We start from the raw sequence: 144,179 nt of genomic DNA on the forward strand, positions 1-144,179 counted from the left end.
TAGAGTATAGCTTGGTTTAAGAGAATGATACTCCATGAAGCTTCTGAGAACGTGTATTTATAGTAAAAGGAGCATAAGATTACAAATAGACATTGGTAAAGTACGTGAAGAACACGTCGGCCACACTGTTAGCCCTCACAGTTCCTGGCCAATCAGAAGAGCAGGTCTGCTCAAACAGTGGTCATGTGACCCACGGGAGAGAGAATGGCATGGGGCACAAGGCTTCAGCTATGTCTACAGGGCTGCTGAGTCGGAGCTGGCCCTTTAAGGACTCTGAACTGGTCATCAGGAGTGCGACAAAGATGGGCAGGAAAGGCCTGCTGTGCCAGTCTCTTCCGTGTTTCTATAACAAAACACCAGCGGAGGCGGGGCAAGTCCTAGAACAAAGAGGTCAGCTTGGCTCCAAATTTCAGCTGCTGCAGGGTACAAATGTCATGGCACCTGCTCCCTGGCATGGGCTGTGGCAGCATGGAGGAGGATGAGAGAGGAGTGAGGCATGGCACAGCCCTCCCTACTGTAAACTCTCCACTCTCTGCAGAGCCCACTCGGCAAGCCCAGGATTAGGGCCAAGGGCAATGACCCCATGGCCTAGGCAACTCTACCATGCCCCACCTTTTAAAGGATCCACTGCCTCTCAGTGTTGCCTCCAACATGGGGACCTACAACATGGGGACACAGTCAAATCCCACTCAAACCAAAACATGCACCCTAGTGGGTGGGATTCACACATCGTCCCCAGACTTCCTTGTCCTAAAGAGAGAGAGGGGATCTTGACGTGAGCAGCCCTGGGGGTGACAGGTCATCCATCCCCTGCTTCAGATAAACTCCATGACACAGTTCCCCAGAGGGAAGGAAAAAATGGTCGGGCTGACCCTGGCCTAATCAGTTGAGTCCTTGTAAGAGGTGGGAGGCATTGAATGAGTCTACAAGGTGCAAACCACCTTCCTAAAAAGGGCCACAGGCAAGAACCCTAGGTCCTTGGCAACTGGTAACAAAGTAGAGCCTCTGCCCTCTATCCCATCCATAGCCGGGGGGTGTGTCTGGGGGGAGATGACAGGCCCAGCTGCTTCTCCACGTCTGCCCATGGTGAGCTGTGACTGCCTGTAACTCTGGCCCCCGGAAGCCCCGAGACGGTGCAGGTCGCTGGGCTGCAGAGCCTGGGACAGTGTGGTGCTCCATCTAGATGCTTGGACTGATGAGGCAGATTCTGTGAAGGTGATGGGTTGACATGAGGACAAAGCCGAGCACTGGGAGAGGTAGAGGGGAAGCTGACAAAGCAGCATGGCAGAGAGCACTTTGTCTAGACAGCTTAGGAGTCACTCCTTTGTGGAGCTTGAGATCCCCGTCACACTGCTGTGTCATAGGACTTGCTGATTACCTGCATCCGGTGCGGGTGGGGCTGAGGACGCCAACTGCAAGCAGCTGCATCTTGCTTTTTGCTTTTTTTTTCTTATTTTGACAGAAAGTGCTGAGTGATGATCTGAGCCCAGTTTGTGGCTGTGCCTGGTCTTTGCAAGCCCCAGAACCAAAAGAACCAATTGTTTCCATTACAATAGTAGGGGTCACTTCACCTGACAGCTTTGGTAATTTTATTCCTTCTTACTTTTCCTACTGAGATGCAGGCATTTTGCTGGCTTTTCCCAAGCCACTGTGGGTAACAGATATCCAGGGCTCCTTTCTTTTCTTTCTTTCTTTTTTTTTTTAATGTTTTTTTTTAATGTTCATGACATTGGCCTATGTCTTTTTTAGGATTTAATTATTTTATTGGAAAGGCAGATATACAGAGAGGAGGAGAAACAGAGAGGAAGATCTTCTATCCGTTGATTCGCTCCCCAAGTAGCTGCAACAGCTGGAACTGAGCCGATCTGAAGCCAGGAGCCTCTTCCAGGTCTCCCATGTGGGTGCAGGTTCCCAAGGCTTTGAGCCATTCTCCACTGTTTTCCCAGCTACCAACAGGGAGCTGGATGAGAAGCAGGGCCACCAGGATTAGAACTGGCACCCATATGGGATCCTGGTGCATTCAAGGCCAGGACTTTAGCTGCTAGGCCACTGTGCCAGGCCCTCAGGGTTCCTTTCAATTCGAGCAACAATGGCTCTGTAATGCTTTGGAATGGTTTCCCATTAAAACCCTAAAGCTCCTTGACAACATAGCCACAGCATATAGGTTTGGCATCTTCAGTTAATCATAGCCAAAGCATTACAAATTGCAAAGCAAAGTCCCAGACTGGGAAGGGATTCAGGCTAGGATGTGGCCCAGGTGTGCTGTTTGCTCAGAACCTCCTGGCCTTACCCCTTGTACCTTACCTTCACCTTGGCTGAGCTTTCATGCAACCAAGAAGAGCGATATCCAGGAAACTGCCCCTCAATCAAAGATATGGTGCAAGGGAGGCAGAACTAGGAACCAAAGCCTTAGTGTTCCTGAATGCCCACCCTCGGGGCTCAGACTGTTCTGCCCTGGGAAACACAAAGCAACAACTTCAGTGGAAAGATCCTCTGGAAAAAAAGCCAGGTGGCCATTGTGGACGCTGCCCCTTGGCTCCTCAGGAGGAGAGCTATCACCGCTAATCTGAGGCTGTGCTGATCAATCCTAGCGCAGTATTCCTCAAGAGAAAGTGCTCACTCAGGAGCCTAGCAAGGCGCCTGGTGACAGGTGCCGGCCTGTAACTTCTCAGGGACCATCTCAGCTTCCGAGGCCCATTCCAATTCCAGGTCTAAACTTGAAGGCCCCCAACATGAAACCTCAGGTCATTCTGTTTCAGAGGTTCTAGCAGACATTACTTGGGCCAATGCTATTTGGGTACCGAAGATAGGGCAAAGTGAAATGAGAACACATCCCCCTTCCCACAACATCCAGTTCAAGGTTCTACGAGGCCAGGTTAACCACTAAAAATGCGCAGATACAGACTCCTGTGTCAATCTGATGAGCCGTGCTAGGCCAAGCTTATTTTATTACATACATTCTGCATTCTAAGAACGAATAACTTCATATTGTAAACACTAAGCAATACAGAGTTAAAATTCAAGGCCACATGAAATCATTGATTGTCTCTTTCATTCCTATGTCTTTGGTTGGCCGAGATCAACTCGTAGTGTATAAATGCATAAGTTATATAATTATTATATAAAAAGGAGGAAAAAGAAACATTGACTTGTATACTTCATTCTGACAAACGCACAGCGTTCGTGACTCGAAAGGGGAAATGAAGCCCAGCTGTCTACCAGCGTGCCCATGGGGCTTCTGATGGTGGTGACCCACAGGTCAGCTCCTACCTGACCCTGCGGAGGCCAAAGCCCCCACACCACAATGACTTCCTGAATATTTGTTTTTGTTTTTTAAATATCAGACAATTCCAGTTAAAATTTTCTTCTGACAGAGAAAGAAAGAGATGCATATTTTGAGTTCTGAGCTCTCCTGCTCCCCCAACCCTCCGTCACACCATGCCTTTTTGGGTTAATACTGGATTTGGTATAACACTGACACCTTAAACCTCAGATCTCCAACTCACCCTCCCAGTCCTGCACGTCCTCAGTCCAGCCTCCACTGCTGGAGGAATTCCCCCCAAGTCCCTGCCTTCTCCTTCCCTGCCTCCTTCTCTCCTCCACCCCCAGTCCTCTGTCTACAGTCACACACGCCCTCTCTGAACACATCCTCAGTCCCACCTTTTGGCTCATGGTTCCTATAATACTGTAAAGGAGTTGAAAATGTTGGCTCATCTTCACAGTTTGAGAGAGCTGGCAGCTCTCCATCCAATGGGATGAATCTAGTTTCAACCAGAAGAGCAAGTGCCAATGGGTTCTGGGTCTTTTGATGGGCCACAGTAAGTCAGTCTCTCTCTCTTTTTCTCGCTCCCTGCTTTTGTGTTTTACTTTTGATATGTTACTAGCTTTACATACAGGTAGCCTTCCTTAAAATGGCATTATAAAGGTGTGTTAGGTCAAAACCATATTCTATCTATTGTTTGAGTTCAACCCCAGTTGGCAACAGCAAGATCCTGAATTTCACCCCAAAGTTTGCACATGTCTCCAACAATTTTTCCGTTGGAACTTCGCCCCGATGACTTCATGCTTCTACCTGCGTCGTCTTTGACAAGTGGGTCCACAGATTAGATCATCCATGTACATGGCATTTTTAGCATCCTCTTGGGTTCCTTAGTAACACTATAGTAAATAGTAACTCCAGCCCACTATGAGTCTTTGTATCTCTTCCCTGGCTTCTTCCACTTGAGGCACTTCTGATCCGTGTTCTCCAAGAGTTTGTGGCAATGGATTGGTGACTGGATGTAGTTGGGAAAGGTCACAGCCAGGTCTTTAGTAGTAAGTGCCCAGGTGTGAAGGCATATGGCTGGCTGGGAGCCTAGTGTTAGGGTATATTCCTCCGGTGGGTGAATTCCAGTATGGGTTTGGGGCAGCAAAAAAACTGGAAGACGTCACAGGGAGGGCCGGAGGGTGGGGAGCCACGAAGTTCATCTTCTGGGGGTGGGGATGATAGGAGCCCACGTAGGGGAGGTCCGAGGGGTACTTGTACAGAGATGATTCTGGTGGGTGGGGCTGTAGGGCCTGGGCGATTCCGTGGAAGTCAAACTTGTAGGCGTAGCGCTTCCCGTGCACTTTGGTCATGATGTTCTTGTCGTAGTAGTAGCGGAGAGCACGACTCAGCTTATCATAGTTCATATTGGGTTTGCTTTTCCGTTCTCCCCAGCGCCGGGCCACCTCATCAGGGTCTGTCATCTTAAACTCCCCGTTGGTGCCCTCCCAGGTGATGCAGTTGGAGTTGGAGCTGTCCGACAGGAGCTCCAGAAGGAACTGCCACAGCTGGATCTGGCCACTGCCTGGTGAGGGAGGAGAGGACAGTGGTGACAAAAGGGTCTGAGGCCAAGGCATCCTCACCCAGAAGAAAGGTGGAGAGCTCATGGGATGTGGCCTGGAAGCCCTTCACCTGACTTACCTGCCCATACCTCAGTTGCTTCTCCTGTTCTATGGCCACCCTCTGCTCCAGAGAGCTCTCCTTCAATGCACTGAGGCTGCTTCAGCCAAGCATCTCATGGTAGAAGGTTCAGGAAACCCTAGGTTGGACCTTGTTTTTACTCTGTGACACTGTGCACATCCTACAGTAGGCTAAGGAGACGACATAGGAGCCGGCGTTGTGACTCGGCAAGTTATATTAGCATCCCATATTAGAGTGCAGGTTCGAGTCCCAGCTGCTCCACTTCTGATCCAGTTCCCTGCCTATGAACCTGGGAAGGGAGTGGAGGATGGCTCGAGTTCTTGGGTCCATGTCACCCATGTGGGGGACTGGGATGGACTTCTAGACCTTGACCTGATCATGTGTCCAGCTGGATTTGAACAGATATTAGAAAATTTCTCTGTCTCTCTGTCCTTCTGTCTTTCAAATTAATAAAATAAATACTTTTTCTTTAAATTCAACCTCGTGGTGATGGTATGCCCCTGCCCTGCTCTGCCAGCCCCTTTTTACCTGGGTGTGCACCCTTGGTGAATCACTCGCACATGTGCCCAAGTCTCAGTTCCACCTCTAGGAAAAATGATTTAAGGCAATACGCAACCCTGGGGATTTAGGAAGGCCTGCCAGGTCCATGTTCTCCATGGAAGGCAGAGATGGCACTCGGGCAAAGTACACTAAGCTTTACTCCATCCTTTCCTGACTCTATCTAGGTCAACTCAATGTTTTGGGAGTAAAACAGCCCATTTTCCCCTATTTTGTGAAGCAGGAAAAAAATGCCATTATGTGACTGGCAATAATGACACAATCCCATTTACATTGGCAAGGTCGAGAAAAATAATCCAAGTCAGACTTAGGAAATGAACTTCTGAATGCTTATGGAAAAAAGCAGAAGATGGACGCAAACAGCTGGGATTTCTACCACAATACATTGCTGGCACTCAGCAGGCCATTCTGCTACCACTTTGCCTAGCATGGTCAAACCACTCAGAATGAGGAAGCAGGGGGCAGAGGGCAGAGGGCTGGCTCTACCTCAAACCACATCGCCCATTTCTAGCACCCAGGCAAGTGAACCAGGCTTCCCGCCTCCCTCCCTTTGCAAGACACTGCACACCGCGTGGGGCATGACCACTTCCCCCAAAGGAAAGCTGTGAGGTGAACTGGGACTTGGGGAAGAAAGACCCCACCCAGCCAGGTGTACACAGTCCGGGTTATCCGGGTCCCGCTGAAGGTACACAAACAGGCCTCAAGGTTTCATTCATTGCACAATGAATTCCAGGCTCATCCCTCTTGGCTGGCCACCGAGTTTCAATCTTGAAGATGATTTATGGCTCCCCAACAGAGAGAAATGTAGATGGGAGTGTGGTGGGGGGAGGTGGGGGAAGCAGGGAACATGAGATGAAAAGATGAGTTTATTCTGATGTGCTAAGTGGTGGAATCCATGCATATGAGAGGGTCTTCGAAAAGTTCATGAAAGATGCATCATCTGAGTGAACGTTGCTGGTGAATACTAAGTGCCGAATGTCGGGAGAAGCCGCCCCACGCTGAATGTACTGCAGAAGATTTTAAAGTGGTTGAGAGGCAAGACCTTCATCCCAAACTTCAGTTATGTCATGGTCTTGCACTCATTATAAAGAAAAGTACCTTTTATTTTGTGATACGTAATATTCAAGATAATTTGAATGGACAATCATCCACGAAATGAATGGAATGTAAAAAAAATAAATCAATATAAAATTGTTTTTCCTGGACTCCGTCCCACACCAGCTCCCCATGCAAACTGACTCATGAACCCTTGCGTCCACATTGGCTCCATGGAAATGTATGTTGGTGAACTCCTCCACAGGACAGCATCGTGAGAAACACCGCCCTCCTTTGAGCGTGTTCTGGCAAGGCATGGCTTGGGGTCTGGTGACACATTTGCAATGTATTAGCAGCTTGTCGCTCATCGCCGTGGAAGCCTGCGACTTCGCAAATCACATAACAAACTGTTCTCAAACTGTTGTGCCACCCTTTGCATTTCATTAATATGCATTCAAAATTACAAAGAACGGTATGAGGGGATCATATGGTTTTGGTATATATATTGTAAGCAAAGGATTAAAACATGAAAAACATTCCATCGATGACCTGGGAATAGGAGGAAACACGAGGTTCCACGGTAACAGCCGAACATATGCTTCCCCACAAACACATGCAGTTGTTTGAAAATAAATATTCAGTGTCAACTTCCTCCTGGAGAGCGAGCAGTTCCACAGATTTCCATAAGCATGCAGACCTGCCACAGCAGCCAAAATAACGGCTGGCACCCGCTCAAGTGGCACCAGGCCCCTTGGGAATCTGTCCCTTGGCCACTTCCCTCGCAATGGGGAGTGAGAGAAGTGGAGAAGGACTGTTCCTTAGGCCCTGACAATGCAGATTCATGACTGGAAATGCAAAGCTGAGGGATGGGTGAGCCGATTCGCCTGCAGAGCCTTCCACCCCGAGACATAGGGCTCAGGACCCCCAGGCCCCTGAGGGCTTTAGGGGTCTATTAAAAGGAGACACTTTGGAGCAAGAGTCATCGGCTTCCAAATGTGAGTTAGATGTAATGTGAGGGGGGAAAAAAAGAAGCAAAACAATGAAGGTTCCTGAAGAGAGTATTATACGATACAGGACCATGTCAAGTTTACTACTGGTAAGACCAAGTAGTCACAGCAGGCCTGGACCTGGGATGCATCAGGTACGCTGTGGCTTGGGATGCATGCATCTGCCTCTTAGGGCTGGACCGTGGACGCAGGCATCTCCTATCAGAGTGCATGGCTTCAAGTCCCGACTCTGCTGCCGGCTCCTGCTTCCTTTAGATGCACACCCTGGGAGTCGGCAAGCGATTGTTCCTGCTTCCCACACGAGAGACCTGGATTGAGCCTGGCTCAGCCTTGGTGGTGGGACAGTGGGAGGCATTTGGAAAGTGAACCAGCAGATGATCTCTCACTCTGTGTGTGTGTGTCTAAGGCAATGCAAGAGGGTACGTGGCTGACCGAGAAATCGCCATTAGTCTTAGGTTCAATGGCAACTCCTGGGGACCGAATTTCAAAACCAATTTATGAACTAAGTTTATTGTTAAAATGATAACACTGAATATGTGACAGGGTGAGAGCTTTAGGCTTTAGAATCAGGATTCCAAAATAAGAATGCCCAGTTAGGACACCATAAAAAGACCAGGATCATGCATTGGACAAGTTTTTCCACCTCACAGCACTGCCATGAACTACCCTGGGGTAAAACCCTTCCAACCTATTTTCTCCTGCCGTAAAAACCATCCTTGCCAGGTGTAGAAGAAGAAGCTAATTTTGATGAAAAAATACCAGAACTGGGAGGCCACCTGCTGGATGAAAGGGTGGGGGTGTGGCTTTTATGGGGGCTGGAGGCACACCTTCACCTCGGAAGAGATTCATCTGTGAGTCTAGTCAGAAGAAGGAAACGCACAGTGGTGGAACACAGATACAGAAGCAAACAGCAAACAATGAGACAATTTACAAATCGCACAGGACACAGAATTGCAAGTGAGACAGCAGCCCTGGATTCAGTGTCCTGGGGCAAGGTTCAAAAGCAGCCAAGTCAGGCAAGGCAGGAGGCAGCAAGCACCAAGAAAGCACAGGTTTGGGGCCACTCGCATTGCACAGCCTGGACCCTTCTGCTTGGCCATGGGAGGTGGATGGAGCTCTCTGGTCCAAGGCTAAGCAAGGCTCAGACCGCATCTGTTAGGGGAGCAGGTGAACACCATGAGAGCAGCTCCAACTTCACAGCTAATGTCACCTTGACCGCTTGGCCCTCGGCTGGGCCACTTGGTATACTGGACAACTCCCTCAGTCACTGTGTCCCAGCGCCCCCATCTATAGATGCAGGCAATGACAATAGTGCCTTCTCATCTGAATACTTCCCTATGATTTCTCTGAGCAGAAAACCAGAGTTTTAGGAACCAGTCTTATAGCAAAGCAGATTAAAGCCTGTGACATTGGCATCCCATAATTGTACCAGTTTGCGTCTCAACTGCTCCACTTCTGATCCAGCTCTCTCTCAGTGTACCTGGGAAAGCAGTAGAAGATAGAAGATGGCTCAAGTGCTTGGGCCCCTGGATCCTTTTGTGAGATCTGGAAGACTCCCTGAGCTTTGGCCTGGCTCAGCCTTGGTCATTGCAGCCATCTACACAGTGAACCAGCAATGGAAGATCTCTATCTATCTATCTATCTATCTATCTATCTATCTATCTATCTATCTATCTCTATCTCTGCCTTTTTAAATAAATAATAAATCTTTCTTAAACAGAATAGAAGCGTTTAAGGAACGGCATCCTCCTTCCAGCCAGGCAGGAAAGGCCAGAGAGAACCCAGCTGCCCCAGGAGGCCCCATGTTGGTCCAACAGGAACGTGGGATGGTGACGTTCTCAGGGCTGGCTGACATCCATGTGATAATGCGCTAGGTTCCCATGGTAGCCATACGACTGCCCAGTGTAGAGATGAGGATTTGTGCTGCCCAAGGACAGCAAGGGGTTCCCCCAGGCTCCATCTGGGCAACCACTGCACAGTTCACCTTGCTCTCACAACTCAGCTGTCTCCTCGGGTTCTGGCCAGCCTGTCTCTTCTCTGGAGCTGTTTCTGGGTGGGTTCCCACTGTGATGGGTTCCCACATGTCCCCACTTGCTTTAGCAATGGCAAATGCCTAAAAGGACTCCGCGGCTTAGCAGGAAGCAGATGCATTTTTATGTTTGTTACTGAAGAACACCCAGGTAAAGGCAGGAGGACCACTGACCATTACCTAAGAAAACACTTCTCTTTCTTAGGGAGGTGATGTATCCTCACTAGAGGAACCCCATGATGTAACCTCACTGGAGGAATGCTGTCCCAAGTGAGAACTTGGGATACAGCTGCTGCTGGGTGGCTGCTATACCCCAGCTCATCACATCCCCTGACACAATCCTTCCACTAAATGGATCACACAGGGTCTGTCAGAAGAGCAAAGGCAGCCATTTCTAAAGGGATGAAGGGGTTGTTGATCACAGATTGAAGAGTAGGACCAGCAGGAAGAAGAAGAGTCATGAATAGGAAGACCAAAGACAATTCTGGCGGCAAGGTGAAACGCAACTAAGTGAAACCTAAGTTCAGATGGGAAGAACATCTGACTCACTGCAAACCAAATATTCCGAATCTTCATCGGAAAGCCAGTTGGTGGGGAATCCAAAGGTGGATGTGGTCACGTTTCCCCAGGGCTCACAGAGCATGGTCCTAGTGGGAGGAAGCAGGCTGTGCCTAGGCTGCCATGCTCCAGATTGGGGCTCCCAGGTCTGGGCTGGCTCTCTAGACTTCCTGCTCTGAGCCCAAGTTGTTCTCCTTCCAGGGGCAGCCCGATGCAGTTAGACATGAGGAGGAGCAGTGTGTATTCTGTCACAGATGATGCTTCAAACGGGGCCACGTGTGTCTCTTGGACCCCATCCTCCAAATAAGCCCAGCACCCCCTTTGAGGTGAAACACTGTGGGCATGGACATGCTTCATTCTGTCCCATTCTGTTCCATGATCCGTTCCATCCTGTTTGGGTCACCTTGACTCTTCTCTCCTGACCTCAAACCATTCCCTGCACCTAAACAGCCATTCTCCTGCATGGAAAGCCTGCCTTTTTAAACATACAGTCCCCACTGTCCAAGAACTCTCTCTTCCTTTAGTGCCTCACTGGGGGCAGTGGTGGGCTGCAAAGCAGAGACTAGGGAGACAGAGGCAGGACTGACATATCCTCCCTTCCTACTGCTGGCTGCGTGACTCAGAACAAATTGCTCTAAGTCTTGAGATCTCTGCTAGCTCTTCTGTTAGGTGGTGATAAGGACCTTCCTGGGTTGATGTCAAGCACAGAGGGGACCACCGACAAAAGCACATCCCTAGGGAAGGGCATTGTATGGAGCTGTGGGGCTTCATTTGTCTCCCCAGTTTCTTCCACTGTTCCTTCTATCTAACCTGCCTCCAACACACCTGCCAGATCCATGTCCTCTAGGGACAAGTGGACTTAATCATTTCAAAACACTGTCACTTGAGGAAGGACCAGAGACACGGGAGTTCTGGCCACCAACTTGACAGTCGCCATGGAGAAAACTGCGTGTGGCTCCAGGGTGTGGGCCATGTTGTAATGACCTCTGCCTACATCTTCATCAACTGAGAGGCCTGTGAAGTCAAAGCAGCACCTCATTTTCCTTCTCATTTGCTTATGTAATAGGTAACTGTTGAGTATTCAGCATGGGCCCTGAGCTGCTACAATTAAAAATAGTCCCTTCTGGCTGCACCTCCTCCTTAAAAAGCCTTTGCTGAATCAATTAACATTAACCAAGATGGAGTGTCCAAGATACTGACACTCAGTAACAATGGTATTCCAATATTTTCATTGCATAAATTCTCTGGGGAAAAGGGATGTGGGGAGGGGGCGGGAATACTGAATAAATCTGAATTCTTCCCTTTCCAAGTCTATTTTGGCCTCCGTGTTTAGGAAATGCTCATTCCAGCAGCCCCTCTCAATATGCCTGTGACATTCTGGCATCTGAGCATACAGCTGAGAACATGAGCATCTGCTATGAATTTCTGAAGCTGCTGTTAGCACAGCTGGTTCTGATCTGAGTACAAACAAAACAACAGGGTTGGCACTGAAGCGTGGGGACAGGTGAAGGTTTTTGGCAAGGTCCTGGGGGCCAATTATGACTTCGCACTTTCTTCCAGCCTCTAAGTTCTGACAGGGGCTATGAAAGAGGATCCTAAACTTGGCTTCCTGTGGCTGCTATTAAGGCTCTATTTTAAAAGACTGGATGTTTTACCTGCTTGTGTGATGGGCTGAACGATTGAATTCTCTCTTCTTCAAAGTGGGATGTTGTAGCTAAGAATATGACTTTTTTTTAGGAAATAGGACCTTCACATTGGTCCTCAGTTTTGAATGAGCCCATTAGAGGGTGCCCTGCACCAGTAAGGCCTGGCCATTATACACAAGAGAAACAGGGATGCAGAGACAGATATAGAGGGAAGAAACGCAGCATCTACAGGCCAACGAGCAGGAGTCAGATTAGATCTTCCTTCTTGGACCTCAGAAGGAATTCACCCTCCTCCACAGCACCTATTACTGATCAGCAGCCCTGAAAAACTGGGAGGTGACAGGTGTCCGTTATTTAAATTCCTAGCCTATGGATCTTTGTTCAGCAGTCCCAGAACCCCAGAATAGTTCAGATAAGGTTATGACACTCTTTGCTAAAAAGCTAAAAAAAAAAAATCTGGATGGATAACCTCACTTAATTATTTTTTTCACATTGGCAAATCATCCAGGGGAACCCAACATCTCAACTTGCCCCGTCAGATTTTTCACCCACAGTTTCCCTGTCAAAGCGAGGAATGAAATTGCGAGCAGGTTCTCACCTGGGTTGGCAAGGCGGCTACTTGTTGGTCCAAGGATCTGATAAGGATCTGCAACCAGAAGAGAAGAAGTCAAATCCCAAAGATGGAGCCAGACTAGGAATTAGCCTGATGGGACTCAGGCCATCACACCGACTCCACTGTGTTTCAGCCTGAGATGCTCCCACCCCCACAGCTCCTGGTCGGGATCAGGTGTCTCTCAGGTCCCTGGAGCATCTCTTGCCAGAGGCCTCTTAGTTGGTGACAGAGCTTGAGTTCAACTCCAGGTTTCTGACGCCTAGCCCAGCCAATGCATGCTCGGCCCCCAGCCTCCCCTGCACTTCCCTGTGGAACTCAGATTTTGACTCTGGTGTGGAAGGTGCAACGGCAAGATCTACAGACCACAGAGAGGCTGCCCACGAGTGGGCATACAGAGTGCTTCTTCCTGTATTGATCACATAGGTTTGGGATATGTCTTAGCAAATCTCATGCCATCATGTCGGTGTTGGCTCCCGTTTAAATACGGAGCAGGCATGAACAAGAAAAGTTACACACCAGTTTCATTTCTGATTGACACGTTCTAGATATTCCCAGCAGAGTCTGCGTCTTGTTGACAGAGGGTCCCCGCAACCTACCTAACTGGGGCCGCTGGTCCTCTGTTTTGGGCACTGCCGAAGGGGATGGCTGAGCAGCTGCAAAAGCAGAAGTTAGAGGACAATTAGCAAGGACATAGTCTTTGATGTAACTGGATCGTCACTGCACTGGTGACCTCAGCTATTTGTATCACAGTTTTGTTCCCAGAACACATCTTACTGGAAGGGAAAATCTTCCTTCCTAATGAAACTAAACTTAACCATTCAAGGAAAGGTCGCCACCACATCATAGCAAGCTTAGCCTCCATTGCAGCATCGGCATCCCACACGGCCCAGGCTCAAGTCTCAGCTGCTTTGCTTCCAATCCAGCTCCTCGCTAATGACACTGAGAAAGTGAGGAAGCAGTGGAAGATGGCCCAAGTGCTAGGCCCCTGAACCCACGTGGAAGACTTGGAAGAGACTCCTGGCTCCTGGCTTCAGACTGGCCCAGCTCAGCCATTGCAGCTGCTTGGGGCATGAACCAGCAGATGGAGGAGCTTTCTCTCTGTATCTCTCCCTCTCTTCTCTCTATATATAACTCTGCCTTTCAAATAAATATATTTTTTATGAAGAATCCCATTTCCCATTATTTAAAACAATCTCATGGATTCCTCCACTTTTTCTAAAAGTTGGGAAAAAAAATGAGATGGCTTACAAAGCAGTAAAATCAGTCACAGACTAAAATAAACAGATACAGGGAAACCACCAGGAAAATAAAACAAAGCCATAAAAACTGTTAAGCTTAGCCAAGCTTAAGGAAATTAGCAGTGGTTTAATCTGCACAACACTGCATGATCATGCATGTGTCTATGCTGAAATATACTACACCAAGTCCTGATGCTAGGGTCTACCACACTAAAATCACTGCCTGAGGCTCTGGCACTTGCTAAGGGTGTCTGTTTGAGTCTGGACTGTTCCATTTCCAATCCAGCTCCCTGCTAATGTTCCTGGGAAAGCAGCAAAAAAAAAAAAAAAAATGGTCTGAGTTTCTGAGAGCCAATGCTCACCATGGGAGACCTGGACAGAGTTCTTGGCTTCTGGTTTTGCCTGGCCCAGCCCTGGCTACTGTGATCATTTTGAGGAGTGAACCAGCAGTAGATGGCTGCTCTCTCTTTGTCTCTCTCCTTTCTCCTTCCTCTGTAACCCTGCCTTCCAAGTATTTAAAAAACATTTTTAAAATACACGACCTCATTTGTTCCTTTTTGTTATGAAGGGACGGTACAGTCCAAATGGTGAAAGAATCGTTGCATCTAAAGACCCATTGTGCTGTGCTGACAATAAAGCATGCTGGAAAGTCACGTGTTCACTTCAACAAGAATGCCTTCCCCAGCTTTGGGCAGGGGGTCTTAATGCTGTACCTTTTGTCTGGGGGGTGGGGTGGCCATGACCAGTCCAGGCTGACCTCCTGGGGGGCTCGTAGGGTAGATCTGTGAAGACAAGTTGAATTAAAGAACAGTATTGTCTTTTCCATCATAAATGTTTATGTTTTCAATTTCCTTTTGTGTTCTTTAAAATAAACATTGTGCCAGAAAAAAACATCTATTAATCCAAAGTGATGGTCAGTCTGGATCCCATTACATTTGGGTTTTATTTACAAACCGTAATTCTGTGTAAGGGATTAGTCTAAAACTCTCAGATATTGCTGTAAAAATTCCGAGTGACAGGTCTCCCCAGGGTTTGTTAATGCTTTTCAGTAACCAGTTGCCTCACTCTATTATCTTTCCATCTCTCCCATAAATGACTTTAGAAAAAAATGATAAAGATCATATCAAAAGTTTCTTAACATTGACGCTACCCTGCTTCCAAAACTGCACTCATGACCTGACCAAAGCAGAGGCACAAGCAAGAAGAATCAACAGTTGTTGTTTGACGTCCGCCCGCAAATCCACTCCCGGACACCCACAGGTGTCTTGCTTTTCCCTCTTCCTTGGGTACCAGCAGCACCTTCATCATCTTATGTCTGAGCTGCCTTCCTTGGTCACCTTTCATTTTCCATGTATCATTGCTTCATTTCTATTAAATCAGTCTTCACGGGTCTAGTTCTCCTTCTCAATAAACATTTCCTCTCTTTCTCTTTTGGCTTGAACTGAGGATTCCTCGAAAGTGAATGGCGTAAAATGAATGACAGAACTGAAAGAGTAATTGCCCCTACAACAATGGTCTCCAGACTTTGACTAAATGCTGCTGTTTTCACTGCATCTATAATACCACTTGCACTATGAAGCTCCACTGAACTGCGCATTTACAATGATACTTCTGCATCTTTAATGTGAGTTTTGCTCTGTAAGTCAAAAATACATCCCACAGCCATTATCATGCATGCTGCTACTGACTGCACATAAATGCAGCCCTTTCCACACGCAGTCTTAAACAGTACTGTCCTAGAATGTGTCACCCTGGGTTGCCTTGTCTCATTTCAATGTCGAGTGTCACGCTGGGTCAGCTGGAGGCCACAGCCAGGTACCGCAGCAGGTGTTCTATTACCAGGCACTCAGAGACAGCCATAAAACCCCCTTGGGAGACAGGACCTTGTAATTATTTTTGAGTCTCTTTCCCAACAAATCTTTTAACCTTGTTTAAAATGAGCAGTTGGCGGGGCCAGGCTTGAAAGAGTGAGACAGTTGTAGAAGATATGTCTCTTCCTATTCTCCTCTCCCAGAGGACGAAAATGACACGCAACGTGAAATTCCACACAGCATTGCCTTAATTTATTTAGTCTGTTTGGCTACAAGCGCTGCGCCGACTGTGGTCTGTGAAATTTGACCCAGCAGGGCTTGGAAGGGCTGGATAATTTTCTTTCTCAGCTCTGCTATTGCGTACCCCTCTCCCTCTCAGCTGGCACTTCTGTCTCTTTGGACTCCAAGCTTTTCCCTCTCTGTTCCTTAGAGATTTGCTTTTCCGCACTGGACTGTTCACAGGCATGGAATCCACAGCTGCCATCAATTTACAACTCAGTCTCAACTGAGGCCTCTGGGGATATGATACCCATCACATCTAAGCAAGTTACACTTTCACTTAAAAAAAGAAAGTGACTAGCCAGCCTTTTGAGATGTGTCTGAGAAAGAAAAATCTATCAGCAAGGCAGTTTGGACAACATCTAGCCTTGATCAAGCATCGACGAAGGACTCCTATGCACCACATGAAAAAGCTTTGAGATTTGAGATTTTTGTATCTCCGAGTGTGGGCCCTGGACCAGCAACACTGACCACAAACAGGAGGGAAGGGGCTGCGAGAAATATGAACTCTTACCAAGACCTATAACATAGTCCCCAAAGCCCCGCTGCTCGGCGAAGTTTGAGAAAGCTGCTGGAGACAGCTTCCATCCTTCTTTCCTAGCTGGCTCTGTTTCCGAAAAGGTTTCAGACATGCTACTTGGGGAGTGCCAATACATGTTCAAACACGGCTGCAATTCTCCAGACGGACTGACTGCCTTCATCAAGGTGTAAGATGGTTGTGGTGGGGGTGAGGGGGTGGGCACTGAGTCAGAGTGGTTAAGCTGCCTCTTGGTTGGCCACATTCTGGAGCGGAAAGTCATGTTTCTGATTCAGCTTCAAGTGAATGCAAGCCCTGGTAGGCAGCAGGTGACAGCCCAAGTATAGAATCCCTGTCACATACAGAGGGAATCTTGCAACTACACATTTTGGAAATGAACAAGTAGAGAGGATCTCTCTAGCAGATGACAGCTCTTCTCCAGCTTTAAACAAAAACTAAATAAGTGTTTAAAAAAAGATTACTAATGAAACTAAGAATAGCCAGCCTCCAGTAGGTTAGTAACACATGGACTTAAACAGAAAAACATCACTCAAGAAATGTGACTAAAAAAAAAAATTAAGCAGCAAACCACTAATATAAAAACTATCTTGAAACCTTTGGTTCATAAACTTCTCCTTAGGGTGTACAACTGTGCTCCACCTTCCCTTGAAGGTAAATCAGGACCTCACCAACACCAAAGTAAGCCGAATTTTCAGCCAAGTGTTAGTGATGCTTGTATAGACGGTGGTTACCATGTTCATAAACACATTGCCATGCAAGATAACGGGGGTTTTGTCATCCCTCGTGACATTCCAGTCCATGCACTTGGCTGTAGGCCTGCAGCCGCTCTCCTGCTGGCTTGCTGGCACATGTTGAAGAAAGCCTGGCTGAGATGGGGTGCCCAAGAGGAGCCCGCTGCAGAGCTGGATTTGGGTGGTTCTGTTCCTGGCTGTCTGAAAACCTGCAGCTCCACGCCCCATGCCATCTGTCCCAGCAAAAAGGACTTTGGCCACAAACAGATATTGCATGTCACTTTTCTTGATTTTTTTCCAACACCCTATTTCTCCTCAACTTTGATCTGCATGATAATAAACTCACACCCTTGGCAGAAATTTATGCGAAGAGTAAGCCCGATTCCTGGCGTTGGTCCTGCGATTTCGTCTGTAAAAGTCTGTCTCTAAAATTTCGACTTTATAAAGCCTTTTCTTAGTCAACTTTAGGGTGATCACAGCAACAGACATCCTGCTCAAGGCCCCAAACAGGAAGCTGCACATGGAGAGCTGGCCTGGTGTTGACGCCCGTATACCAGTGCTGGTGCCACTTTGCTAGGAGCTGGGTTTGAAGCAACCCTGAGTAAAGCTCCCTCTGCTACACGTCTGCAACACACACACCTCCTTGGCTGCCTTTCGCACTGGGTCTAAATCCAGCCAGACCGGAGAGTCTCCCATCATCAAACTCACCAAAAAGTAACCCTCCAGTCCTCTTGGCCTACCACAGATTTATTTTATAAAGGGTCATAAAGAGCTCAACTTCATCCTGCCGCAGCGCGATGCTTTTACAAAGCAACTCTAGATGAAAAAGCACAAGATCCCCACAGCCCACGAACTTGAAGGCTGTGAGCAAGACAGAAGGCCCAAGGGTGGCACCCAGAACTAAGAGTGCACCCTGTATCATTCAGTTGCTCTCTTGTTCTAAAATCCTCTACAGATGACATGGAGATCCTGGGGGAGCATTCTCTACTCCCCTCTCACCCAGGTTTGCAGATCTTGGTAGTTGTATCAGGGGAAGGAGAAGCGAATGAGGCACTTGCTAAGGCATGGATTTAAATCACAACTTGGCAGTTGCATGTCTCATTCTCCTTGGCTATGCCCAGTGGTTCCAAGAAGGAATAACTCAAGATTCCAGGAAACCCATGAAGAGTCCCATCTTCTAAGTAGAAGTCAAGGATGCTTTTCCATCCTTGGATAATATCCCAGATGTGTATCATGGCAAATGAGCTGTCACAGGCTTAAGGAACGTCCTCCTGCCCTGCTTATAAGAGGCCAGGTAGGGTGGGAGAGCCTGAGTTGGTTGAAGTGTGTGAGCCAGAACTGTCTTTGCATCTGCAACATTACTCTGAGACCGCAGGGGGCAGGTGGGACAAAGGAGAAGGTGGGGAGTATTTCCGGTAACCAAGACGACAATCGTCTGAGAAACAGCTGCAACGCCCCACAGAACACATAACAACATGCCTACATGCTAACACGTCCTGAGAGTAGAAGACAAGAGTTCTCCAAATGCTGGTTCAGCAAAAGGGCTTTGGAAAGAAGCTACACTGGGAATCGGGAAGATGTAGAAACCAGTAGGAATAGGGGTTGTCAGGTCACTACCCAGGCTCAGGCCACTGAGAGGCAGGACTGACAGTGACACAGCAGCGTGAGGTTGGCCGGACAACTGAAGCAGGAAGGGGGCTCTGGCCTAACCTGCTTTGGATAAGGCCATGCAGGGACCTTGAGTGTGGTCTCCCAACGAAACAATATGGATTTAGTTTCCCAGTTGGCAGAGGCAGGACAGACTGGGGCTGGCGTACTATCCAGGAGTGAGTCTGATGAGCGATCTCAGCAGGCCGCCTGGGACGCCTCTTCAAAGAGAGATCACATGGGGGCATTTGCCTACCTGGCCTAGTTGTAATTCTTTGCGTGGCTTCAGGATAGACTGAAGTATTGGGGAATATAAAAGCTGCGCCCCCTGCAGACAAAAGGAGAGAAAGCATGTGAAGGTCCAGCTGTGATTCTCCACCCCAGTACCAGGGGCAGCTTGGCTTGTCAGCCCCGGGACAATGAGGATCTCAGAGGCATGGCCTGGGGCCCGGGTCAGCAACAAATACTGCAGCTGGAAGGGGGCCTCCCTGTCATTTAGGGGTGTGTGCATGTGTGCTGTTTCTAGCTTTTTGCCCAAGCCCCATCTCTGCCCCCCTCTCAAGCACGTTTTATTAAAAATGAACAATCCAATGGTGCATGTTTTAGTTTTTCAAATTACCGGACAACCCCTACCATACTTTACACAGCTCTTGGCAAACAGCACCCAAGGATCACAACTGTTCTGCCTGTGAGTATGTGGATCTTATTAAAAATTAATCGGGTCTCAGTTCAAATGCACGTTCCTCCCTTTCTCTCTTGCCATCAACACTCATACGCTGTAAACGGAGAAGAATGCTCCTTGCACAACCCAGCCCGTCTGTTGTCTGGTCCTCCACCGCATCTATGCTTCACAGGAACAGAACTAATGAATTCAGAGCTTTCTTCAAGCTTTCACTCACACTGGAAGAATTTCTAAATGAATGTAAAATTATCGGAAGATGTGCATCGCTCCAGAGAATGTTTCCTGAGAGAGAAAATCTATTCTGAGTCATCACTCATCATTTCTGGCCACAATACTGTTACTAGGCTGATGTGCAGAGATTAAATTAAAGAGGTGTACCAGTAACCTAAAATAGGACTTGAGGTAAGATTAAAACCACAATGTTTTATATAAAAGACAAAGATAAGCTAGCAGTTTCATTTTCGTACCCAAACACGGACTCACTGCCATTTACCATTTTGAAATAAAAGAGTATTTCAAAAAGTTTGTGGAAAGCAGGACGAAAAGAAAAGCTCATTTCAATGTAAAAGATTTTAATAATTGACACTTTCTGTAACATCCATTTTCCATGAGCTTTTAGAAAACTTTTAGTATTAGGGAAATCAGTGCAGTTCCAGGTAAGAGATGGCCTGGAAGTGGCTTCTGAGGAGTTGTCAAGGCTTCCCAGCACCCACCGTTGCACCCTGGGCAGGGGGATGCAGGAAAGGCCCTGCTGCCTGACACTGGGTGGGCAGTGTATGGCCATGCTTCCAACAAGAGGAAGGAAACAGATGCGGACCCAGATCATCAGACCCCGTTAAGCTAAAGCAGGATAAGCAGATATGATGGAGACTCACTAGGTAGAGATAGAAACATAGGCATTCAATTAAGGACCAGTTTTATAACTTCCAAAGTTTAGCATAAAATGTGTTTTTGAGCCAAGTATTGCTGATTGGACAAAAATACCAGACGTGCCCTTCTCTGGCCTTCTGCACACGTTCAGACGACAGAATTAATACAAAACCAAGGACTTTCTCTTCCCACTGGGCTGTGTTGCTGCCTGCACACCCAGACACACCACCCACTCTTCAGCCCAGGGTTGGCCTTCTTGGTGCAGGGACCATGCAGGGTTTCACACTGCAGCCCACACCTGTAGACAGGACCCTGTGCTTGTGCTGGGGGCTGGGGGCGGGCCAGCATTACCTGTGTTTCTAGCATGCATTAACCGCGGAGAATTTTGTAAGGCTTTGTCCACATCATCTGAAGTCAAGTGTGGAAGAGGAGCTGTAAAACAAAGTAAAAGGCAACATCAAAATGCAAGAGAGAGCATCAACTTTCTTCAAAGGGACCAAAAGGAGAGAGGGAGAAAAAGAAAATGGAGGGAGCGAGAGGCAAGAAGAGAAGGAGGTAAAAGGGAGGGAGGGGAACAAGGAGAGAGGGAAAGAGGGAAGAATGGAGGGAGAGATGGACAGAATGGAGGAGGGAAGCACGAGGAGGTTAGGGAGGGAGGCAAGAAGCAAGGGAAGAAAGGGGAGGGAGGGAAGAAGGAAGAGAGGGAGGAAAGCATGGAAGATGGAGGGAAGAGGAAGGCGGGAGGGAGCCCTGGCATTGCCTTGTCACTCCTCGGCAAGTCAAGCTTAAGTGACCCAGGGAGGAAGAGGCTGGGAGGAAGGGGAGCTTCAGGGCAGCACAGACTCCACCCCTGTGTGGGGATCCCTTCTTGCTTTCCAGCCACCTAGGCAGGGTGGTAGCTCAGACACGCAGCAAACTCATGCATCCATGTCCTCATCACCATTCTCATTCCAGCAGGTGGAACCGAGTCACGTGTCAGGAAGGGAGTGCTGGTCCTGCCTAACATGGGAGAGGGATTGTCCTGGCACAGCGGACTTAGCCTGCAAACCCCATGATGTGCAGCAGGCAGAGGGCATCATGTTTGTCTCCACTTGGGGCACCATGGAAGCTGACTGATTTGTGTCCATTTCCTTGGCTCTTCCAAGGAGACTTTGGCGAAAGAAGGTGGCTCTTAGCTTCCTGGCACAGCACTGGCTATGGGTCCCCAGCAAAGTAGTTAAGCTGCGTCATTCTTAGGAGGCTGCCCCTGGGACCCCAGCTGGGCCCAAGGGTGAGGGCAGGTGGGTGTGGTCAGCTAAGAAGGCCACAACCTTGTGGGAGGCACCCTGGCCTTGGGAAAGAAGCTCACTCTCTCTGAGGTAGTGCAGGTGTGAGAGAAGGATCTCGGCGTTGTAGCTCGGGGTGAGCCTCTGGAAGTCGTCCTTGGTCATCTTGCACAGCTCCTTGCCGTCGATGTTCTGGAACAACAGGATGTCCACGTCGGGGAGGCCGTACTCCTTCACTGCCCATTCCAGCCACTGCCGGACGTGGTCCGTGCTCCACAGCGTTGGATCTACGAGAGAGCGGAACCAGTGCATTCAGCTGCCAAGGACAGAGGCCCAGGACTGAACACTGCCCCCGCAGAGTCCCCACAACCACTAGATTCCTGAGGGGTGAGGGGGCTGCAGCAGCGTGGCCTCATTGAGAAGTCAGGGGGGACAACTCGATCAGAGATAGAAACTGATTTACGTGGTCTTTAACAGAGCTTGTTCTGGAAATTTGGGGCTACTCAGATCACAGGATTCACAATTTCAAAGAAAGAACAAGCGAGAGAGAGAGAGAATTCCATCTCTTTATCCATCATTGGCTGCTTCCTACTGTGTGTGTTAGCAGCAAAAGCTGAAATCGGGGGCTGGGACACTTGAGGCAGGAATATGCAGTTTCATCTCTAGGTCAAACGTTAATTGCAATTCCCTTCTTAGACTTTATTTTCATTTGTGCTCATCTGAAAATCAGTAGGAATACAAGAAAATCCCATTTCCTTAAGGCATTACTGGTGTAATTACATGAAAGTAGGAGCAAGCAACGCAGATCAGAATCTAAATACAAGTGACCAAAGCAGGATTAGTGAGTGTAAAAACTGTACCATCATCCTACCGGCTAGTAGATGTGACAGTGAGCAGTCAGACACAGAGAACTGGGCTAAGCAACTGACAGGCAGCTGCTCCAGGCTGGGGGAGTCACAGGTGGGGCTTAGACACGCCGCAGGTCACATACAAGAGAGGAGGGGTCCTGGAGAGAAGAAGAGGGTCCCCAAGAGAAATACAACACCCTGTGAAGAACAGAGCCCCTGAAGTGCTGACAGACACCTGAGTCCAGTCCCTGTCGTGAGCCCCCATCTCTGGACTTGTTGGGTCTGGCTCAGGGATGCCGCTTCTCCCTGGATCTGGGTCAGGAGTTGAGTGAAGGCCTTGTGCTCAGCTCTCCGGACAAGCCCAGCAAAGTCACCTGCATGGCACCATATCTGCTTATCCAGACTGGAGAACTCTGGCGTGGCACTGAATCCTTCAAGCCACGTTTGAGAACACTGTCTGCTGTCGCCTTAGAGGAGGCAAGGAGGAAACGGGCTGTGGGCTTGTGGTACATTTGCAAGAAGTAAGAAGTGACAATGGTAAGAAACAATCACTCTTACTGCCAACATCCTCTTCCCTCCCCATGGTCTGCACTGTTGTACGACAAAGATTTACTTTTTTAAAAGATTTATTTTACCTTTATTCGAAAGGCAGAAATACAGAGAGGAGGAGAGACAGAGAGGAAGATCTTCTGTCCAATGATTCACTCCTCAAGCGGCCACAATGGCCGGAGCTGAGCCAATCTGAAGCCAGCAGCCAAGAGCCCCCTCAGGGTCTTCCACGCAGGTGCAGGGTCCCACGGCTTTGGGCTGTCCTCCACTGCTTTCCACGCTGGACCCAAGAAATACTTATAAATCTACATAAGCAATCCCCCATTTCCTCCCTTTCTGAACACTCCAGAAGGATCTTTCTGAGCTGTTCCCATGTGTATCCTTCATGCTTTCACTGTATCAACTATCCACGTGCGTTTTGGATTTTGAAACTCAACAAAAAGGACATCTGCTTGCTCTATGTACTCAGCTCTGGGTTGTCAAAATGAAGCCAACTTAATTCTGCCACTGGGTCATGATATAGTTTTCATGATAAATGAGACTAAAATTCTGATAGAAGGATTTTTTTTTTCTTTTCCTCGTGGCAGATCAGAATTCCTCATCACACAAAACCAGATCATCCAAGATCTTGGAACACCCTTGACTCAGATCCTTCCAGTCCTGGTTCCCTGTAGTTTGAGTAGTTTTCACAGGCTGAACACGCTGCCCAAGTCACTTCCGGTAAGTTTTATCCTTAAGGTATCAGCCACATTTTTTTGCAGTCCTGATTTTAACACGAAAGGACTGTTTTCTGATGTCACTACTTCCTGGGAATCGGCTCCGGCTGGGAGTAGATTTCTCCTGCTGGCTCATATCTGCAATGACCAGGGCCTGGCAATGCTGAAGCCACTTAGGTCACAAACTGACTCCTCCCAACATGTGCATTAGCAGGAAGCAGGAATCACAAGTGGAGCTAAGTATTGAACCTGGGTACTCCGACACGGGACATCAACGTCTTAAAAAAGCAACTAAAATTCTAGGTCAAGCACTCCCTCCCCATCCCTGGATTGGCTCCTCTTACGGCGGGAGCAGGTATCCTCAAACCAATGCAGAAGCAATCTGCAGAAATCACTGGATTTATGGTCAGGTGGAGAAACGACTTGTTCTGTAGGAAGCCACGTTTCTTTACCAGCTCCTGTTTCGGTCTTTAATTCCTCTCCCTCATTTGCCAAGGGTCTCCACGGCTTAGTCAGTTTACTTCAAGGAAATTACGTGCAAGACTCAAGAGGCCACTTCTCAGCTGATGGGCCTTCGGTCCAGAATTCTCGTAGCCACCTGGGAACGACTACTCTTGCGATTTGCCAATGAGTTCACAACAACTGTCATGAAGACGGTTCGGCCACATGCATGTGAACGTGCATGCAGTCTCTTGCTTGAAAATCCCACTTGTAACACGTATCCTAAGGAAATGGCGGAGGATGTACGCAATGACTTATTTTCAAGGATGTTCTTTGTAGTACTGTTTATAATAGCCAAACTTTGGAAACACCCTAAATGTCCAACAAAAAAAGATGACTAAGTAGTGTTGCTGTCCAATATTTTAAGAATGTTGCTGTGATATTTAGAAAAGGAATGTTAGTTGCATTGCTGACATATGTATGGAAAAAGTAGATGAAATTAAAAATCCATGCAAAATGGGTGCACGGTGGTCCTATGTTTGTAAAGACACCTAAATGTATGCACGGAGAGTCAGCTCGCAGGATGTGCAGCAAGATGCCGGCTGCCTCTGGAGAAGAGGACACGGCACCTCTGCAATATATCCTTCCCATTAAACTACATTTCCTCTTTAATCCACTGTAAATGTGCAGCACGTAGCTTAAAACTTGTTTATTAAAAATGCACTTTTTAAAAATAAAAGTCAAAACAAGCCTGATACACAGCCTAGCTTGGGACTGATCCTCATCTTCCCTTTTGTAAAACAATATGAAGAATCCCAGGACCCGAGCAACGACTGGGCTCAGAGCAAAACTAGGACCCGAACAACGACTGGGCTCAGAGCAAAACTAGGACCCGAACAACGACTGGGCTCAGAGCAAAACTAGGACCCGAACAACGACTGGGCTCAGAGCAAAACTAGGACCCGAACAACGACTGGGCTCAGAGCAAAACTAGGACCCGAACAATGACTGGGCTCAGAAAAACTAGTGTGAATTCAGCCTGGAGCTGTTGAGGCTTTGCTGGATGCACAAGTGTCATGGAGATTCCGAAGCGGCCAGCTAGTGAGGCCAGGGCTGACGGAGGAAGGATGCCATGGCCACAGCCCCCGCAGCTCGGTCAGCCTGGAGTGAGTGGCTTCAGTGAGGATTAACAGTGATGGATTTGAGCAAAGGAACATGCTCTTTGGTGCTTCACCTTGTCTCTAGAGAGGCAAAGGAACATGCTCTTTGGTGCTTCACCTCGTCTCTAGAGAGGCAAGGAGCATGGAAAAACTTCAAGAAGCTTCCATGAGAAGTGGTGCTTACAGTTAGACATGCGTTTTGGGGGCATAGTTTTTGAAATCCAGGCAGTTTATTGCACATTTTCTCAATGCCCCTTGTTTTGAGAGATGTTAACGGGAAAGCAAGACACTGAACTTAGCTGTGCTGCAGGGGCTCCAAGGGGCCCCGCTGGCATGGCCACGAGGCTGTAGTTGAGTCATATGGAGTGCAGAAGCTTGGCGAGGCAAACCCAAGATTTCCTTGGGAGCCAGGAGATTCATGCTGGGGGTTCTGACTCCACCGCATCCTAGACACGAAGGCTAACCCCTCTGAGGTGAGTTTTATTTTTCTGTGGGCAGTGAACTGAAATGTGAGAAGACTGGAAAAGTCAGCGAGATAATGCATGGAGTGCTGCTTGCCAACAGTAACATACTGCAGACCCAATTCTGCAGACTCTGCTAATATGAAATAAACAGTCTATTATCGCTAGGACAAGTCTCTTTAAACTCAGATCGTCTGAGTTACCGCTCGACGATGACTTGGGCAGAGCTTCTGTCAGACGGAGTGGGAGGTGAGTTAGTTGTCTTCTCTCCAGCCTTCTCATCCACAGTGTTGAAAATTTTTGTAGCATCTTCCCACCTTCCCTGCCCACCAACATGTCAGTAAACATGGATCAGGATAACAGAGACAGGGCTGCTTTCTCTGCCTGGTTCACATGGCTAATATCCAGCAGGGTTACAAATTCCATTTCAGTAAATTGGAATTAAAAAATAATAATAAAGATTGGATCTTCAGCTGCTGGTTAAGATACCATATGGGAGTGCCTGGGTTCCATACCCCGTTCTGGACCGTGACTCCAGCTTCCTGTCAATGCAGGCCTTGGGAAACCACAGTGGTGGAAGTGGCTTGAGTTTTTGCCACTGACTTAGGAGACCTGAATTAAGTTCCCAGCTCCTCGTTTCAACCTTGCCCAGTCCCTGCCATTGTGAGCATTCTGGGAGTGAGCCAGCAGATATGAGCTCTCTTTTTCTGTCTCTAATAAATATATTTTTAAAAGAAAGAAGTAAGCAAATAAAGGCAAACAGGGATAATGTGGCAGTCTAGTTATACTTTGCTATGTGCCTGTGGCTTGTATGGTTCTAAGTGGTAGCCTGGAATTTTTGTTGTATTTCCATGTAACAGAATTCTGACCCAGTGGAGATCCAGTGCTGCCAGGAAAATGTTAAGTCGATATTTAAATCAGGCAAAATAGCATTGGATTGCCAAAAGGCACGCTACGCCTTCCCCAAACGAGATCCCTCACACAGGCCAACATCCCTACTTCAAAGGTCCCCTCCCCGCCCCAGATTCAAGAATCAAAGCAAGATTAAACAAAAGCTCTATGGGGGGGAGGGGGAGAAATCATCTAAATCCAGAATGTCATTTTTCTCAAGCAGTATCCATGTAGCCATGACCTTCCTAATAGAGAAATCAGACTCTGAAAAAATGACTCTGTACCGCAAGCCTAGTGAGAGCTTGGCTTATGAGAATCAGGCCTGCGGCAAGTCTGACATTCACTGTCCAAGACACTCAGTGGCTGCCGAAATCAGATTTAAAACTTCATTTCTCCATGAAGATAGAGCATACATTTATAAGGCAGGCCCAACAGAGAGGACTGGCTTGAATTGGAGCCATGCTTCGCTCCACCATAAACTAAAACTGGGTCTTGGCAGAACGGACCTCTTAAGTGACTCACTTTGTTCACCGGCTGTTTTGCTGTGACTGATTTCTGATTTCACTCTGGCCTTGAATGGAGTCTGTGTGACACTGATTTTTAAAGTTACCCCTTCGGCGAGTATGCTCACATTTTGTAAATATCCTTTGAGGAGTTACAGAAATGCATATTCCATTATTACCAGGGATAGAGTTTTATAAATAAGCATTGTATCAAAATTGCTCATGTATACATACTTCATTACCCTTGATGTATTACTGAAAAATGGCAAACTAGAAGGTTTCACTGAAGTGGATTTGCCTACTTTTCCTTGCAACTACTTCTGATCCTGGCTTTGGATCGGCTCAGCTCCAGTCGTTGTGGACTTGGGGAGTGAATCATCAGACAGAATATCTTCCTCTCCGTCTTTCCTCCTCTCTGTATATCTGCCTTTCCAATATAAATAAATAAATCTTTAAAAAAATCAGAAGGCCAGTGACCTTCTTTCAGGTTCAGCTATGCTTTTAAAAAGGTGCCAAAACTATGCAACATTCCCAGGTGTTTTATAAGAAATGTTTTCCTTGAGGTCCTCCTAAGTTCTCTGTTTTCTAAGTACCAGGAGTCATCTCTGCATGCTTTTTATCCATTTATTTTGAATATCTGAATGTCCATTTTTAGTGCAGCCACCAAACTGGCTCATAACGCACTCTACTTCACTTATAATGTCATTTAAGTGGTCAATTGTCAAAAAACTATACATACAACCTATGCAGCACCCTGCAAAAGGGTAAAAAAACAAAACTCTAAGGAATGGGAGCCCATCTTCAATTTGCTTGGGAATCTACAATTTATTTTGTAAATGCATTATTGCATTCTTTTTGTTTGGTTCCAAACACATCTTTGACATTATGACACACAAGCAATCACCTAAGTGGATGAGCAGTTCTCAACTCTCCTTGAGTCGGTTGGTTTTTGGGTGGTGTAGACTTGGTTTTTCTTTGTTGTTATTTTGCTTCCTGCCCTGAGTTGTTCCACGTTGGCCATGCTTGTGCTGAGCATGTTTTATGAATGGAATGCCTTGTCCCTCCTAAAGGGATCTCCCAACTTGGGTTTTCTTTCTGTTTCCCTCTTTGTCTTTAAGTGTTTATGCCTCTTAAATTGTGTCCTTGGTTTATCACTCTCTTTGCTCCATAGGCATCTTCATGGATCTTCATCCACCCCCTTGTTTTAAACACCACCACAACAATATAACAACAAAGAAAACTAAAGGTGTGCATTATTCTGAAATTATATAATTGACTCAAGCATGAACTGGAAAGTCAGTGTGTCAAAAATTGTGCAATTAGAGCGGCTGGCATTATAGTGCAGGGAGGTTTCACTTATGCTTGTAAGGTGGCATCCCACGTGGGTGCCAGTTAGAGTTTTGGCTGTTCCACTTGCGGTTTATCTCTCTGCTAATGCACCTGGGAAAACAGCAGAAGATGGTCCACGTGTTTTTTTCACTTACCATTCACATTGGCGAGCTAGTGGAATTTCCTGGCTCCTGGCTTTTGCCTGGCTTAGCTCTAGCCACCACAGCCATTTGAGGAGTGCATCACTTCATGGAAAATCTCACTCTGCCTCTCCTTCTCTCTTTACCTCCGCCTTTCAGATGAACCAATCAAAATATGTGTTGAAGCCCAACAAACCAAATGCATCAGTGGCAGAAGACCAAAGGCTATGAGCCCAGCAGATTGCAAGGGAGTCCTATGTCACTTTCACCCAGACTACTCTACAGTTCCTTTCCTGGCTTCCAGCTGCGTCAGTTTAATCTGTCTCTATCTTCACAAGAATCTCTCTGGGTTCTCACATCGTGTGTGGGTGTGTGTGTGTGTGAGACAGAGAGAGATTCTGTTCAAATTTCTCCTTGTTGTCATTATCTTAGTCCTACCCCTACCCTATTGACCTCATGTTTGCTTGATGAAATCTGCAAAGACTGTTTTCAAATAAGTTCACAGTCTAATGTACTAGTGATGAGAATGTCAGCACATCCTTTGAAGGGAAGCATAATTCAAGCTGTAGCAGACATCTGCACTTGCTAGTCAGTAGCTCAAGTTCAAGACTCCTGCCCAGGTATGAAACTAAAATATAAAAGAATAGCTGTAATATTTTGAAGTGTTATTTTTCCCAGGCACCATTTAAGTAGTGTATACAGCAATACATTCCATCCATATATCCCCCTCTGAATTAGACACTACTCCTTTAGCTTTCCTTGTCTGAAGATCCAAACTCAGACATGCTTCAAAATCTACCCTTTTCTGAGCACCAACATGAGATCATAAGTGGAGAAGTTCACTGAATTTCATGTCTCTTCAGGTCTCCATCAAAACACAAGTGCACCCAGCATACTGTCTAAAATGACCTTCAGACGATGTGTGTGAGCAGTACATGAGACAGGTGAATTTTACATTTAAACTTGGCTTCTATCACCAAGAAGTCTTATTATGTATATGAAAATATCCCCAACCCCCACCCCTCAATCTGACTCTGCTCCCAAGAACTTCGGAAAAGCGATGGGCAACCTAAGTTGTTATTATTTTAATGAAAAAAAATTTAAAGAAATGGCAAAGTGAAGTCACTGCTTAAATTCCAGAGCTAGGAAATGGCAGTTCAGGATGCCTAGGAACTGTCACTCTCCACCCAACACTCCCGGCCTTGTGGATCTCCCAGAAGCATCATCATTCACATTAAATGAAAGCTAGTTTTCAGTTCTGTTCTTCTCTCTGGCTAAGAACAATTATCATCATCATCATTTTTGTGGGAATGTAAAGGTTAGCCCTGAGATCAGAGTAGATTGGTTTGAACATTCCCTCTGCCCCTCCTTTCTTTATTCAAGTCTTCCCTGAAAAGGTCACTGCAAGATTTCCCTAATAACTTGACACTTCCATTCTATCATCCAATTAGTCCTTCCTGGCAACACGGGAATAGAACTCCTACTTTGGAACCTTGTAGAACAGGGCTCACATGTCCAACAAACTGGCTAAAATATCTCTTAGCTCGCTGACTCTTGGCATTTATATCTGTAAAGTGAAAATTAATAACACTGACATCATAGAGTGGCTGTGGGACTTCAAGGGGATAATACCTCTGCTGTGAACTGCACGTCCAGATACATAATCATGTTTTATACTCAGTGGACACGATTGCTGTCATCACTTTTCTTTTAACGATTCCAGTCTCAAATGTAATCCAGCTCCCTCAACCACTATCCAGCTGATCCGTTTATAAACATAACTAAGTTGGACATTACCACTGCAGTTCGGTTTGGCTGTTCAGCCGTATGGCTTAGCATAACAGAAGCTTAAATGAAAACGTAAAGAACACATCTGTAATGCCGACATAGCGGAAGAATCCCTGGGAATATGTGCAGTGTGACAAGGAAAGAGGAATGTTTTATAGTTTCACAACAGGATTTTATCAGACCTTACAACTGGTCCTGGTCTTAGCCAACTATGTGTGTGTGTTTTCCATGGAGAGCCATTTCCCTTCTCCAAGTGTGCATTTTCCTATGTTTAAAGGGGAGATGCTGAAACCAGATCACCCAGCGACTGCTGCAGTTGCACACAGCAGTTGTCGGTGTTCTCATCGAATCTCTTACTTGGACACATGCATGGTGTTCATTGCTTGGGTGATTAACAAAGCAAAAGACTCCACCACTACAACCTCTTGCAGAGTATGTCTAATAGAACAAACAGGCTTCTCAGTGTGTAATGCCAGTAAGATTCAGACACAGAGGCTCACACTTGTCATCAGCCCATGGCTGAGATGCTCTGGGATGCACCTCACACAGGGCTCACAGAGTATGTTACAAAGACCGGGCTGTGGAAACACAGTACCAGAACTCTGCCAGGACAGTGGGCAGGGTCACATCCTCATCAGAGCTTCCAGGGAGGGTCTAGGAGTCCTTCCAGGACCCCAGGATGAAAAAACATTGCCTTTCCTGGGAAGCTTCTTTTTCAAAACTAGAATTATTTCCCTAAATCCTTTTTTAAAAAAATTGGCTATCAGGAGGCTCAACACCATCCTGGAAACTTAGCTATAGCACCTTGGCCAATGCTGTGGTCAAAATGACTATATTCTTCCTTCGTAAGCTCTTGATTTTTTTATCTGTACGCCTTAGTACTTCACCCCTAACTTCTGTTTGATCAGTAGCTGGCATTACGTGTTTATCCGGAGTTTAGTCAGCCCCTTTATGGAATTCAATGATGTGTCCACTTGAATATGCCCACAGATGCATTAGTGAATAGAATCTGTAACATAATTGAATGTGGCAATAAAATACCTGGTGAGATGTCAAGAGAGACAGCTGATTAGTTAGAGGCTCAAGGATTTCTAAAATCCCTTGGAGAATGAGAAGGATTTGTTAGGAAAAGTCTGGCAGACTAAGACTTTGAGATAACACCAAACAAGTGAAGGTCAGTGGCCATCATAGTGCAATGTGTCTTTAACGACCCCGACTCTTCCTGTGTGCCTAAACATGATCTCCACATAATTTATGCATTCAAGCAACGTCAGGCTAGCAAAAATACATCGGAAGAGGGAATCTTTATGACAAAGCTCCTTTCTCCTGATGGGTTGAGTCTTCACTTGGTTTAGTAACATATACATGCCGATGGCCCCAGTCCAACAAAAAGTGATGCACATTCAGCGCAAACAGTACTTCAGGTTTTGAAATTGGAATTTTTTTTTGTGGACCAGGGATACAGCATTCATGATGATTCTGTTTTTATCTTTCAGCATTCTGTTCACTGCATTACATGAGATGCGCAGCACACTAAAATAAAAGAGTTTGTGTTGGCGAAATCTGTGTAAGTGTTCAAGCTATGATGATTAGTAGAGCAGGTAAGTTAAACTTGATGCATCCTCAGTTTATGACGAATTGTGATGTAACCCAACGCAAGTTAAGGAATATCTTTCTACCACCCATCTTTTCCTTTCGTATCCTATCTTACCCTTATCTATCCATCTGCCAACTACTAAGGGTGTGTGTGTGTGTGTGTGCATTTCTAAATATATACATATTCCTCAATTCCGGTTTCACTCTGTTAAATTTCTACTTTAGCCCGTATGACTCATTTGTAATTATCACTGACTTACCTTGCTCTTTTGTGTTCATTTATTTGAGCTTTCTTAACTGTGTTCTGAAAAATGGACGTATATTGACCTAATCAAAGGACACATTCACTCATTTGATGGTATTTACGGATTTCTTTACAGAGTTAAGGGTATCACTTCTCAAAACTGAGAAGTATGAGGGCCCCAATCTGACCGTGGAAAACAGCCCCAGGTCACATGTGCCTTCAATCCCTTTTCTCCTGTCCGTGTGTATCAGGATCACATCAACACAAGAACATGAAGGGTCCGTGTGTAGCTGATGGATGATGAAAACGCTGTGTGATAAATGAGAGTGAATCAGCTGTCTTTATGCTCTATGTTTATGGATGCCAAACAAGTGTACACAGAGGGAATGCATGAGCCAACCACAACCAGAATTCCATCTGAGTAAAGGTGGCACTCTATGCCTCACAGGTGCCCGAAGTGAGGAGCCTCACTCCTAATGCCAGCACCAAGACGGCACCTGCAACCTCATGGCCACAATGGAAAATTGTCCAGATTGTGCAATGAGCTTTGTATCTGTGTGTGTTCATCTCTTTGTGTATGAGCACACACCCATAAAGCTTGACCAATAACTGAAAGACTCACAACTTGCAAAATCAGCCACAAGCAAGGGCTCTTGCAAGCATGACCAACCGAATAACTGCCTGCGTTGGCATGAAGCAACCCAAGGAGGGAACAGCTGAGAGAGCATTTTCCCCTGGAGGGGAGAGGGGCGAAAAGCACAGTCTTTGCAACAAAAAAGTAATATGATTCTGTGTACACATGTTTCTATCATCCCACCAACTTTTAATGAGCCCTTAATGCATGTAAGAAATGCGGGATGCTCTGACTTAGCTGGCTCTTGGCTTCTCCCCCACATACACTGACTCATGAGTCAGGGCCCAGTGGGGAATGTGCAGGTTCAGCCACATAGCTCAGCTACCAGGGTCAAACTTTGGCCTCTGTCGAGGTGTCCACCACCTGTGTCTGCCATGACAGCCTTGCAAGGTCCTTCCAGATCCGGCATGAGGCCAGTCAATATACTTCTACACCTGTCATGTGGTTAGCTGCAAGCCACGTGGTGACAAACCTGGAGCAAAACCCAGCTGACAACTCAGGTCAAACCTTTTCCCCGAGTCCTCTGTGCTCAGAACTCTCCTCTTTGGGAGGTGACGCAAGCCCAGTTATTAGGATCTTATGTAGGGCCAGGGGAACCATACCAGGCATAGGGGAAGTGAATTTGTCTGCTATCATACCCAACAGGGATGGGGCTGACGGATCCTTGGAGCAAGAGAGAATCCAAGTTATACCCATGCCCTCCATGAACCCTTTTACTATGAGGAGCAACTCGGGCAGTGCAGCCCAAGGGACAGATGGCCTTACACACATTCTCCCCAGGTTAGTATTCACTGGCACCTATCACAGCCAAGCACTGTGCCTGGCTTGGTCCTACACACAGGGGACTTGGGAGCTTACATGTTTTTGAGGAAGGATGATATTAAAAGCAAAAGAAAACACAACAAAACAAAAAAATTCACATAAATGCACAATGCAATTACAGACATGAATGAATGAATGAATGTCATGAAGCAGACAGGGGTGACCAGCAAGGGTCTTTCTGAGGAGGGGACTTTGGCACAGGGTCTGAATGAAGCCCCTGGTGAGCGATACCCTGGATCCCAGGGTCTCAGCTACTTTAAGAGAACCACAGGGAGACCAGGAGGCTGCAGTGAGTGAGGGAACCCACTGGTGTCAGGAGTTGAGATAGAATCCAGTGGCAACAGGCAGGGAGCAAGGCAGCCAGCCTATTCGCACCTTGGCCTCCCGTTTGCTGTGTGCACCCTGGAGAATTCATCACCTCTCTGAGTTTTATTTTCATCACAGGGAAATTACAATACAGACCCCCATTTCCCCAGTTAACGCGTCATAATGCTTCCAGGATGTTTTCCCAAATGCTTAGCGAGAGGGAGGGCTTTCTGACTACTGACCAGTCTTGCTTGTAGGCTACTGCGGTGTGCATCTTCTGGGGGAGGCCCAGGTCAGGTTTCCTATTAACTTTAGCTCTATTCTAATCACACATTCTTCATGTTTCCCTGCAATACTAGGAATCTTTACCTCCGAGCTAGATTTGAATTACATCTTTGGCAAAGAATTATTCTGGTTTTTAGAACCAGTGACAGGTGAGTGGGAACCAGAACTATTAATGTTCATGATCATGTGAGAAAACAAAATATGGCTTCCAAATTCTTAGTATGACAGAGAAGGAAATTTTTTAAATAAATGAGGTGGGGCCAGTGGGTAAAGCTGCCGCCTGTGGCGCCTGCATTGCATACGGGCCTCAGTATGAGTCTAGGCTGCTCCACTTTATATCCAGCTCCTTGCTTCTGTGCCTGGGAGGTCAACAGAGGATGATCCATAGCCCTTGGGTCCCTGAACCCCTGGGGAGATCAGAGGTGCTCCTGGCTCCTGGATTCAGGTGGGTTCAGCTCTGGCTGTTGTGGCCACTTGGGAAATGAACCAGCAGGTGAAAGGTCCCTCTCTTTCTCACCAGCTCCATTCCTCAAATAAGTAAATATTTTTTAAAATTATAAGTAACATGTCATAAAACACTGGCTTTTTAACATTGTATGCTCTCAGAGAAAGAATAACTTCTCTCCAGAAAAGTCACTTCTTAGAGACATACACAGACTCAATTACATGCATGTGTATGTGCGCAAGGGTCCATGTTTGTGCATTTAAACATTCTCAGTATTTTCTCCACATATACATGTATACTCCCACATATAAACATTAAGTGCATAAATGCATGTACAATACATATATAGATTTCCATAGAAAATGCATATTTTGAAAATTCTGTGCAAAGATTTCAAATTTTTTGCATCAAAGCAAAATTAGATTCTTTGAAACTTTAAAGCTGAGACACAGAGAGAGTGCTTCCATCACTCCTGAAACATCTGCATTGAACGGGACTAGGCCAAGGCCAGGGTCAGGAATCAGGAACTCATCCAGGTCTTTTTGTTCAATCACTCAACCATCATCACTGCCTCCCAAGGGCCCCACTGGCGGGAAGCTGGACACGAGCTGGAACCAGGCAGCAGCACTCAAGCACTCTGATAGTAAAGAATGCAGGTATCACCTCCAGCACCCGGAGCAGGCCAAACACCTGCCCCACTTACATTTAACTTCATGTCACATGAGGTTGCGGTACCCTCGTGTGTGTGTGTGTGTGTGATTATTTACTATATGGCAAGATGAAGAGAGCTATACACTGCTCTCTCATGTTTTTAGAACCTAGCACACATGTTCCTGTGCGTGGGGTGTGCATGCGTAATAGCACATGTGTTTGTCATTACTCTCACTTCACAGGAGTCCACAGAGCATCTCACCACTTGTGGACAAGTCTTGCTGGCTTCCACTCTCAAACATTGCTCTAGGCAGCTGATGTGCCCGGGGCTGCACAGTGTGCAAACACTGGGTGATGCTCCGTCCCCAGGGGAGGCGGGGTTTGCTAACTGGGGACACTGAGGCGTGTGGGCATCTAACCTGCTGGAACGATGACTCTGCGCTCGCTTGTGGTCATGTTCGGGGGTGGCATGTGCTTGTCCTCCATGTAGCTGCCATAGCTCATACCCACGGTGTCAGGGCTGCCCACCATCTTCCCGCCTTTGGTCACGCTGCATTCATCAGGGGAGTTCCTGGAGGGAAAGAGGACAGAGACTCCCGTTACTACGGCAACAGATGCACAGCTCCTGTGATCAAGGTGAGTGCAAGGCCCACGTGGTCTGAATGTCTGTGACCCCTGCCATTTTCTCTGCTGGAGCCCTGACTTGCCACGTGATGGGACTGGAGGTGGGGCCCTTGGGAAGAAATTGGGACTGACTGAGATTCTTAGGGCACAGCTCCTATCACAGGAGTAGAATAGTTGTACAAGATGGTTTCTCCTTCTCAGGCCAGCTGCTCTGAGAGCTTCCTGTCAAACCTGCCCCTGGAGCTGGTATTGTGGCACAGCAGCTAAAGCTAACACGTGTAACACCGAGATCCCATATAAGGACCTGGTAGAGTCTCAGCTGCTATATTTCGAATCCAACTTCCTGCTTACAAGCCTGGGAAAGCAGCAGACAGTCCAAGCACTTGCGTTCTTGCCACCAGTCTGGGAGACCCGGATGGCATTCTAGACTCCTGCTCTAGCTCTGTCACAGCTGACTAGGGACCCTGCAGGGAATGGAACATTTGGTTTCCGCCGTGGGACAGCCAACAGACTCTGGGGGTGGCCAAGCATATCTATTCTCAGCAGGAACGCTCCTGGAGCACAGGCCTCTGGAACACCTTAGCAGGGAATCCTTGTCTTGGATTTTACTCCCCCATCACCACCCTTTTGATCTGGAGCTTTAACTCTCACCATGCGCCAAGCTTGGGCACAAGCAGAAAGGACAGAGAACAGTGGGGATTGGCTCTGGGGTAGGTAGCACAAAGCGGGCTCCAGTAGCCTAGAGAACCCCCTGGGAAGGGATGGGAAGGTAACTGAATGGATGTGGGAAGGAAGTCATTGACTTGGCAATAGGCAACAGCGTGCTGTTAGTACAAAGCCACCATCATCACCATCAAGTCAAATCCACCTTCCTGGAAAGTGAAAACTTCTTTTTAAAGGTTTATTTCACTTACTGGAAAGCCAAAATGACACAGAAAGACAAAAAGGGATCTTTGTTCCACTGGATTACTCTTAGACATAGCTGCAATGGTTGGGGCTGCGCTAAGCCAAAGCTAGAAACCTGGGACTTCCCAGGCCTCACAAATACTCGGGTCATCCTCTGTTGCCTCTCAGGAGAATTAGCAGGGAATTTGATCAGAAGTGGAACCGCTGAATCTCACACATGCATCCTGATACAGAGACATGAGACCCTGGTTTGCAGGTCCTGGCTTAATGTGTTGCGACCCAAGACAGGGGTTTCAAGGAAACATTTTTAATGAAATGTGAAAGCTACACGCATGGTAAAATCATCTCTAGCAGGGAAGCATCCAAAAATCCAGCTTCACCAGAGAGCAAAGAAGTATGCCAACGGCTTCGCTGCGGCTAACCCCCAGACGGGGCATCACCGCAGCTGAGAGATCCTCACACCCATCTGTGGGTTAGCCGCAGAGAAGCCATGGACATACATCTTCAAAGGCGCATGTCCAGAAAGGCCTTGCCAGCTCTAGTTAATGCATAGTCTCTGGGATTTTGACCATCTCTAGATTTTAGATTTCTCTCCCCATGTTGCAGGCTGGAGGTTTAATTACTACGAACCTTTGCTTCCTAGCTCTGCAGTGGATTTGTTACATCTCAGGGAGTGATAACGTTGGCAGGCACTAGACCCTTCAAGGCTGGGAAGGCCCAAGCCAGCTGTGGCAGGAGGGTTCTCACTAATCGGGTCAAGGTTGAAGTGGAATGAAAGAGGTTGAAAGTCATGGCTGGGCTGTGGGCAGGAAGGACCCAGGGCCTTGGAAGAAGCTTGCTCAGCCCCTGGAGATGCTGAGAAACGGATGTGCCTTCAGCATCCTTTGCTAATGTGGCTGGAGCCCATGCAGCGAAGTCAAGAGTTGACAATGAGGAGGCAGCAGCTACTGTCTGTGGATGGACCTGGAAATACACAGGCCCACTTGATGCATGTTCACAGCTGTACTAACAAGAAGAAAATTAAAAAAAATAATAATAACAGCCTGAGTTCCCATGGAGTTGGTCCTGTATGTTTCCAACACTGCCTACACATGCATTATTTCCTCATGATACTAATTTTCCTGGCTCCAAACATTTATCTCTGAAATACCCATACTAATATCAAAACACAGAATGTCTTCACTTGCAACTTAGTTTCCTGTCCCTTTGGAAAATTCCATCTGTTTTCGAGTGAAGTGGGTAAGTCTTGGTATTTTTGGTGTCAGGGAGAGGAATTAGGAGGGAATTTCAGTGAAAACGGATTTTGACCTTTGGGAGAAAGAAATTGGTCAGGAAAATGAAAACGTCCAAAGTGAGTCTGTTTAGATGAATGAATTTACTCTTCCCTTTTAGTCCCTGTCTTCGCCAGCGAGGTCAAGCATCGTCCAGGGAGCTGAAAGCCAGTGAGACTTATGCAACCACAGAAACCGGGGACGTTGTGCATCATGAGCCTTGAAGAACAACCCATTTTAATTTGCTTTTGATTCATTATAGTTTCATTTCCACACCTGAAGAGAAGCACACTGGGTGTGGATCACAAAGTTTTTCTATGATGTTAAAATAGATTTTCTCATCAAATAAAGATGCAAAGAGACAGGTGAACACATTGCCCCCAGATCTTTCCCCAAAATGCCTGTGAACAGTTTTAAAGATGCATTGATTTATTTGAAAATCAGAGTTACAGAAAACAAGGGAGAGACAGACAGACAGAGGCTCGCATCTGTCAGTTGACATCTCAAATGGTTACAAAGCCCCACGCTGGGATAGGGAGAAGCCAGGAGCCAGGAGCCTCTTCCAGGTGTCCCATGAGAGTAACAGGTGTTCAAGCACTTGGGCCATCTTCCATTGCATTCCCAGGCTCATTAGCAGGGAGCTAGATCAGAAGTGGAGTAGTCATGAGACAGACTTGTGCCCGTGTAGGATGGCAGCATCACAAGCAATGACTTTACCCACGAAGCCATAATGCCAACCCCCACATGTGAATAGTTTGAATAGGAGAAACGCATAGTAGGGTTGTCTTGCTTTCATTTTACAACATGAAATGCAATTCAACTCACTAAATGTTCTCACTTCAGCTTCCACTGTAGTAAACATCAAAGTGAGATCAGCAGACTCCAGGCTTGAAATTAGCATCTTTACAATAGTGAGAAAAAAAAATCCCCTCCCCCCACCACCAATTTTAGTTACTTTTAGTCCAATGAAAGACAAAATAGAGCCATGTTTTTGGTCATTCTAAGGGAACTCCTGTGTTCGTCATTTGAGTGTCATGTTACGGTCACGGCCAATTCTCTCTGAAATTTGCAAGCAAAAAAGCAGAGTGTTACATGTGTGAGTCCTATTCTGAGAGTTTAGCAATTCTCACTCTTCATGGCAGTACTGGGTGCAGCACCTGCTGTCAACATCTCCATTCCACACAGGGTTAATGAGAATAGAGAGAATGAGTGAGTGGCTGTGGGTCCCAGCCAGGATGGACACAGAATGAGGTTGAAGCTGGGCAGCCTGCACTTAGCATCCAGAACACTTGTACACATCAGGGGAAGATGATCTAGAATGTGAAGCACCTTGGAGGAAGGCACCCATAACCGCCTAAAGTGTTTGTTGCACACTCATTCTGGGTCTCACCGCCCCAACTCTGGGGACTCCTCATTCCCTAGTCTAGCAAGTGTAAGATAAGCAGGGCATGCATAGAAAACACGGGGGCAACTGAAGGAGAAGAATTTTCCAGAAGCATCCCTTTCTTACTCGATGTTGGTTCAGAGAACCAGAAACACATTCTCGGTCCCTTGTCCACACCGTAGAAGTCGCTCTCTCACCCACTGCACTGCAGTGACACCATCAGTGCGTATGCTCTGGCTGACTTGTCACCCACTGGGAGGGAAACAACGGACGCATGGTTTGGTTTTCCATCTGAACCAGACGCTGCAGGGAACACAGGAGCTCTCCGTTCTACCATTACAGGGCTTTTCTGCCACATCCCTTGAAACATGGCGGACTTAGTACTCGCTTGGGTTTTGCAGCCTTTCCTGAGAGGAGGCCAAGGTTATGCCACAGATGCTTGTCAAATAAACAGTTGCAGAATATGAGATGTTTCTGTCTGTTTGAGTAATGAATGTTTTTACTGAAAATAAATTTGTGTTATAGACAGCATCGTGATGCAGAAGACAAAGACACCTCCTGCAGCATCAGGAATTCTGCCTGGGTGCCGGTTCAAGACCCTGGTGCTCCACTCCCATCCAGCTCCCTGCTAATGTGTCTGGGGAAACAAAGGGGGAGTGTGTAATTTCCCAGGACCCTGTGCCCCTGGGGGAGACCTGGAAGAAGCTCCTGGATCTTGGCTTTGTCCTAGGCTAGCCCTGGCCATCATGGCTACTTGGAGAGTGAATCAACAGGTAGCAATTCTTTTTTTAAAGATTTATTTTATTTTATTATTGGAAGGGCAGATATACAGAGAGGAGATACAGAGAGAAAGATCCTCCATCTGACAGTTCACTCCCCAAGCGGCCGCAGTGGCTGGAGCTGAGCTGATCTAAAGCCAGGGGCCAGGAGCCAGGAGCCTCCCTGTGTCACCCACGTGGATTCAGGATCCCAAGGCTTTGGGCCACACTTTACTGCTTTCATAGGCCTCAAGCAGGGAGCCGGATGGGAAGCAGAGCAGCTGGGACACGAATCTTTGCCCATATGGGATCTTGGCAAATATAAAAAGAGGATTCAGCCACTGGGCTACCGCGCCGGGTCTCAGCAGGTGGCAATTCTCTCTCTCTCTTTCCCTACCCTTCTTTCTTTAACTCTGACTTATAAATAAATAAAAATAAATATTTTGAAAAGGAAATAAGCATAATTCAGATGACTTGACAGCACAGAACACCACACAAACCTCACCATGTCTTCACCACATTCTCAAATCCACGGTTTTGAGTCTTGGTCCTATCTGCGACACACGCAGTTACGCAATACAGGGCAGCAGTGAGAGATCAGAAGCAGGCCATCAAATGCTCCCCTGTGTTCACAACTGGAGACCTTCCTGCTGGGCAGGACCCATCCCCGAGCGGGGAAAGGAAGCCCAAAACAAAGAATCTGATAAGGAACTGGACATGGTCCAAATCAGTATGGGACTCGCTGAAGAATCCCCTAGGGCCACACAATGTTTTTGGCCTCTGCAGCAATCTTTCGCTGTCCCATGGCATTTGTGTGCATTCACGGTCTCTTAAGGGAACACGCAGAGTGGAACAAGGTGCCTAGATCTTCAGGATGGAAAAAATGGGGTGCTGGTGTCTGTCTTCCTCTCCCTGGAGACACTGACCTGTGAAACTGACTCTTTGAGCCTCAAATCCACACTAGGTCCTGGAGAATTAAGCTCTGTTGATTTGAGACCATGAACAGTTACAGACTCTCGATTTGGGGATGAATAGTAAAAAGACCTGGCAAAAACATGAAAACAGTTGGATATGTTGCTAAATTTAAAGTCAAAGTCAGAGGGCAGACCTGTGGCCAAGCCTGACGCCTGACTGAGTTCTTCCAGAATTAAAGAATCAGCTGTTGGAAGAAGCCCTGTTCGCAAGCCCTCAGGCATGGCTGTTGGGAAGCTATCTGGCTAAACAAGCGTTAGGCTTTGGATAACACTCTTCCAGAGCGGGAAGCTCCCAACTTTTCCTCTGCCACTCCTGAGTTCTGGCTAGGTTCTGTGTGGTGGCTTTGAAGGCGTGTTGTGCCCTACCTGTCCACAAACACTGAGACGTTGGATGCAGAAGATAAGAAAGTAAAAACCAGACAAAATGAGAACAGACATAATGAAGAGATGCTCCGTGAATGGAGAACTGGAGCAGAAATAGGGGGAATAGGGACAGCCCACCAGATGAGCTTACAGCGCAGTCTTCCAAAGGAGGATAGCAGTTTATTTCCGAGATTTCTATTCCCAAAGCAAAGAATTGCACTCACTTGCCCAGTGCAAGGTGTAGGTGTCAGTGAGTTGATACTAACCAGGGAAGCAACAGAGCTTCCCCTGGTGCTGACAAGCAGGGCTTCTCATGAACAGAAATGGGTGGTGCAGCAGCAGTGTCCTTCTCAGGATCTCTACCCTTCTCCCTGGTGCTAGAACATTCCACTTGGTGCCAGGAGTGCCTGGAGTCATAGCTGGCATTCCAGGCAAGCAGCTCTCTGCTGCTTCAGTTGTAGGCACCCCAGAACTGCGTGCCCTCAGCCAGTGCTGCAGGATGGAAAGACCAAAGCAGAAATGCAAAACACAGATGAGGGGACGGGCGTGAGGCTGAGACGCCGGTTAAGATGCCCGTGTGTGGTGCCCAGCTCTCATTCTGACTGCAGCTTCCTGGAGACTCAAGCCTTGGGAGGCAGCAAGTGCTAGCTCAAGTGAATGAGTTGCTGTCAGACCACACGGGGCTCTGAACTGAGTTCTGGTTTCTGACGTCAGCCCCGGCAGGGGCTGCCGTGAGCATCTGAGGAGGAAACCAGCCGAGAAGAGCCGCGTCGGAACGTGTGTGTGACTTTAGTTCCTCATTTTGTACCTCTCAGGAAAATCAACGCACAGCAACGTAAAATTACTAAAATTAAGAAACAGAGAATCTTGGCAGGCACGGGGTTGTATGAGCCCATCCCTCTGGTCGCCGCAGTGTCCATATCCCAGACTCTGAGCTTTGCTGACGGACAGCAGGGTATTTTTTGCTGTCTCTGATATCATCGACTGCATTGTGGGCAGACAAAGCATTGTGGGCTCACCTGTTCACTTTAGAATCGGATCTGCGAGGGAGGGCGCCACATTTCTGCCCGTGTATTTACAATAAATGCAGGCAGATGGATAAAACACTGAGGACGGTGCCAAGGAAATGACACACATCAGGCCTTAAGTCATTTCACGCACATGACGAGCCCCTACAGTAAATGCAGTCACGTACATGTAAGGACTGACAGCGTTTGGTGGTCTCCTGGGATTCCACAGCCTCTCGATGTCATAGCTGTCCGGGTTTGTGTGAGGGGACTCTGTGACAACCACAAAACAGTTGCTTAAGGACTTAATTCTAAGAAAAGTTCTAAGAACAATTCTAAGAAGAACGCAGCAGCTTTACAGATGCGATGCACACAGGCTGGCTACCTTTCCCAAGGGTGCCTAGCCGCTGGTGGGAGAACTTGGACTTGATTCCAAGTCTACTACGAGCCCTCACTTGGAAAGAGCCAGCAACATCCATAAAGCACAACGGAACGGACTCTGACTTCTCACGGGTAAGGATTCTCTAAACACGGCCCAAGGACTGTCCGAGACGATGTCAACAGGAACACGGAGGACAGCGGCCACGTGGGCACGAGGCAGAGAGACCCTCGGACTCTGGAAGGTGGCTCGTGTTTATCTGGACCTATACGAGTTCCTGAACGTTGAGTTTAAAATCAGTGTCCACAAATGACAGTTACTTGCAGCATGATTTTTTCCTCCACGCCCCTAGAAACCCAAAGGTTTCTGTCACGTTACATACATGACAGGCAAATGCACACACATGTGATAGAAGTCAGGCAACAAGTCCCTGTGCCAAGGGTGCAGAGCAGGAATCAACGTGACTCAGATGCAGGGCTCAGGAAGAGAAAACCAAAAGATGAGACAAAAGCCGGGGCAAGGGCCCGGCACAATAGCGTAGTGGTTAAAGTCCTCACCTTGCACCCACCAGGATCCCATATGGACGCTGGTTTTAATCCTGGCAGCTCCACTTCCTATCCAGCTCCCTGCTTGAGGCCTGGAAAAGCAGTCTAGGACAGCAAAATGCTTTGGGACCCTGCACCTGTGTAGGAGACCTGGAATAGGCTCCAGGCTCCTGGCTTCAGACTGGCTCAGCTCCAGCCATTGCGGTCACCTGGAGAGTAAATCATTGGATGGGAGATCTTCCTCTCTGTCTCTCCTCCTCTCTGTATATCTGACTTTCCAATAAAAATAAAATAAATCTATAAAAAATAATAACAGAACACTCTTGGCCCCTGATCCTACTTTTCTCACTTTGGCGTCTACCTCCTGCAGGGTGGTGGACCACATCATGGAAACAGACCACCGTGGAGTGGTAATAGCATGGCTGTTACCATGACAAGCAGCACGGAAGAGCCATGGCCCGGGACGGCATCCCTGCAGACTGAATGGGTCCTGTTCAACCTGTGCTGCCAGCAGGTGCAACATGAGTGCCTCTGGTCCAACAGAAACCTGAGAGTCACTTGCACTATAGAACCGAGGGCAGAGGCGCTAGGCTTTGAGCTCATGGCAAGCCCGTGGAACTGGGTGGGCTGGTATCCCCACACCATCTCCCTGCCAGCAGAGGCACAGATGCCATCCTCCTGAGTCCCTGTTCATTCTTCAAAGCCAGTTCTCCATGTCTCTCCAAATCCTCCTGCACCTGGCACTGCTCTCCAGCACACACTGTTGGCATCTTCCCTGGGCCTTTCTCCCATCACATCTCCTTTTGTCTTACTTCCATAACCTGCTTCCCAAATACAGATCCAACCTGCCACGTGCACTTAATCGCCTCCAAGGCCCACAGAGCTCCAGGCCAGTCCAGACTCCCTAGCTTCTCCTCTCCAACCCAGCTCCGAGTCCTCAACTCACGCATTTGACAAATACGTACACAGTGTGGTTTCTCCACGCCAGAGACAGGGATACAGCGCAAGGGTACAGCAGTGTTCTTATTCCCCAGGGGACCAGTGTGGGAGCTGCCAAGGCCACTGTCCCCATCCACACATCCCTTGCCTTCAAAGGCTCCACATTTGCCCAGTTAGTGTCTGTGAAATGGAGGACTCAATGATTTTATCAGTGGAGCTCCCTAACTTGACAAGGCGCTCCTTCCCTGCTATCTACCTACCTACAGAAAGCCAATGTTGACCTTGGTTGACCTTGGACCAGTCACCTAACCTCTTGAGACTTGATCTGTTACACAGAAAGGATCAGACACCTCCTTGAGGTTGCTGGAAGGAAGCTGATGAATAAGCTACACAAACTGTGATGTTTTGATGCATGAGTTCAAAAACATGCAAGTGTGTGCAGTTCCTTCTGTCCCCGCCGAGTATGTGTGTGTAACTGCACCTGTAACTCTGATTTGGGTGAGTGGGCCGTGTTTACTGTAGCCTTGAGCCTGTGACTGACTCCTGAATACTTTTTAGATACATATGGATTATTTCACATTAAGGAGAACTTGCCCTCCATTATCAAATCTTGGAAATCAAATGTAGAACAGAAGACTCTGAAGATGAAAATGCCCAGGAGAAATAGACTTGCCTCAGCAGCTCTCTGCTAGACGCCCATGTGGTCACCGTCACCTGCAGGGGACTGGCCAGGGGTATATGCTGTGGGCACCTGGGACGTGTGGGGCCTGACTCAAACCCGAGTACTGACACAGCCCTTGACCAGCTGCTCTGCTCCCCAGGGGTCGCCGAAGCCCACACGGAGCCCTCATCCTGCAAATGCCCCCCGCATCAGGTTTCACAGCGTGTACTGAGCTACTTCCTCCCCAGAGGTATTTTTAGGAGTGCAGACAAGGCGGGGATTGTCTGGCCAGCACCAGGGGTAATTTGCGGGCGTGTTTCATTTCTGAATCAGAGGCAGTGGAAAAGCTGCTTCAGAGTCTGTGGCCCCGGCAGCCAGGGGAGCCCAGCAGTGAATCACGGGGAGTCCTACTCGGGCTCCCCCCGAGCAGCCCCTTCTGTGCAGCTCTGTTCTTTTCACCCTTCCTGAATGGCCGCTCTTACACCTGGAAGCCTCTTCTCCACAGTCCATGCCTGCTCCTTCTCCTCTGACAGAAACGAAGACTGAATTAATTAGAAAGCTGCCACCACCTCACCTACAGCTGGGGCTTTGTTTTGCCAAGAGAGCTGCAATATTCTGGGGCGTGCTTCTCTCTACAGCTGAAGGTGGGGAACACATTGAACCCACAAGATATCATCTAGGGTCCGTCACTCGGAAAGAGAGTATTTCGTAGAGTAAGAAGCTTCAGGACAATGATCAGATGTTTGTGTCTTTTCTATTTCCTGATTCCTTTTTAGTTTGTTTGAAACACTTTTCCCAAAGGAAAGGATTAAGCCCAGCAGCCCAATCAGCGCTTTGACTGCACGCCCATCACAAGATAAAAGAATAGGATTATCACTTCTTGTTTTTCACTGCCCCATCCCTGCCAGCCCAGGGGAGCTGTGCGGAGCAGCGTGGGCCATGGGACAAATGGCCTGACCAGGGGATTGAGCAAGATGGATGATCTCTTGGGGACCCAATGGCCTTCACCTCTGCAAAATGAACGCCACCATAGTGCTGTCCGCAGCGAGCAGGCTGGACGAGGAGAGATGAACACCATCCTTCCGAGGGCTCTTTCCCGTGCAGCCCAAGTCCACCTCATCCTCCTCGCTGCCACTGCCGGACTTCCCACATCCCCCGCACTAGAACACACCTCAGGATCACGGGTCAGCTCTGATAAACCACCAGCTCCTCCTAATTTGCTGCAACGCACAACGCAGGGTGAGACCCAAGTGAATGTGGCCCCAGTGCTGCAGTTAGCACAGCTGGTCTTCCGGCATCACAGGAAGCTGAGTGACACCCCCGGGGCACCCGGAGCGCCCCCTCCTGGTGACCGGCAGGCATTGCCAGATGTCCGCCTGGGGTGGTCCCTCTGGGAACAGCTGGGTGAATGTACTTAGAGCTGCTGAACTCGGGCAAGGAGGCAATCAGCCCTGCACACTGCCTGCTGTTCTTCAGAGCCACATTCAGCCCTAAGTGTTGGGCCAGAGCTGCAGAGGGGCCTGGCCAGTGATCTCCTGTGATCCACCTTGGAATGTCAGGACTCAATCCTGCTCTGGCTCCTGCCTCCAGCTTCCCGTGAGAGCAGACCCTGGGCAGCAGCCTAACTGGCTAGCTCCTGTCATCCATGATGGAGACCTGGATTGAGTTCCCAGCTCCCTGCTTTGGCCCGTCCAGATCCTGACCATCATGGGCATTAAACCAGCACCTACCTTCTCATCCACATGAAGGAAGAGCTTCTCAGAGCCCTCTCCTGGGCTGTGCTAGAGTCACGGGGAGCTATCCTCCTGCTTGCCTTGCAGGCTGAAATCCTTAGCTACCTGCTGAGGCCATAAGGAACTGCCACAGGCCAGAGAGGCTACCCCCCGGCCCCCAGTGCCCAGCCAATGGGGCAGGGAATGTCAGCCACAGACAGCCATCATGGGCCCACAGGTAGGGACACAATACTGGGCTTCCCCCCATGAACGGAATCCACAGTGAGAAACATTTACCTCTGCAGCACCAGGTTCTTGGCGCTCCCTTCTTGGTCTCCTTTGTGAGCCAGGCCTCCCCAGAACTGACCATGCAAGAGCCAAGTGATGGCTCATTTTGCCAATCACCATTGGCAGCTAACCCAGTGCCCTTTGCCTGGAATACCTTCCTGGCCCCTCCCCTCGTATCTCCAACACTGCCATTCACTTCACAGGCACACAGACAAGTGTCCTAGGGCATGTTCAAACACTGTTGTAAAAAAATGAATTAAAAGATAACGTTTGTGGGTCTATATCTTGACTTAGAAGGCTAAGCATCCACCTGCAGCTCTGGCATCCCAATCGGGTGCTGGTTTGAGCCCTGGCTGTTCCACTTACGATCCAGATCAGTGCTAATGGTCTGGAAAATCAGTGGAGTTTGACCTGACTCCCCGGGTCCCCGTCCCCACATGGGAACCTGGAAGAAGCTCCTGGCTTCACACAGGCTGGACTCCAGTTGTTGCGGTCATCTGGGCAGTGAGCAGTACATGGAAGGTCTCTCTTTGTCTCCCTCTATAACTCTCCTTTCCAAATAAAAGCAAATATTTTACAAAGGTAAGTTTATTTGTGTACGAAAGTTTTTAGATATCCAAGCATAGAAATTTTCATCATGATTTAATTTTTTGTGGGCTTTTTAAAGACCACGTGTCTTGGTGCACATGAGAAGAGAGAGAGCACAGAGGCTTACTCCCTGAATGCCCGCAGCAGCTGGGGCTGGACCAGGCCAAAGCACGGAGTCTGAACTCAATCCAGATCTCACATGTGGGTGCCAGGAGCCACTGGAGCGCTCACTACTGCCTTGCTCGGTGCTCGCGGGCAGGAAGCTAGACTCGGCAGCAGAGCTGGGCCTGGCACCTGGACAGTCTCATATGGTATGTGGGAGTCCCAGGCATTGCCTGGGCCACTGTTACACTCCTGACAACACAACTGCACTGCATTTGTCTGAAGTCTCAGAAATCCGTGCTGTCAGTGAGTGATCATGGAAACAGCCAATCTGGATACGGTTTACCAGCAGAACTCGGACATCCAAGTATTAACTTCCTATGACACTGGCACCCGTGCCCTCTGAAGGCATTCTCTGTGAGACCCTTTTAGAACTCTGGATTGTCAGTGCCACCCCTGAGACCCACGACGTGCCTGCCTGGAACTCCCCATGTAGGACCCACGTCCTGGAGACATCCAACAGGGCAGAGAGTCCCTCCTGCTTCCAGGAGCACCACAGAAGCGAGCTGACTTCTCAGGGGCTCCTCCTCCTCCCTTCCCACCTGGTTGGCCCCAGGGGCTGGCTGTGTGACTTGGCACCCTGATTACCACCACAGGAGCAGCTGACGCAATGGTTTCCAGCACTTTCGAAAATACATCACTTCAATATACTTAGCATTAAAACATGCATGCAACAAAAGTGGCTCTATTACAGCTGCAATGGAGTGGAAAAATGTTCTGAGTGAGGAGTCCGACACCGCTGGTTTAGATCCAAATTCTAAATCCCCTAAATGGTAACTTTAGGTTGGCTGGCAAATGCTTGTTCATGAAGATCCTCTTCTACGGAGTGGGGACAGGCTCTTCACATGGGCCCGCAGGCAGGCCGGGCAGGCGATAGGACAAGGTCAGGGGACGGGAGCTATTCTCCTGACTCTAGGGTAGCTGGGAAACTTGGGCAACAGTTAAAGCCAAGTTCTTTCCTCGGTCCTGAGATTTCACATTTCTTCTCCAGGATGCTCAGCTGTATTACAACACAATAGAAATTAATTTTACTTCTTACAATTTTGCCTGGTGCCAACCAGCCTGCATCTGAAAATACCTTCTTTGTGGCAGCTGTGTACTATGACAAACTTACGGGAGTAAGCAGAGAGATGGCTGTGGGGTCACTGCTTTAAGGGACAAACAGCACGGACTAAGGGTCCAGCAAGGAGAGAAAAGGCAGAAGGAAAACGGGAGAAACATCAGGTGAGCCAGAAGCTTGGACGCTGAGAATATCTTCAAAAGTTCCCAGGGAAGCAGAATTAAAAGTTTGTTTTGGTGAAAATTATGTTGAAATCTATGCATGCAAAAGGTCCTCAAATATCATGAGAGGTGCTTATTATGCAAAAGCTATGCATGGATTTCCAGTATTTTGTTTTACTATCAAAGAAAACAAAACAACAACAAAAAGCACCTTAAGCTTTAAGTCCAAGTTTCCATGGACTTTTGGGAACTACTCCCAGGGACAATGCTTTCTGGCCACCAGCTGCCACTCTGCCTTCATAGAAGGCACAAGACAGCATGATTCTCCAAGACAAAGACTGCCATGTGTGCACATTCCCCACCCCTCTCCACCAACGCACACACTCCCTACACATCCAAAAGCCTGGAAGAGGAAGGAGAATCGCACACCACTTCTTCAAAGAGAGCCCTTGGTAAAGAAAACCGGCAGTTTTACAACCTCCACCCACAGCAGAAATCCCCAGAGCACACCCTCCCCTCCAGGTCGTCCTATGTCACAGGTGCAACCTTTGCAGAAAGGCTCACTGCCCGCTCCCACCACGGAAAAGGGGAAGGCAGGGAGAAGTGGGGTCCGTGCACCCTTACCTTGAGCCATTCACCTGGCTAGGGTTACACTCCATCTTGATGGTGACCCTGGCTGGGGGCTGAGACAGCCAGTCCTGCTGAGGGACGCGCGGGCTCATCTTGGAGGCCTGGCCGTAGTCACCAGAGGAGGACGCGGTCATCTCGGCCTTGGCCAGGTGCGGCGTCCCGTAGGCACACTCGAACAGTGACTGGTCCTCGCTCACGACGGACAACGCCTCCTGTGTACCCAGACAGACACACGTTTCACACAGTCAGATCTCAACAAGTCACCGCTGTCAAAGCTGTGTCGAACCAGCATCTCAGATCATTTTTATGGCCCCCATTTCTACCTCTCCCAATAAAAGGGTATCTTACTCTCCTTTTCTTCGCTGCAGCTTGGGAGAATTGGAACCTGCCGGCCTAGACAAAGTTTGGAGTGGGTCTCCAAGAGTCCTAGGATTGACTGCAGCCCGGCAGATAATACTCACTTTAATCTCAACTCAAGGAAGTTGAATTTCAAAGGTCTTAAGAGACATCCAATTGCATGTGTCATTATTTGACAAATGCAATCTATAATTCAAGCAGACAAGGTACAGAAGGGCCACGAAGATGAAAAAAGTAACGCAAAGGCTAACACCTAAGCATCTGGCAACATCGCCACATTCCCAGGACATGCTGATGAAGAAGTGAATTCTAAGAGTGAGGGGAAAATGGAGCACCAGAGACCATCGGCGTGGACACGGGTTTTTGCACTCTGAGCTATTAGCCAAAATACAGTTCCATGATGGTGAACATCTGGATGCTAAATGAATAAAAAAAAAATCTATGAACTATCCAGATGCCTGCAACTACCAAAGGGGTGAAAATATCTGGATCCGGGAGTAGCTCTTTTATGCTCCTTTTCTGTTAATATCTTCACTCCTCTGCATGATTCTGCTAAGACGAAATAGCAACGTGCCCCCGTTGACTGGGTTTTCTGTGGGTTTATTTTTCCAGTAGTATATCCTGCTAGCCTGGGGCGAACTTTACTTCCTGTCTGTGCCCAAAGTGGCACCAAGCACTGAATTGAAAATGTCGGCTCTGTGCGGGATGTGCAGCAAGCACAGAGCTATGGTGAGAGCATTTGTATCTGGTTCAAATGCAGCAAGCACTGCATGTGCACGCCTGTGCCATCCTCAGAAACGCCGTCAACCAGTGAGAAGTAAATGCTGATGGAGCCATTTCATGTTTTACACTTAAGGACAGCGGGGATGGGACCTTGGGGGCTTCCAGGTACACACTTCTGTCAGCCTGGGGGAACCTGCAATCCAGAAAGATCAGACTTTGCCTTGAATGAGCTGGTCATCAGTGGCATCCATGACTCGCGTCTCTCACACCCAAGCAGCTGTGATGTCCCTCTTGGTTTTCTGGTTTGGGGCATGTGACGACATCATCTCCTCCCTCTGGTTCCTGAACTGAGTTGTTTTTTCAGGGAATAAGGCTGCCCCCAATCAGCAGCAGCCTTCCTGAGATGGGAACTGCCCTCTTTATCCAGAGGAAACACAGGCATTTGTGCAGAACACCCCTCTCCCAGGCCAGCACACACTCAGCTCTATCCCTCCACACAGCCAGGGACCAAGGCTTTTCCCAGCATCCACATCTCCGCCTAATGCATTAAGTCAAGCAGCAGGAAACACCGAAAGGAAGCAGCTCTGATCTGTGGCTTGCAGAGTGCTAAGGAAGTGGCTCTTGACTCCGTTAAAATCCTTTAGGTCACTGTTCCATGGCACTTCAGGGGAGACCAGGCCAAGGGGCTTCCACAGGAATACCAAGCCTGTAATGGGATGAGCTCCAGCAGCCCGAAAGAATCAGGTGCAGGGGAATACAAGGCACCTTGCACACATAGCAGAGGCACACACATCGAGTAGCAGAAACCTCACGAGGCAGTGCATGGAAGTGTAGTGTGTAGAAAGTCCCCCTGGCTCCACACTCAGGGCTCTCTCTCTTCCGGTCACATATGGCACCACCTAAGGGCTCAAAAACAAGTGCCTCCCACCCATTACAGTCTTGCTAATTCCTAATGGCACAAATGAAAGCTGCTTGGGTAATCTGTGCAAAGTGGAGCCTCCCTTCTCTGGGTCGTGAGTGGGTTTTAGATCCTCAGGACAATAAAAAAAAAAAAAAGCTGCTGGCAGCCCAGATCCCTCCTCTCTGGGCCTGTAGACTCCACCAAGGCCTGAAAGAGAATAACACACTACGTAATGTTAGCCTTGGCTCCCCAAGGATGGGAAATATGGAGAAGTGTGTGATTTATATCAGCAATTGGCCAGGACGGCTTGCATAAGAGGGACGAGTTAAATGAAAAGGAAAAGGGCCTAAACTGCAACCCGTTAAAAAAATCCAAATCCATAACTTTAAAAATATAAACATATCACCCAGTTAAGTAAGATATTCTTATCAACAAAGCTGTAGGCACAAATTGAGACAAAAGACCAAACTCTTTCTAAGGAGAGACTGATGTGGAGCAGTCTGTTTGCACATCTGGCAAAGCAGTAATTCACCACATGGTTTTCTAAAGAAAGAAATCAAAGTTAATTGAGGCTGATGCAGGGGGCGGGGATGGAAATCCTCAGAAATGCTGCAGATAAGGGGAGCACACATCCCTCTCCAAGTCTCACACGCTTGGAGTTAACACTGCTGAGAAATGAAGACTGTGATACGGCACAGCACAAACACAGCCCGTGGCTGCGACCATCAGTGGGGAAGATTCTAGAACGAAGATCCAGCTGAATGTAGAAGAAACTGAGCTCATTCCAAGAAGAAGCAACTAGCTCCAGAATGACTCAGAGTAACCCGAGGCTGCCGTCACCTGGACTGTAAGGTACACCTTAAAAACCAACAAATCAACCAACCAAATGACCCAGAGTCACACACCTCGACCAAGGTACAGCCGGTCTTCTGAACATTCTCAAATTTCTATGTTATGAGAAAACCATGCCTGGATTTCAAAACTTTCTTTTGTCAAAATAAACAGATTTTTAGATGCCATTTGCAGCAAGCATGTTGGAGCACATGTCCTTCTTCTTCTAAAAAAGTATGTTGTTTATTTGAACCCGAAGCAGCACCCATGCGGGATGCTGGCATCACAGGTGATGGCATAAGCCGTCCGTCACAGCACATTTCAACAATGGGGCACGCACTAAGGTCACCTGCTATCTTTCAGAAGCAAACTGAGCCCCAGACCCATCTCACGGACTCTCATTCAGACCTCATCAGCCTACATCAAGCTGTGAAAGGCCAAGGCCAAAGGTCAGGTTCTTCCCGGTCTAGGACTTCAAATGGCAGGAGGACTCAGCCCAGCAGGATCACAACCAGGATAAAGTGTAGAACTCAGGCTGGGAACCAGGCCCCCCAGGCCCCCCAGGCCCCTCAGGCCCCCCAGGCCCCCCAGGCCCCCCCAGGCCCCCCAGGCCCCCCAGGCCCCCCAGGTCCCGCTAAGCCCCCCCAGGCCCCCCAGGCCCCCCCAGGCCCCCCAGGCCCCAGAGCCTCATTTGCACATCACCAATGTCCTCACTGGCCTGCCTGGTGGCTTCCCCCCTTACCGCCTGCCTACCTGCTCAGGGTGTCAGAAGACACCTTTGCTAGCATGTCAACTTTACTCTCCAGAACTTCCAGTCAGGCCCAGGGGAAGGGGAAGGCTTGGGCTGACTCATAACAGAGAATTCAAAAATAGGCAGAAATGTGGTGTAATGATTTAATGCGCCTACCTCCGTGTTACTGTAAAAAGACATGAACTTTAGAATGGTGCGTGCCAGCCTGTGGGGGCGTTTTTTCTACAGCTCCAGGAAAGTCAGGATATTCTGATGTGGAATGGGCAGCTTACCAAAGCCTGTTTGGTGTTTTGTTCTTGTTTTTTTTTTTTGTTTTGTTTTGTTTTAAATGAACCTAAGAGAAACACATGAATTCTGAGCATGTGCCCAGACAGTGCTGTGTTGGTATGAGCGTATTTATGATTTCATCTGAGCACTGAATATCCTGATAATACATGAGGGTCATTGCTTTGGATCTGGTCAAGAAAGAAACAGTTGACCTATAGTTCCTTCCAAAAAGAATGGGAAGGACACAGCCTTGTTACATTGCACCCTCTAAGACTAACATGGGTGTCCATCTCCAAGTAACTACACTGGAATACAACCCTGGGTCCAAAATACTGAGATAAAATATATATATATATATAGGAAAAGCAGGAACCCAAGTGCACTCTGTGCCTTCCGACATTTGCAGCCACAGACTTCAAGCATCTTCTGTAACAGGCTAGCGTGTTAAGAGGCTCTCACGTTTCAAGTCAGGGGGTTGGCAAATTCCAGTCTCGGCCCAAATTTTCATTTATTCTGTGCTCCCCAAAAGTGGGTAAAATATGAAATGATTAATACAGAGAATCCATACTGTAACTTCACTTCCTTGAAAAGCTGCGCATGGTGAAGGCTTGACATTGAGGAAATCATCAAGGATGAGCAGCTATCTTTCATGGCTGGAGCAAGAGGAGAGGATGGGGGGGAGAAACTGGTTTTTCTGTGATTTTCTCCAAATATGAGTGAGACAGTTGGATGCGAACATCCAGAGACTGAGGTTCTCCACAACCTTCAGCTCCCCCAGTCTCAGGTGCATTCAATAACTGATTTCTTTGCGATTATTATGAAAAACAAAGGGGAAAACAAAGGGCAGTGAATATTGCAGGGTGGTAATCATGCATTAGAAAACACAGACTATCCCAAAGATGCTCTGGCTGTCATGCACCGGCAGGGACTGGACACAATCACCCATCTCTAGCCACCATTCCCCAGAGACAACAGCATCACCCCTAAGACAGTGGCAGCCCATACACCAGCTCTGGTCTGAGCTGCTCTGCTTCTGGTCTACCTCCCTGCCACTGCACCTGGGAGGCTATGAGTAATGGGCCCCTGTCACCCCTGTGAGAATCCCAAATGGCATTCCTGGCTCCTAACCTTGGTTTATCCCAGCTCCCAGCAGTTGCAGCCATTTGGCAAATGAACTAATGGATGGAGGGCTTATTTCTCTTTCTGCCTCTTCATGTCTCACTGTCACTCCGCCTTCAGTCTCTTGCACACAACCAAGCAGTCTGATGCCTCACTTAACTCCTTGCACTAGAATGAATTATGCATATCTTAGCTGCTTTCATCAACAATCAATTCATCCTAAAATGAACACATTTACCTTGCCCTTTGCATGTCATGTCCTCTGAGGTAGAATTTTATGATTTTAAGATGTGCCACTTGTCACCTTTCACCAACTGTGAAACCTGGATTCCGTTCACCATCAACGGCATACCTACTGCACTGACAGTATTTCTTCTTCCCGGGTGACAGATTCATCAGCAATGGCATCTTGGGTTTTTGGTCACTTGATCCTTGGAACAGCCCCATAAGAAGGGAAAGCCTGAGGTGTGAGGATGAGGTGGGATAGGGCTAGAATCTCTAGGCAGGATCAGCCCAGGACCATCTATCATATTGTCTGGATGTGCTTAGCAGGTCAAAGTTGGTCTATGGGAAGTGAGGCCAGTGTAGACCTTGTCTCAGCATGGCTGTGGGGATGGCAGAGCTGACCTCACAGGTGAGAGCTGCAACTACCTAGAAGAGCAAAGTCTGGTAGAGGAAAGTGGTGAGAAACAGTGAGCAGACACACAGAATCACAATGTCTAGGATAGGGTGAAGGAGTGGATCCAGCAGGGACCCCTGTACATTACGCTCTCTCATCAGCCCAGGTGGGTGTCATCCCCCAGCTCACTCACCTGCCTCTTACACCACGGCTGAAGTCCTCAAACCTGCTTCTATCGTGGACCAATCAGATGATTCAGACCTAAAGGCACAGCCACATATTGGGGTGCACTTACTGCAAGTGGGCGCCTGCCTTTTCCCAAGAGAAATGCAGGGCAATAGGCAAAAAGCAACACCACCTAGAAATACCCTGAGCGTGTGCCACTTGGGTCACCTTTCATGGATTTCTGTGCACCTGCTGATCCCGATGAGCTGTCCTTTAGGCTGCCCCAGCCTCTGTCAGTTGTAGCTTCTCTCTTGAGGCACAATATATACAGTAGGCGCTTCTGAAAGTCTAATTCTTCATCACAGTTGGAAGAGGAAAAAAGCAACACACCACACAATGCATAATGACTCTGCATCACGAACACACAACCCTCGTGGCAGAGCGTGGATTTTTGACATCTTTTTTTTTCTATTCTGACACAGATGATAACTCATGCAACAAGCATGCTCACCGGCGTGCACAGCACGCAATGACAATGCACTCAAAAGCTGAAAACCATCAGTGAAAGATGACTTGTCAAGAATGGCAGTGGGGGTGATGTGTATGTGAACTATCTCGGCCCCTTCTTGGTGTCCTTTTCTTCTGAATTCTTCAGAGGAGGAAATCTTCCCATCACGTATCAAACACAGCCTCTAGCATTGTGCCCACATTTTTTTAATTTAACATATTGCCATTTTAGCCCTTTAAAAAACATAAAAATGTCTTGGATAAACCTCAAAGGAAGAGATGTATCCAGGCGAATGAAGTCCAATAAAGAGCATCTTTTGCCAACATAGTACTGCTGCAACATGCAAACATTTTACAATGTGCAAACCCAACACCAGTGCCAAAACACAGCAGACACAGGCCTGATGATACACAAGCATGCAGATCCACACGTACCTAAAGCCACAAGCATGAGGATGCTAATGAGACAGGAAGAGGGTACATCGGGGCACTCATATTTCTTCCATTTAAGCATTGCCAACAGGGAGGCTGCCACCTACAGGATGGGCCACTTTCTGGATTGTACTTCTCCCTTTCCTTTCCAACCACCCCTCAGAACAGCCTTACCTGTAGATGCATTCCATCTGTAAACATTCCAATTCTCCCTGACTCCCTGGATATCTAAAAGGCCCTGAGCAGGCCTGGGAGGAGTCCACATTTCTCTCTGCCCTTGAATTACTCCCCACTGTGGAAGCAGAAGCTCTGGAAGGCTCCTCTGTCTGTTTTCAGCACCAAAGTAATTTCTCCACTGCACAACTGTTGATGTTCATATTATCCTTACAGCCAAGTCTTGGTTGATATCAAAGCACCCCCTAGCAGTGCTATAAATGGGGTACAGAACTTCTGTCACATGCAAAGGTGAGGGTTGGCTTCTTCAGGTGCTAAATAGATGTGCAACAGGTTACCAGGAGCTCCAGGCCCCTAGGAAGCTGAAAGCCATCACGTTAGCTGTCTGCAGTCACATTACTGGGTAAGGTATTATGGTCTTACCTTAAACCCAGGTATGCTTAGACAACCGCCAGTTAGGTGGTCTATCAAAGTAAATAATAAGATTGGGGTTGGCTTGGAGGTGCCACTGGCAAAGCCAACATCTCCTAGGGGACTGCCAATATGAGTCCCTGCTGTTTTGAGTCCAATGCATGGGCCTGGGAAAGCAGCAGAAGACGGCCTGAATACTTGGGCCCCTGCCACCCACGGGGAGACCCAGATAGAAGTCTAGGAAGATAAGATTCTAATTCATATTCATTCTCTGTCTCTCTCTCTCTCTCTCTCTTCCCCCCTCCTATGGCTCTCCCCCTTTCTCTCTTTCTCTTTCCCATCTTTCAAATGAATAAATATATCTTGGCTACAGAAAATGAAACTTTCCCAAAGTGAGGAGAAAGACATTTAATTTGGGACATTGGGGACCTCAGAAATACTGTGAAAGATTAGAGACAAATGTCAAAGAATCGTTATGTTCCACAGTGAAATGAGATTTAAATGAACTTGGGAGATGAGCAAGCTCCACTGAAGCTTTGGGATTCGCTGATCTTGCATTCTCTGTGCTGTGTGGGGTGCCTTCCAACCCCATTTCACAGGGGAAGGAGCAGGGATAATTGAGCTTGGCCAAAGCCATTGAATCCTTGAATAAGCAATGTGTCTGTGATGTTATAGCTCTTCTTTTTCCTCTCCCACAAAGATGTTTTTATCCACCACCCCCCCCCCCCGGCCAGTTCTTTCCTTCGTGGGAGATGGAGAGCAAGTGCAAAGCCATGTGTGCACACTTCCTGTTTGCAGGCCTGGGAGTGAGGGATGCCTGCAGATCTCTTTCTTCTCCTTGTGTTTAGCACTTGTTTTTGTTTTTTTTTTTTCAACTCTGTCATCATATCACACTCCAAAAAAGGCATCAAACGCCTTTCTTTATTGTATTTTAGCTTGAAGTAAGTCATCTGAGATGAAAGATCTTTGCTTCCCCCATGCTTTGTCTCTATGTTGAGGATAAGCATAGAAAGGCACCAAAACCTACGAGGATGGGTACTGTAGGGGCCCCAATAGCAGTGAATTTGGGGTGGGGTCCCTGAATGTAAAGTTAGACTCTGCCCTGCCCTTCCTGCATCACTCCTGGAACATTCCTTAATCCCTTCCTGTCCCAGCAAGTTTGAGTTTGTTGGAAGGTTGTTAGGAATGCAGTCTGGAATCAGAATACACATCCCTCAAGTACTCTAAGTGTTGTGTCTCAGTTCCTTTCATGATAAAGGATAAAGCAGGTCACAACCCTTCAGCTCCCATCCAGCGTTAAACAGGCGCTATCTCTAAAAACTTTTAGAAATCTTAGCAGCAGGGGATTGGGGATGGGGTGGTAGTGGTGGTGTGGCATGACAGCTCAATTGTCTAGTCCTCCCCTTGTAAGCACTGGGATCCCAAATGGGCACCAGTTCCCGTCCCAGCTGCTCTACTTCCCATCCAGCTCCCTGCTTGTATTCTGGGGAAGCAGTAAAGGACGTCCCAAAGCCTTGGGACCATGACTCCACATGGGAGAAGGAGCTCCTGGCTCCTGGCTTCAGATAGACTCAGCTCTGGTCATCGCAGCCATTTGGAGAGTGAACCGGTGAATGAAAAGAGCTTTTTCCCCTTCTTTTTGTAAATCTGCCCTTCCAATAAAAATAAATAGTATCTTTAAAAATAAAGAAAACATTGACAGTGTACTTAAACTATGATCACACTGAAGAACACTGAGGTGACTGGCCCAAAGTCTCTACGTGATTCAAGGCTGGATCACCCATTTCTTGTCACGTGATTCTAATAAGCCAAATGCTTGGCCAATGATACAGCCGTTTGTTCACAGCCATTCACTCCTTATCTTCATGTACAGTATGAGATCACACACAGGGTCATTGGTAAAAGCCCATCTGTCAATGGACGCAGTCTTTTTGCTCCGGGTGTTTTCAGCTGTGCTCTACATGAGCCGGCTAGATGTCCAACACGGGGAAGCCTGCACAGCAACGCCTGCAGTTTCTGTTCAATGCTGTGTCCTCATCGGCAGACCCACTTTCTTGCTTCTTGTTGTTCTCTGAATGACAAATGAGCCAACACAGTGTGATTTTGCCACCTCCACCTCTCTCCCTAGAACGCTGGGTGTTTTGGCTGCTGTTGTGTTGTGGCAGCTTAAGCTGTCGCCTGCAATACCTGCATCCCGTTCAAGTCCTAGCTACTGCTTCAATCCCAAGCCCACCTCCTGTCAACGCATCTAGGAGAGCAGGAAAGATGGCCCAACTGGAAACCCCAGATAGACTCCTGCCTCCTGGCGTCTACCTGGACCAACCCTGGCTACTGTGGTTACTTATGGAGTAAACCAGCACATGAAAATTTTCTAACTCTGACTTTAAAGTAAAAAAAAAAAAAATCTGTTAAAAAAGAGGGACACTTCTGAACAAAAAGTCTTCTCTCCCAAGATGGGGCTCATTGTAGGTGACCTTTCCCTGAAGCCTGTGGAGCTTTCAGTAGCTTTGTAGGAGGAAGAGTTCCTATGGAAGATGTGCTGAGATGCTGCCAGGGCCAGCTTGTGCCTCTTTGAGGTCTGAAAGCTCAGGTTACGACTGGGAAATTTTTGGTTTCCAGAGAGCAAGAGGCTGCTCTGAACAGTACCTCCAAACTGGAGGTGAGAGTGGGGCTGACAGAGCCTTTCCCCCTTTTTCCTCTATGAAAGCAGCCCTCTCCAAACACAGAGGCAGGGTGGATGTAGTGTTCCTGCTCGCCTTCTGAGAGGCCTCCCTGGAGAACAGGCAGCTTGCACTCAGTTCTCAAGGCATACACTCTAGAACAGGGTACCATGCAGCTGGGATACGTCTCTGCCTGCATTTCTATGGATTCACTGTTACCAATAACATTCCAAGAATTCATGAGAAACTTTGGGCACAACGGAAGGTCCTGGCCAGCACAAGACAGGAACTGCACATGTCCGGGCCTCTGCCTACAAGCCTGTCAGTGGAGCAGCTCATTCTCACCAGGTATCTGTCTCGTGCCTTCTAAATCCCATCCAAACTACAGCAACCTTAGGAGTGTGGGGACTCGATACAGAACCACACGGAGTGTCATCACGGCACACTCTGTGTTCAAATATCAAGAGACACATGGCCTCCCAGTTGTTGTTACAATTTATATGAAAAGCAGAGTTATAGGAGAGAAAGAGAAAGAATCTCATGTCAACAGATTCACCCTCACATGGCTGCACTAGCCAAAGCCAGGAGCATCTTTCAGTCTCTCATGTGAGAGAAAGGGGCCTAAACATTTCGGTCCTTTTCTGTTTTCCAGCAAGGAGCTGGATCAGAAGCGGCACATCGACGACTCAAAGCAGAGCTTAAGTGGATGTCAGTATCACAAGCTATGGTCAAAGCTGTCACATCGCAATGCTGGTCTAGCGTCCTTGGTCTGAGACCCAGCTGCTCATGGGGCTCAATCACCAATTGTCCCTTCTGCCTCAGGGACAGCTCAACCCCCTCATCCATCAAATCTGGGCCCTTTATGGCCCAACATGAGATCTATCTTAATTAATTGCCAATGTTCTCTTCCTGGAATGGCCAGCCTAAAAGCCCCTGGCTTCTGTATCTTCAAGTAGACATGTAAATAACGTGGAAGTCAATCAGCTGGCCACTGCCTAGCAGTCCCCAAAGCACGTGCATGCTAAACGTCACCCACATCACCCCCACATGCTGAGTTCTCAATCCTGTGGACGTCTTCCCCCACCCCAAGGTGTCACCCTGAGGGAGGATCTCCCTGTCTGCAAGTGTAATTGGTGATCTTACCACCCACATGTGGGAACAGTGTGGGTGTGTGCATATGAAATACACCAACAAGGAAAAGTTGCTCTGCTCACAAAAGTCTTTCAGAAAGCGAGGGGACCACGCGGATCAAGTCCCCATTACTCACATGGTGGTCTGGCACCACTGTCACCTCCTGCCCAGCCCCAGCCCCAGGTGCTTACAGACACCGCAGGGAGAGGCAGGAACACAGAGCTTTGCTGTTTTCCTTCATGTTGGTGAATCGCACTGGGGAGGGAGCCAGGGTTCACCAGGATGAAGGGCACACCTCTGCCCGGCTTGCCATCCACCCATGGAGTATTGGATGACTCCTGCCCCAGGCTAGGAGGAGAAGTCCAAGTGCTGCAGATTTTCCTTCCCATAAATCTGCTTTGGCTGCCACACAGAAAGGGATCGGGCAGCCAGGGCCTCAAAATCTCTGATATCTCATTTTCCCGTGAAATGTGTTTCTGAGCCCTGTTGTGCACCACCTCCTTGCGGTGTGTTTAAGGCCCCTGTGTCCTGGTTGCCAATGAGATCTGGATTTTATGACCCTGGGAGCACAGACCTCAAAGCCTAATATATTTGAATTATAAATGGTAAACTCGCCCAACCATTTTCAACCACACACACGTAGATCACACCCCATAGGGGCTCCACTGGCGTCTGGCTTGAGAGTCTATGTAAATCTGTCTACTTGGGAAGTCCCAACTTCCCTTTCAAAATCTATAGATTCATTCATTCATGTTGTATCCACTCCAATCTGCAGAGCAGCTCACTGGCTTGAAACCTAGACAGAGCCTACACAGGGGTCCTCAGCTTGCTTCCATATTTGGGGATCTTTTCATCCCCAATGAGGAAGCAGAGTCATGGCTGTACAGACTCAACTTTATTTTTTTTCCAGCAGGAACAGGAAGCTGCCAGAGCTTGGGGATGTTGTGTGCCACTGTGAAAAGCAACACAAACATGCTTGCTGGCAGGAGTGGCAGGAAAGGGATGGGCACCTGCCCTCCTTGCCACAGGCCTGCACTGGGACATCATGTTACAGAGTGGGTGTGGCATCGTAAGCCCCTCACCCATCTCACTGGGATGTCATGTTGGACTATGTCTGTTCCAAGGTGCACCTTATCCAGGACAAAATCAATATCCACCCTTTGCCTTCCAGGCTGACTGGCTCATTCAACTCAGACACACTTTAAGCGAAACCGGAAACTAGACATGTCCAGAATTCTGCATCTGGAAGTCAGGACACTATTTTGCCACTGTCAAGTCTTAAGACTTGAATTCCAGTAAGTAGACTGCACCATCCTCTGGCTCTTCTCCTGAAGTCTCCATTAAGCTGTGGCCAGGGGCCCATGGTCCCCGGCACACGAAGCCATCACATTCATGACTGTGATGCTGCTTCAACATCTGTATGATCACAGTGCACTTCCACGATACTTTAAGCAAGTCCTATCTATCCGATAACACAAAATTTACCCAAGAACTCTGCAATAGGCACTTCTCCTTGTTAAAGATGTGTTTATTTTCATTTGATAAAGACACACACACACACATAGAGATCTAGTCCTGCTAATGTACCTCAGAAAGCAGCAGAAGATGGCCCAACTGCTTGAGACCCTACACCCATGTGGGAGACCTGGAAGAAGCTCTGGCTCCCACCTTGCTCAGTGTTGACCCTAGCGGCCATTTGGGAAGTTAACCACCAGATGCAAGACCTCTCTCTAGCATTGCCTCTCAAATAAATAAATTTTTTAAATTCATCGAGTCTGCACTCAACTGCACATACATTTTCCCCGGCTATCATTCCCTAAACAACAGACCACTACAAAAGTTTACCTAGCATTCATCCCATGAGGCTTTAGAAGGAATGGAGAGATGAGTCCAAACCTACAGGAAGATATGCATAGAGTAAAGTAAATGCCTGCCCATTTTACAGAAGGGATGTGAACATCTGTGGATTTGGTATATGGTTGGCAGGTAGGAGTCCTGGAACCAACTCACTGTGCATACTAAAGAGAAAACTGTGTTTAGCTAACTGTTTTATGACTCTAATGAACATGCCTTGTTATGGAAGATGTCTACTCTGGCTCCAACATGGATGAGCAGTGAGCTGTCGCTGTATCAGATCCCAACCCAATCCCAACCACTCAGAGCACTAAGCCCATCAGCCATCCCCTCTTCTCTTCACTCCATGTTCTTTGACTTCCATGCTCCTGCTGTTCCTTCCCTTGACACCTCTTATGCGTGCCCTTGGCTCCCCATTCCTCAGGTATCAGCCTTCCTCCAAGGACCATGCTGGGCACCATTTCATCCCCATCCCAGGGGCCTTGACATTGTCCCCATAGAATGGCTCATTCTGTGTCAAGATTGGTAGGCTGGGTGTTTAATAAGCATCTGGTTTCTTTCCACTATGACCCAAGGACCCTTCTGTGCAAACAAAGAGGTGGAGTACACACTCAAGAGTGAATGTTCTAGAGTAGAGGAAGTATACTTCTCAGATGCATGCTTCCCGAAGTTACCATGGCTGAGGTGGCACCTATTCCCTACCTATCCACTTGGGGAGAGTCAGCGGGGCTGCTCCCCACCCATGTTCACCTTGGAGGACAGTCAGTGGGGTGCTCCCACCAGTGTTTGCCTTGGACGATGGTCAGCGGGGGTGCTCCCCACCCTTGGAGGATAATGCAGAGCACATACCTTTTCTTGTGCTTCTTCGAGGTCGGCATTGCTGCACCAGCATAGCCTTTGTTTGAATCTTCTAAAGGATGGCCCCTCAGGGACTTGTGACTGAGTCAGGTGGGTTCCAAATATATTTATCTGAAGGAGTTTTCCATGTTAGCCACATAGGACAGACTCCTTGGGGCTAGAATCCCACAGAGCTTCCGGGAATGAGAGCCTACGCTCCCTGCTAAGTTCACCAGTGGGTGCCCCAAACCTCTGAAAGCCCAGGTGTGCTTCCAGGTGACCATAGAAATAACAGAAAGACCAATCAACGGGGCTTATATCCTAACAGATGTCAGGCAATAGATACGGTTTTAAATCAATTACTTAGACAGTCAAATCAGAGCCTGGGGTGTTAAAGTCAGGTCTCTGGATCATCATCTGGAACATTCTTAAGTATGTGGCCTCCAGGTCTCAACTCCAGAGTCAAGGAACCAGCATCCACATTTAGCCAGATGAACATGGTAACCCATAAGGTTTTGAGAACTGGAGCAACTAGAGAAGGACAGACAGGCAGAGCTAGAGGAGAGGGAAGGAATAAGCAATGTTTCACGAGTGGCTAGATGAGGCCTGAGCTAGCATGCAGGAGGCGAGGGAGTGACCCAGGAATTCTGGGAAATCAGCTTCCAGGCCTGGCAACAGCTAAAGGGAAGCCAGGTACTGGGGATTGGGGACAGAACGCAGGAATCAAACAAGCAGGAAGGAAGCCTTGCCATGGCAAAGGAGGGAGAGAAAACGCAGAGGACTTGGAGAAGAGCCCAGCAAGACAGGCGCAGTAGCATCTCCTAGGCCATTCCAAGGATCTGCTGTGGACTCCCCGAGGTGTGGGGGACCTCTCTGGCTGTCCTGGCTGAAAGCCCAGGAATTGTCTTCTTTCCTGTGATGTGCTAAAATTTTCCACCTCATAAAGATTCTGCAAAGAAGATTCTATCTTTTAAGTTTCATTGTTTCCAAAAACAACACGCAATCAGAATGCATAGTGCATGCAAGCCATGTGCACATCAAACCCCCACCTAGTAAAACCTCGTAGGCACCCCTGCCCCCATGTGCCTCTGTTCCCACAGCCACAACCTGTGGGAAGCAGGAGAAAGTGTTTTTCATGCAGTCCTTAAACAGTCATAACCGTTTGTAAAGTATTTGACACAGACAGGAAGCACCTCGCATTGAGGCACCAGCACCCGGTCCTGAGGAAAAAATAAGGTAGCCTCCAGGGAAACAGAGTGTGGCCACCCCACGGGACGACAGCACCCCAGGACTCGCCTGCTCCTAAGTCACTGTTAACCAGGGGCCAGCTGCTGAGTGTGAGCTGCAGCTGACAACCAGCTCTGGCTGGCCAACGGCAGACACGGGATTGCTTCCTGTCTGTTCACCTGGCACTGCTGGAGTGAGGGATCCCGAGCTCTAACAGTGAGGCACAGCACCAGCTACTTCCTCTTCAGACCAAACGGCTGGCTCTCTTGAGAAAGGCAGCGTGTAAAAGAAGCACTCTCCGCTCTTCTTGGCTGTGGACAAGCCTAAGGCACAGAGCTCCACAGCAGAATCTGTCTCCTCTGGGCTCACAGACACGCAGGTCCTTGCTGGATGGTGACTCTTCCTGCAGTTGGCAGCAGTTGGTTGCCTTGGCACTGCCTGAGAAGCCAAGATCCTCATCCAGCACAGAGGCTGTTGTTGGTGGAGCCGCCAGGGCGTGTGGACCAGGGCTCAAGCCACAGAACGTCCTTCTCCCTCAGCCCTGGAGATAGGTCTCAGGTCAAGGGCTTGGCTGGCCCATTTCCTCCCAAGGCCTCGCTCCTTGCTTTTAGACTGCCATCTTCTCACAGTGTCCTCCCTAGCTGGTCTTCCTTCTCTGCAAGTCCTTCTCTCTGTTCCAGTTGCCCCTTAGGATTGATTCATGTTGGCTTAGAGTCTACTCATGCCCTCCCTCTCACTTGACCATGACCTCTGCCAACATCCTATCACCAACAAAGTCATTTATGAGGGACTAGGCTTTAGGACTTCAGCATAAGAATCTGGAGAGACACAAGACTCCAGGAGGCCAGTGAACGTGTCCTTTGGCTTGTTGCTGTAGCTCTTGGCCCTGCCCAGTGCCAGCATTCTACCAAGCACTGGATGTCAGTGGTTGTCAAAGTGGGGTCCAGGAACCCCCAGGGGTGCTAAGATCTCTCCAAGGAATGCACTCCTGCCAACCTCCTCCCTGTAGGGGGGTAATCAGAAGCCCCCCGAGGCTACCGGCCAGGAGCCATCACAACTGCCTACCATCATGCCAACCGTGCAAGACATTTGAAAAACCAAATAAAACAATGCTAGCCTTCCCAGGAATTTTTTTAAAGTATCATGATTTTCATTAAAAAAAAATGATACTTGTATTAGCATGGCATGGATTTGTTGCTGTTATGTATAAAGCAGCCCTTAACCATATTTCAAAATCCCTCTTTTTGCTTCTAATTGCATTTGTACCAAAAGTACAACCCTTGTATACAGTTGTTTTTTCACATTCTCAGTCGTGTTTAAGGACACAGGGGAGCCCAGAGACCCGAAGTCTGAGAATCATTGCTGTGGTGGATTTAAACTGCCTGGACAGACTGGATCCTCCTTGGAGCAGTGCAAGGTTGACAGTGAAAATAAGACAGTTCACAAGGATTTTAACAGCTCAAGGGCCTCAGGAAAAGGTGGTTGTGAGCCAGTGCCCTCAGCTGATAACAGAAAGCTCTTGAGTTTTCCAAGATGGCACTTGGCAAAATGTGTTGTACTTGGAATGCAGGCAATTTAAAAATCCTGGATTTGAGGGCCGGGCATGGCAGCCTAGTGGATAAGGTGCTTGCCTTGTGTGCGCCAGAATCCCATCTGAGTGCTGGTTCTAATCCTGGCAGCCCTGCTTCTCATCTAGCTCTTTGTGTGTGGTGTGGGAAAAGCAGTCAAGGACAGCCCAAAGCCTTGGAACCCTGCACCTGCATGGGAAAACCAGAAGAGGCTCTGGGCTCCTGGCTTCAATTCAGCATAGCTCCGGCTGTTGCAGCCACTTGGGAAGTGAATCAATGAACAGAAGATCTTCTTTGTCCTTCCTCCTCTCTATATATCTGACTTTCCAATTAAAAAAAAATCCTGGTCTACACTGGTATCTGACTCTCCAACCTCAAACCAAATCCACCACTGAAGTGGGCTGTCTTTTAGACCTTCTATTGGTTGCAAAGCACGAACACTTCCAACTAAGGCTTCTCCAAAGTGGGCTGTCTTTTAGACAAATGAGAGGCAAATTTTGAGAGGACCATGGAGCAAGGGGTGGTTAGCAGACACTGCAGCCCACCTGCCTGTTGCCCAGCTGGTCCGCAGGATGAAGGGGGCAGCCCAGGCAGAACCCCTGCCTGCCTGCCAGCATGCCCATTCTGGCATACCTGCTATATCACTGGACTGGCACATGGTATACCCAGCTGATATTAAGAACCATTTCATTTTTTGGTAATGAGTTATTGAGAATCTACCAGGTGCAAAGCAACTTCAAGAGGCCTTGGTGGCAGTGACATAAAGACGTTGTACACTTCAAGTCTGTTATTTTAGACAAACTGCAGTTGCTTTAATGAAGAGACAAAAATATACAAGGGGATAAAGATTGATCAGAGCTGGGGAAATTATTAATTTTTTTCCTTCATTTTTTATTAGTGATGCTTCATCAGTGCCTGGGAAAGTGCACACACAGTCAATATGGGTTGCATTTGTGGCTAACTTGATGACAAGTGGGGGAAGGAAGGACTAGGGAAATGGGTGTGCTCGGGCCTGAGTCGTAACACATGGGAAGGTGAAGAGCATTTCTACATGGGGAATCTTTGAGGAAAGCACAGAAGTTGGACCACCCTCTGTGAGCTGGGATGAGGGCCCAGGGCAAGTGGTAGGAAGCTCATGGAACCTCAGAGTGGTTGATTCCTTCTTTCCAAAGACTTTTGTTCTGCACAGATGGCCTTGACATTCTCTCATCCCATTTGCTCATAGTTTTTGCATTCATCGTGTTTTCAGGTTGGTAGGTAAAGAAATCCTCTCCCTAAGAAGCGAGAGTCCAGCTATGTAGGCGTTTCCCCATGGAATCCAAGAGTGATTCAAATGATGAAAAAGCGGAACACCAGGACAAGGCTTGGGGAATACATGGTGTGGGCAGTGAGCATTTGAAAAGTAAGTTTTCTCTCCAATCCCATGAATGACCTTCTATATCCTTCTCTTTCTACTGGAGAAGCAACCACCAGCAAACCTGGATTATGCAACCACAGGAAGTGGCAAGGGAGTCGGTGAGACAAGAAGGCTAGACTGAAAATCTGTTCTCGATCTGAGTGGTGGAATGTTGCAGGTGTATCCCTTCTGTGTTTCCGAAGTGTTCTGTGTGAGCAATGTTTATTTACTTAGTTGAAAAGCATAGAGGCAGATCTTCCCATCTGCTGGTTCACTTCCCAAATGTTCACAACAGCTGGACTGGGGCTGGGTTGAAGTTAAGGAGCCAGGAATTCCATCTGAGTCTCCTACGTCAGTGTCAACGACTCTAGTACCAGGATTACCAGCTGTACGTTAGCAGGTCACAGGACAGAAAGTGCAGGCAGAATTCCCTCCAGGCACTTAGACATGAGATTTAGCCATACCAAGTGGTGACTTCAACCATTGCTCTACAGCACTTGCTGCGGAGAGAAGATTTTTTTTATGTTTGGAATCATACTTTACATGTGGCAGTGCAGCTCACTAGACAAAGAGATTGGCATAGAGCCTCGGAAAAACGGAACATTCCAACTGAGAAAGAAGCTAATCTGGAAAGGCTACAGACTACATAACTCCAATTATTATAACAAGCTGGAAGGGGGAAACCTATGAACACAATGAAAGAGCAGTGGCTTCCAGGGCTCGGGGGAGGGGCAGAGCAAAATGCTCTGACGTCGTAATAGTGCAAACCTGGCATCATTTGTTTGTCCAAACCCACAGAGCGCACAGCATCAGTTATCCTAGTCTTGACTGCAGACTCTGGGTGAAAATGAAGTGTCAGTGTGAGGTCACTGACCATCACAGCTGTGTCGCCCTAGGCTGGGATACTGAAGGTGCACGGGCTGTGCTTTGTGTAGGCGGTGGGGGTGGGAGGGGAGTAGGTCTATTTGTAGGATCTCTGTCCCTTCTGCTGGATTTTACTGTAAACCCCTAAACTACCCCAACAGTTAAACTCTGTTTTAAAAATGAAGTATTCCAATTAGCATATAAGCCTTTCCACACCTGCGATGGAAACTCCAAGCATGCCCATTTGGCTGCCCAACATCCGATATGTGACCGTGGGTATGTAACCTTCCTGAATCCCATCCCTACCAACATAGAGAGACAGCAGGTAAAATAAGGAAAGGGAGAGGCCCTCCATGATGGACAGGGAGCTGATGATGCCTTCTTTTGAGTCCTGATACTGAATATAAAATCATGCATATAACTAGCTCACCCGGAAGATACAATCTGAGTTGGACTCCGTAACCCTGGGTCCAGTGACAAATGCTCATCATTAACTTTAGTTTTTAAACCTATTGCTTAAATTTCTGCTGGTGCTAGTGACTTTAACACCACATTGAAATAATGTAAAGGATGGTGCAAATAGTTCATAACCTTGTCTTGGTACATGTATACCAAAGCTCTTAGGTTTGAACTAGGACCTTGAAGAAAATCATCATTGCAATAATTGTCTAGAAGTTAGCATACTTGAAATTTCAGGAAGTGTCTGCGTATATATATGCACAAATATATAAAAATATACATACATATTCATATATATATATACATACACACATATATTCCTTTAAAAATCTGGGAAAATTCATAATCTGCCCAAGAGCCCAGTGCATTCTGGCCCCTAGAAGCCTTTCAGTTCCATAGAGAGAGCTGAAGCTTGTTACTGTGCTATGACTGGAGCAATGAAGATGATTTCCTGTCCACCCAAAGAAGTAAGTGAATGTGTGCTAGGATGATCCACGTCACAAACTAGAAAAGAAATCTACCATTTTACAACAAGTCTTCATATGTGCTGACAGCCAGCACTCAATCCGGCTCCTAGGACAAGAACTCTTGTTACAGTCCAGTAGAAAGACCCAACAAATGAAGTGAGAAACAGGAGCTGGTGCTGTGATGCAGCGGGGGAAGCTGCCACCTGCCATACCAGCATCCCATATCAGAGTGTTGACTTAGGTCTTGGATGCCTTGATTCTGATCTGGCTTCCTGCAAGTGCTTGGGCCCCTGACATCCCATGGGAGGCCCAGACTGATCCATTCTCCTGGCTTTGGCCTGGCTCAAGCAGCCCTGGGCATTGTTGTGGTTGTGACCAGTCATAGAGAGCCAGAAGATGGAAGATTCTCTGCCTCTCCTCTCCTCTCTCTCTCTTCCTTTGTCATTGTCTTGAATAGATAGATAGATAGATAGATAGATAGATAGATAGATAGATAGATAGATAGATAAAAAAACAGAGAGAAATGACATTCCAAAGCTGATGACCTAAAACGAAAGGAACACACATCAGTGTGCAATGAGTGGCCCAAAACAAACCCCTTTTCTCCCGGTGGACCCCAGCCTGTTATAGATCACACAGTTTTCCAAGCAATGCAGCTGTAAACCAAAGCATGAAACCAAGGGTGCATGGGGCTGATGCATTACTGCAGTAGGGCAGGTGTCTCTGTGGAAGTGGAAGATCAGGGAAGGGATAAAAGTCCAGAAGAAATGTGGGAAGAAGCAAGAACCCCCAAAAGAACGCCAGTGAAGGCATCCATGATTGTAAATACGCACTTGTGTAGTTAGCGTTTCCAAAGGACTCAGGCTGGGCAAAAGCTACCAGTCTCCCCTGAACTTGGGGCCTCCAAGTCAGACAGCAGGAACGCAAGATATATGTAAGTCACACAACCAACCTGGGGAATTCCAAAGAAAGTTCAAACAAAAAAAAATACAGACTCTGATGGCATATGAGGTAGACCTCCACCTGAGGAACCAACAGATGCCTGCGTATGTGTGTGTCATTCACAGACACAGGTCATGCACTCACTCAGCCCACGATCACACACATCGTGGCCTGTCATGCACTCTGAGCTTGTCTTTCTCCCTCCAACTTCCTGCCTTCCAAAACCACTTGGCTGGCCAACAGCCAATGCTCAATGCTGGGTATGGGAAGGGAGGAAAGGTGAACCTCTTCATGGACTACACACCGTTTCATCAGGGCTTTGGGGAAAAGGCTTACAGAGGAGGCCAGCAGGAAGTGCCAGTGGGATGAGAGCTGTGATTCCGAGGCCCGCAGACCAGTCTCAGCACCCAACATGTCACTTCATCCACAGTGCTCCCCTTCCAGCAGGCATGATTTGCTTCCTTCCTGCTGATCTGACATGGGGCCTGAGGAGCTATCCCGAAGCTCTGTGTGATGGGCGGTAGGGGAAGTATAGTTTTCTGCACATGGAAAAGGAAATCAGTGCTCACATGGAATGAATACTGTGACCTTATTTTTCTAAAAGCCAACTTTAGAGGTGAGATGAAGAAAGATCTTCAAAGTTCCCATGGTGCCTGTCTCAGTATTAAGACGTTCTTGATAGGCAGACCTGGAAGACTCTCCTGGCTCAGCTCCAGCCGTTGCAGCCGCCTGGGGGGGGGGGGGGGAACCATCAGAGGGAAGATCTTCCTCTCTGACTCTCCTTCTTTCTGTATATCTGCCTTTCCAATAAAAATAATAATTTAAAAAAGACTTTCTTGATTGACAAGAGTGTCAGGTTTGCCCGGCTGCCCCAACCACCACAGTCAATGACACCCAAACAACTGTCACAACAGGGGAGGGAATAGAACATTCTAAAGTCCCTGTTGGCAAGTGCAAGCCAGAGGGGCCTCCACCACACAGCTCATCAAGCCACTACAAGCGAACCTGCCATCTTGATGAAAATAGAGTGCTCATTACAAACACACTGCTTCACGACCAGGCATCAGTGCCCTGGCCAGCAACACCACGGAGTCCCGAGACCCCATCCATGATGGACCTGGACTTGCCCCTGGGAGGCCCCCTATAACTTTCGTAGCAGAAACATTCCTAGGAAGGATGCCCGTCATTGCAGAACTAAATCAGTTAAAATGCTTAAAGTCGTCCCCATATCCTCTGAATGCCGGACATGTTTCTGAATAATATGTCTATCCCTCTAGGCCCCTGTAAATTCATTTGACAAACATCTAAATGTTTGATTACTCCGTACCTCACCCTGTGATCCAATTTGGGTGTCTTATGTTTAAAAAATAAAAATAAAATAAAACAGGATTTGGTCACCTGTCAATGGTAGCAGAATCCCCATTGCTTAGCATGAGAGCTTCCCAGAAACTCAGCCACAGACACGAGCGGGTTCCCACGCTCTGGAATGCCACGCTCTCCCAGGAACACAGTGTGTCCTTGTGAACGTAACTCCAGAATCATGTCATCGGTTACTCCGGACTACTCTCCTTCTCTCCTTTCAGCTAATATTAAGATGTAAGGAACCCATTTTATGACAGAATTAATCTCTCTTTTCCATTTTTATCTTTAAATCAACTGAGCTGCCTGTGAGAACAGGGCTCCTGTCTTCCACATCAACATTTCAAATATAAATAGCCACTCACAGGGGAGTCACTGTGTGAAGTGGCTCAGGAGACGGAGGCCTGAGCTCGGGGAGGTTGAACAGACCAGCCCTGCCAGCAGCACCTGCAGAGACCGACGCTGGGGGTGACTGTGTGTCTGTACTGACCAAACCCTCACAAACCCTTGGTCTCCTGGTGTCTGTGCTCGCCAAATGGCTGACCTGAACAATGCACACACATTATAGATGTCGAGAAAATGCATGTATTTGAGTGAACAATTCAATTAGCTTATAAAGTTCAGTGATCAAAGTGGGTTGGTGGTTCTGTGGCCTGATTTAAAGAGCAAAACAGTGAAAGCAAAGCTCTTACAGTCAATGACTTCTTGGTTCTTTGCTAGAGGCACATGGCTCTTCCCTCCCAAGCTGCGGGTGCCCTGATGACAGGGGGTCTGGAGTCTGAGGGTGGAGTCTGACGTGTCCAAGTTCAGTGCAGGGCCATGAAATACAGGAGCACTCTTCCCCCAAACGCCCTCACAACACCTGCAGCTGGGAGAGCACGTGACTCTCTGAGCTCAGCAAAGAATTCTGTAAAAACACTAAAGGCCAAGTTTCATCCTAGGGACATGCTCCACCACATAGAATTTTTTTGTCCTGCCCCAGTTTTACTTTCCCAAAGAAATATGCCAGGCCTAACTCAAGATCCTAGGTAGATACTTATATTATCACTTTGTTGTTGCAAGGAAACCAAACAAGCTTGGCACGTTGGCTTAATGTGTTTCATTTCCTCTTACCTGATTTTGAGATAGTAAGATGAGAAATCTGAGAAAACATAGACAAAATAGTGAAGACGTCCCAAAGCCCTGTTTGCTGATGATACAAAGTAATTCCATCTGGTAGAGTGTGCAGCACACCAGTACTCTACAAGTCTTCAGTGAGATCTTAGCAGGCGACCTGGCCTCCTTCCCAAGCGCAGCCCTTCTCTGCCACTTCCTATCTCCTTACCGTGCTGTACGCAAATGTGGTTTACACACTGCATAGCAGCCTTACCTAAACACACCTGGGCACTTGTTATTGGATTATTAGGTCAGACATTGGAAGACACATCCACAAGGGTACAGACTGACTTTCAGAACCCAAATAAGCCAGAGCACATATAAGAAATGGGAAATGTGTGTGTGTGTGTGTGTATTTCTCTCACTCTCTTTCAAATCATTAAAACCTTTCTTATATAAAAAAGGACATGGAATATTTAAACTGAATCAAATGACTGATTGAATGAAATGAGGAGTGGAGCCCATCATGGTAGCCTAGTGGCTAAGGTCCTTTATTTGTATGCACCAGGATCCCATTAGGGCGCTGGTTCTAATCCCAGTGGCCCTCCTTCCCATCCAGCTCCCTGCTTGTAGCCTGGGAAAGCAGTCGAGGACAGCCCAAAGCCTTGGAACCCTGCACTCACGAGGGAGACCTGGAAGAGGCTCTAGACTCCTGGCTTCGGATCAGCTCAGCTCTGGCCATTGTGGCTGTTTGGAGAGTGAATCAATGGACAAAAGATTTTCCCTTCTGTATATCTGACTTTCCAATAAAAATAAAATAAATCTCTAAAAAAATAAAAATAACAGGAGTGTTAGATTTGTAAACTGAAGGATAAAATAAATATCCAAATTTCGTATAAATAAAATAATGGAATTAAACAAGTGAGTAAGAGTGCAGAGACAATGCTTCTTGGAAGAAAAATCCCAAAGGATTAACACAGAAGGTGGGGGAAGGGATAAATGGGAAAACGCAACACCACAGCCCTGGCTGCTAAGGCAGAATCACTGATCACGTGCTAACAGGGATGGAAGTACTCTAAGAACAGGACAGGTGCAGCCCAAATTTGAAATTTCTCCCTCAAAACACTGACTCATACCTAGCACTACGTTCACACATTTGTAAATTCTAAGGGTTCCCCACAGGAGACGGAGCTTTAGTGACCGCACCCCCTTGGGTGGGAGCTGACCTGGAAGACACCGCCCTCCCCAAGGACAGGGTCAATGTCACCAACATTGTGGAATGGCCTCTCAGCGCACATTCCCTCTGAGGCCCTCTTCCCCCAAACTGATGACCTCTGGCCACATGTGACAAAATTCCAGCAAGGGTCCTGTCACAGATGATTGGGCAGTTGACTGAACACGTCAGTGCAAGGAACTATAACGATGAAAAGCTGCCTCCAAAGGGTGACAGCCCATGTCAAGCAGAGTCCCACACCACAAAAGTGGCATCCATGGCAACGTAAGAACATCTGTGTTGATCTAAAGCACAGAGTAGTAAGTCTTGCACTATACAGAGCTGGGCAGAAAAAACCTTCAGCTTTATTCTTCAGCTGGCCCCCTGGGACCCACCCAGGTCATCTCAGTGGGGCGAAAGGCGTCAGAGCGTGGGGCTGCACTGCAGTAAATCGGATCTTCCCGGCAGCAGCAGGCTAGCTTCCAGACTTCTAGCTAGTCACACTGCATCCATGTTTGCTTCCTGTCATTTCAAATAAAGATTTTTTTATTGGTTCATTTGAAAGGCAGTGACAGAGGGAGACACACACACACACAATTTTTCCATCTGTTCGTTCATTCTCCAAATGGCCCCAAGAGCCAGACCGGGGCCAGGCTGAATCCAGGATCCAGGAATGCCATCCAGGTCTCCCCTGTGGGCGGCAGAGGCTCTGTGGCTTTTGGAAGTCCGATGGCAGGAAGTAGCCAGAACTCGAACCAGCACGGTAGAGTTGAAATGGATGCAGCACCACTTCCACATGAGATGGTGGTGGCTCGGGTAGTGGCTGAGTGTTGGTGAGATATAGACCACCTTCTAGTCAAGGACCCTCTCCTCTCAGAACATCCAAGGCAGGCGAGTTAAGTATACAAACATACAACCTCACAGAGAGTGGGCCTTGGAGCTGGGCCCCAAAGGGAGGGTGGGAGTCTGTCACTGCGTGTGAGCAACTGCACCGAAGCTACCTGCATAGAAGAAGCTGAACCATTGGCCCTATGCTTCAAGGCGGAAGTTTCCCAGGGGCCTGCCTGTTGCCTAAGTGGCTTGGCCTTTGGGGAAAGGAAGTTGAATTTGCCACAGGAACATGACACGACCATGTTTGGCTTGGAAATATGGACCAAACGTGAAGGCCAACCCTCTTGAAGGAAACAAGAGGGACGTGGAAGCAAACGTAGGAACTGGTCACGTCCTCGGTACCTGGAACCGGGGCTGGGCAGTGTCCCTCTGGCCAGTCCAGTGCAGCATGCTCCTGTCCACATGCCTATCCACATGTCAGGAGGCAGAGAGGCCAGCTGAGCCTGAATCTTCCTCAAGCAGGGGACGAGCCACGACCTCTGCCCTCTGGAGGACAGTGGCACACCCTGGGATGTGAGAACCACTAGTCTCATCCTCTGATATGCAATGTCCTCACAACAGAAACACCCGGGATGACTCACATGAATGAGAAGTGCCCATCCTTCGGAAGTGGGAGTCTGAGTCCCAAGTCCCTAAGCTGTGGCAGCAGGGCAGCCATGACATGCTCACCAGGCCCGGGGCTGAGCCACACTGAGCAAGCTTCCCGATTCCACCCCCAGTGGCCTCAGCCCCTTCCCATGCTCTGCCCAGGCAGGTGCAGGTACAAAGGCATCATGTAGCGTGTCCAGTCCTCCATTTGCCTTTATTATCATGAGCCCATCCTTTGCCGTATCTTACTGTACTCTTACGCTGAATTCTGCACATAAGGCACTCTCCTTTGGAAAATATTTTTGGTAAGAAAACAATAGTTTTAGATATCAGAGGGTGATGTAATTGTAATGACTCAAATGGAACCCCATCACATTTGAGAAACTGACTCAAATTTGGGAATGCCAACACTCAGGAGCATTTGCAGATGCCTGGGAGGAAATACCCCTCATGCTCACAGAGGAAATCACAGGGCTCAGGATGCAGACCTTTCTGGAAGTGGTGCTTGGAGGGCATGAGAGCAGTATTTAAACGCATAGTGCAGATATTAAAGTTTACTTAAGTTCTAGCTACAAGACGTGGGTGAGTTCAGAACTAAGACATATAAATAAATCACACACACAAGCAGGGACTTTACAATGATCACAGGAAAAGAAATTAAGATTACTTTGGTATAAAAAAGTACAAGTTTATTATGTACATTATGAAAATGTTTTATATACGCATTCTATGTTTAATATATATAATGCATCATGTATATAGCACATATACTGTATGTGTGTTATACATTATATATAAAATATATACAACATTATGTATACATTGTATACATTATATAATATATGCAATATATGTATACAATGTATATCATTAAAAACTGCACACATCAACAACTTTACAGAAGACTTCGAGTTTCAGTTCATTTCCTGCAGGACCTTCACACATATGCATCACCAGGAAAGGAAATGAGCTGGAAAAATTTTCTCATAGAGAAGGGATAAAGAAGAGTGGAGAAAAGCCTACTGCCAAGTTCATGAGGTGTTCTGGAGAATTCTCTTCCCAGAAAGGTTCCTGACATGTGGGAAGGGGCAGTTCTTGCCCAGGCATGAGTCACCCTGGGAACGAGGCAAGAGTCAGTCCTGATTCCGCCTACACACACAGGCAGGTCTGAAGCCTTCCTGGGGTCCTCTCTCCCCATGGCACTGACTCTGGCTGCACATCCCCTAGCAGGCTCCCTGGCGGGAAGTGGTATGCTTCTCAACAGGAAGGCAGGAGTACCTGGCATCCCTCTCGGTGCCACCCTTGCAAGACATCAGAGGGAACACTGAGTCTGCAGGTTGACCCAGAATCTTTGCAAGGCAAAGGTCTCCCAGGCTCACAGGGCTCCTGGATCCCCTGGAGGGGAAATGCACCCCTCCCTCACCCGGGCCAGGTCAAGTCTCACAGCATGGAAGAGGCCCAACATTCTGTTCACTTCTCCCCCAGCCCCCTCAGCTTCTTATCCTGAAAATCGTGAGCTCTTTGTGGGATTAAAAGTCTCATGAAGCCACAGGATGGCGTGTGGGTGAGGCAGCACTTGCTCAGACAAGCACACCAAAAACTTGAGGACGTGGATACCAGTGCCAGTTCGAGCCCAGCTGCTCCACTTCCAATTCACCTTCCTGCTAATGAGCTGGGATAGTATCAGAAGACGGCCCAAGTGTTTGAGCCACTATACCCCCATAGCTCCAGGCTCCATCCTGGCCCAGTCCTGGCCATTATTTGTGGGACGTATCCGCAGGTGGAATCTCTCTCTCTTTCTCTATTGCTCCTACCCAACCCCCTGTAACTCTGCCTTTAAAATCAACAAAATAAATCCTTTTAACAAAGTGAGGCAGTACCTCTTGGTGTAGACAATAGTGATTGTATGTTCCTGAATTTCAGTGTAAAGAAACGGAGTAACATGAACATATTAGCACCACTACTTAAAAATGTCTCTAGGCTTGATGATAATGTGTTTTATTTTTCTCAGTAACATGGTTGCGTGCAGGGAAGGGAACGTGATGGACAAGACAGGATCCCTGTCACAGTAACAGCTCACCTGAACGGCAGGGTCACCGTGGGGCAGGCTTCACGGAAGTGCCCATGTGAGCCAAGGCAGCAACCTGCCTGTCAGCCCTCCCAAGTGGCAACTGCCTTTAAGTCCACCTGACACTGAGGGAACTGAAGCCACACACACACACACACACACACACACACACTACAGCTGCGGCTTAGGGGACACTGGCAGAATGCTAACCTAGCGGCTGGTTCTAGCGCATGGCAGTGAAACCACAGACCAGCCCTGAGCTACAACGGCAGGACAGGAGCTTTGAAATACGGGCAACTCAAGAATAAACCCAGTCCTGGCCAGGACAGGAGGGATGACCTAAGTCCACTCAAGTTCTTGTGTGTGTTTAACTCTGGTTCCAGAAGCAGCTGTGTTCCACAGCCAACTCACCACGTGGCCAATCTTCTTACAGCTAAGGGAGACAACCTGGGGTGCACGGGTACACCTGACTAGCTGGCACAAGGAGGCCCCACCCCTGGGAGGACTGGTCTACAACTCCCTTGTGAGATTATGAGAGGGCGCTATGGTACTGCTCACACCAAGCTCCCTGCATGGACACGGCTCCTGTAGTCTGTCTGACAAGGAATCCCTGGCCACTGTCACACACCAGAGTCCCTAAGCCCGCTTCTTGCTGACACCCCTGACTGCCTGACCTATTCGGATGCTTGAAAATCTTGTGGGAGATGCAATTAAATGATCAATACAGAAAAAGAACATTTCGAAACAATGGTCTCATCCACTTTCCCCTAATCTTGATCCCTTCCCACTCTAATCAACTATTAAAAAAAAATCAGTCTACAGGCAGGCTTGGAATGTGTCATGCACATGGAAATGCCAGGATTTCAATCTTGGGTGTCTTCCTGATTATAAATCCTTGCTTCTGTGCCCCCTGGGAGGCAGCAGGAGGTGATAGTCCAATACGTGGCCACCAGACCAGACCCAACTACTGTAGACATTTGAGGAGAGAACCAGCATCTAAGAGAGCTCTGACTGCTTCTCCCTTTCTCAATTTCTCTATATTTCAAAATAAATAAATTTAAAACACTTTAAAGCGATGCTTATTTCGATGCAAAAGTAACTGAAATCTGTGTAAACATGGCATCATCCAAAAGCTCATGAAAGATGTGCATTATGGAAAAAAATCATTGCTGGATTTCTTTTCTTCTTCTTTCTTTTTTTCATCAGAATGAACCTTTTCTTAAATTCCAATTCCCACAGACTTCTTGATGTCCCTGGCACTGTAGCTTGATTGGGCTGTGTTCCATTTGTTCCCCCATCCTTACTGTTCACGGGCCTCTTCCTGCTCCCCTTGGGTAACCCTTCTCAGCCACCATGACTGTAGGGGAAGGTTATCCCATCGTAGTGAGGACAGGAGCAGTGAAGACGTTCATGAACACAGTGCAATGCACCAACCAGGGGCTCGAAGCACCTGCCCTGTGCCACAGCCTCCAAAGAATTTCCTGAGACACACTAAAAAACGACACTAGTTACTATTCAGGTAAGTCCTAAGGGCATCTGTGAGATGAATGCTGTCCCCGAGCTGCACGACAGGGGCAGAAAATGCCGCTACTGTGTCAGTGGGGATCAGGACACTCCCACACAGTCTTCAAAGACTAACTACGTGTGGCTACATGCACGAGCCCAGGGAGTCTTGGCTATGTCCTGCTGTTTATAAGCCATGGCCTTCGAGGCCCAGTGAAGTGTGCACTCCCCTGAAAGATGTGCCTGAAGATAGGACAGCGCCATGCATTGTTCCTCTCCACCAGCGTCAGCGTCCCAGCGCGGTCCTGCCCTCCTTGCAACGGCCGATGACAGCTCCAATGGCTGGGCAAAAATCAGTTGGAGGAAAGGGAAGTCTTGTCGGAAATGAGATTAATCTTGTAACGAGTGTTCAGCCCTGATAGGCCATCTGGGCCCAGAACTGCTTAAACTGGGGAGCAATTAACCTTCACCCGCCAAGCCCTGGCCAACCGTTATAAACATTAAAGAGACAGGATCCTTCCCCTCTCTGCCTAGACTAAACAACCAGATTTGAATTCCATGTAAACGGCCCCTTGCTGCAGATGTGTTCTGGGAGGAAGGTGGCAATGGCCCCCACTGATAACAGAGTGAGCTGAGGTCCTGGCAGTGAGGAAGAAAAAAAAAATCTTTTGGGGCATTCTTCAAGAAAATCACCATGGGAGTCTTCAAAAAGTGAAGGTCTTCCAAAAGCTTCTTACAGAAAACAAACTGCATGGGAGTTTTGGTAAAGAAGCAAATGCACCTTTTAGTCTCGTTTCCCACGCTTTCTGAAGTCCCTCACAATACCCTACTGCTGGGATGTAGTTTCAGGGTGCTACCAAGATTGTTTTTTATCTTTTTCCAATTGTAGGAATTCTGCAGGTGGATCACACTCACTAGTCCCTCTCTGCCGAGCATGTGGGTATTTGCATGAATTTGCATGAACGATGCAGCCTGCAGTCCCAATGGCAGTATTTTGTTTTTCTTTTTATCTCCCAGAAGCCATTGGCGTTTACTGGAAGTCAACTCCATGGTCTGGCCTTTATCAGCACATACCATGACCGACGGTGCTAACCAAGTTGGAACACATGAAGTATGGCTGGGGATGTGCTAGGAACCCTATGGTTAAAAATAACCTTGACAGCAGGAAGGAGAAATATCTGAGGTCATTTACCTTATCACTTAAGAAATAACTTTCTTCAGCTTGAGTTCATGCTGAGGCATTAGGTTGGGTTGGGTTGGGTTGGGTTGGGGTAAGACATATGATGCTAACATAAATAAGGAATGGAGAGGGCCTTCCGCAACTTTGAGGTTACTGCAAATCAATGCAGGACACTAAACACACCTGGTATTAAACAGGAACAACATCTAAATACGTAGATATAGCAACATGGGGGCCAGAGGCCACCCTGACACCAGCCAGCCTGGGAGGATGCAACAACTCCAACAACAGTGAACACCCTCACTGAGTGCAGCTGAGGCAAGCTTAGCTCCTCCCTAAAGCCATAATCTCACCATCATGATGGCCTAAGACAGCCCTCAAAACAGCATGTGCCTGTGTTAGCTCTTGCCGATTGCTGGCACCCACAAGGTAAGTGATGATGCTCAAGGCTTCCCTGCTGTATCTACCCTAAGCCAGGCTCAGTTCTCCCCGTGTCTTGGCACACCCTGCCAGACTCCAGGCTCACCCAACAGCAGTACCAGAGTGCAACATGTGGTGGGTGCATGGTACCTGGAGGGCATGCTGGGCCAAGATACCACCAGGTAACAGGCTCTTACATGTATGTGTCTCCAGTGCTGTCTCCTGTCCTTATGGGGGTAAGGAAACCCTGAGGGTCCCAAGTTGTGAAAATATAGCATGTTGTTGGGTGGGAGGGGAGTAACTTCCACGGCACAAGAATTTACAAGATCTCCATACTACAGTCCAAGTAGAGGCCAGCAAAGAAGCTTCTAAGTGCACTTCTAGTCACACAGGGAGCTCCTTGGTGTTTCCAGCTGAGAAAAGGAGGGGACAGGTGCTGGGCACTTGAGTTGATTTTTTTTTTCATCCCAGGGGAGACCACTGCGTGCATCTTAAAGTTGTCACAGACAACACAAGAGTCCCTAACCCAACTCTTCAATCTGTGCTTCTTCTCCAAGACAATTCCACAAAGTCATGATAATGAAAAGATGAAGTTGAATTTTTTTCTTATTTTTTTAACTTGGAACTTGATCTGTTTCTCAAGGCATCATATCTGGCAAAGGAGGGACAGTTCATGTTTCCGGGCTCCAATTCTCTGTGTCAATAACTTCAGCAGATGGAAGAGGATGAAACTGAAGCCACAGAGACTGACTACAACAGTATCAGATGAGTTCAGTCTAAGAACTACATGGACTCAACATGAAGACATCCATGGATCACGTATGAGAAGACATGAGCCCCACAATCATCCATGGGCAAACAGACTGACAGTGATTGGCTGCCCTGAGAGCAAACTGCCACTGTGCTGATCAGCTGTTGGGCGTGGGCTGCTCCCAAGTTTCTTACACTTCTTGATGTTCACCAACTCAAATGATGAGATAAGAGAAACCACAAGGTCACACTCGCTATCTTGTGAAACTGAAACAGCTGCAGGGTGAATGTTGTGTCCCACCGTGATTTTAGTTTGATTATCAGAGTGAAATTAACAGTGCCATGGTTGGCGTGCATGTTAAGAACTTTCAGATTGTCCAGTAAAAACCAATGCATCGACACCTTCCAAGAGGTTGTCTACACCTAGGTGATTTGTATCTAAGTTTGAGCCAAGGGAATCCTAACCTCAGGATCTAACCTGTTTGATGCCGTAATGAACCCAGCCTTTCCCACCAGCAAGCAACATGTAGGAAAACAGGCTGCCTGCTGTGACACCTGCCTTGTCTCCTCGCCCCTACAGCATGAGATGGCGCTCTCCCTAAATGCATGTCCACCTGCAAACTCAGATCTTTACCCTCTGTAGAGATGGAGTCTTCCCTGATGGGAAGGCAGTGGGAGTTGAGATGTGATCACCCTAGCTTAGCCAGGTCCTCGTCGAGCCAGACAGCGGCCCTGAAGGAAGAGCAGCTCACACAGAGAAGCAGCCCATGTGATGGCAGAGTGAGGCACCTACAGCCAGGAAACACAGGATTTGCTGGCACGCACGGAAGCCACAGGGAGGCATGGAACCCACCCCAGCTCTGGAGGGCCGCAGTCCTGCAGTAGGACAGCTTGATTTTAAACTTCTCACCTCTAATTCTGTGAAGAGAATAAAGTTGTTTGAAGCCACCTGGCTGGAATTTGTAACTGCCACACAGGAAGAATCGCCATCCGCTAGTGCTGTAAACCCTTGGTACCAGCAGACAATTCTAAGAGCTTACTATAATTCACTGAAATGACAAAGACCTGAACAAATGGTTCTCATGTCTGAGAACAACTCGCTAAGTGAAATTTTGCTTCAACTCCTGCCCATGAAAACTTTGAATTTCACAAAACATTGCTACTTGAGGCATATGGCCCAAAACTTGCTTCCAGAGTAAGCTCTGAACTCTACGCCAAGGACTCAGTTACTGCCCAGTTACAGGGACTAGATACCCTGAATTTTTTCAAAATCATACTGATTTTAGAAAGGTGTTCATGCCTGAACATGCCCTAATTCCTGTGACTAGGAAAGTATGATTCTGTACTTGGGGGTAGGGGAGTAACGTCAAGTTCACATCCTAGCAACTGCACGGTGAGGTGTTGTGACAAGCATCTTTATATCTCTTGTTGCCTGAGAATAAAAGAACAATTCCGAAAACAACCCACAGTGAATAGCAGTCAGAACTAAGTTCTTCGGTGTGTTTGCCCAGCGACCGTCGTGGGTATATGTGTTAGGTTATGATTGCTTCACACACATTTGCCTCCCCCCCCACCACCACACACAAAAAAATCTCTGAGGAATTCCTTTTAATTATCCTAAAGACAATGAAGAACGTGCTGGTCCAAAGTGCAATTAGGTACAGAACAATGGGTTCCTAGTGGACCAATCAAGTTTCTTCCAGCATGTTCCAAAGAAAAGTTACTTCCTCTTCTTTGACCCCATAAAAATTAGATTGCAATTTCCATGAGGAGAAACATGAAGTCAGACCTCGCAGTGCATGCTGCACACAGGAAAAGGTTTCAATACCATTTGCTCACGTAGTCAAGCAGCACTCATTGAGCAAATATTCATGGGAGCACCTCATGTTCCAGGCATGTTGAGTAGGAACAATGGTGAGACAAATTCTTAAATGATTAGACTGAAAGAAACTGTAGTTCATAAAAAAAAAAAAGAGCTTTCCAAGAAAATATAGTACTGCAGGTTCTATGAAAGATCCCATTTCCATTGGTTTATAGGCACGATATTTTACCTAGGAAGGCTCAGGAAGTTAAACAGGATGTCAGCTCATTTAAAAATTCCAGTAGGAAATCTACTTTAATTATCTGGCTGCTAGTTGCCATTAAAGTTATTATAAGGCAGATCCTCTTGCAGTTGATATAAAAAGTCAGGAGTTGATGAAAATGTTACACTATATCATATGTGCTGTAGGTGTCATTTGTACATACATGGCTGTCATCTGCCTGACATTGGTGAGTACGGACACCTTCAGTGTGATCCACATGCTGAATACTGACAAAAGCCTGTAGAACGCTACAGTTTTGCTGAAATTTCAACCAAGTGACTCCAGTTAAACAGAGGAAAGATGAACACTGCTCATCATAGCCCACTCACTGTAACTTCTCATTGTTTCTGCATATGGGTGAGACAGCTGACTACTGGGATGGCCCAGCATCGATCCTGGATCCACACCGGCAGGGTGTGGTGCTGCAGGAAAGGTGAGTTGTCAGGTTTTAGTTCATCACGCAATGCACAGAGAGTGGAAGAACCCAGACGCAAGTCCAGGCAGAGTGGCTTTAAGGGCTAGGCTGTGGATCAATAAGCTTTGCTCTGTTAGGCAGAAACTGAACTAAAAGGTAGTAATGTGAAAGTTTGTTCCTGGGATATTTGTTAGCAATGAATACACTGCAGAAATTTCTCCCTTTGGGAGAAGCACTAGGAAACTGGAGAACCAGACACACATCCTGAGCAAAGTATTCCCAGGCCTTTCAAAAGGAGCGTCCGCCATGGTGGGAAGGCTTTTAGGAAACCTCCTTACTGGTAGGGGACACCTTTCCATTTCCAGCCATAACATTTCAACAGGGTCGATCCCTGGCTCAGGAATCCTGCATGACTAGTCTAAGTTAATATTACTGGGTGCAAAGATTATGAGTGAAAACTTTATGTCTATTTACTGCCAAACGTGTTGGCAGAGGAAGCCACTAGCTTGACATGTGAAATACAATGTAAGACCTGAGTCAGTTCCCTGGGTAGAACTGCCTGGAATAATCAGGGTCTGGGATACCAGGATGACAGATAGGTGACACTACGAAGAGACGAAGAAGCCGTTGCGAGTTAGTTCAGTGTCCTGGCTGCCACTACCCACATCATAGCTCTGCTTGTGTGAGTGGGCAGAGGCTGTGAGCCAGCCATTCAGTGATGGCGCTCCATGCACAGTGCCTAGCTCAGGACTGATGGGCAACCTGGCTGCCTGGTTGACAGGAGCCGAAGCCTGCCTCAGAGATGTCCGCCCTCTTATCCCCACTCCTCCCTTGGCAATACTCAGGTATCTCTTTAGTAGCCAACAGGCTACTCTGCTGTATCCCTAGATCCCACCTACACTCAATTATCTGAGACAAAAGGGAGAAGCAAGAGGCCTTGCTCAAGAAGCCACGGTGCTCTCTGCTCAGTCCACACCTCTCTCCTCCACGGCCAAAGTTCTGACTGCAGTGGAGGCTGGGTGTGAGATCTCAGAAGGAGCCAGGCTTGAATCGGTGAAATGAGACTGAATTATGGTGAATTCTGAATTCTAGGGAACTGGTTAACAGACCCAGGGTACTCTAACAGGATACCACTGCTCTGCACTTGATATTTTTGCTAGAACAGTAGTTTTCATGTCTGCTCACCACACACACCCCCACAACAATGTTAGGAGATGATGGAAGCATGAATATTCTACAGAATATTCTATAGTAATCTTCTCGCCGTCCATATGTACATCAAAACATGATCAGCTAAACTACTACCAAAGTCAAGAGCAAAGTGTAGCTTAACCCATCTCTGGGAGTAGAGTATGGAGATACTAAAACAAGTTACTTCACAACTATAGATCTGTCTAGGAAAAAAATAATGGCCTCTTCTACAACTTGAGAAAACAGCCTGTGGTGTAGAAGCCATCACTCACACACTTGCCACCCAGAAGAAGAAACATGAAACATGTTCTGAGGGGCTCCCTCTTACCAAGCATGAGCAGCAAAAGTAAAAGGTTAATGAAGCCAGCTCTCCGAGGGCACTTCCCAAGTTCATGGAAAGCACACAGGATGAAAGAGCTGTGCCTGGATTTCTTTTTTTGAACACCGATACAAACTCATCTTATAACTCCATTTTCTACAAGCTTTCTGAAGTGTTCTTCCACACCTTAAAGAGGCACTTCTGAACATTAACAACCAGTGCTCTGACACTCTGGTTGTGAAAGGGAAGCTGGTAGGACCCTTACCCCAACACTAAGACTGTCAACAAATACCTCCTCATTGACTCTAATGAACGCACCAACTCTGACAGTTGGCTTGAATAGCTACTTTGCAATAAGGTTCAACTGCTTCAGCCCAAGATCCCGGCAGAGGCCAGCTGTGCCCCAAGTCACTGCACAACAGCACACAGGCCAGGCAATAAGGCAAGGGAGGAAGGCCTGATTCTTGTTGGAATCATCAAAACTTTGGATTTCTGGCCTTCTCCAACTGCAGACAATAGGGCTGCTCAAAGTCTGGGTAAAAATGAGCAGCTGGAGCTGCACAAGACCTCACTATTGTGACTCTGCTGTGCTCTGTTATCCTTACAAGGACAGCGTGAAAAGGAAGCCAGCAATGGGGAGTGAACTGCTCGCATCCTTCTAGAAGAATCTGGAAATACCCACGGAGGGTCTTCTGCAGCAAGTAAATGCAGAAAGCAAATAAGCACGAGAAGATCAGCTGCTTACTTCAGAGAAGAGCAACAAAACCCAAGTCAACCAAAGAAGATAAATGAGTCTAGGATAGTTGACCAACGGGAACTCTGTCGGCTGACATCTTGCACATGGTAAAGAACACGGTCTTCAAAGCACAAATCCGACTGTTACAATGTTCATGCCACCCCAGAAGTAGTGGTTATCAGCATGGACTCTGGCACAGGGATAAACTGAGGCATGGGAATGAAGTCACCTTAATGGGGGGGAGGGGCAGGGGGAGAAATGACAAGGTTTTATTTCCTACCAAGAAATTGGGTCCTTAGGAAAGGAAAAGGGGGTCTTCATTTCTGAAGGAGATCCTTAGAAGTTCTCTTTTTTCACTATCCTGAAGAAAAAGGAGATGATGAAAAGTCTATTTGATCTCATAAAATATATTGCCTCTTTTAAGAATACATGGAGAAGGGACCAAACATAAAACCCCAAAAGAACCCAATTATTAATAGACCTTCATGACACAAGGTCAATTATTTTCACTGTTCTTTCTGTTTATTTTCTAGATTCTTTTAATAATTGCTCCAGAAACAGGAGGGAGCAGAGGAAAGTTTTCGCTACTCTGCTTTGGTCTGTTCAACAGACCTGCTGAGCCCATACAAACCACAGGTTAAAAGTAAGGAGAAGGGAAAACAGGAAGTAGGGGAGGCATGAAAGACTAGGGAGAGTGAGGATGCCCACAGGGCTCCCTGGGGCGTGGGCATCTTGTGGCCAGGACAGAGGCAGCAGTGGGACCAGAGCAGGCTCAGGAGACCAAGGACGGACGGCACAGGAGGCACCAAGCATGCTGGGAGGGGCCTCCCTAGCAGGTCAGGGCACAAATAATGTGCTAGGGGAGCAAGCACGGAGGAAAAACAGTAGGACACTGAGATTTCTCTCAGAGGGTCTTCCTGCAAGACACCCTACACAATGGAAACCCATGAATGGCTATAGGAAGTGTTCCCTGTGGGTAATTCAGTTCAGCTCAGTGGAGTGACTCTAGACAATATCATTAGAGAATCTAATACATTTATGTCTTCAAGAGACATGACTGTAGCTGACCACAGGTGTCAGCTTCTCAGGTCAGATCTTGTCCCAGCTCCCTCCCTGGCCATTGCCAGCACTTAGGACAGCATGCACTCCAGATGGAAGATTCTTTCACACTGACTAACAGAACCCACATGTCTCCTCTATGCTCCAGCACACCGTGACCCAGCCATGCCATGCAGGGCTGCCCAGGGATCTGATGACGCTGGAGCAGCTGGGCAAACTCTGCTGGTGCTGCCAGCTATGGACTGAGCATGTAAACAGGACTCCCTGGTGCTTTGCCAGCAGGGTTGGAAAGCAGGGTCTCTCAGGTGCTATTTATTTTGTTTAGTTGATTGCTCACTGTTATTGTTTGTTGACTTGATATATTTTTTCCACCTACAAAAGGGGCCAGTGGCTAAGAGGCATATCCTGTGGATGGGTAATTGATGACTCCCTATTGTTCAGTGTTTGTGCACTGTGGTTTTATTTGCCTTGGTTCAAAGGGCCCAAACAATGCATTCCTTGGAATTTCATAACTGGTGTAAAAGCAGCACAGAGAACAAGCTGGGAGTTGGAATCTGAACCCAGATCTGAGGGTCCCTGCTTAACTAACAAACTCAAAATCCACACAGCCCATAACTGAGAAAAGGAGTCATGAGCCCGCAGGTCATATGACGACTCATGGTCACTTCCAGCCTGCCCTACACATGCCTCCTACAAAACCAGCCAACAGACATCACCACAGATGAGAACAAGGCACCACAACATTCCCGTGGAAACATGGCATCTTCACCTGTGTCAGGTCATGACGGAAAGTTCTAAATAATCTGGAGTGACCGCCTCATTCCCCTGGAGAGAAGATAATGAATATCCAGCCCCAAATCCACAGAGAGGAAGTTTCCACTGGGAGCTCTTCCGGCACTGCTGGGCCTCTGGGCACACTGCTATCTGCGGAGGAAGTGAGAGCAGGAAGTATCTGTCTGCAGACCCCTTATCCTCAAGGTAATTGCTGCAGCAGCATTTTACTGTTTACCAAAGCGGTAAACATGGAATCTAAAAAAAGATGTTTTCCATCTCCAGAGAGCAAGATTTCAAAAGATATATGTACCCTTCTTTCATAACTGGCTTCTTACCCAAACTAGTTGCAGCCAGTGCACCAGGCAGTGACACTGCTTGGGGCGGGGGTGGGGGGGCACAAGAAACAGAGAGGAAGCATTCATGACTGTCAAGCGACCCTCACAGAGCGACTTTTCTTTCTTCTTGTAAGCTTAATGCATGCTTCCCTTTGGAAGCACGGGTGTGCGTGTGAACATGGTGGAACGGAGCATCTGAAAGTGAACCCACAGTGTCACTATGCTTTTGCCTTGAGCAACACTCGGGCTCTGAGTATCCACGTGCCTCTAATCCTTGGAGTGCCCACAACGCAATGTGAAAGGACACAACTCAGAAGAGCATGTGTGACAGCTAGCACCTGGCACTGGCCACGCCTCTTCTTGTTCCTTCTTGGCTCCTCATTGGAAGCTTGCAAACCTGCACTCTGTCAGGTGGGCTGAGAAAGTGATCAAGTCAAAGGGATTCAAGAAGATTCCCAAGGCTCTGGGATGCTACCATCCCTCCCTCTTGGTCTTCTTCGCCTTTTTCCAAACTTCCTGGATGGTTCTTTCCAATTGCAAAGAGGGAGAAAGAGGAGAAAGAAGGATGTTGAGATGCACCATGGCGTTCTGCATCACTGCACTCCACCAAGTGCGGATGGAAAACAGTCAGTGTGTCTGCACTGAGCGTGAGCAGGTGCCTTTGTGCCATTTATTCCCCTGTACAGTACAGTCTGATGGCAAGTTGCATCGAGTTGGGAACCACATATAATCCAGAGATGACTAAAGTGCATGAGTCTCCTGCAGACATACAGCTTGATCACCCTGGGGACCAGGTGTCCACAGCGACAACTGTGCAGACAGCAGTAGTGGACAGCCCTGAATGTCTCCTCCCAGGACCCACCAAGCAAAGGAGGGTCAGGCAACCACTCCCCGAAAGAGCTGAGCCCAGCAGGGCTGCGGGCCACCTGCAGTGTAGATTGGGGACAGACTGTGAGGAGCTGAGAACTGGCTGGTGTGGGTGAAGTTTTTATTGCATAATACAGGTAAAAGAGCTGGTCAGTCAGAGCAGCAACACAGATTGGCTACTGGAGAAACAAAACCCCTGCATTTACAAACTGTGGTAGAAATTGACAAACCAGGGCCCGGCACAATGGTGCAGTGGTTAAGGTCCTCTCCTTGCACGCTCGGGATCCCATATGGGCACCGGTTCTAGTCCCGGCAGCCCCGCTTCCCATCTAGCTCCCTGCCTGTGGCCCGGGAAGGCAGTCGAGGACGGCCCAAGGCTTTGGGACCCTGCACCCGTGTGGGAGACCCGGAAGAGGCTCCTGGCTTCAGATCGGCATAGCATTGACCATTGCGCTCACTTGGGGAGTGAATCATTGGACAGAAGATCTTCCTCTCTGTCTCTCCTCTCTGTATATCTGCCTTTCCAATAAAAATAAAATAAATCTTAAAAAAAGAAAGAAATTGACAAACCAAAGAAAGAAGCAGAAGGCGTTTATGGACTTCCTGGTCTTGGTCCATGAAGGAGGATTTCTCTGACTGCAATGAAGAGGAAGATGGGGCAATGAATGCTACATTGCAGACATGCCCTAAGTACCATTTGGAGCTCTCCCCTCACTGCAGCCCTGGGAAACAGACTGGCAAAGGGGAACCAGCCTGGACAAAGCCCCATAGGGGCTGGTTCCTCTCAGAAGTGCACATGGGACCTTCCTGCATCCCAAGTCCAGTGGTGGCCCTGCTGCTAACTTCCTCCTGCCTGGGGCAGGGCGTGTGCCAGTGCAGCATGGCCCTGGAATGCCAGAGAGAAGCAGGTGTTACTGCCCAGGTGTGCTGTATCAGGAAGCATGCAGGAGCCTGCCCTGGTTCACACCACCAGTCTAGTGCAGAGGCCACAGTGCCGCAGGCTGTCCCCCAGCTGCCTCTCTGCTTTGGATCCTTTAGCCCACACCCTTACACAGCGACTTGGTGTGACATCAACGTGGGATATGCGCTCATCCACCCTTCACGGTTCTGATGTTCTTCGGGATATCAAGCTCCACCCAAACCTGCAACTGGAATCCCCAAAAGCACTGTGCAATATGCAACCACAGAAGCAACATCTTGGGAAATGTACCTCAAATTGAGACACGGAGAAATCATGTTGACAAATGCTTCAGTGCCATTTCCACAGCCCCTTGTTCCTCAAAGAGGAGCACCAACTCTGAAAACCAAGGCACAGGTGAAGGGGACCTTGGTGTGGAGGAGGGGTGGACAGCAGCAGTGCGAAGTGGAAAAGCACAGGGATTGGTGTGTGGCTGTTAGGCAAGATGACAAGAGAAATGGGAATCATCCAGGTGGGGTGACGTAAAACCAAACGTGCCAACTGCCAAGGAGGCTGGATCTCTTTATCGCAGATTCCAGGGTTGGATACGTATTGTTTTCCATCAAAGTGTTTGAAGTGACAGCCCCAGAGTTACTGTTATGATTGGATTCTGACATGCCACTTTAAAAATAAATAATCTTGCTGGACCTTCATGATTTCTTTTCCAAACATCTCAGCAGCACAGATCCGTGCCTGATGGCAGATAAAAATTCTCCCAGCATGGACTTCCTGGGGTGCCACTTGGGGACATGGCAGGGGACAGGAGAATGATGGAGAACTGTGGCCCAGGTTTTCAGGACCGAAGTCCAAGATGACAAAGAGAAAGTGGGCACCTCGGATGGGGACATTTTGGCCAGTGGCAGGTCTGGAATCTGGAATCACTGTCCTTCAAGTCATGCAACCCAATGCACCAGAGTACTTCAATCAGCATTTGTGCAGGGAAGATCAGATTCTCATTGAAGCTGGCGCCCACTTGTTCCATAGTGTGAATTTTCCACAAACTTTTTGGAATGCCCTGGGAGTGCTAGAGTTGAGGTCTTGCATGTTCTAGCCTATGACAGCAGTCAGCCACGGCGAGTACAAGCACCTGTGGATTTTCCACACGAGTGTAGACAACCTAAAGCAGCCAGCAAGTCATCGCCACTGAGCTAAGTAAGATGCTACCATCGCTTGCTGCGTCATTTTTCTCTGCACAGTAATTTAATGGGGGGGTGCACACGAGGACAAACATCAGGACAAGATAGTGTTAACAGCAAGAAGGGAATACTCAGCGAGTGAGTGGCTTCTGCACGCTCCCTGCTCTCCCCCTCGCCACCTTGACTTTGAGGAAAAATACAGAACCCAACATGCCGGGAGACTCACGTGAGTTTTAGCAGAGGCCTGGTGAGTGGCAAGCAGTTCTCAAAATGACGTCCATCTGGCCTATGAACTCAGGATGCTAGGGCTACAGTTTTCAAGTATTTTCCTACATTTTCTTAAACAACAACTGAATTGCCATTCACTTTATTTATTCAGAAGAAGCAGTTCCAAATATATCAGACCTTGATTTGAAAGCTACAACAAGAATTATATTCCTCTGATATCTTAACTTCCTTTTTACAATTTCAATAAATCTTAGTTAAATGTCCCTTCTCCAGTAAGTATTTACTGAACCCCACGCTTGGCCAGTCACTGTGGAAGACACAGGAAAGCTGGTCAGATCTCCGAGAGAAGATTCTGTGGCTTGCATGGCCATCTGTCCACTTCCCATCACCCCCACAGACAGACATGAGCAAAGTGGCGAGACTGTGCAGAAGAGGAGCAAGAGCAGGGACGGACAAAGCAAGGGTTCACCTTCAACTTGAGAGCTCGTCTGAGCCTATATCAAATGGAGAAACCCACAGAAAATTCACATGAATGTGCAAAAATGGAAGTGTGAGGCTGAGCAGAACCTACAAAGGCTCAGCAGTGGAAAAAGGCTCACAGTTCAAAAAAAAAGAGTAATGAAATAATGAAATACAATAGTTAAGGAAATGCAAGGAAAGATGAGCTTCCATCTTGTCTGTCTGAATAGCAATGGTTCATAAAGTACTCACTGACCAGGCTGTACTGGAACTTGAATGTGACAAAAGAAGGGAGAGCCGGTGTTCGCCAGAGAGCAATCAACGACATCTATATTTGAAATTGGCAAATATTTGCATTTTACCAAGATTTTAATCCTAGGTGTACTCATGGGGCAAAAGAATCCCTTTTGGAAGAACCAATGGTAACAAAGTAAATTTTTGAAAATTGGAAAGATGGTATATTGCACAGTAATAGCACAAATGGAAAGCATCTTCGTGTCCTTCACAGTGGTGCTTGCTTTAGATGGAAGTTAACAGAGCACATTCTGCCTGTGAAAAACTTTAAGTCGCATGGGGGAACAGTTGCAAAAGAACAGGAATGGAGAAAAGCAGGATACGCAGGTGGATGCACAGATGGACAGACACATTCCATGGAAAGACAGCCAGACAGAAGCATGTTCCTCAGCTGGTTGGGATTTGGGGCAGTTTTTACTGGCTGCATAAGGTTGGGTGGTTACTGGGTTTTCATCTGCTCTTCCATGAGACTGTCCAGTGTTTGTAATCAGTACACAACAGCGAGACGCCGTCTTCAAAATGGACCCTGGAGGCACTCAGGATCCCTGTTCATGCCTCTCCAGGAAATGACCAGAGCCGAAAGCCTGGGCAAGTGTTGGTCAGGCTCTGGGCAGTCCTGCTGGTCGTGACTGGCATCTGCCCCATGTCCCCTAGATCCCAAAACTCCCGCCAGTGCCTTCCTCCCACCCCACCCTGCTCCATTGCTGCTCCAAGTGTGGGCGACCCTGTGGTTCCTTGCTCCTCTCAACGCATTGGGGCAGGTTAGTGGCTGTGGATGCCTAACCAAAGCAAAGTCATGGAAAACGCAGAATGACCAGCAGGACCCAACAGATGACACAGTATACAAGAAAGACAAGAAAGATAAGATCAGCAAGGGTCATCTGACAGCGCCTAAGAGACTTGACAGGCACCAGCTTACAGCAACACAAGATGGAACAGCCATTCTGGTTCCCACTGCAGGGATGGGCAAACTGAGGTCAGACAAACCATGGTCACCAGGTTAATGAGGACTTAAACACAGGTGCACATGGGGCTATACAAAGCACAAAAGGGATCCCAGAGTGGGGAGCTGCTCTGTCTCGACAAGCAGTGGGGTCAGCTCCCACATGGCTCTTGTGGCACTTAAGATGCAGTGGCCACCCCAGAGCATGCCAGCAAGACCTGTGACAAGGCTTGCGGACTGGCCTTCTTGCTCAGACTGTACATTTCAGAGATTCTTGCAGGTCTGGATTGCCCAGGACCTCCTGCACTGCTACCCTCAGACGGCCACTATGAAACCAGCTCTGAGTCCCTCCGGGCTGGCCACCGCAGCGGTGTCCAGTCCCTCACGGAGGACCTGATCATCCCAGGCTAACTGCAGAGGTGACATTTTCCTGAAGATGTCAGTAATAATGGATTTGTTTACCAACCTCATTTTATGTGTTTTTGAGAAAGCTGGTAGAGTGCGTGTGTGTGTGTGTGTGTGTGTGTGTGTGTGTGTGTGTGTCCAATAAATCCCACTAGGCAAAAAGAAATCTAACAAAACAATGAATCTAAAAATCACACAGAGAATTAAAAGAGATGGCCATGTTTCAGGGCCCTGGTTTGCCATGGATTTAATGGGAATAGAAGGTCCACAGACTGAGAGCCTCCGAATTCTGCTTTTTAGAGTCACGGAGTCAGGTGCTGGTGAGCACAGGTGCCCCCGCAGAGATGGAGGGAGTGAGGAGCAGGCACAGCTGCAAAGGGTGGCCTGGGTCCAAGAGTGGCTTGTGCTGGCCTGCTTGAGACAGGTGCCTCTCAGTCTACTCTCAGGCCAGCACCAAGGGATCAGGGGCTGCTGCGGGCTATGGCATTGCTGAAGCCCCTGGCTTCCCTTGTAGTTACAGGCCCACCTTTCCCAAGCCACAAGGAATGAAACTCATCAGATTCCACTAACACCGGTAGGAGAAGGAGAAAATGACATGTGTGGCTGTTCAGGCTACTGGTCACCTCCACCAAAACCCCCTCAAGAGACCAACTTCTGCTGCGACTCTTTGTTTCAACGACGTCCCTTCCCACACAACTGCAGATTTTCAACAAGTGCCTGCTATGGTCACAAGGAGGGGAAAAGCTCCACCCTGCTAATTTCATAAAGTCAGTTTCCCATCACTACACATTTCAGTTCTCATCCAACACTCCAACCTCTAGTTAGTGCAAAGAGAGCAACCCCTTTAAGCAAGCCATTGATACAGTAAGTGTCTGCTCTTGGTCCCTTCAAGCCTTGCTAGGAGTTTCACAGGTTCTGGCGGATGCTCCATGCACTTTCTCAACCATTTCCCCCTGCACACCCTCCATGCGAATCTCTCCAACTAGGAAAAGCCCTCACACCTGCTTCAAACACAAAGGAATTTAAAGCTCCAGACCTAGGGTTACAACCCGGGTTGCCTGGAGCCCTCAAGGGGGTCCAGAGAGAGAACTATATTCCCACTCCATTCTTTTACGCATTTAAAAATCTCATTCTGACTGGGTGAGATTTCCCTTTAAAAGTAAAGGGCATTAGAGAAAAAAGATCAGGAACCTTTTTAGGGGATACTGGATGGGAACTCATCACTGAAGTACAATCACGTTACAAGGATCTCAACAGATTTCCAGAGGTTTGAGTAGGGGCTGGGAAGCGCCTGTGGGTAGAATCAGAAGGCACAGAGGCCCAGGGAGGCACCCAAGCTGATCCGTGAAGTTCCTGCACCCAAAAACATCAGGCTTGGTGTTGACATGCCTTGTTCAGCTCTTAACCTCATCTTAAACTCCACAGACACTTAAACGAACACGCTCCCAGAAGCTCCTAAAATTCCATCATTTCTTCCAAAGGAAAACATTCTCTTCCCCAGATATACAATGCCAAAGGAACTTCGAGTTGAACAGGCTGGGCAAGAATATTTCAGCTTCCATTGTGTCTCTTGGAGTCTTGTTAAATAATCGAGGAAAAACCAAATCAACAATCCCACCCAGAAGCCCAAGTGCCAACGTCACAAATTCAGGTCATCTGAGACCTGCTTGCCTAATTGATTTTTTCTTAAGTAAAACAACATAAAAACCAGACTGCCTGAAGCCCGGTAATTGTCTGGGTGACAGACTAGTTCCTAATGCCACTGGACAGCCGTCATTTTCCCTGGACTCAGTGGAACCCCGCATTAATATAATTGAAATTATATTCAGCAAATTCAACATCTCTCTTTGCCTCTCCACAAACAAGGCTGCCAAATCTTCTCACTAGAGTTACTCGGAAAACAAACAGAAACGTGTCTTCAAGGGAATTTTCTGTGAAGATGGGCTTTGTTTTCACGGAGTTTTTAAGAGCCTGCTTGAAGCCATGTTGAGGGTTCACTCGAGATGTGCGCGACGCACACACAAGGGAATGAAATCAAAAGTTAGACCAACAAAATCCTAGACAAATATCAGGTATCTCATCAGTTCACTCAGAAAACCACACAATGTTCAAACTTAAATATATACAAATGATCCTACTGTCCAAAGGATGTTACGCTATTTCAAATCTTTTAACACACTGACGAGGAAGGAATACAGAAGCCCATACTCAGGCTAGTCAAGATTTACAAGGAATATTTGATTGGATTGTTACGAAACGCAAGCAAAAGGCAGAGAATTCAAACACAATAAGCCCTGGGGTATTAAAATCAAGTCATTTATATTCTCGTGGCTAAAACTAGAGCCTGTCAAACCTCCAAGGTGAAGGTTTCTTTCTACACTCGTTCTTACATTTCAACAGGTCTCAAACCCTGACGCTAGAAAAAAGAAATCTCTACGAGGGACAAACCTTTGGCATGTGATTTTTTTCAATATCTCCCTGATCACACCTTGAGAAATAAACATCGAACAGAATTCCGACAGCACAGTTTACCCGAGGCTTCTCCGTCAAGTCTCTTCCACAAACATTTCAAATAGCGAGAAGGATGCACCAAGGAGGATTTAGGGGAAACGCCTTAGAGCAATACAGGGCAAGCTTTCATTTTCCTGAGCTCTCCAAATAACTGAGATCCGTGATGGAAACACAACCAAACATCCCTCAACTTCAAGCAGTAAAATTGAAGTCAGGAGACGGGCACAAGGGCCTCTTTCCTCCTTCCAGCACCTGTTTCTCAGACTGATTTTAGTCCACTTCCTACAAACACACCCAGGCATGGTAGCCCTGAAACCGTTTTCACAAATCCACAGCCTCCCTCTCAAGCAGAGTATTTCCAAGAGTGAGACTGGGATCCGGCCCCCCACCTGTGAGGCCACAGCTCTTCGTTCATCTCTACGTGACACCCACTAAGAAATACTGGCAATAGCACACACCAGCCAAACCCCCCAGGAAAGACAGAACCTGCCAGCCACTGCTTTCCTCCCACCCAACCTCACCAGGAAGAAGTCTCACTCGGGGTTGAGCGGGTAGGTATTTTATTAACACCAACACGTAACGGCACAAACCAAATTTTACCCCTGCCGGAGTTATGAGAGTGTTCAGTCCTCAACATGGACGTCCCACGAGGCAAGCCGACAATTGCATGTCCCTTGACCAGCAGCCACCTGCCGAGGAAGATTCTTCGCATCCTGACCCTGGGGTCTGGCTGGCAGCTCCGCGGCTGGGAGTCACTGCTCAGCCGCCAAAGGTCCAACCTGGACAAGCCCACCTTTTCCTCTGCCCCTGCCCTCCAACTTCTGTGTGCCTCCATGGCCTGGCAGCCACACACATATAGGCACCGCTGAGGCTGGTTCAAGAATCGAAAAAAATCCAGAACGCGTTCTGCAGAGCCTTGGCCAAAGCAACCCACAGCACTCACCGGTAGATTTAGAAACCCCAATTTTTTTTCTGAGTTTGAAGTTTTTAAGCCCTGCGGATGGTTGGAGTAGGAAAAAGGAAATTTACTAGGCAGCGCAAAGGAAATCTTGTTGTCCTCTATTGTGGTGGGGGGGGTGTTGCCCAACCCTAACTTATCTGCCTTGATAAAGGAAACCAACGAAAAGCATATAAGAACAAGATTTTGTCAAACGAAAAAGGAACCCTCGCCTTACCTTAATAGTGCTGGCCATAATGCAATCGAGTTTATTGATCGTTAATAAATGTTAATAATAATTATTGCTTCTCTCTGACCAGAAAGTAGTTTTGATGAGGTTGCTAAGAGCGGATGAGATTGTGCTAAGTCTGGGAAATGAAGTCAGCCAATGGCAGGAAGAGGTTCCTATTGGTCCTGGCGGCCCAGCCCGAAGAAACAGGATATTTGGGAGTGGAAAGATAAGAGACCCTGAAAACAATGTTGTTTTTCTTGATGATATGCAGCCAGGAGGATTTTTTTTAATGTTAAAAAAAAAGTTATCCAATGCCTGGGACTGTGGCAGCAGGTGTGAGCGTGTGGCTCCCCGTGACTATGGCGTAGACACCCAGGCAGGATGCAGATGTGGGGGGACGGACTCTGCACAGCTTCCCAGGGGATCCAGGCAGGGCACCCTCTGGCCTGAGGAGCAGCTTCTCAGCCTACCCCTCACGCAGCAACAACAGAGGATGGGAGCTGTGTAGGTACAACTGACTTCACTTTACTCCACGACTGCGTTGAATTCTAGACAGCACCTGGCTGTTGTTTGATAAATGTGAACTCAACATCCAGGAAGAATGTTCTAGAACAGTTTCGTTTTCTCCATCCAACTAGATTGCTACTTGTTCCACAGGAAACAAGTTGAAAATGCAATGGCTCTAGAATTGAAGTAACATAAATAAATAATAAGCAAATAAACCAACCCATCAAAGACTTCAGATATTTATGCGAAATCCAAATAATTAAAAATCATGATCAAAGTTTTAGGATGCTGTGAGCCAGCCCTACTTTACCAAGCATCAATGCTGTGAACGACGCATCCTGATGGAGCTCTTGCTGACTGACTATGCCACATGAAGATCCCATTAAGCGTCTCCTAACCAAGCTGTGAGTTCAGGGCCACCAGCCTGTTTTCCACTCACAGGAAGTACAGCTCATACAAGGCCTGGACATTCCTTAGAGGAGTTCAGGCCCTTAATTACTCATTTGCAGGAAATTACTTGTTCTTTGTAAGAAACAACACTTTGCTTTGAATCGCACCACGCATAAGCTGGTCAAGAGGTGTGGTCTCCGACAGAGACCCTCGGAACACAATGAAACAGGCCCTGAGTCATGGGCCAGGCTGGGACTCCGAGGAGGACATCCAGGGAACCAGCTTCGTTCAGCCCTTGGGCCTGCACATGTCCAAGCTCTGTCTGTCCTGTCCTCCCCAGGATTCACACTCCCTCGTGTTAGGACAGGGGAAGGAGGAGAGCAGGAAGGGAAAACATCAAGGAGCAGACAAATGAGAATGGGAGGAAGAGGGTACGAGAACAAAGAATGGAATGGAATAAGAAGTGGAAGGAAAGGAAGAGGACAAAAAGGCAACAGCAGGGAGAGAGAAGGAAAGAGGAGAGTAGGGGAGATGGGAAAGAGAAAGAGAGAGGGAATGGGAGCCGGCGGAGAGAAAGGCAGCCACGCGATGACAAGGAGGGACCGAAGGGCGAGAGAAGACAGGGCAGGCACAGGAACAACAGAGAGTAAGAAATCCCCTTCTGGGGAAACTCAGACCCTACGTGTGGAGGGGATGTTGATTTCCGCTCTTTTCATCTCCAAACAATGCATACGATGGTAGGCTGATTAAAACTGTGCTTCCCTAAGATTTCAAAGTCCTCCGTTGTTTGCTCTGGGCAGCTTCCACTAGAACGCCTCGCCCCCCTCAGCTCTGAGGCCCCTGGCCTGGTGTTCTCACTCCAGAGTCCCAGAGGCCACTGGGAGCTGTAGCTGCTCCTGCCCACCAGGGACCACTACTCCAATGCTGACCCCAGGAAGAAGTGCTGTGCCTCCTTCTTCATGGGGGCGGGGCTGCTGTGCGCTCCCCACATGAACAACACACCCACCGTACTGACGGGTCCCTCACAAGCTCCTCTCTTTGTGCTGGGCTCGTGCCTCGTTCAGATATAACAGGGAACGGTCATTTTTCACGCTGTTTTGAAACTATTTCAAACTTACACAAAAGTTACAAGCTGTTACACAGAATTCCTGACACCATCCACCTGCTGATGCCAGCTGTGCCCACCACCACTTTCTATGATTGCCACTCTCTCTGCTTCACATACTTGCTGTATATTGTATGTGTGTAACACAATTGTTCTTTTAAAATGTTTTACTTGAGATTTATTTCTTTGCTTGCATACTTACAAAGTGAAAATCATACACTATCACTTGATCTGTTGACTAAAGATCCTGTCTGAACATTCCCTTATAACTGAATGTGAAAATAAATAAAAATATAAAGTTGGGAAGGCGCATGGAATAACAGTCAATCCTTTGCCTGCAATATCAACATCCCATATGGGTGCCTCTCACAGTCCCGGCTGTTCCATTTCCAGTCCAGCTCCCTGGTGATGGTCTGGGAACTCAGCAGGAAATGGTTCGAGGCCTTGGGTCCCTGTACCTGCATGAGAGTTTCAGAAGAAGCTTCTGGCTCCTGGCTTCAGACTGGCCCAGCTCTTTTGTAGCCATTTGCAGAGTGAACCAGTGGATAGAAGATATTCCCTTCCTGTGTACTCTCTGCAATTTTTTTAGATAGAAATGAGATAAATTCATTTAAACATCAAAGGCATCTACTAAGAAGTTAATCTGGAGATAACGAGTTGTGGGCTCTGTTACAAAATCTGATAGAGACAAGTGTGCTTCCTTTCTGAGGACCACGTGTTTGAATCCCATCACTCCTCCTGATCAGGACAGAATAACAGAAGTAAAGTATGATAATCATTAAATATTTAGTGTAAAGCTTCTGTAAAACCAAACAGAAATTCTGACCATCCATAGCATACGGCAGAGTGAGGCCTTACAATCTGGCAGTGTGAGGCCATTCCCCAAACATCGTCCTGGAGGGATTATCTGAAGACCCAGAAATCATTTTGTCTCTCTCTCACCTCTTCCTCAGTCTATGCTACTGAACACCTCCCACCCCATCCCAGATCGCCCCGCACCCTCTGAGGGGTGGCACCAGGCACACACGGGAAACTGCCTTAGGTCACTAGCTGATTCCATTCTGGGGAGTGTCCTGCCATGAGCCCATTAACACAGGATCGTCTGCACCTGTCACAGGAGTCCCAAAGAACACAGAGGGCCAGCAGAATCTGCCCCATCGCCCTGGACAAGCAGCATCTACTGGGGAAAAAAAAAAAAAACTCCCACAGCTTCCTTTTGCAATTATCCATCAGGGACCTGCTGCCTGGAAATCGCCAAAACCTTGTCTTTCATATTTTGCTTCAAGTAGAGCAAGAAGTGCCAAGCAAGAAGACCACACAGTTAAAGAAGCATTGCCACGTACATGACCTAAGACTATACCTCCACACTCCCATCGCATCTTTGTTCTACAGTCAACTTCCCCATGTAGCAGTGTGGACGAAGCTGAGGAGTCAACAGCTCTGAAAGTGCCAGGAGCATGGCAGAGTCACACCCCTTCCTTGGAGATACGTTAGAGGATCCACTTGGCACTTACTACCCGGTACTAAACATCCATACAACATCTATTTCAGCATCATCATCCAGAGCATCTCAAGACTCTGTCTCTCCCTCTCTCTAACCATGACCTTTAAATAAATACATTCGTTTTTTTTAAAAAAGACAAAGAGGCAAAAATGGAAATAACAGCAGGTTACACATCATAATTCTCCCAGTAAAAAACCTGCAATTTGTTTTCTCGCTTTTTCTTTGGTACACCTGTGTTTTCAATATATTTGCAATGCACACACATCACAGCTTACAGGTTTGGAAGTCATACGGAGCGTTCTAGATTTCTGTGGATCTCTGACATACTCATACTGGTTCTATTCACCATGCTGCACACAAATAATACCCCCAGTTGTCATGCCACTCAAGTGTGCATAACAAAATGCACCATCCTTTTCCAATAGTTACAGCAAGAGCAGCATAGTTCCTTTTGATTAGCTGTACTAAGGAAACCCAGGGGGCCCTCATGCGTTTAGTGTGGGCCACCTACTCGACATGAATCCAGCCCGTTACTAATGGTGTGTTGCCTCTGTGCTAGGAACTCTGGTAGGCATCCGCCACATCCCCATGATGGCATTCCATCCTGCCAACCGCTGTCTTAGCATTCAGGAAACTGCTGTCCATCTCCTCCAACCCCCCTCGCTCGGAAGTGGAGAGCTTGGAAGCGCCCCACGACACTCAGGCATTGCAAGGGCGAGACAATAGGACAAAAATGCTGCACATTGTTCCCGAGATGACACATGAATCTTAGAATGTATGATGTTTGGATTATTCATGAGAGCCCCGTGAGAAGGATGTCCCAAGCGATGTTGCCAGGGACAGGCCTGAGATTACAGATAAGAGTCCAGCGTCTACAGCTGCCCCTGCAGTGGAAAACTACAGCACCCGGTGGAACTTTTCCATTCACATCAATGGGAAGGTTGGCCTGGGGCCGTTGCTTCATTCACAGCACATCCACTCCATCCGGTAAAAGTGTGCATGCGAGTGTACGAATGTGTGCTGTTGTGTGGGTGTTTGTGTGTGTGTGAACACATGTTTATATGTGTCTACATTTATGTACATATTGTACACATTGTACATGTGTGTTACATGTTTGAGAATGTGTGAGTGCATGCATGCATATGTGTTTGGGTATTTTTGTATGTAGGTGTTTGTTTACATGTATGTACCCTTGCATGGTGGTGTGGTTGTATACAAATGCATGTTTCTCTGTGTGAATGTGTTTACATGCATGTGAATTTACGTGTGTGTGAACATGATACCATGTGTTTGCATGTGCTAATGTCTGTGTGTGTCTGAGTGTGTCTACACGTGTGAATGTACACACATCCATGCACTTGCATGTGTGTGACTGTGACTGCATTAACATGTGCAAATGAACATCTACATATGTGCATGTGTTTATCTGTGTTTGAGTGTGCTCATCTATATGCAAACATGTACATTTTCAGGTGTTTGTGTGAAGGTGTGTGTTTACCCTCAAGTGACACGCTAAGAAATAATCCAGTGGTGACTTGAACAGCCATAGTTTCAACACTTTCTTGGAGGGGATTTTGTAGCCTACAACCCTTTGGTGGACTTGAATTCATCTGAGCCAAGGAAACTGTTATCACACACTGAATCCTCAACTTCTCTACAGCAAGTTGCAATTTCCTTCGTGTTGAGGCCACAGTTCAGCCCTGTTTGTTCCAATGGAGCAATGATTTCAATAAACACAGTTTCATAAGTATCCCATGCATTCTCAAATTTGTACTAACTGCAGTCTTACTCAACTCCACATGCCTTTAAAACTAGGGACACCAAAACATGATCAAGGTCCCTAAATATAGCCATTGATTATGCGTGGTAAAATCAAGACTTAGAGAGGAAGAACTGTCTTAGTAATTTAATTGAAAGAAATTTTGCATTCCCTGTCTCAATGATCATGGGTCTATATTCAATCAGTAAGCCATTAAATGCCTTTCAAGGTCTTCATCCCTGAACTGGGTGGATGAGGAGTCCTGCACAGTTCATGGAAAATGCCTGTTATGAAAAAAAAGCAGCAAAATAAACACAAGCTTTCATTATAGTTACTGTGGACTTTGTGACGTTTCTTTGTACCTGGGCACAGATGGCATGGTCATCAGATGGCACTGGCCACCACGCACTGGCTTGGCACTTGACATCAGGCCACACAGAGGCAGTGTGCCTGCACACCATGCCTCCTGCTACACCTCAGATCCAAGGTGTTCTTTCTAGGTAATGTCCTGAGCCAGCATCCCTGGCCACCTGAGAATTTACCTTGGGGTGCTAAAATTAACTTCAAAGTTGATTATGAGTCAGCATTAAGAGATTTTTCAATCTCACAAGACATTGCACATCACTTGGGTCTGCCTTAATCTGTAATTTTTTATAAATTACTTTTATAGGAATATGTGGATTATGTCTTCAAGTAGCAAATAGAACCATATCATTACTCCATGAACGAAAAGAGAAATTTATATCCAATAATTGTTCCTGCTGCCTTCTAAAGGACTGTTTTTAGTGGCTTTGATTTCAACAGCACTCAATGATTTGTTTGCTCATTTATTTCTGTCACTAATAGAATCATATAAGCCAGAACACAAGACGCTTGTCATAAACTCATGTGCATTTGCCTGAGTGTCCCTAGACTGTCCCAGGGTATCCCTCTGCTCCAAGGCAGGTACATCAGACACGAAGGAGCACTGGGCGTCTGTGTTGCCACAGGATACGCTATGGGCATCCTCTCCACATCGCACACCCCTCACTGTGCTAATACGCTAAGTATGGGTGTGTTAGAACTGGACAGAAGCCATTCCATCACCTATCAGGTCCCCATCAGATCACAAGGCAGATCTCAGCACATATCCGGGGAAAGTGCGCCAAACATTCTCTCTGAACTAGCTGGCAAGGGTAAGCCAGAGGAAACTCGCTGGTAAAAGCCACGGCCTCCTGGTTGTGCCTTCGTCTGGTGGATCCTAATTCCATCGCTTCTGCTACAAAAATAATCCTGCCTCAGGAATGCCAGGAAGCCACGCCCAGTGTCCAGAGAACTACACAGCTTCACCAGCCAGAAACCAGACAGCAGCCTGGCTTCCCTTTCAACTGCTTGAATTATTGTCACTAGAGGGTGCTCCGTGTCCCTCTAACAGGCTCTCCCCGGCGACCATAGAGCACTTAACCTATTACCCTGCAAGGGTGTCTCATTTCTTACCATTAAAACTGACACCCAATACCCCTAATGCAGAAAAATGTTTTTAATAATTTCATTTTTAAAGATCAATTTTATTTTTATTTGAAAGGCAAATTTACAGAGAGAGGAGAGTCAAAGAGAGATCTTCTGCCTGCTGGTTCACTCTTCAAATGGCCACAACACCCAGAGCTGAGTTGATCCAAAGCCAGGACCAAGAAGCTTCTTCTGGGTCTCCCACATGAGTGCAGGGCCTCAAGGACTTGAGTCATCTTCTGCTGCTTTCCCAGGCCTCAAGCAGGGAGCTGCATCAAGAAGTGAAGTAGCCAGGACATGAACTGGTGCCCATATGGAATGCCCACACTGCAGGTAGAGACTTAGCTTACTGAGTCATGGAGCTGGTCCCCAGATAATTCCATTTAATCTGTATTACAGAATATAAGTGAACATACCTGTCTCAGAAATCACTATGCATTAAAAATATCTGCATGTAGGACACATATCTGACTTTTCCAGGCAAGGTTTGCTGGAAGAAATTGTACAATTATTCTACATCACTTTGAATAAATTTGAACCCCGAAACAATTCCTACTACCATTTTTAGTAACTGTGGCTAGTTTAGTATGTTTTCAGGACAAACAGCACGGAATGCACAGGAGCATGTAGGGTGTCCTTGGTACCACAGCTCTGGCCTCGGGTGCTGGCACCTGGGAGGTATCTGCAGCAGTCACAGGAAGGTGATAGAAAGTTCGAGAAAACTGAATTAAAATATGTTTATACTGGGGCCAAAAACGTGTAAACCATGCATAGTTTTTTCATTAATACATATTCCATCCACTTAGCTATGAAAGGTAACTTGTGGTACATCCAGCGGTAGAGGCCTGATTTAGACACCGACGGGTCCCCCACACGCCACATCAGAGCACCTGGGCTTCAGTCCTAGCTCCACCCGGGACCCCAGTTCCCTGCTAACCTGCACCCTGGGATGCAGCAGCAGACGCCCCATCCCGATTGGCTGGCTGCAGGCATTTGGAGAGTGGAGCAGGAGAAGGGAATTCCATCTGCCTGCCTTCCCCACCGGACTGCCCGCCTTTCAAATACAACAAATAAATAAGTAAACAAAAATGATAAAAGGGGGTACTATCTTGAGACAGACTTCTAGTGTCTCAGTGTTAAGGAGGGTATTAAATAGGGAGATACTTTCAAAAGACTGCGGGGAAACATAATCAAAAATTAGCTTTCTCTGGAATTAAAAAAAAAATTGGAAAGCCACTCATGAAAGAGATTTTCAAGAAAGTTATGGAAAGTGTGTACTACAAAAAAACTCCACGTCAGTTTCAAAATTTTTGCACCAAGATAAACTTATATTTTGATTCCATTTGCCACAAACCTTTGGAAGATCCCTCATATGTGAAATAAGGTAAGCTCTCAAATTAAATATGCTTTTTAAAATAATCTTACACCATTTTCCTCATTTTCAGGTTATTAAAATGCTAACTTTTCTTGACAGTCACTGCAAACAACATAAGCAGTTCTGCAGCTTGCCTCTTTCTGTCCTCCCTTAAAAATCTGCTCAGGGGCCGGTGCCTTGGCATGGACAGTGAGCTTTTCCCTGTGGTGCTAACATCGCATAGGGGCACTGGTGCCTGTCTTGGCTGCTCTGCTTCTTGTCTATCTCCCTGCTGCCCGCACCCAAGCAGGAGACCTGGAAGAAGCTCCTGGCTCCTGGCTTCGGACCAGCCCAACTATGGCCATTGTGGCAATTTGGGGAATGAGTCTCTCTCTCTCTCATCAAGTAAAATAAATAAATCTTTTTTAAAACTATGTGCAGTATTTGATTTTATTTCCTGGTTCATCCACCAAGGAATTGGGAAGCCAGTGGGTGACAGTGGCTGGTGTGTTCACGGCTGCCCCGCGTGGGCTGTGTACGGCTCTGACTGCCAGTGACACCTGAAATCACCATGACAGCTTTTTCCATGCAGTTTCCTCACTCAGTACCGCTGGGGTAGCAGAAGTGCGGCTCCTTATGCAGGAGAACTGATGCATTTCAGTGGCTTCACCAAGTACACGGTGACTTCAAAGGGTTCAGGCAAAATAGAATTCAAAGATAAGTCTAGTTGGGTGGCCCAGAGATTGACATCCATGCTTGTCTTCATACTACACAACTCCTCCAATGAACACTTTGCAGGTGAGTTTAAGCAAGGAATTAGTGACACACACACACACACACGCACACATACACTACCCAGGAACCAAGAGCCCGAACCAAGAATGCTCTCAACAAGCATCTACTGAATAAACGAATACGCAAGTGTCCGCAGAGCCTAGGAGGACTAAGGGAGAGCAACCCTGGCTGTGCCAGTGGCTAAGTCAGGAGAGGACGGGCCCTTAAAGACTCAGAGTCTGACTTGAGCCTGGGACTCCCCAGGGGGAGGTGGAGCACGTCTGAGTGAGAACAGGTCCATGTGTCAAGTCCAGCCAGTCATCCACCTACCAGCTGTGCCTCACCTGAGGGCAGTGTTGGCCTGCACCAGTACGAACAGATCACCATCCTTCTCCTGTCTTCTGGAAGGGTCACGCCCAGTTGGTTGGTTGCCAATGGACCCATTGTTGGATCCCCAAGATGCTCGCCAAAACTAAGAAGATGGCATCATGAGTTGTCAAATCTGTCTCTCTCTCCTCTCTCTCTCTCTCTCACACACACACACTGACAGAGAAAGAGATGAATGAGACAAGGGGTCAGATGGCGAGGCCATGTGCCTGACCAGCATGCTTGATCCCCCTGGAGCCTGCCAATCCTCTCCCAAGTGTCCAGCTGTAGACCTGGGTCCCATGGAAGGCAGCCTCTCCTGAAGCCTGTCAGCCAAGTCCTAGCACTGCCGAGGTGTGACAGGTCACTGTGAGGGTCACTGTGAGGGCAAGCCACTGTTCTGGATGGATTCTATAGGCAGAAATGGGCAACTAGAAGCCATAGAAAGAAAGGTTTGTAACATTATCACAGCTTTCTGCTGTGGTTCCCCATCCATCCACCTGTCCACTGCAGCAGTGAAGTGCTGACCCCTCCATGCTGGAATAACGGTGTAGACGCAGATAGAAACATCCCCCAGCCGAGCAAACAAGCAGACATGCTAAGATTATCTGGGGAGCAAAGTGCATCTAGGTTACAACTACACCGTGACCTGAGAGGAAGGGAGTGCCGATGGAGTGAACATGGATGACCCTTCTTGCTCCTCCCCTCCCTATTTGTTATACGATTTATTTATTTATTTGAAAGGCAAGAGAGAGAGAGAGGCCTCCCACCTGCAAGTTCACTCCCCAAACAGCCACAATAGGAGTCTGAAACTCCATCTGGGTCTCCATCTTGGATGGAGAGGCCCAAGCACTCGGACTCCTCTCTGATGCTTACCCAGACACCCTAACTGAGCCAGGTGAGAAGTGCAGCAGCTGGGACTCAAACCAGTGTCCACATGGGATGCTAGCACCATGGGCATTGGCCACAGCTCCAGCCTCATTCCCTCTCCTGCTCTCTCTCTGCTCAAGCAACGTGTATGTGTCTTGGAGTCACTTGACCCCTGCTAGGCTCCTGATTTCGGACCCCAGTCCACACTCAATGTCAACAGCTCAGTAAAGCTCACACCCCATTCTCAAGAAACATCTCTGCTTATCAACCTCAGCTTCCTGTCCCAGAGAGACACGGGAAAACATCCATCTCTCTCCATCCTGCACAGACATGGGAGTGGTAGATGAGAAGCAGAGGGCGAGCATGAGGGTTAATCCCCCCAACCCCTTCACCCCCTGTCACAGCATCAAGAAAGGACTGTATTTTCTCTGAAACTTTATCTCCCGGAAACCCAGGGCTCAGTCCCTAACCTGGACTCCCAGGCCCCCAGCATGCCATGGGGGCATCCTGCGGTCAATCCTGACTATAATAAGAGCCATCTGGAGAATCTATACGGTCGGTGGGCCTGGCTGACCACGAACCCAGAGCTTCGCAACAGGCCAGGCCAAGCCACCCGAGGACACAGTGCTGGGTGCCACGTCCCTAAGGGTAGCAGGTGACATGCAGCTGCCATAGGACAGTAGATTGTCTGCGAAGAGAGAGGCTGCAACTTCTAAACTTCCAAAACCAACCAGTGCAGCCGCATCTTCCAGCATCTCCCATCTCTGACCCGGTTACCATCTGTGGCCTTGGACCCTGGAAGGATATCAGCTGATCTCACCCACCAAAGCCATTTTATGGGACTTTTTCACCAGGGAATACTTTCCTTTTTATTCTTTTCTTTGACAAGAGCAAATCTGGAAGCTCACTAAGTCATTCTTCAACTACCTTCTGTAACCCTGAACCTGTGCGGTTTTGCCTCCCCTGTACATTACAGCCGTATGTGTTTCTGTGGCTTGGGTGTCAGGAGCTCTTTGTCCATCAAAGAGTCGAGGAAACCACAGACAATGGGGCCATACAGGCTCAAGCTTCTCTGTCGGCTACTGCAAACCAAAACCAGATGCGATCCTGCAGGGGCTACCCTGGGGCTGATCTGGGTCATTCTCACTAAGTCACAACTGACACCTTTCAACCATATTCTCTTTTCCAACTCACAAATGCAAAACAAAACAAAAACATTGGAATCCTTTTCCTTCTGATTGCAGACACAGATTTATCTACAATAAGAACCGGGAGCAAAAGCCCCCTCTCCAAAATTGTGCCACTGCCACTTGTATGGACTTGCCGGGAAGCGATCCAGGATTTAATAAACCAAGACGTGGGAGGACAAGAGCTATGCCAGAAATCAAATCTGCCTGACTTGAACTCTTCCCAAAACTGAGTCCATATAGCATTCCTCGGATTATCTGAGTGTGTGGGAATACAAAATGACACGCGGGGTTTCAGGAAAGCCGCAGCCCACCTCAGAAACGGTACTCTAACCCTGACAACGTGCTAATTTTTAGTTGTTTTCCTGATTTTAAAGGTAATGAACATAAGTGAAAAAGATAAATCAATAGCTATAAAAATGACTCATGGCCTTTCAAAGGAAAAACTAGCAATCATTCTGCACTAATTTTTAAGATTAATTTTTGTTTAGCTGAAAGGCAGAATTATAGAAAGAGGGAGAAATAGATGGAGATCTTCCAGCACCTGGTTTACTCCCCAAGTGGACAAAATGGCCAGAGCTGAGCCAGCCTGAAGCCAGGAGCCAGGAGTCTCATTCGGGCCTCCCAGGAGGGTACAGGAGTCAAGCACTCGGGCTGTCTTCCGCTGCTTTGCCTGGCGCATTAGCAGGAAGCTGGTTAGGACATGGAGCAGCCAGATGCCAGAATCACAGGTAAAGGCTTAGCACATTACACTCCAGTGTTTGTTCCTCTGCCCTGAATTTGAACAGGGTATCAATGTCATGTCTGTGTGTTCAATCCAAGGGGGGGCTATTTTCAGACAAAATCAAATTTAAAAATCAAATCAATATTCCATTTACCTTACGGCAGACACAAAGTAGAGCTCAAAGTTGGAGCTGACGGGTTTTTAATTCCTAACAGTACAGCAAATACACTCTCAGACTATACATGGGACTGCATTTCTTTAACCTGAAGTTAGGCATACCTGTGTACAACGATAATAGGTGAGATACCATCAGATTATCATATTTCATCAGATCTGGGGCTGTGGACAGCAAGACGCATGTAAAACACACCTTGACTTACTGCATCATCGGGTAAAAGATAATTCTGCAAGTCAAATCAGCCCTGAAGCTATCGCCTATCAGTCGTGAGTTGTTCATTTTTATGTATTATTGTGTTTAATGTGAAAGAGAGAGAGACAGAAACAGAAGAGAGAGAGAGAGAGAGAGAGAGAGAGAGAGAGAGATTGATCACCCATCCTCTGGCTCATTATCTAAATGCCCATGATAATCAAGGCTGAGCCACACTGACCACAGGACCCTAGAACTCAAGTCAGGCTGGCAGAGAAACAAGTGCTTGAGTCTTCACCTGCTACTGCCCAAGGTAGACATTAGCAAGAAGCTGGAACCAGAAATAAGAGCAGGGCTCAAGGCTAGATACTTGGGATTTCAAATGCACAGACACCCGAAGCAATGGTTTAACCACTGCATCAAACACTTGCTCCCAACACATCCAGATTTTAAAGAACAAAGATGTGTCTTAGAAACAACGTGGGACGGCACTCAGCAGTTACTACACTCCTTGGGATGTGCAGGTGCCCCGTCAGAGAGCCAGAGCTCCAGCCCCGCTCTGCCCCCAACCACGGCTCTCTGCAAATGGCACCCCAAGTCGTCGGGTTCCTGCCACCAATGAGAGGGATCTGGATTGAGTCGGGCTCCAGAGTTGACCTGGCCTAACTCTGGCTCCTTTGAGGCATTTGCGGAGTAAACCAGCAGTTGAGACATTTTTCTCTCTGTTTTTGTCTCTCTGCCTTTCAAATAAATAAGTATTTTTTTTCTAGAAAAAATAACTGATTCAATATGGTATGTTCAGGAAAGAAGTCATGAAGGCACTAGAATGCTATTTCAAATAGACTGCAGGAGTTCTCAACCTCGGCTACACAGACAAGCTGGGCCGAATGAGTCCTCAGAGAGTAGGACTACTGTACGCACCATGGTCCTCTTGGCTTCTATGTACTGGATGTCGGTAACGCCTCTTTCTACCCAGTTATAACAACCTAAACTGTCTTTGCGCATTACAAAGGCCCTGATGGTGGAGGCAAAAATCAACCCAGCTGTGAACTACTGAAATAGAGCAATGCATTCTTACCAGCTTCATACTGCAATTGTCCACATTATTGTCAGATGAGGCATATTGGCCAAAATTTAAAAAAAAAAATCAGATACACCAATGTCATGAGTGAATGTCTGGGGACCGCAATCCACAGAATATAAAAGAATATGGAGGAGCATGTGTTTCCATCTCAATAGTTAAGTCTATAAACTACCCAAGTATAAATGAAAATAAACAAAATAAGAGAGTAACACCTCAGGGTGTTAGGACTGTGCTGATGACAAAAATGAAATGTCTGATATTTTGCACAACTGGCAAGAATGCAAGGAAGGAGCATTCTCACCGACATATATGGAAAATGTGGCCACTTATCCCTCACTCTGTAATTTCAAAGGAATAGATCTTTTAAAAATATTCATAGTAAGCAAACGAATGTTCAGGATAACACTGACTATTAATAGTAAAACCCAAAAAAACTGCATATCAATCAGAGATGGGATGAATATGCTTTGCAATACTGAAAAGAGTGAGAAGGGCCAGAGTTGTGGGGAAGTAAGTTAAACTGCCACTTACAACACTGGAATTCCATACTGGAACACTTGCTGAATTCCATACTGGAACACTTGCTGAACTCCATACTGGAACACTTGCTGAATTCCATACTGGAACACTTGCTCTGCTGCCCATCCAGCTTCCTGCTAATGCGTCTGGGTGGGCAGTAGAGGATGGCCGAGTGCTTGGGCCTCTCTGCCACCCACGTGGGAGACCTGGATGCGGTTCCGGCCTTCTGGCTTTGGTCTGGCCCAGCCCTATTCCTTTTGGCCACTTGGAGAATGACTCAGAAGATGAAAGACATCTCTCTCTCTCTTTCTCTCTGTTAAACAAAAAACAAAACTAATTCTTTTTTAAAAGGGGGGAATCTAAATACACTAAAGAGAAAATTTCATATCTGAAGGCTTTTAAATTATCACATAGGTACTTTAGTAAACATGGGCAGACTTCTTAAAGCAGAAACTTTTAACTGAAAGGTTGGGATTATGGGATGGCTGGCCCTTTTTTATCACTTTGGAGAAGCTGGGATACAAGATGTCTGTGTTACTTTTGTAATAAAAAGTAATAATTCACATTCTATTTCTACAGAAATAGTAAGGTGCCCAAAAAGATTAAATATATTAATTGAAGCAAATGTGCTGCCAACTAAACTGTATTGAATACATACACATACATTCTTATAGATACAAAAGGGTAGCTGAAGTTTATTCATTTATCCAATTAATATTTATTATTTCTCTATTAGATGTACTATAAGTACAACAATAAGTGGGATTTATTAATTTAAAAAATTCCTGAGGAAAATAAAATTTGCATCTCTAAGCAACAGTGATGTTCAGACTAGCGAGCCATGAGAGTACACCCTTGCTGGGCTGGGATTCCCACGGGAGGGTGCGGGGACTGGAGTGAGGGCTGTGCTCTGGTCTGGACCCAGGCTGCAATCTCCCTTGGCACAAGTGTGGACTGGAGCTGGGCTGGACACCAGCACCATCTGGTGCTCTGGAGAACCTGGGTAGATGTAGGACGGACTAGGATAGATCTCTGCCCCTACTGAGTCATGTGTGAGCAGTGTCTGGTATGGACGAGCCTGGGCTGGGGTGAAACATCCAACACCAAGAACTGGAATGGATTGAAGGCCAGCAATGAAGGCTGGCCCATGGAACCACCAGTACACGCAAGACCTGGCATAGGGAGAGGTTCTGAAGGAGGAGCTTGGGAAACCCCTCTGTCGGAACACAGTCCCTACAGGTGAGCTCAAGAACCACGATAGGGAGCAATCCAGTTACCCACTGTTGTACATATAACATAGGTGGGGGCAGACCAGGCTGAACCCGTTCACATCAACCGTTGGCGAATCTGAGCACCAGAACAGAGTGTGGGTCAGGCCAGCTTAGGTCGTGCACATTATAGAATACCAAGGTGAGGTGAGCCGTACCAGATGTGTTTGCAGCACCCATACAGCACACGTGAGAACTTGGGGGGCGGGGGAGGGAGGCAAAGCCGGAAGGGGAATGTGGGCTACCTGCTGGACAACCACTCCCACTGCAGAGAATGAATTGGGATGGGGGCAGGCCAGACCAGGCAGGGCTACAACACCTTTTGGCCTCATGTGAGCTAGATCAGCAAAAAACCAGGCTGGGCTGACTGTTCAGGTTAGTGCAAGCAAAAAATTAGAGTGGGTAAGGGTTGGTTGGGCTTTGCTGCAGCATCAGATGGCAGAGGCTGGCACTGGGGCCTAATTCTGTCAAGTTAAATACCAGACCACCTGGAGAGTGCATAACCTGGGAGAGGGAGTGGCCTAATAGGGAGATAGTAGGCACCTCCCTCGTGGGTTACCACTCCCACTGGACAGCCCAAAAACCAGGACAGGGGCAGCGGTGGCTAGACAGAAAGGCTGGATAGTAGGGTTGGCTGGGTTGAGCTAGGTTTCAATGCCCATTGACAAGTACGAGAGCTAAATGGGATGTGGCACAGACTGAACAAGCCAGCAGTACATACTGGCATGCATGGGAACCAGGGCAGGGGGCATACCTGGTAGGGGTTATGGGGAGTCACCCAACTAGGCTGCAGCTCCAACTGGTTTGCATGAGGACCGAGTATGAAGTGGGTATGATCAAGCTAGACTTCAACACCCATTGGTTCAAGTGGAAGACAGGGCTGGAAACAGAACTGACCCAGAAATTGCAACCACCAGCATGTGCATAAGCTGACTGGGGTAACGGACTGTGCAGGACCCTATACTGGCAAACTCACACAAGAATCAAGTGTGGGATCATCTCAGATGAAGTTTTTTTGGAGAACCCTCCAACTGAACTGCTGATCTCAGAATCCCAACCATGAAGAGACTATGCCGCTAGTGGATTCTGAATAGGTTTCATCACACTTGGAGTGGCAAGACTGACAGCAATTTAGAACTGTTGAACTATCAAAACTGCTTGAACAGGACCCTTGGAGCACTCCTCACATCAGGACCTGGGATGGGTGGGATGCTGGGTGGGGCTTTTCCCTTTGTTTTTCCCTGACCCCAGATACAGGGGGAAAAATTATGATATTAGCATGGAAACAATGGTATTACCCACTTTCCTGTAGCTCTTTACCCTTTGTACCCTAATCAACTAAGTAAGATTATGAAAGAAAGAAAGAAACAAAGAGAGAAAGGGAGAAAGAGAGAGAGAAAGAGAGAGAGAAAGAAAGAAAGAAAGAAAGAAAGAAAGAAAGAAAGAAAGAAAGAAAGAAAGAAAGAAGGAAAGAAAGAAAGAAAGAAAAAGAAAGAAGAAAGGAAGAAAGAAAGTAAGTTAGTTCTAAGAATGGCAAAGAATGGCACATCAACCACACACACAAAAACGGTGCTGCCCTATCTTTGGGTAAATGTGATCATTATTCCTCCCACCACCCACAGTCCTCAGAGCAAAGGATTGGAATCAGTGGTGAAGCAGAGTAACCACTTACACAATCCCATCCCACTGGAGTAAAATGTGGAGTAACATCAATAATCATTTCCCATAACAATTTCCCAGTAAGTTATCAAAATGGTTCCCCTCCCTGAGTAAGCCAAAAATACTGTTTAAGAAGAGGTAACATCATGAGATACTTGATATATATGTAATTTTCAGCCAAACTGAATTAACTGAATTAAAATATAAGATTCCCATTTTTTTCTCAAATGGAAGGAAAGATTTATTTCCAAAGTAAGGCCCCAACAAAATATGCATTTTGGTTCTTTTTTCTCATCTATAAATTTTCTAATAAAAGCTTTTGTCTTGATTTACTAATGTCAGAAAAGATGGATTATATTAGTCTTGCAAGAAGAGGGTATCATAAATTAAAAATCCATACAGGAATTATACCCTCTTATTTGCAATATGACAAACGATTGCACAAAATCACAATCAATAAAAGCTATTTGAAAGTTATAAAATGGACTTTTCCACCCTTCTAACAAAGTTCAAGCATGCCAACTATTTTTCATCATCTCTTCACTACGAGGGCAAGGCGCAGCAAAATATTTCCCCAAAGACAAGCAATTATCTGCATGTGGCTTCATAGTATGATGTGAGAGTCTGATTCAAAATATCTCCAAGGTATTTATCAAAGTTCAACACGGGCCCTGCCTCGTAAGTCCATTTCAGACCAAACAAAAGGAAAAAGCAAGTTCCTACTTATTTCAGCTACTTCTCAAGCCATGCCGAAGACGGAACTGCAATTCATGTGAATGTTCAGTAGTTCCTGAGCAATCCTGCCCTGTGTACTCGGATGCCCAATGATGGAGACAAGGCGAGAGGGGAAGCAGGAGGAACTCTCTCTCTTGGTTCCACCTGGACCAGGGTGGTCAGTATTCATGTGGAAGTAACTCTGGCTCAGGATGGCTTATCACAGGAGGCCTTCCACCTACATGAGCTAGTTTTCCACTCAAAGCTGTTGTCTTCCCAAAGCTCCACTTCTGCAGTGGTTCTTTAGGGATGTTGCAGGCAGCAGGCCAGGTCTGCTAAAAGCGGTGCGGAGGAAGCTGCCTAGGAATCCTACCCTGCATGTGCTCCAGGCAGCGTCAGCCCCACCGCATTTTCTAAAGTCAGTTATTACATACATATCCATGGGCCTACTATATATAAGCAAGCCATTAGGTTAGTTCCGCACAATTCTGTGGCACCCAATGAGCAGCATTACTGTGGACGTATCTTATATGACACCAAACCTGATTTATAATGAATATTCCTATGGGTACCCATCAGCAGTATATGCAAAAACATGTCAATCTACCTGCTCTCTCTCTCTCAGAAAACAGTAATACTGTATTACATTAATTATGCATGCAACAATAATGTATTTGACACTGGGAACCACAGCAAAAGCCTTATGTATACTAACTACCTCAGTTCATTCCCACATCAGTCCTAATGCACTACGTGTTTTGCTCCCACTCTCTAGATGAATCAACTGAAGCTTAACTAGGCTACATCCTTTACCCAGGGACAAAGGCAAGGTCAGCATGGGAACAGCAATCCCTTGGTCCAGGAAGCAGTGGGTCATCCTGAGCCCCTAATCTGAGGTTGATCCATGACTAATAGTCTACATCTGATTCTCCCTCCTCTTACCACCGCAATTCTCAGTCCAACTGCCATGGCCCATGTGAAACAACTTGGCGACTAACTAGCCCAGTGTGCTCCTGGAGTTCAGTGCTATTTCATACAAAAATGATCAATAAGAGAAAAGACCTTAGTCAGGGTCTGGAGATATAATTTGCCAGACTCACCACGAAAGCTCCATGAGGACCACTAGTAACCCACAAGTAGCCAGATAGGACCCCCTCAAGCACCACCACACTCCTGGATGCCTCTCCACCCATCTCAACATACAGGCTGGCCCTCTGCTTCTCAACAGAGCTGCAGTCCCAGCGTCCAAGGGTGAGGCTGGACTTCAGCTGACACTTTGTTTTTATAGGTGTTCAAGGATTTGGAATCAGGGCAGTACAACATTAGAATTAATCCAATTTTCTTTCATGTGTTTGGTGCATTCATACTTCTAAGAGATGGATTTTGGAAGGCATCATTCAACCCGGCCTTTCACAAATCAAAGCTCTCTTTGGAAAGCCTTCCACCAAAACCCAAACTAGACAGTGCTCCTGTGCCAGCGCCATAGCCCTCCCCACCTGGGAGGCAGGATGGAAGCCACCCCTGGACTTGAGCTCACACTGAATTACAGTGTCAGAAATTTGACTTGGGTTGCTTTCATCGGCAGCCAACGTCCTGAGTCCTCCTGGATTGAATTTCTGTAAACAGAGAATAAATTCAAATATGTCACAAAGTGGCCATCACTCAGTGGCCTCCGGATCAGGGATGGTTGTGGGAGAAGCAGCCTCATGGTGGGCAGGGGCTTCGCTGATCCTTCCAAAGTGTTCCGCCCTGAACTCACTCAGACCTCCGTAGAGTGCTTACCCGTCCCAAAGGGCAGAAGCAGAAAGGCTGTGAGTGCTGTGTCCTGGGCCAATCTGCAGCATTTTTAGAAGCATGACTGCAGCTTTGGAACAGAATAAGGGCAAACAGTGAGTCATGTGCTCAGCACCCCACACTAAAATGTGGATTGCAGCATCTCACTGAAGCGGCCCTGGGAGATGGCAGTACTAGCTCAGAGGATTAAGTTCCTGCCACTCAGGTTGTGGTAATTTGGGGAGCAATGGGAGTTCTTTCTATCTCTCCAACTTCCAAAACTTTCTTAAATATAATAAGCGAAAGACCAGAATACAGTGGAGATGATATGAGGTGAAGTTTTCTTAATGGAGGTAGAAAAGACAGAACTTGCTTGACTGTACAAAAACACGAAAATCAAGGACTTCCAGGGCCAGAAGTGGTGTCCTTTATTGTGGACACTTTATTTCAAAGTCTGTAGCAAGAGATCTCCCAGTCCAACCAGAGCACAGGTGGGCAAATGACGTTGGCAAGAGGAACCCTGGGGCCCCTTTTGGTGGAAATGCTCCCTGCAGCAAACACAGAATAAATCGGGGCAGAACACAACAGTTTGCACTCATTCTAAACCATTCAGAACCTGCTTTCTCAAATAACTATTGGAAGGCGTAGTATGTCATGGCAAATTCATAGAACATTCTAAAACCTAGGGGTCTCTTTCAGATATTTCCAGGAAATGAATGGAGGTGCCCTAAGAGGAAGCTCAGGACCCCTCCCCACCGTGAGTGTGATATGAGTCCATGTGCACTGGTGCCTCCCCCAGTCCGGGGCCATCTTTGCATGGGGACACGTAGATCCATACATCTGTGCACACCTCATCTCTGGCTTCCAGGCAAGGACTTCAGCCATGTGCACAAAGCTGTCCTGTGCCCCAGTACAGAGCCCTAGCTTGTCCAACTCCCAGCTTCCCTCTGCCCTAAGTCATCAGAGCCAATACACAAGAAACACCACAAACCGTCTCTGTCCCTGGTCCCTGACACTCTTCCACCACTCCTGAAGTCCTATTGTGTGCATAGCTGTGGTCCGTAGGCACACAAGCACCCCATGGGTGGGAAGGGTTGGAGGCGTGCACTGGGGACCAGACAGCCAGGGGCAGGGATTGGCCCTCAAGGGGTAAATAACTCAGGAACAGGCTGAATTCCTTGGGAAGGAACCCAGAGCCGGAAGTAATTAAGAGAAATGGTGCACTCCACCCTGTATCTCTCTCCTGCTCTCTGGCTTCTAATTCCTCTCTCCTAACAAGTCCACTGCCATCTGTGGTTACCATCTTAATCACAGCTTCATCTGTGACAGTGAAAACTAGAAGAAGCCCCCACAGGCAATCAAAGTGGGACTGTGATACGTCAGCATCTGTGTTATGGAAGACTGGACAGAGGGAAAAGATTAGCTAATGGTTTGAGACAGATACACACAAACGTGTAGTGACTGACTCCAAGTTCTCGTTGCTAGCATTACAAGTTCAAGATCTCACTCCCAGCATCTGGTGGCTGCTGGCAATCTCTGGAATTCCCTCACTGTCACTCAGATCTCCTGCGTTGTTCATCACACGGTGTCTCCCAGGGTGTGTGTGTGTGTGTGTGTGTGTGTACGTGCATTTGTGTTTGCACATATAAATTCTCCCTTCTTATAAGCACACCAGGTACAGAGGACAAATATCCCTCCTTGATATATCCACAATGACCATACATCCAAATAGAACCACAAAGAATTACTAAGTAGGAATTGTGGGGTGTCCTACTCCCATGACCGGTTGCTTAGTATTATGTGCTAGAAAGCTATTGTAAGGGTTTTTTTAACTATCGGAAAATTCCATTTGGGAACAAGCTTTGTTGGATCTAAAGCCCTTGAGTGATCTCCAATTCACATGATTTCAAAATTTATCCTTTTTCATGATTTACAGTGATACATCAAAAACCTCATAGAAAACACAATTAAAAAAACATTTATTTTGCCTCAAAGACTTTTTGGAATCCATACACAGCATTTTCATGATGCGTATTTTCCATAAAGACCCCTCATATGGTCCTCTGTCCATGTGAATATATGTGTGGCTGCATATCATCATTACTTTAAAAATATTGTTCATCTAAGAGACGGCAGACAGGGAAGTTCTCATATGCTGGCTCACTCCCCACACGCCCACAGCAGCCAGGGCTGCGCCTGCCAGGATTCAAACACTCCACTAAGTCTCTCACACAGAGGGCAGGAAGCTGAAGTCAGGGGCTGGAGCTGGGTATGAAACACAGACACCGGGATGGAGCTATGGGCATGCTAGCCAGCGTCACTGCATCATAACACCGAAGGCCTACACCATTAGTTTCAATGGTCACATTAGGACCCCTCCTTGACTTACTAGGCTTTCCAATATACCTGATGCACCCTCACCAAAGTACCCTGGGGCTGGTAGCTAGTCTACCTCCTTATCTGGTTAACATGTCCTATTGTCCCAGCTTCTCCAAGCATTTGCTCAAACGTCCATTTCTCCACTAAGCCTCATTCGTTGCCTTCTGATCAATCTGACCCCTTTGCCATCCCTCCCTCTTGGTTCTTTGTTGCAGTGATCACCCATTATACACTTCCACGTGTTACATGATCACTTCGGCAATTATTTCCCTCAATAGAACGAAGGCTGAGAGGGCAAGGATTGTTTTTACGTGTGTTTTGGCCGCAGCTTGAACTCTGGGTTAAAAACAGGGCTCAGCACACAATACATGCTTGTGTTAACACTGCCAAATCACTGAAGAACCTTCTTACTGCTACAGAATTGGGACACTCCCAATACTACGAAGTGCAGAACAAAGTTCTGTTGTTTCTTTTTAACTTGTCATAGTTCTAGAAATACTAGTAAGCCAAAGGTCACAAATGTTCCCAAGCTTTTGTACTGAATGTCACCACATTGTGCCCTATAATCTATTTCATTAACAAGCTCACAAATGTGCAAGTTCTTCTCCCACATTTCGTTATCACAGTGGTCTAAGCGTAGTTACTCACTCATCTGCATTTTACCCATTCCTGAGATTGGACTTTAACTGACAGACCTTCATCTGCAGTTCAATGAAAAATCAGGCTTTTTTGTAATTTCTCGTCTGTCAGATGAGTAAACTTGAAGTTCTGGTTCTTAGAAGTAGGTAAGTATTCAACAGCATGTACTCAATCTGCCCTCTGGATTTATTTCCAAGAAGTCACATGGAAATAAAAGAAATACGGAAATGGGACACACCACATTCCTGGAACACACTGGTCAGGACTCAGAGGATCTTCCTTCAGCTCAAGGACTTGTGCTTTGCTGGGCAGGTGAAGCCAGGAACCCTGAATTCATTCTCAGATATAGCATGATCAACATAGGACAAAAAAGCAGCATTTAAAAATATATATTTATTCCTTTATTGGAAAGGCAAATTTACAGAAGGAGAGACAGAGAAAGATCTTCCATCCACTGGTTCACTCCCCAAGTGGCCGCAACAGTCTGTGCAGAGCCGATCCGAAGCCAGAAGGTTCTTCTGGGTCTCCCATGTGGGTGCAGAATCCCAAGGCTTCGTGCCATCCTTAACTAACTTTCCCAGGCCACAAGCAGAGAGCTGAATGGGAAGTAGAGAAGCTGCGACATGAGCTGGCACCAGTACGGGATCCTGGCATGTGCAAGATGAGTGTTTAGCCACTGAGCCATCACACTGGGTGCACCTGCCATATTTGTAATAGTTCACTGAAGTGTCCTGCACGCTGCACCCTGGGAAGCAGCAGAGACAGCTCATCTAGCTGGGGCCCCACCACACAGGCGGGAGGCCTAGGGAACTCCTGGCTGCCAGTGCTAACCTACCCTGTTGAGCTGTTGTGGCCACCTGAGGAGGAAAGTGGCAGCTGGAAGATCTCCCTCAGTCTCTTCTTCTTCACTTTTAATGATACCACCACTGGGAGCATTTCAATGGGATTAAAAACCACAATGGTACAGAAGATTAAAACCACAGAAGGGGCTAGTACTGTGGCTTAGTGGGTGAAGTCAGCACCGACAACCCCAGCATCCACATGTGTGCTGGCTCAAGCCTCAGCTGCTCCACTTCCAGTCCAGCTCCCTACTAACACACCTGGGAAAGAGCAAAAGACAGCCCAAGAAGCTCCAGAATCCTGGCTTCTACCTGACCCAGCCTAAGCCATTATGGCCATTTAGGGAATAAATCAGTAGATGGATTATCTCTCTCCCACTTGCTTGCTCTCTCTCTTTCGCTGTAAGTCTGCCTTTTAAAACAAAACAAAAGGCAAAGCATGAGGAAGGGTATTTGGGGAAAACAGGAGGAAAGTCGTAAAAAAGAAACAGAATTAGTATTGAAGAGACACAACTACTGGAAAGTTTTATTTAGAAATAAGATTTACCGGATCTAAAACCCCTGAGCTATCTCAGATGCTTGCGTGACCCACAGTTCAGGGGGAACCTCGCAGAAATATCAGAAGCTTCCTCCAAGGGAAAGAAAGAACCAAGTTACGGTCTCAAAATATTCCAGTGGGGTTGTGCAGAGGAGACTGTTCAGTGGGTGCAGAACTGCCTGTGTGACTGAATGTCTCCCCATCGGCAAGCAGCAGGAGCGAAGGCAAGAGGCAAGAGCTTCATTCCCCGAGAAGCCCACAGCGCAGACAGGCACGCAGGCAGCAGGAGCGCGGCAACTCAGCGCGGTGACAGATTGGTGCAGAAGCACACTCCCTCTGCAAAGTGAGCTTCCAGGAAGCTAAGCAGAGACTTGAAAGAACAAGGGATCATCAACATCCCCGCCAGACCGACAAATTTCACAGTTTTTTTTTTAATTTTTAAAAATTTTACAGGATTTTACAGTTATGTCTGCACAATAAAATTCTAGTCTCAGAAAGCATACAAATATCTCGTATTTAACTCAGAAAAACTAATAGGAATCTGTGGAGAGCTACGGCCTGGCCAAGCCAGGATGCCCTAAGCAATGCCAGGGCACCACATCTGAATAACAACCCATCGCTTGCCTTCCTCAGACAGTGAGAACGGGCTCCCGTAAGAGGAGGACAGGAACGTGTGCAGCTCGCCAGACAGGGGCATCAGGTAGCACATCTGGAGAGCAGGGGTGCAGGTTTGCCAGGGCAGAGATGCTCACGCATCATGAATCAAAGCGACCCTCCTTCAGTGCAGATAATCAGAAACAGCTCGTTCACAGCGTGAGCGCTGGCCTCCTGCACCCCCGGCAGGCTCACCTGCCCGATGACATCACTTCGCATGTGCCACAGGGGTCTTCCAGGGCTCCCCCCACCGCCACCCACCCCAAGATCTCAATGTGTCTGGAAGCTAAAATTACCACTTAAAACAAAGGCTGACCCCTCTTTGACATGTTGAAGAGAACTGTGTCAATGGCTATCTCTGTCATGTTTTGAGGGAACATGCTCACCCCTAACTGGGAAAAGACTTTGAGAAAAAAACCTAGGAGGAGATGCAATTTTTAATTATTTCATGAACTCCAGCCTGGATGTATTAAAGATCCTGAGATTTTTCTCTGTAAAACAGGAGCAAACCACTCTCCAGAGATTAAAAATCATGTTTTTGTGGTTTTCCTTGAAAAGCTGCAAATTTGAGTTCAATTTTCAAAAACCATGGCACAGGCACAAATAAGACAGCAATGATGGGAACACGGCCGGACCCATCTGCAGCATTGAGAGCGTGTGTGTGTGTGTGTGTGTGTGTGTGTGTGTGTGCGCGCGCGCGCATGCCTGTGTGTGTGCATGCGTGTATGTGTGCGTGTGTGTTACACAGGACAGCCCCATGAGCTCCAGGATGGGATGGGTGGGACAGTGTAGTGTGCCCCACCCAGCCGAAAGCTCACAAGGCTCCCTCGTAACCAAGACGGAGAGAGACGCAGGCCATGTGCTTCCTTCCAGGAGAGAAACACATGTGAGCAAGGGAGAACAATCGCGCCGGGATTCCTCTTGTTTGGCTCCTCCAGGAAGCCCAGGAGGGCTGGTGTGAGAAACCGCAACCCACTAACTTTTGGCTGCAAACAACCATAGGCCACAAAGAGTAAGAAAGCAAGCTCCCTCCCCAGGCCCTTCACTTCCCAGTGTTCTCAGGTGCATAAGGGCAACTTGTGGTCACTGGGGCTGTGGTGGTTTGGACAGGAGAAACCACCACATGAGTTAAGAATGCTCATTTCGAGCCTGATGCAGTAGCCTATTGGTTCATATCCTGGTGGCCCCACTTCCTGTCCAGTTCCCTGCTTGTGGCTTGGGAGGGCAGTCGGGGACAGCCCAGGGCCTTGGGGCCCTGCACCCATATGGGAGTCCCAAAGGAGGCTCCAGGTTCCCAATTTAAGATCAGCTCAGCCTCAGCCGTTCCAGCTGCTTGGGGAGTGAACCAACAGATGGAAGATCTTCCTCTCTGTATATCTGGCATTCCAATAAAAATAATATAAATGTTTTTTGAAAAAGAATGTTAATTTCTGGCTTCCTCTGGATTTGCAAGGAAAAATTTACCAATCATTTCTCCTACCTAATAAGACATCATATTTAGAGATGGTGCAGGTACTTGGGGAAAAAGTATTTGCGGTCTTCTAATTTCGAAAGTTGCAAGTAAAGACTATTTCATCAAATCAGAAGAAGCCTGACGGGGTGGGCATTTGGCCCAGCAGTTGATGTGCTCGTTAAGGTGCCCACTTCTCCATCAGCATCAAGGATAAGCACACGGTGGCTCTCCTGCCACTCACCTGAGAGACCGCCACTGGGTTCCAGGCTCTGGGTTTCAATCCTGGCGCAGGCCCAGCTCCCTGGGTCACTAGAAAGTGACCTAGTGGATGGGCGCGATTATGGCGGGTGTGGGGCAGGGGGTGGGTAGCAGGCAGCAGGGGTCTCCCTTCGAAAAAGAATTCCAGACACTTTGAGTTTGTCCTGTATTTGAAACAATTCTGGCTTGGACACAGAATTTTTTTCTTGTAGGTGAGTCCCAAGCAGGTATTCTGCAGGATGGACTTGGAGTCACCAGAAGGGACCTGGACACTTGGGTGTAGAAAGAGGTCTGTGCTCACGCCAGACACTGCCGCCAGCAGTGAACGAGTCCTCGGCCTCCCCCAGGGCACCAAGTGGTGCCAGGCTTTGCTTGCTGGCCGCCTGGCAGGGCGAACTCTGGGGTTTTCAAGATATGTAGTTGCTTCCTGGGGTCACTCATGACTAAGACTAATTTGAGTATAGGTGAGAAGTGAATTTTCGGGTATTCTCAGTGACAGGGTCACAAAAGATTTAAGCATGTGTGGGGACCAAGACCTGGTGGTTTGGAGGGAAGTATCCAGAAGACAATTTGAGGTAGACAGAGGCAACAGCTCAATTTTGAATACAGAGATGGGATATTAGCATAGAACATCACTGATCGCCACACACTAGCCCACACCAAAGCTATGGATGGGGGCCTCTTTGGCAGTGTTAGGTACCATTATCCGACTGAGTGGTGGAGTTGTGGAGTGGTCACATTGGCAGGATCAAGACGCTATCCAGCACACAAGAGAACTTGGTCTGGGGGTAGACTCTGTGGGGTTGTGTGGGCCCAACCCTTTGGAATACAAGTCCCCCTGGTTAGCTCGCAAGCTGGGGTTGCAATGGTCTAAGCTAGGTGTGACCATGCCACCTGCCATCACTCATGGGTAAAGGAACCTACAATAGTCAGGGTAGGTCAAGGCAGCAGCACCCAAATGTGCATCTTTAAACAGGATGTGGGGTGGGCCGGGCTGCCACTGGAAGGGGGCAGAATGGGTAGGGCTGAACAAACCTTAACTCACAAGAAGCAACAGAAATCAGGTTGGAGCACAGCTCATGCCATGTAGGTCCTTGTACATACTGATCTGCGTGAGGCAGAGGCACTAAGCCACAGCATCCAAGGGGCCAGGACAAGTGAGGGGCTCTGCCAAGCGGAGACAGAACAACCACCAGCCTGCACCTGATCTACGGCTGGGAAGAGGCCCGGTTGGGGAAATAACGGGACATCCTAGCTGGGTTGAGTATCCCACCAAGGAACGCATGGGCTGGAACTGAGGCTGCATTCTGATCAGGATACAATTGTAATCTCACTAGGCACAAGTGTGGACTGGGACAGGAAGCACCAAGCCAGGCCAGATTCCAACACCATCTGGTGCTCTGGAGGACCGGGGAGAGATGTGTGACAGACTAGGCTAGGTCTCAGCCCTTACTGAACCATGTGTGAGCTGTGTGGGGGGTATGGAAGAGTCATGGCTGGGTTGAAATATCCAACAACAAGAACTAGCTTGGGTCGAAGGCCAGTCAGGAAAAGCCACTGTTCCTCCTAGGACAGGAGGTGAACTGAGTAGTGCTGGCTCATGGACCCACTGGTATGCGCAAAAACTGGCATTGGGAGAGGTTCTACTGGAGGAGCCTGGGCAACTTCTCTGGCAGGACACAGTCCCCTACAGGTAAGCGCAAGAAGCACAATAGGGAACAACCCAGAACAGGCAATGGAAATTATCCCACTGGCATACACATGGCAGGGGTTGGGGGCAGACCAGGCTGAACCTGTTCACATTACCTTCTGGTGAATCCGAGCACCAGAACAGAGTGTGGGTCGAGCCAGGTTCAGCTGCAACACATACCAGTACACAACAAGTAATGCCAAGGTGAGATGAGCCGTACCAGATGTGGTTGCAGCGCCCAAACAGCAAATGTGACAATCAGGGAGGAGGCAAAGCCGACAGAGGAACGTGGGCACCCCTGCTGGATAACTACTTCCATTGGAAAGCATGAATTGGGATGGGAGCAGTTCAGACTAGGCAGGGCTATAGTACCTGCGGGCCTCACAGTGAGGTGACTGTTCCAACTGGTGCAAGTAAAAATTAGAGTGGGTTGAGGGGTGTTTGGGTTTAGCCACAGCATTAGCTGGCAGAGGCTGGTACTGGGAGCTAATTCTGTCAAGTCAAATGCCAGAACCACCTGGAGACTGCATAATCTGGGAGTAAGTGTGGCCTAGTAGGGAAATAATGGGCACCTCCCTCAGGGTTACCACCCTCACTGGACAGCACGAAAATCAGGATAGGGGCAGGGGTGGCTAGACAGGAAGGCACCTGCCAGTAGGTGTATGGGCTGGATAATAGGTTGGCTGGGTTGAACTAGGCTTCAATGTCCATTGACATGTGCAAGAGCTAAATGTGATGTGGGACAGACTGGACAAGCCTGTGGTACATACTGGCAAGCATGGGAACCAGGGTAGGGGGCAGAACTGGTAGGGGTTTTGGGGAGTCGCCCCAACTAGGCTGCAGCTCCAACTGGTTTGCATGAGGACCAAGTATGAAGCGGGTAGGAACGAGCTGGACTACAACACCCGTTGGTTCACGAGGAAGACAGGGCTGGAAACAGAACTGACCCAGCAATCGCAACGACCAGCATGTGCATAAGCTGACTGGGGTGACGAAAGGTGTTGGAGTCTGTACTAGCAAACTCACACAAGAATCAGATCTGGGATCATCTCAGATGAAGTTTCTCTTGGATATTCCTCCAACTGAACTGCTGATCGTGGAACCCCAATCATCAAGAGACTGTCAGCCAGTGGACTCTGAATAGGTTTCATTGCGGTTGGGACGGTGAGATTGGCAGCAATCCAGAACTGATGAACTATCAAAACTGTTTGAGCAGGACCCTTGGAGCGCCTCATGTTGGGGATCGGGGATGGGTGGGAGGTAGGGTGGGGCTTTTCCCTTTGTTACTCCCCTAACCCCAGACACAGGGAAAAATGATTATATTAGTGTGGAAACAATGATATTTCCCACTTTCACCCTGTAGCCCTTGACCCTTTGTACCCTAATCAACTAAGATTATTAAAATTTAAAGTTCTCAAAAAAAAAAAAAAGAGGTCTGTGACCCCACACCTGGCTGTGGCTAGGCGAGGACTGACTTTTTAAGAGAATAGGGCTGGGCCCAGCGTGGTGGCCTAGTGGCTAAAGTCCTTGCCTTGAACGCGCCAGGATCCTATATGGGTGCCGGTTCTAATCACAGCAACTCCACTTCCCATCTGGCTCCCTGCTTGTGGCCCTGCACCCATGTGGGAGACCCAGAAGGAAGTTCCTGGCTCCTGGCTTCGAATCGGCACAGTACCACCCGTTGCGCTCACTTGGGGAGTGAATCATCAGATAGAAGATCTTACCCTCTGTCTCTCCTCCTCTCTGTGTATCTGACTTTGTAATAAAAAATAAATAAATCTTTTTAAAAAGAGAGAGAGAGAATAGGGCTGTGATGGCACGGACCTCACCACACACTCATCTCCCTTCCACCTAAGCCCTGTGTCCACCCCAACCACTGCCCTGCTGTGTGCAGAGGGTTCTACCAGTTGTCAATCATGTTAGAGACGCTCCCCCTGGAAGCCACCCAAGGAGGGCACCTGGTCATCTTGGCTTTGTGCCCCATACTAGGGAGTCAGAAACATGCTTGCTGAAGACAAAGGAAGTGAGGGCACACGGAGACCCCAGGGATCCAAAGTCCCATATTTTCAGACAAGAACTCTGAGAGGGACTAGCAAGCAAAGTTGGGCCAGAGAATTTCTGAAGACATTATCCCACAAGAGAAAACAGAAATCTGTCCTGGCAACCTACACACAGGTCGGCATCCTGCCAGTTCAAAGGACTGTCAGTGGGGGCACAGCCCAGAGTCCTCCTCTGCAATTCCAGGCCAAGTCTCTGCTTCCCTACATAAAGCAGCTCTCTATTATATGAATACCAACACACACACCTATTTTAAAAACATCACATCTGCATTAGGGCTGCTTCGTGTCGACCTCGAGCCTGATACCCACCGGTCTTCTGAGGCTTTCCTAAGGACATCCACCCACACGGGCGGCTGCTCTTCAGGGTTGCTCTGAGAGAAGGACTTGAACTCTGTGCCTGAGAGCTGTCACTTGCTCCAAAGGCCCTCAGTAGAAGTGATGGTATTTGGCCAGAGTGCTAGGTGCCAATTCCCGTGATGTCCTGTCGTAAGTGCAGTTTCCTGCACAGCTTGTCTGCTTCAGGAGTCTGCATTAATTGCCTCTCACCCCGGTATGCCTCATGTGTTTTTCATCTGTGCGTGCGTGCCACAACACTACCTCATTAAAACAAACACTTCTGTGGAGCCAGAGTTCTTGTGTGGTGCTCGGAAGGGCGTCCACTCACTTGGGACATTTCAGAGCCTTCTGAGGCATCATGGCAAGCTGCTCTTAAGCCAGCTGCCCTGCTCCACCGAGCTCGAACCCTGCTGGATGAGATCATGGGTCTCTTGCTCTTACAACCGCCGTTGCAAAGTAGGTTCATTTTTTTTCTCTAGGCAGCAAGCATGGAGAGCTTTAGGAGAAATGGAGGCTGTTTTTGTATCCTCTGCAGGTAGCCCTGACTCCGCACTGCCTATCTGCCATGCAGAGCACTGCAGACCAGACACAGCACCGAACCTGCTGCTGCCACAGAGGCGGGAGGCCATGGGTTGCACAGTCAGCCTTCCCAACCTAGTGCTGCCTGCTGGACAGCTCCCTCACTCCAGGCTTTCCCAAGTCAGACTATACGCCAGGGAGCTGTGCGGAGCTTCAGGCCTGCTGGGCCTCGGGCCTGGAACCCCTGAACTACTTGTACTACCCTATCTTACCCACATGCCACCCTTGCTAACAAACCCAGCTGTCCTCCATCTTAATCCTAGAAGAGGAAGTCAATTGGTCTGAATATCTTGTCATGATCACCATTGCCAAAACCACACCTTATTCAGAGAGTCCTTGACTGCGACACACACAGAAGGCCACTGCCTTCAAAATATAGTCAGCTCAGAGGGAGGATTTATTAAAAGGCATTGTCCCATGAAGATAAGCAAATGTCATCAAATGGCTTCATTCATTCATCTTTGGAAAACTATTCTTTAATGCCCCCTCTCTATTAGGGTGGATACTGTTTTAAAGCCAAAAACAGAGCCCCGTGTGGCTCAGTGGCTAAATCCTCCCCTTGCACATGCCAAGATCCCATATGGGCACTAGTTCATGTCCCAGCTGCTCCACTCATAATCCAGCTCCCTGCTTGTGGCCTGGGGAAGCAACAGAGGGTGGCCAAAGCCTTGGGACTCATCCTGGATCCTGGCTTCAGATCAGCTCAGCTCTGGACATTGCAACCATTTGAGGAATGAACCAGCAGACTGAAAATCTGTCTATTCTCCTTCTTTCTGTAAATCGGCCTTTCCAATAAAAATAACATAAATTAAGAATATATATATACAAGCCAAATCCAAAGCATAACAGTCATGATGGGAACATACAGAAACTGGAACCCTTACACACTGGAATGCAAAATGGCAGTCTCGTGGAAAGCAACATGGTGGTTTGCAGTGTGCACAGCCTCAACACCGCCGGACTATTCCAGCAAGTAAGATGATAAATTATATGTGACATGCATCAAAACTCAACACCTAAGAAGGTTAAAATGAGAAATTCTGTGTTACATATATGAACCATGATTTGAAATAAAAGGTAAAGAGAAATGACTTTATGACATTTATCTCATACAAAGCTCTTGATATCTCACCCTGGTGTTTCATGATTTTCAAGTGCCTTAGCTCATTCCATTATTAAATCATGCCTTCATCTACACCTGACACAGTCAAGCCTGTGTTGGGCTAGGACATGCTGAGACACCGACAGGACCCAAAGGAGAACCATGCATTTCAACTGGTACTGATAAGAGTATCAATGTTCACTATTGAAAGTTGATACAGATACTCAATTTTTCTAATCAATGGTGCTTTCAAGTATTCATGTTGGCCACATACATTCACTATAGGGAAGATTTTTAGAGAAGAGAAAGGACTTCCTGTTAAATATATCCTCAACTAATAAGAAAACACCTTTTTTATCACTACCATCTTCTTGGTGTTTCTCACATCTCAGCCTCCTCGGTTCTCTATACTAGCAGGCTCACTCTCTCTGAATCCACCCCTTGGCTATTATAGCCCCTTGGCTATACATCCGATGGCAAGTACTGCAATAGCTATCAGCCAGCACTTTGCTCCATAACCCTGGGATGGAGGAGCCAGAGTAGGAACTGGACATCCACGCACGAAGCTTTGATCAACAAACTCACAGATTAAATATGGTGCTGGTAAGTTAGCCCTGAAAATGGCCTCCATGGGTAAATACCAGTATGATTTCTGACCAGACTGAGCTTGCCCATAAGCTTTATTTTTTAAACTAATCTGATTTGCAACATTTTGCATTAATATGAAGTATATGTGTATTTTACGAGATGTAGTGTGGGATTAAGGACAGCCATTGTGGAAAACAGTTTGACGTGTCCTCAAAAAGCTGAGAGTTGTAATTCACAGTCTTCTTCCGTACATTTCCACGGCAGTAGTTGACCAATCAGCTTCATGATGCAGTAGGCCAGGTGGGTGAACCTGGGCCACCATACAGAGGACGCAGGGGAGACAGCATCAGGCACCAGCTCTTCTCGAGACAAGGACATTGTTCTTCAGCTCTGACTTCCAGCACTTGGCAGCTTGGGACAGGGCTTGGGGGAGGGAAGAGAGGCAGGGAATCTGCTGGAAGTTCCCTGAGCTGGACCACAGATATGAGCGGAAATACAGCAGGGTATGTCTGCCCTGCCTTTCTTTACGAGGCTTTGAAATGCGTTTGGACCCATCTGGATGAAAGATGCCATCCAATTATACATTCTTATGACTCTTTTTATTACCCTTTCAAAGCCCTAGCACTTGCTCTCACATGCCCATATGTTTCAGTTTAGGACGTTTCGTTCAAATCGCATTTGAAGCCAAGTCCAGATTACTCAACCACAATCACCTGAATCAAATCCCCTCAATGACCCTGATAATCCTCATCAGTTCAGGGCCGGGAGGTGCCCCTGATAACCTGCATCAGTCAGGGCTGGGAGGTGCCCCTGATAACCTGCATCAGTCAGGGCCGGGAGGTGCCCCTGATAACCTGCATCAGTCAGGGCCGGGAGGTGGGCTGCTGGGAGGGCTGGCTGTAAAATGCTTGACCTCCTCCTCTCTCCTTACGTGACCAGAACACACTCAGTTCACAGTGAGGATTTGGTTTTGGCACTTGATGGAGTGCTTATGTGTCGTGGAACACACCAGGAAGGGCAATCATAACATGAATTTGAAGGCAATAAGTAGGGCTTAAGACATTTCCTAAATTTTTAAAATTTATTTTGTGACTACCATCGTACTATCCCTCCCAAAAATGTTTTACTTCCAATTGATTTTAATGTACACATAGGATAAATGAGATTTGTACTGTATTTAACAGCATCATGGTAGCAATTCCAATCAATTCATGTGACTCTTCTTAAAAATAGGCATTCTGAAAATACAGCTTCAAAGTAAAAATACTATATGCTGCTAATTGCATCATTTCCTTTATAAATACATCAAGATGATCTGTGATTTTTCAACATGAATTACTCAAAAAGTGGACATTTCTTTGTATTTTCCAATGGCTTGTTTATGACTGCAACTGGTTCATCTTCAAAGGCTGGAGGGTGTTTACATGACAAACGACATCACAACCGTGACAAATTTAACTATGTTTATATCCACTGGATTTAGAGTCTCCAAAACATAGCATTCAAAACCTCAGTTATCAGGCAGGTCAGTGTGTCTGCAGTGTTTCTGCAATAACATATGGCCAAGAATAGATTCATTCAAAAGGTAGCAAACCATCTGATATCCTGTGCATTGACTAATCCAATGCATTTTTACATGTTTCCTCAATGATAGGACACTTGAAACATGAGTACCCCTGGGGTGACGGAAGAGAGGGGCAATGAGTCAACAAATACCCCACACAAATCATTACTCTGTAAGGAGGGGAAAGGATGTATGGTAGGAAAGAGACGATGCCCTCAGACATGCAGGAAAGGTCCTTACTTCCAGTTGGCAGCCTTACTATCCAGGGTTACATCAATGTGCCTCGAAGTCTAGAGCCTCCGTGTGCCACCCCAGGGGTTCACTACTCACACGGGGCCCTCGGTTTCCACTGGGCCTCTCACTGATGTTAACGGCAGTGCTCCAAAGCTCTGCTCTGCCAGCTGACGGACAGCTGCACAGGGGGCTGTCTGCCTTTCTCCAACTCCAAATGTGGCTTCTGCCCTGGTCTAGATGGGCATAGAGTCTCACTTTAACCCTTCTTCCACACATACCTGTTGAAGTATCTAAACTTACATCACGCTTCCCAAAGTCTTCTCCTTCCCCACCCAACAATCTCTCACACTTCCCAGCAGATGGTTTGAACTGCTCGTTCCCCCAGGGCTGTCATCTCATTGTGCTTACCAACATCTCTACTGATGCATCAACTATATCCATAGATGTACATGTGAAAAACAGAATGACTGCCATGAAAAACCAGTGACAGCTAGTCTTACACCGAAGTAGGCACTGTTATTTAGCTGCTTCTTTACACTTTCCTATTCTCTTGCCAGTTTCTACAATAGCCATAGATGACTTCCCAAGGTAACACAATATTCATCCAGTGAATGTCCTCCAACATTCAACCGGTGCCAAGAGCTACCATGTGAGGTGAGCTTAGAGCTGTAAACACACAAAAGAAAAATCACCTGCCCTGGTGGATTTACTGTCTGCAATCAGCAGAGATGAGATTTTTTAAATTAGTACCACATTAGGTGAGCACACAGAGCTGGCTGTAAGGAACAGTGTGAGGCAGAGCGGCAGGGGCGGAGGGGTCTGAACATGAAGGTGATCACACTGACGAAATCAGGACTTCTGATGGGGAGCTACACGACTGTCACAATACGGGGGTGGGAACTTGGGGGAGGGTGAATCCCAGGCCCTATGGAATTGTACCAAAAAAATCAAAATTTAAGAAAAAAACCCTACAAGGTGATAAAATCTTATCGAGTGAGGGAATGTGACACACAAACATTGAACAGAGACACCTGCAGATACAAAGGGCCTGCGTTAAGGATACAGGAGCGCTCGTGTGGGTGCAATGCAGAGAACAAGTGTTCAGCACTGGATGGGACTGGAGAAGCAATCAGGATGCATCAGTTTGCTTTTTGGTTCTATACCAGGCAGGCTGATTTATAAAGCAGACAAATCTGCTCTGGCTCTTGGTCCTGGAGGTTCAAGGTCTTAAGGCCCCATCTAGTGATGGCATTCTTACCTACAGAGTCCACAGGAGACAAAGAGCATTCCCATCCCAAGAACAGGCAGCCTGCCTGTGTGTGTCTGTGCCTCTGCTTAGGAAGCCATGAGGATTTAGCCATGGGGGCTATGCCTAATCCACAGGCCATGGTGAGACCTACTCACTGTCCACTGCCTTATCAGGTAAGCCTCCATCCTCTTCCTGTCTCACAATGGTGACTGCATGTCCACACAAGAAGTTCTGGACAGCCCACTCAGCTCGTGTCCCAAGCCACAGCACTGCTCACATGGCATAGGTCCTTGGAGGCCACCGGGAAGACTTGAGTCATGGCAGAGGTACTGAAAGGCTTACAGCAGTAGGGTGACATGATGGTCCCTCATGCATTAACAGGTGCCTCTGGCTGAATGTGGAAAATGGGCTCATCAAAGCACAGAGCGGAAGGCGGCAGACTCATTAGCAGAGAAGAGGTTTGCATGCATGGATCACCCATGGTTGGGACAGAAAGGCAGCCAGAGAGGCGGCAAAAAGGAGCCACCATCTGGATTTCCTAGTCAGGCCACAGAGCTTGTGGGGAGCTCATCATTAAAAGAAATGTCTGGAGCTGAACACAGCACAGTTCAGACAGTCTTACTGAAGCAGAAGACAGATACGATTTCACATTTCCTTTCCCAGGGTATCTTATTCTAATAAACACAGAAAACCCTGAAGACTAGCCAACCAACATGATGAAAATGATTAACTAAGTTACACAGCCCAAGCGGGATCTAAATCGACGGGGGGGGGGGGGGGTGGAGGAGGGAGGCAGGGAGGAGGGGTACCCTGGCTGAACCAGAGCCTTCTCGCCTTCCTCCTGCCCCTCGCCTGCACTCTCTGATAACCACTCATATGCTCACCTTGACTGGTTCTTACTTCCCCAGACAGACAGGTGTTCCTGACCTCACCATGGTCATGCACATGTTCCCATCAGCCTCGAGGCTCCCTAGAGACCTTGCCAGACGACACCATACTGGCTGTGCCCCATCATCCCAGACTGAAGCATTGCTGGAGGAAACCTAGCAATAGCCACACACGATCCAGCCATCACCAATCTCAGGATGCACCGACTGACTTAGAATTTACTTCCTATGTCCACCTCTAATTCGTTTGCTGTGTCATTCCCAACACACCTATGCCTCTTATCCCATAGCTCTCCTCTTGTCTCTCCTAAGAGCTTGACTTTTTCACTTCCCTGAAAAGGAAGCCAGAAGAACCAAAGTTCTCCCCACGTGGATCTCTCGTCCTGAAGTTTTCCCCATAGCATCACTCCCGTTCTCCTCCTTTTGCCTGTCCTCTTCTCTTGCCTGCCTCACAGCCTGTATCGGCCCTGGACCAGCCCCTCCTTCCCAACTGTATCTCTCATCTGTGCCCTGGAGCCAAACCTAGCCTGGGGTTTCTTAGCTCACTGACACAGCCCCTGTCTCTTCACCTCTGCACCTGCCACCTTTCTTTTTATAATGGACATGTCTCTGTGTAGGAAGAGAATCTTTTCCCCTAAAGTGAATAATCCCAATTATGTCTTGATGCCTCTGTGGCAAATGACCCCTGTCCGGTTTCCTCCAGCTTTTCATGGAGCTACTGTGGTACCACAGCTCTCTGGTTCAATAGCACACGCAGCACAGACTTGGCTGCCACAGCCATACCATGCAAAAGCAGTGTCCATCCCTCTTGCCAACTCTTCAGCTGCTTGCAACATGGCTACCCCCCAACTTAGCAGAAACAGCTCTCCTGACGTGAGCAAGGGTCTTCCTGGCCTTCCAGCTCCATGCTGCTTCATAAGCCCCAACCTTTCCTAGTCAAAAGCCAGAGACTGGCTAAGACCCAGAAGTGTGGAACATGGGAGACCACCATCCTCACTCTGCCCAGGAATGGATTCAGTGCCCCTGTCTTTTTGTTCTATCCATACCCTCAGGAGATTGGCTTCAGCCTACGTACCCTGGGGTTCTGCTTAGCTGGAGTCATAGGTTCAAACGCTAACCAGGTGCAGTGTTTACCCAGCTCTGTAGGTCTCCTGTGACCACAAAGCAGGGTAGCTAAGGATCTAACCCATGACCCTTCTTTTAAAATCACCTCCCCCAATGCTATGATTTTATCCACCAAGACTGGTGCCTTGGACCTTACAGTGGCTAGGTGTAAAGGTGGTGGCTCTTGTTAGGCGGGTGGGTTGGGGAAGCTCAGCATACTGGGGGTGTGCTTTCAGAGGTTAGCTCCCCTGCAACCTCTGAGGGCCCACAGGAGGGTGACTATAAAAGCAGCAGTCCCGCTCCCTGACATAATTTTTGTTTCTGATTGGAGATGTGACTCTGACATGACACACACTCCCACCAGCACCATCATTAGGGTGTGACACAGCTGAGGGAGAGAAAAGACCATGCCAAGACCATGACCTTGAACTTCCCAAAGTGTGAACGTACTATGAGTGTGACCTTCTCTCCTTCACAGTCTCCTTGGGTAATAAAAACTGACTGATGTAGCCTCGTTTTGGTCTCCACAATGAGCCTCCAGCCACTTCTAATTCCCTCCCCACCTTGAGCCCTCTCCACGCTGGCTAGGTAGGCACCTCCTCGGTACATCTTACCCCATTGCTCTGCTGCTCCTCCCACGCCCTGCACCCCGCCCCACTCTCTGTCGACAACGCCTTCTTCACAGCCTGGCTGTGAGTGGAGTCCCTACCCCAGCAAAACCCACATTCACCCACATGAAGACACTGTACACTATTTGACCTTCTGCTGCTCCGTACGGTCTGAGTATGGGGTTCCCTTTTCTGTCCAGCACAGGGCCACACATGCTGTGCCACAAGGCAGTGCCGTGCTTCCCAAAGCCCCTCTGGTGCTTGCTCACATGACACTCTCACGGGCTGAACTCACAGTCCCACATGCGTTTGTCACAATCCCTGCCATGAGGCCGGCTTGTTTTGTATGCTTTGGCACAGGTGCCACAGGCCTAAGAGAATACACTTGCCGTTTAGGATGCAAAGGCTTACATTGCTCATCCCTGGGACCAAGGCCTCTATCCTTCCCAATCTCCGTGTCTAACAGCTAAAGGAACACAGGGAGGGGTGCTAGCAATGACACTGGAGGAGACTCAGATACAATTCAGGGCCCAACTGATAATGCGTGTAAGAAGCCTTGCGAGATGGTATCCACTCATGGGTCCAGCTTCCAAGATTTTTCCAAGGAATCTTAGAGAGGGCAGTGGAGACCCTCTGCCACACACATCTCTTTTCTCTCTCTTGAGTACGTCCCTAAAACAGGAATGCTGTCTGAGAATCCCAGCATCTCAGTGTCTGGAGAATGAAGCAGTTATGACTAACTTCTTATTTGTGCCTCAATCTGTGCAGCATGCTTCACGCCAGCTGACCATGATTAGGGGTAATCTTCCTCCTGCAGGCCTCCAAGGAGATGCCTGCCTGTCTGTGAATAGCCTGCCTGTGTGTAGAATTACTTCTAATTCCCATTTACTGGGAGGCAGGAGTTCATGGTTTCTGGAGGGGGAAGAACCTACAGGAATTTTCCATGGCCATCCTCTGCCCTGGACAGCACCTGAGGGAGTCCACTCAGCAGAAGTTAAACGGAGATCCACAGAATTATTGCAACCTCAAACCACCTGATCTGACTTGAAAGTCTAAATGCCTGTGAAAGTGGCCATTGTGCTTGTTCTTGCCAGAGTATCTGGAACGGAGTTTAGGAGTGATGAGGGTGGGTTCTGTATTTCACAGAACTGCATGGCTGCGCAGCAGACAAGGCCTCACTTTATCACCATTAACAGAAGGAGGCTCACACCCATAACCACATGAGGAGGCAAGAAGGTTCAGTGCCCGAGGAGGATTCCAGGAGAGGGAACCTGGGTGAGATTCCCCCAATAGCAGGCTGAAGTGAGGCAGAGGTGAGAGGAGGAGGGTGAGCTGACCTCAAGCGAAGGCTGCTCCTGGTTGCATGCCCTCTGCCTCCATTTTTGCTGGCGCAGGGATGCTTCTTGTCTGGTTTTCACTTTGATGATCTGCCTCCCAAAGGCAGAGTAACTGGGCAGCTACAACCACTTATGTCTACTAACGGGAGAAAACCACACACTCTTAGCCCAGTGAGACACACCCTTGGCCACCAAAACAGCTCCTGGATGCCAAGGGCCAGCAGCATTGCCCAGCATATCCTTGGCGATCGCAGCTTAAATGTTAAGGCTATATCCCAGCTAATTCAAGGTGACTTTACACTTTTAAGGCTTAGCCACAAGCAACAAGAACTCTAAGATACCCAAGACATTATGTAACGTTGTATTTCTTGCATAACTCAGTAAAAACTCATTGATGATAAACACATCTTCAGAACTGCTCTTCATTAAGGTGACTTTGGTTACATGGTATGAAGATACTTTTCTCAGAAAAAAAAAAGATACGCATGTCCCCAATTTCACTCTCTTGGCTTCTCCCAGCAGTCAAGTCTAGCTGAGAGAAATAGCTGGCAAACCGCACCTGTTGGCATTTGAGAGGCAGTTACCAGCACACCCTCCCTCCTTGTCTCCCTGGTCCATCTCTGATTATTTGGTGGCCAGGACTCACTGAGACTAGTGTTTTTGTTTATTTGTTTTATTCTCATGCCATTAAGAGATGTAGAGCAGCTTCAACCAAAACACTGCCACCTCTACGAATATACTCATGGCTTCTACATAAGACGCTCTTGCTACAAACTCTGAAGATCCCACATATGTGTCATGCCTGACTCGTTCAACTTTTAAGATTATGTACCCAAACTGAAGCTCATCAAGATAAAAGGCTATTTTCTTTTTCAAAAATTTTAAAATGTCTTTATATCAAGTAAAAAAAATCGCATGTGCTTCATGTCTACCATTTTAAGAGATGCTTACAATTAACTTAGAGCTGGGAGAATCAAGCTGGCAGAATAGGGTAAGGACACGTTTAAACGGACAGAGAAACATTTATTCAGGAAAAAGCAGAGAGGACATATTCCAGAAAATGTGGAGAGGACAGAACAACAGCAGAAGAGTACCTGGAGACTGACAGACACAGGAAAGCAGCGGGCACAACGGTGTGGTGTTGCAGTGACTGATACTCCAGCAGCATTCAGCTAACAGTGATCTGAACTCCACCAGCAGCCAGAACTCCACCAGCAACCAGGTGGGAAGAGACCGTCACTGGGAGCTTGGGAGGTGAACCCAGACAAAGAACTGTCCGTCCTGCTGGTCAGTTTGATTTGACCAAGAACAGAGATAGAGTGGCAGATTCCAGATGGGCAGTGCAACAACAGGGTGGATTTCTCAGCCCAAACCATCCCCTAGAGCTGAATTGGGCGCCATTTTGCTTAAGGAGGAAAGAAAGGGCAAGGGAAAGGACTGATTATATGCTGAGCTGGGAGTGAACTCATTTCTGACTCAGTGAACTGCAGCAACATGGCATTCGACAGGTTCCACCCAAGACAGGTCAGAGTAGCCCTCATACCTGACAGCCAGAGGATCAGGAACTCTAGTAGTGGCACATCAAGCACCATTTTGCACAGTGTGGCAAAAGTTTTAGGACTGCAGGGGACAACAGTGAACTGCGCATGTGCTAAGCTTACGAGAACTCACTGAGTTTCGTGGATCGCACTGGTCCCACAGGAAAATAATACTGACTATGGAATCACACAATCAAAATAGGTCCATGTGGCACCCAGACCTAATGTCCAACAGATTCTGGCAAGATCAGCACCACCAACAACCTAGCTATATAGGACACCTAGTGTCTCCCTAATCCTGGAACCTGCTCCAATCAGAAGTGTGGAAAAAGGTTGTACAGACAACTGTGCAGCCTCAGCACAGTATCACAGGAGGTAGAAACTGGTGAGCCAGGAGCTGGGACTATGAAGACCACTGTGGAAATCTAACATAAGAACCCAGGCCTGGAACTTGCTGGAGGGAGTGGCACAATTGGCTGCAAACAAAGAACCGTGTACCAACTGCAATAAGAAAAATCAAACTGTACACCTGTGGATGACGCAGCTTAGTAACCTGGCCCAAGGAGAAGAATCTGATAACCAGAAGAAGAATGACCAAGAGCAAAGGGAGAGACAAAGGCGCAATGAATATTACTGAAAACTCCCCTGCAAAGGAGCAAAACCCTATGCCAACCTCAGAGTTAACTGAGGAAGACATCAAGAAAGTGGGGCACACAGAATTCATAAAACTCATTTAAAAGCTTTTGATCAACAATGAGAAGCACATACAAGAGTTCAAAGAATTTAAGGAATATGTTATACAAGAAATAGCAGCAATAAAGCAATTCAAGACTGATACATCAGAAATTAAGAACACAGTACAGCAAATTAAAAGTACAGTGGAGAGTCTCCAGAGTAGAATGAAGCAAGCAGAAGAAAGAATCTCAGAATTGGAAGATATTTCCTGTCATCAGGGGGAAGCAAACAAAAAGCTGGAAGCAGAGCTGGATCAGGCCAAAAAAAGCATTCAAGAATTGAAAGACACTATTAAGAGGCCTAATATAAGAGTTATGGGAGTCCCAGAAGGTGCAGAAAGAGAAACTGGTTTTACAAATATATGTAATGAAATAATAAAGGAAAATTTCCCTAATCTAGAGAAAGAATTGGGAAGCAACATCCAGGAGGGACACAGAACTCCCAACAGGCTTGATCAAAAGCGATCATCACCACAACACATGATCGTCAAACTCTCTTCAATTGAACATAAGGAAAAGATCCTTAAATGTGCACGTGAAAAAAATCAACTCACATATAAAAGAATACCAATTAAATACGCAGGTGATATCTCACAGGAAACTCTACAGAACAGAAGAGAATGGAGTGACATATTCCAGATTCTAAAGGAAAAAAATTGTTGGCCTGTTGGCCTAGGATAACATATCCAGCAAAGCTTTCTTTTGTCTTTGAAAATGAAATAAAATTCTTCCACAGTAAAGAAAAGTTATAAGAATTTGCCTCTTCCAAACCTGCCCTACAAATGATACTTCAAGATGTTTTCTTGACAGAGAAGAGGAATAGCACCCACCAAAACCAAAGGCAAATGTGAAGAACATCCCAGTAAAATGACAACAGAAAACTAAATCAATGAACAAGTCATTCTTAAAATGACAGGACCAAAGTACCACCCATACATATTAACCCTAAATGCAAATGGCTTAAGCTCAATCAAACGTCATAGATTAGTAGACTGTATTAAAAAACAAAACCCATCTGTTTGTTGTCTAGAAGAGACACATTTCACCAACAAAAGTCAGTGGAAACTCTATCTCATGGATTGTGGTGCTTTCTGTTAGTTTCATCTCTTTGAAACAGGTTCTTCTGATTATTCTATGACTCACACATCATACAGTAGCATTACTTTCTTCAAGAAGGTTCTTGATTTTCATTTCTTCAGCTACACATGAGTCATTCAGTAGAATGTTATTTAACTTCACGGAGTTGTTAATTTCTTTTTTCTTCCTGTTGATTTTTTTGTGTGTGTGGCTTTTCATTTAAGGAGATGTATAGTAGCTGTGTGATGGAGACTGTCATATCTAGTAACATGTCATTTAACTTCATTGCATTGTAAATTTCTATTTTTCTTGCTATTGTTGATTTTTATTATGACTTTTCATTTGAGGGGATGTACAGTAGCTGTGAAATGGAGACTAACATATGTGAGTATACAATGTAGTATGCATTTCTACTTCCAGACAAAAATTGATTTACAATGAAACCATTTACCATATCTTGACAATAGGATGCTGGACTGTCTGCCATTGTCCATGCCTGCAATGATGGACATGTGAATGTGTATAAAGAACTATACTTTAGTAATGATATAGAGGAACTAGGAGGGGGGAGGAAATTGGGGAGGGATTAAGGGAAATCCCAGGAGCCTATGAATGTGTATCATAAAATGGTAATAATAATAATAATAAATTAAAAAGATTTAAAAACAATTAACTTCTAGCTACAAAGACCACTCCCATATGACTTTTAAATGAAGAATGATAATTTTCAGAAACTCCACATAGTATGGCTTTATAAGAATTAAAAAGAAAATCTTAATCCTTTGGGCACTTGCAGCAGCTCACACTGAGGGACCTAATCAAGTCGCAGTTCCTCTATTCCACGCTCTAGCTTCCTGCCAACACGCATGCTTCCTGTGACAGTTCAAACATGTGGGTCCTGGATGGAATTTCAGCTCTCATCCTTGGACTGGGCCATTCCCAACTACTGTGGGCATTTGGGGAGTGAGCCAGCAAGCGGAAGGTCTCTCTCCCTCTCTCTCTCACCTGTCACTCTCCTTCACATTAATACAAATAAGCTTTTTTAAAAATCAGGATTTAGAACAATGGTATATAAATGCAGTGATGGTCCTGGAGGTTGGAAGTCATGCCCTCATTAAATCCCCAGATCTGGACCACAGCTATAAACACTCGTTAAACACTCCCAGAGTGATCATCAACCCATTATCCGAGGGCTCTTTGGAGTAGCACAGAGACACTGAGTTAATGTCACATTGCACTGCCTATCATGACAGGCTCACCTGAGTGAGAAATAAACTTTTATTCGGTTGGATCTCAGATTTGGAGAGATTCTAGGACCTGCTGGGCTCCCCTGAGGACCTTACTGGAGCCCTGCACCCCTGAGCAACCTGTTGGAGCCCTGCACCCCTAAGCACCCTGCTGGAGCCCTGCTCCCCTAAGCACCCTGCTGGAGCCCTCTGAGGAGCCTCCTTGAGGCTCTCACCCCCGAGGACACTGCTGGAGCCCCTCACCCTGAGGATCCTGCTGGGGCCCTGCTCCCCTGCCCAGCACCCCACACAGAGCCTGGCTCAGGCATCTGAAGACAGAATGCGAAGGAATGAGTGCTTGAGGCCTCGTGATGCTGCATCTGACCCAGCTTTCCACTTCGCTTTATCTTCCTAGCTTTTTGTTTTTGTTTTTATTTACTTTGAAAATAAGAGTTATGGGGGCAAGCAAAGAGGGGAGAGAAAGAGCGAGAGAGATCTTCGATTCACTTGTTTATGCCCCAAATGACTACAACTAGCACTGGACCAGGTCAAAGCCAGGAGCTTCATCAAGTCTCTGCACTGGTGGCAGGGCCCCAAGCACTTGGGCCATCTTCTGTTGCACTGGAAATGAAGCAGCTGGGACGCCAACCAGCATCTACACAAGATGCCAGCACTGCTGGTGATTCCTTTGCCATACAGGCCTCCACACCAAGCACTAGCCCCACGTTTTGTCTGATTCTTTACTAAACACTCAGAGAACACGTGTATGCAGCTACTCTCATGAAGGGGAGCTTCTACATGCGGATGTGACCTGAGTGACATTCCTCGGTGTGCCAAAGTGTTCACTCTCCCCAACAATGGAAGCAAACAGGGAAATACTGGCGTTCTCTATTTCTCTCTGCTAATGTAGGCTTTTATTTACACCTAAAAAGTCTTTCCATGCTGATTCTCAATGGTGCAACAACAATTTTGCAATCAAAAAACCAGATTTGATAAACGGATAAAGGTGCAGAGTCACAGGCAGCCTTGCCGCCCCTGGGGGTGAGCTGGCAGTGATGACATCTTCCCTTCTTCTCCTCCTCCTTCCTCCTCCTCCTTTTCTCTCTGTCTCTCTTCCCTCTTCCCTCCTTTACCCCTCACTGCAGGGTACAGAAAGAGACAAGGAGATGAGAGCAGTACAACGAGGGTGGGAACAGGACCACCCACTCCCTGTCACCCCACCAAGTTTGCTCCGCCTGAAATGGGATCACAACAGAGGAAGCAGTAAACTAAAAACTAAACAAGAGGTTGAGGTGTATTTCAAGAGCTGACTGGACACTGCAATCCTTGAAACTGAAATTGCCCATTAACCATCGGTGAGAGTCTACAGGCAACTGTTCTTGTTTGAGACAAGAACAGTTCTTCCACGCAGGGACAGTGTGGTAAAAAAATCAGTAACACTGAATTTGTACTATCCATGAATCCAGCTCATTCATCAGACAGATAAATAGTACTATTTATAAATAATTGTATGGGTGGGGCTGGTGTTGTGGATCAGCACGGTAAGCCACCATTTGCAGTGTTGGCAGCTCCTATGGGCACCAGCTAAAGTTCACTCCCAATCTAGCTCCCTGCAAATGCACCTGGGAAACCAGCAGAAGATGCTCCAGCTGCCTGAGCCCGTCAGCCACACAGGAAACGCTGATGGAGTTCCAAGCTCCAGGCTTTCAGAAATGAATCAGCAGATGGAACCTTGCTCTCTCCCTCTTTCTCTTCCTGCATTTCGAGCAAACAAGCAAATATTTTTTATTTCATTTACAAATACATGGTTAACAGTTTTAAGTTTCATTCTTCAACAAGGGGCAAAGCACAGGCCTCCTTCTACAAAGCCTCCTTCAGCCTCTTATTTTACCAAAAGCATCCAGGACTTTCTGGTCCAAATTACAAGCACTACACTTCATGAGTGCCTCAGACAAGGTTCACTCAGCAAATCCTCAAGCACTAAACCATAAGGAGTGGCTACCAAGTCTATGGAAAATACAAACTTCAGGCATCCTCAGACAAGATGGAGAGACATCCTATTCCTGCTGTACTGGAATTGCTGTTCCTTGGGAGTAATTTATCTTTTATTAAACATCCATAAAGAAAGTAACTTTAAGCAAGCCACAAGGAAGATATATGTATATAGCACACATGGAGGCGACACCTTCAGTAGAAAAGCAGGCAAGGAACGAATCCAACACAGAGATCAGAACCACTAAGGCATGTTCCAAAGACAAGCAGTCATGATGGCACTGTTTGTAAGCAGCCATGCCAACAGTGCCAAGACTGGGAAATACACCACATCTTCCATCGAGATAGGAGAGAAATAAAGGCCCCTTAAAACCTCTGGCTAGACAGTCAGATCATTCAAACACTAGTGAGATTGGAAGGGGACACAGGCAGACACCCATTCTCCTTTAGGACCATGGGGCATAACAGGTGCCCACAGCAAGAAGGATGCTTAGCTACATGTCACAGCAGACGCCTAGCATCCACTCATCCCTGAAGCCACCTCCCCTGCCACAGGGATCCTAGGAGCAACCTGGCGTGGACACACCAGGACAGGAACATGGAAATCCATATGAGTTCTCCTCCCTGGCTTCCTTCTTCTCCAAAGTGAAATCTGAGAGAAGCCAGGAGGGTGGCACAATGCAGTGAGATAGGAACCGGGGACCTCTGGATCCCAGCACTGGAATTGGCTGGAAACAGATCAGTGGGGGGCAGTGGGTGATGCAATGACCAGCACCATTTGAGTGCTGGCACTTGAGATAGGCCCAGCCGATGATGG

The 144,179-nt window shown here is 47.5% G+C and overlaps 1 protein-coding gene across 1 annotated transcript; it reads right to left on the minus strand.

The window, feature by feature from the left end:
- Positions 1 to 2,916: 2,916 nt before the first annotated feature.
- Positions 2,917 to 97,423, minus strand: ERG (ETS transcription factor ERG). The gene is made up of 10 exons (XM_040986622.1): positions 97,292 to 97,423; positions 49,668 to 49,885; positions 35,681 to 35,832; positions 21,536 to 21,739; positions 20,539 to 20,619; positions 18,892 to 18,963; positions 14,343 to 14,411; positions 12,988 to 13,044; positions 12,377 to 12,424; positions 2,917 to 4,829 (listed from the first exon to the last, which is right to left on the minus strand). The coding sequence occupies exons 1-10, from the start codon at positions 97,307 to 97,309 to the stop codon at positions 4,309 to 4,311; spliced, it is 1,440 nt and encodes a 479-aa protein (XP_040842556.1). The 5' UTR covers positions 97,310 to 97,423; the 3' UTR covers positions 2,917 to 4,308.
- Between the last annotated feature and the right edge of the window lie 46,756 nt (positions 97,424 to 144,179).

The sequence above is a fragment of the Ochotona curzoniae genome, unplaced genomic scaffold, assembly GCF_017591425.1.
Source record: "Ochotona curzoniae isolate NIBS_2020 unplaced genomic scaffold, NIBS_Ocur_1.0 contig_4516, whole genome shotgun sequence".
Lineage (NCBI taxonomy): Eukaryota > Metazoa > Chordata > Mammalia > Lagomorpha > Ochotonidae > Ochotona > Ochotona curzoniae.

Bases quoted from the DNA above. Each gene is read 5' to 3' on its own strand.
- ERG (XM_040986622.1), bottom strand. The intron at 14,412-18,891 runs GTAGGCAAATGC...TTGTCTTCACAG, and splicing joins AAGAATTACAACTAGGCCAG to ATCTACCCTACGAGCCCCCC. The intron at 12,425-12,987 runs GTAGGTTGCGGG...TTCTGGTTGCAG, and splicing joins GGACCAGCGGCCCCAGTTAG to ATCCTTATCAGATCCTTGGA.